The sequence below is a fragment of the Podarcis muralis genome, chromosome 10, assembly GCF_964188315.1.
Source record: "Podarcis muralis chromosome 10, rPodMur119.hap1.1, whole genome shotgun sequence".
NCBI classification, from domain to species: Eukaryota; Metazoa; Chordata; class Lepidosauria; order Squamata; family Lacertidae; genus Podarcis; species Podarcis muralis.
In genome coordinates this window covers 70,931,705-71,074,372 of record NC_135664.1, presented here as the reverse complement: position 1 = coordinate 71,074,372, position 142,668 = coordinate 70,931,705, and the positions used below count along the sequence as shown (strand labels likewise).

Here is a 142,668-nt window from a genome sequence, read left to right as displayed (position 1 = left end):
TACGTTCGCATAAACTTTGTACTTCAATTTAGCTTGGGGGCTTTGACTTTCGGCCAGCGCGCTGCTTTTCCTTCGTACCGCTTCCAAGAGAGAAAAGCTGGGAGACAGATGTGCTCGGAAACCCCTGGGAAGCAGCTGGATCCCTCTATAAACACCAGCACGGTGGAGACTGGATCGTCCCCAACCTTAACATCTCTAATGTCTCCAGACATAGCAAGGATTACGTCACGAGGCTCTGAAGCCAGGTTCATGTGGAATCGACTGCTCAGCTGGCTGGATGGATTTTTTCTCCCAAACAACTTGAGCTCCATGCGCTGCTTTTAGGAAGCCAAAGCGTCTAGGATAAGCCAGATGGTCAGAGCAGTGGGCTTTAGGGCCAGCACTTCTAAGGCAAGCTTGCTTTTCCACAGTGAGCTGAAAATGGAGTTAAAACAGTGGTCCTGTTGTTGTTTAGTCGTGTCCGACTCTTCGTGACCCCCTGGACCAGAGCACGCCAGGCACTCCTGTCTTTCCCAACATCAGGGTCTTTTCCAGGGAGTCTTCTCTTCTCATGAGGTGGCCAAAGTATTGGAGCCTCAGCTTCAGGATCTGTCCTTCCAGTGAGCACTCAGGGCTGATTTCCTTCAGAATGGAGAGGTTTGATCTTCTTGCAGTCCATGGGACTCTCAAGAGTGGTCCTACGCAGTGCTATTTTGCTAGAAAATAGCAAACTTGCCATGGTAAAAGAAATAATTTAAAAAAGGTAAAGGGCCTCTGGACGATAAAGTCCAGTTAAAGGCAACTATGGGGTTGCGATGCTTATCTCACTTTCAGGCTTAGGGAGTCGCCGTTTGTCCACAGACAGCTTTCCTGGTCGTGTGGCTAGCAGGACTAAACCGCTTCTGGCACATGGAGGACCATGACAGAAACCAGAGTGCATGGAAATGCCGTTTACCTTCCCGCCGGAGTGGTACCTATTTATCTACTTGCACTGGCATGCTTTCGAACTGCTAGGTTGGCAGGAGCTGGGACAGAGCAACGAGAGCTCACCCTGTCGCAGGGATTCGAACCGCCGACCTTCCGATCAGCAAGCCCAAGAGGCTCGGGGGTTTAGACCACTGCACCATCCCAAAACTCGCCAGTGGTTTTGACCTATAAAGCCTTAAATGGCTCAGGACCGCAATACCTCAAGGATCACCTCTTTCCATATGAGCCTAGGTGGACCCTGAGGTCATCATCTGAGGCCCTTCTTTGTGTGCCTCCTCCTCAAGAGTTCTGGAGGGTGGCCACACGAAAACAGGGCCTTTTCTGCAGTGGCTCCCTGTATGTGGGACACGCTCCCCAGGGAAGTTCGCCTGGCGCCTTCATTATACACCTTTAGGCACCAGGCAAAAACGATCCTTTTAAACCAGGCCTTTGGTTGATCTGTTTGACATCCATTACCCTTTTAAAATGTGGCTCTTTTCAGGGGTGGTATGGGCTATGCTGGTCTATGACCGAGATGAAGTTTTGTATTATTGTATTGTACTGGAGAGGGAGTTATTGGGTTGTTGTATTAATGCTGATTATATATGTTGTGATGTCTCTGCTTTTTAAGATCTTGCCAACAAAGGTCCGTATAGTTAAAGCTATGGTTTTCCCAGTAGTGATGTATGGAAGTGAGAGCTGGACCATAAAGAAGGCTGATCGCCAAAGAATTGATGCTTTTGAATTCTGGTGCTGTAGGAGACTCTTGAGAGTCCCATGGACTGCAAGAAGATCCAACCTCTCCATTCTGAAGGAAATCAGCCCTGAGTGCTCACTGGAGGGACAGATCCTGAAGCTGAGGCTCCAAGACTTTGGCCACCTCCTGAGAAGAGAAGACTCCCTGGAAAAGACCCTGATGTTGGGAAAGATGGAGGGCACAAGGAGAAGGGGACGACAGAGGATGAGATGGTGGGACAGTGTTCTCGAAGAGACCAGCATGAGTCTGACCAAACTGCGGGAGGCAGTAGAAGACAGGAGTGCCTGGCGTGCTCTGGTCCAGGGGGTCACGAAGAGTCGGACACGACTAAACGACTAAACAACAACAACATACATGTTGTGATCTTTTCACTGAACCGCCCTGAGACCTCCGGGTGTAGGGCGGTATATAAACTCAAGTAATAATAATATTAATAATAATAATGCACTTTAACTGCAGAAACTGAAATTTCAGGTTCGAGCTGGAATTCCCCCTGCAAAACCCTGGCCGTCTGGAGGTGACCTAAGACCACACTTGGCCCTGAAGGAGGATCATTCCCTCTTTCCGGCCAAACTGTTATGTAAGGCACTCTACCAGGACATAAAACCCAAACCGCCCTCGAAAGTTTGGGATTCCCAGCGCTAAATCTGCCACCTTTTTATAGCAGGTCTGGGTTTGCGTGCCTTTGTGTTAACAAGACAATCCAGCTCCACTCTAAATATTTAGAAGTCGAGCTTGCTGAAGCCAGGGTTCCGTCGCCCGATCTGAACTCGGGATTCTACCTCTTTCCCTGTCACCACCCGGCCAAGGAAGGATTATCAGTGGACATCTTGTTTTGCTCCTGACAGAACGCAAGAGCCGAGGGAAAGGACCATATAGATGTCATCGCTTTCAAATTCCCCAACTCCAGCCAAGATTTCCCTTTTGAAACAACCTGTTCCTTGTGAGAAGCTGAACCACATCTCTCTTTCTGTCACCACGATAGATTGCCGGTGGCGGCGGCTGCAAATGCTCACAAGAGGGTTGCGAAAGGCCATAATAGGGGCTGTTTCGTTCTTAAATCGTGTGTACTGTTTTTTAAAAAAATAGCCAGGATTTCTAGGGATTTGTAAAGCATGGTTGGTTGTCAATTATAGCAGAAGGTTGCGTGAGGTTGGACTCAGCGGAAAGTATCATGGGCTGGTTGTCTTTGCCGGAAGAAATATCAACAACCTCAGATATGCAGATGACACAACCTTGATGGCAGAAAGTGAGGAGGAATTAAATAACCTTTTAATGAGGGTGAAAGTTGTTGTTGTTTAGTCGTTTAGTCGGGTCCGACTCTTCGTGACCCCATGGACCAGAGCACGCCAGGCACTGGGTGAAAGAGGAGAGCGCAAAATATGGTCTGAAGTGCAACATCAAAAAAACAAAGATCATGGCCACTGGTCCCATCATCTCCTGGCAAACAGAAGGGGAAGAAATGGAGGCAGTGAGAGATTTTACTTTCTTGGGCTCCATGATCACTGCAGATGGTGACAGCAGCCAGGAAATTAAAAGATGCCTGCTTCTTGGGGAAAAAGCAATGACAAACCTAGACAGCATCTTAAAAAGCAGTGGCATCACCTTGCCAACAAAGGTCCCTCTAGTTCAAGCTATGGTTTTCCCACTAGTGATGTATGGAATTGAGAGCTGGACCATAAAGAAGGCTGATCGCTGAAGAATTGATGCTTTTGAATTCTGCTGCTGGAGGAGACTCTTGAGAGTCCCATGGACTGCAAGAAGATCAAACCTATCCATTCTGAAGGAAATCAGCCCTGAGTGCTCACTGGAGGGACAGATCCTGAAGCTGAGGCTCCAAGACTTTGGCCACCTCCTGAGAAGAGAAGACTCCCTGGAAAAGACCCTGATGTTGGGAAAGATGGAGGGCACAAGGAGAAGGGGACGACAGAGGACGAGATGGTGGGACAGTGTTCTCGAAGCTGCTAACATGAGTTTGACCAAACTGCGGGAGGCAGTGGAAGACAGGAGTGCCTGGCATGCTCTGGTCCATTGGGTCACGAAGAGTCGGACACGATAAACGATTCAGCAACAACAACAACAACAACAATCATGTGCTGGTTGGACGCAGAATAATGGTGGCAGGAACCAACTGGGGAAACCTCAGAAAGTAAGGCTCAGAGACCGGGGAGTGGTGGTGGGACAACAATGGGTGGTCCGATGGAGAAGAGGGAGATGACTGGGAAGAGGTGTCGGAAGCTTAGGAGGTTACAGGGCTTAATGAGCCGGGAGATTCTGTGGCAGAGAGCAGTTCAGACTCAGCAGTAGAAGCAGAAGGGGGTCAAGAGGCAGCAATGAGGCAGGCTGGTGAAGAAGACAGGGTGTTTCAATAATAATAATAATAATAATAATAATAATAATAATAATAATAATAATAATTTATTATTTGTACCCCACCCATCTGGCCGGCTCTCCCCAGCCACTCTGGGCGGCTTCCAACAAAGATTAAAAATACATTAAAATGTCACACATTAAAAACCTCCCTGGGCTGCCTTCTGATGTCTTCTAAATGTCAGGTAGTTGTATATTTCTTTGACATCTGACGGGAGGGCATTCCACAGGGCGGGTGCCACTACCGAGAAGGCCCTCTGTCTGGTTGCCTGCAACCTTACTTCTCGCAGTGAGGGAACCGCCAGAAGGCCCTCGGAGCTGGACCTCAGTGTCTGGGCTGAACGATGGGGTTGGAGACGCTCCTTTGGATATACTGGGCCGTATATTAATGTATTTTTAATCTTTGTTGGAAGCCGCCCAGAGTGGCTGGAGAAACCCAGTCAGATGGGCGGGTACAAATCATAAATGATGATGATGATGATGATGATGTATAGTAAAAGGGGTTCAAAGCTGTGTGTGTGTGTGAGAGAGAGAGAGAGAGAGAGACAGAGACAGACAGACAGACAGACAGACAGACAGACAGACAGACAGACAATTTGCAAACAGCCTTGATTCCTGGTCCAGGAAAAAGCTTTCATTGGCATCTGTCTATCTCGAGAGAGAGTGCACCTCCAGGGCCTGAAGTCAAACCACTGGAAAATCACAGCTCCTGCTGTGGCTGCAGAATCATAACCGCTGCCTCCCTCGTTGTTTTTGCTGCCCTAGCAGCACCCAAATGACACACCCACCCCACCCGCCGGCAGTGTGTCTGGAGGTCCTGGGCTGCCCAGATGATGAGACCCCCATCTCTTCCCGGCCTCATGGGCAAAAAGAAAGCAGATGTTTGGCGCCAGCTTGGCTGCAGCAGTTGGCGGAAGAAAAAATACAAGGCGCTATCCAACCGTCTTGGGGACTCTGCTCCAGATTTGTGTAGGGTTTACTCCTGAGCCATTAAGGTGGGAAACAAATAAATTCAGCGACAACATGGTGCGAGTTTGCTTTTTAACGCACAGCAGAAGTCCGACGCAGCTGTGCTACAGCCAGGGGGTGCAAAGCGAGGCCGGTGAGAGGTTTGTGGGCTGCAAATAAATCAAAGGGCCACATAAGCAGGCCTCGAGGGCCACATTTGACCTCTGGGCCCAAGGTTCCTGAAATATACTCAGAGTCGAGAGTCGATTTCATGCTCTTTATTCAGCTCATAGTGGTGAGGAGGAATGAAAGTTTCCCCAAAGTATCTGCTTTATATACATTATTTACACAATGGGCTGCACATGATTGGCTAATTCCGGGATTCTCCTGTAGGCCAATCAGGTTGTGGATTCACTTCCATCTGGAGCTGGATTGGGTGGCTCCTGTGGACCAATCAGACTGCTGCATTGTTCTAGGACCAATCAGACTGCTGCATTTTGGATCCTATTGTTCTAGGACCAATCAGACTGCTGCATTCTGAATCCTATTGTTCTAGGACCAATCAGACTGCTGCATTCTGAATCCTATTGTTCTAGGACCAATCAGACTGCTGCATTCTGGATCCTATTGTTCTAGGACCAATCAGACCGCTGCATTTTGGATCCTATTGTTCTAGGACCAATAAGACCGCTGCATTCTGGATTCTATTGTTCTAGGACCAATCAGACTGCTGCATTCTGAATCCTATTGCTCTAGGACCAACCAGACTGCTGCATTTTGGATCCTATTGTTCTAGGACCAATCAGACTGCTGCATTCTGGACCCTGTTGTTCTAGGACCAATCAGACCGCTGCATTCTGGATCCTATTGTTCTAGGACCAATCAGACTGCTGCATTCTGAATCCTATTGCTCTAGGACCAATCAGACTGCTGCATTTTGGATCCTATTGTTCTAGGACCAATCAGACTGCTGCATTCTGGACCCTATTGTTCTAGGACCAATCAGACTGCTGCATTCTGGATCCTATTGCTCTAGGACCAATCAGACTGCTGCATTTTGGATCCTATTGCTCTAGGACCAACCAGACTGCTGCATTCTGGATCCTATTCAGCTCAGTACATAACAGTTCCCCACCACGAGTTGTGTAAATGCAACAAATGAATGTGAAGCCAGGCCCACAAGGCTGCAGCTCTGGCACCAGGAGAGAGCTGCTTCCCCGACTCTTCCTGAGCGGAAAAATAAACCCCATGTTTCCTTCTTGAAGAGGTGAGCGTGCACTAAAAACCAGGGAGGCCCCTCCTGAACAAAACACTCCTAGGTTGCGGTTTTATCTTGGCAACCCCACCAAGGCAACTCCTTGTTCCGCATGAGATTAGCTCCCTGGCTCGACGCCAGGGGGAGAGACAAGGCGAGGCTGGTGATTCATGCCTGACGCACCCAGAGGAACCTGGAGAGGTGCAGCAGAGAGGGGGTCCGAGCCCAAGGAAGGTGGGAAAGGCGCCGTGCTGGTTGTTTTCTAGACAACCTCGCGAGGAAGGATGGGCAAGTCGATCCCTTACGGTTTTTCCTCCCTTTCTCATTTCCCCGCTCTTGTAACTCCCCCCCCCCCACTGGTTTGCAAACTATTTTTTTACTTTTTAAAAGTCCTCATTGGACAATTCAACAGCATTTCACAGGAAAAGAGATTATGGCTAAAGAGTGGAACTGTCTCCCTCGGGAGATTATGGACTTCCCTTCCTTGGAGGTTTTAAAGCAGAGCTTGGATGGTCACCTGTCAGGGATGCTGAGATTCCTGCATTGCAGAGGGTTGGACTAGATGACCCTTGGAGTCCCTTCCAACTCTATATTATTTTAGGACATATTTTCTTCCAGTATTCTTGTATGCAATCTTGCCTAACGTACACCTTTTTGCAAAGCGATTCCCCCTAACTTAATACATTTTAATACAGTGGTGCCCCGCAAGACGAATGCCTCGCAAGACGGAAAACCCGCTAGACGAAAGGGTTTTCCGTTTCTGAGTTGCTTCGCAAGACGATTTTCCCTATGGGCTTGCTTCGCAAGACGAAACGTCTTGCTAGTCTTGCGATTTCCCCCCTGCTTCCCCCCCCCCTTTTCTAAGCCGCTAAGCCGCTAATAGCCTTTTTGAGAGCCAGTGTGGTGTAGTGGTTAAGAGCGGTAGTCTCGTAATCTGGGGAACCGGGTTCGCGTCTCCGCTCCTCCACATGCAGCTGCTGGGTGACCTTGGGCCAGTCGCACTTTTCTGAAGTTTCTCAGCCCCACTCACCTCACAGAGTGTTTGTTGTGGGGGAGGAAGGGAAAGGAGAATGTGAGCCGCTTTGAGACTCCTAAAGGGGAGTGAAAGGCGGGATATCAAATCCAAACTCTTCTTCTTCTTCTTCTTAGCCGCTAATCCTTTAATAGCCGCTAAGCCGCTAAACCGCTAATAGCGCTAATCCGCTAAGCCGCTAATAGGGTTGCTTCGCAAGACGAAAAAACCGCTAGACGAAGAGAATCGCGGAACGGATTCTTTTCGTCTTGCAAGGCACCACTGTACACTGTTTTCACCAATACAATCATACCTTGGGTTACAGATGCTTCAGGTTGTGTTTTTTCATGTTGCGGACCGCCAAAACCCGGAAGTACCAGAACGGGTTACTTCCGGGTTGCGGCGGTCACGCATGAGCAAAAGCAGTAAATCGCGTTTTGCGCATGCGCAGAAGCGCTGAATCGCAACCCGTGCGTGCGCAGATGTGCAGACGCAGGTTTTGAACGCTGCGGGTTGCAAACGTGCACCCCGCATGAATCACGTTTGCAGCCCGCGCGTCTACTGTACATGCATTTTGAGGCATACTTTATCCCAGAGGTCAGCAACATATTTCAGCAGGGAGCCAGGTCCACTGTCCCTCAGACCTTGTGGGGGGCCAGACCAGACTTTATTTGGAAGAGGAAAAAATGAACAAATTCCTATGCCCCACAAATAACCCAGAGATGCATTTTAAATAAAAGCACACATTCTACTCATGTAAAAACCCCGGGGAAAAAGGAAAAGCAATTGAGCACGCAAGTCGGGACAAAGGTTTGAGGTTTGGGTAACTCGGTGGCAGCTGGACGCGAGAATTGGGACGGATTGGGTGGGAGAGCAGCTTGGAGCCGCTCTTGCTAAGCCGATACTTGTCTGCCTCCTGCTGGCCGAAATATTAGCTGCCTCCTAGTTTCAAACTCAAGGAACAAAGGTGAGCAACTCTCCTTACCTAACAGATTCAGGAAAGGCACACGATTCTTCATTCGGTGAGGGCTGGGCGGGGGAATGGCCTGTGGAACTCCTTGCCACAGAGTGCCACGACGATGGAAGGGAGCGGAAAGGTGTTTGTGGGCTTCCCCCAGGAATCTGGTTGGCCACTGTGAGAAGGGGATGCTAGTCTAGAAGGGCTACTGGCCTTATCCAACAGACACACAAACACAGACACACAGACACACATATATATATTCTTTATTGGAAAATAATTAATAAATAAATAAATAAATAAATAAATAAATAAATAAATAAATAAATAAATAACCAAATAAATAAATAAATAAATACCCAGTATAAAATTATGAGTGCACAAGGTAAAACAAGACATGAAAAGGATCACAATAGTTAAGATAAAAAGGTAAAGGGACCCCTGACCGTTGAGTCCAGTCGCGGACGACTCTGGGGTTGTGGCGCTCATCTCGCTTTATTGGCCGAGGGAGCCGGCGTACAGCTTCCGGGTCATGTGGCCAGCATGACTAAGCCACTTCTGGTGAACCAGAGCAGCGCATGGAAACGCTGTTTACCTTCCCGCTGGAAGGTATCTACTTGCACTATGTCGTGCTTTCTAACTGCTAGGTTGGCAGGAGCAGGGACTGAGCAACAGGATCTCACCCCATTGCGGGGATTCGAACCGCCGACCTTCTGATCGGCAAGTCCTAGGCTCTGTGGTTTAACCCACAGTGCCACCCACATCCCTAATAGTTAAGATACACCTGTGTAAAAAAGGACAACAGAAAGAAAAACTTATAAACTGATAAGGTTGTTACAGTGGTACCTCGGGTTAAGAACTTAATTCCGGAGATCCGTTCTTAACCTGAAACTGTTCTTAACCTGAAGCGCCACTTTAGCTAATGGGGCCTCCTGCTACCACCGTGCGATTTCTGTTCTCATCCCGAAGCAAAGTTCTTAACCCGAGATACTACTTCTGGGTTAGTGGAGTCTGTAACCTGAAGCTTCTGTAACCTGAAGCATCTGTAACCCGAGGTACCACTGTATTGTACGTATCCTTAACCTAACCTTAACTTAACCGAATGCAGTGTTTATAAAAATTATTTCCAAATATTGCAAAATTTGTCCACGGCAAGTCTACGTTTGTACACAACAGGCTTCCTTACAGTATAATAGTAATAATAATAATAATAATAATAATAATAATAATAATAATAATAATAATAATAATTTGTGACTTATACCCTGCCCATCTGGCCGGGTTTCCCCAGCCACTCTGGGTGGCTCCCAACAAAATATTAAAAACACGATAAAACATCCAACATTAAAAACTTCCCTAAACAGGGCTGCCTTCAGGTGTCTTCTAAAAGTCAGGTACAGTCATACCTCGGGTTACAGACGCTTCAGGTTGCGTTTTTTTGGGGGGTTATGGACACACCAAAACCCAGAAGTACCGGAACGTGCATGCGCAGAAGCACTAAATTGTGCTTTGCGCATGCGCAGAAGCACCGAATCACAATCTGCACATGCGCAGACGCGGCGCTGTGGGTTGCGAACGCTGCGGGTTACAAACATGCCTCCTGCATGGATCACGTTTGCAACCGAGCGTCCACTGTCGTTTATTTCCTTGACATCTGGTGGGAGGGAGTTCCACAGGGCCTTATGATCTGGAGGTTTCTCACTTTCCTCCATATTCCTCAGATTTCTTTTTTAAAAACAACAACAACAACAACAACAACAACACACACCTCACTTGTCTCTGCTTACAAGATGCCTCCTTACAAGACTGCCAGCGCAACCTCTGTGGCCTCTCTGCTCCATGAAATACACATGTGGCAAAACCTGTTTGACGGAGAGCGTTCAGCCCGAGGCTAGGAAACTGCTGAGATGGCTCCACCAGCTGGAGACTTTCTGTATTATTGCTTGATGCAGACAGATAAGGCGGAGGCACTGGCTGCACATCTGTATTCTGGAGAAAGAAGCTAAGGGAAAGTCTTGGTTTTAAGCGCTAAAAGCTCGCGCCTTTCCCCCTTCTTCCCAAGGAAACAAAAATCATTTTGGAAAAAGCATAGTTTGCAACCCAGGGTGCTCCCAGGTGGCCTGTCATTCAAACTTTGTCCTGATTCAATTACAGGGAGATTAGGGTACATTGGCACTCTATACCTCCAAAGCGCATTCGAAAGACGTTGCTTCTCTCAAAGAATTCTGGGTACAAGCAACTCCCCATTTATGTGGGGGTTACGTCCGGAGGCACCGCACATTTACGAGAAATCACACATCTTTAAAACACCACTGGAGAAGCCGGCAAACACCCTCTAAAACGCTTGAAAAGCCCTTTTAAAAACCAGCGGTATTTGCCAGGAGCCCAACTCCACCACAATCACTCCCTCCAAATTTCCTTGCTCAAACACCACAAGCCTCAATGTTCAGTGCAAGGCACTGTTTTCGTGATTTTTCGCCCTTTCTGTGATGTTTTAGGATGGTTTTTGACATTTTTAATGTCCCGGATTCGGCACAACGCACGTGCGCACACAGTTGCACATCAATTGGACACACGAGAATTGATTGTTGCCCGTACCGCTCACCAGGGTTGCCATATTTTTGGCAAAGTTGTTGACAAAAAGTTGTTTGGCAAAGTTGTTTTTCAGTTTTGCCCAGAGTTGTTGAGCTTTCTTTCTTTCTTTCTTTCTTTCTTTCTTTCTTTCTTTCTTTCTTTCTTTCTTTCTTTCTTTTTTTTGAGCTCTTTTTAAGGAAATCCACCAAAATCTGCACTTCTAACACGGGTCGCCGTAAGTCCACACACTGAAGTGATTTCCACCTGGACACTTTATGACAACCGAATCCTGGAAACATCCGGAAAACTCTGGACAAACAACGCCCAGAAACCCTGAACTAACAACATGATCAAAACCCTTTATGGGTAATGAAAATGCTTCAAAGATACCCTCAAAGTGTCCTGATTTTCCAAGGACAAAGTTCAGAATTATGAAATCCATCCCAGCTTCTGATTTGATCCCAGAATGTCCCCATTTCCCCTGCCAGTAACCTTGGAATTAAGGGGTTTTCTGAGGACGGTGGGAAGCTTGTGTCCCGTGTCCCTTTGGTATCGTGTTGGTGGAAATGCTTTGCGGCAGGTTTTGTTGGGGATAGCTCAGACTGAAATTCCCAGGTGTCAAAAAATGTTATATATGAATTTGCATTTAGGCAAATTTTGGGTGCCCTGCCCAGTAGAGATGTATGGAAAGCTGGACCATAAAGAAGGCTGATTGCCGAAGAATGGATGCTTTTGAATTCTGGTGCTGGAGGAGACTCTTGAGAGTCCCATGGACTGCAAGAAGATCAAACCTCTCCATTCTGAAGGAAATCAGCCCTGAGTGCTCACTGGAAGGACAGATCCTGAAGCTGAGGCTCCAAGACTTTGGCCACCTCATGAGAAGAGAAGACTCCCTGGAAAAGACCCTGATGTTGGGAAAGATGGAGGGCACAAGGAGAAGGGGATGACAGAGGACGAGATGGTGGGACAGTGTTCTCGAAGAGACCAGCATGAGTTTGACCAAACTGTGGAAGGCAGTGGAAGACAGGAGTGCCTGGCGTGCTCTGGTCCATGGGGTCAACAAGAGTCGGACACGGCTAAACGACTAAACAACAACAACAACATTTAGGCAAATCTAGTGAATTCACTATGTTTCTAAAGCACTATGGCAGTGCTGGTATAGTGTCAAGCACATTATTTTTATGCAAACTCAGGGAACATTTTAGGTCTTTCAGAGACCATTTGTGGGCTCATGTACCCCTCTATTCTGCCTTGGTTAGACCACACCTGGTGTCCTGTGTTCAGTTCTAGATGCCACAATTTAAGAAGGATGTTGACAAGCTGGAACAGGTTCAGAGGAGGGCGACAAAGATGATAAAGGGTTTGGAAACCAAGCCTGATGAGGAGTGGTTGAAGGAGCTGGGCATGATTAGCCTGGAAAAGATGAGACTGAGAGGAGAGATGAAAGCCATCTTCAAATATCTCAAGGGCTGTCACATGGAGGATGGAGCAAGCTTGTTTTCTCCTCCTCCGAAAGGTAGGAACCGAAACCATGGTTTCAAGTTACAAGAAATGGGAACATTCTTTCATATGTGGTGGACCTGTAAAAGGGTAAAAGAGTATTGGGAAATAATCCATAATGAATTGAAAAAAAATGTTTAAAAGTACTTGTTTAAAAAAACAAAGTCCTTTTTGTTGGAGATAATTCAGACGGAAATTCCCAGGTGTTAAAAAAGGTTATTTATGTATGCCACTATTGCGGCCCGTGTTTTGTTAGCCCCAAAATGGAAAATGAATGAGATCTCAACCAAAGAAGAATGGCAACTTAAGCTGACAGAATATGCCCAGCTTGCAGACTTGACATGTAGAATAAGAGAACATGAACATGCTTTTAGAGAAGATTGGAAAACGTTTATTGAATATATGGGGGGAAATTGTGCACACCTGAAAAAGTTGGCAGCATTGAGATAAATTCAACAATGTAAATAAGTTTTGACGAATGCAATAATGGAATACAGTGGGCGCTCGGGTTGCGAACATGATCCATGCGGAATGCACGTTCGCAACCTGCAGTGTTTGCAACCCGCGTCTGCGCACACGCAGGTTGCGACTCGGCGCTTCTGCACATGTGCAAGCTTCTGCGCATGTGTGACCACCGAAACTCGGAAGTAACCCGTGCCGGTACTTCCGGGTTTTGGCGGTCCGTAACCTGAAAAAACACAACCTGAAGCGGCTGTAACCCAAGGTATGACTTTAGTTTTTGTAAAATATGCAGGGATATGTGATATGCAAAATGAACCGTGGAAAGAGAAGGGAAGTCACTGATATTTTAAGGATGTTTGTTAAAATGAGTATTTTAAATTGCAAAACATAAAATTCAATAAAAATTATATATATAAAAAGAAAAATGGCAGGGTGTGTGTGTGTGTGCGCGCGCGTGTGCAGTTGTATCTCTCGACGCAAGGTCCCTTTCCTTTGAACCCGAGATCTTGCACTTCTAAGCTTTCACCCGAGCCAGTATGCAAGCTTTAAACGCAAGCTGTTTGAGGGTGATTGCTGAGAGAGAGTGCTGCAGCCTGTTCATAGCTCCTGAATTTCCTTAAATGCTAACACATGACATGGGGCCCCGTACAGGAGACTTAAAAGCTCTCCGCCCCTGCATGAAGATAAAAAATATATATGTTTGGCACGCAAACAGCTCCTTTACTGTAAGGCCTAGCAAAGGGGCCTGGTTACGGCAAGGGGGAAATGTCGAGCCGCACCTCTCTTGGGCTTGGCTCTCTTGCCTGACAGCGTCCAAGCTAAACAAAGAGTTCAGTTCACAGATGAAACTGGTTAAGGGGAAATTGGGGAGGGGGGCTGCAGCCTGCCTGCAGGAAGAGGCCAATCTATGGGGCGAGGTGAACAACGTGGAAACAATTAAGCAAGTTCCCCAAAACAGGCAGGTCTGTGGGAAACCGGCAAGCGTACCCCACAAATGTGTCGCCCCCCAAAAAAAAGGACGTCCTGTTTTTTATCGCAAGAGAACGGCCGCCATTTTGGTTGCCAGCATCTCGCGGCACTATTTCCCCTCGGGAAAAGTGCTCTTCTGTGGCAGAGGTCTTGGTTTGGGGCACTGTGCCTGGAAAATGTGTCGGGGGGTTGTTGGGGGGGGAAGGAAGGAAACCACGGAGATCACGGCAAACCCAAACGGCCGGTGTGCTCTCATGAGAAAGAACAGGAAGACGGTGTCCGGGAAAATGGCATTCCAAATTTTGACCGCAGGGTCAAACTCTTTTAAATTCATCCAAGTTGGTGGCCATCATAGGCTCCTGCAGAACACAGTTCCATAGATGAACAGCGCTGCACAAAGAATTCCTTTCTTCCATCTGCCCTGAATTTTGGATCCCTTCCAGTCAGGATTCAGGCCTCATCATGGGACTGAAACTGCCTTGGTCACGGTGGGTGATGATCTCCGGCGGGCTAGGGACAAAGGTGAGAGCTGTTTCCTAGTTCTGCTGGATCTCTCAGCAGCTTTTGACACCATCGACCATAACATCCTTCTGGACCGTCTAGAGGGGCTGGGAGCTGGAGGCACTGTCATACAGTGGTTCCGCTCCTTCCTCCTGGGCCGTGTTCAGAAAGTGGTGGTGGGGGATGAGTGTTCAGACCCCTGGGCTCTCACTTGTGGGGTGCCTCAGGGCTCCATCCTCTCCCCCATGCTTTTCAACATCTACATGCAGCCGCTGGGAGAGATCATCAGGGGGTTTGGGCTGGGTGTCCACCAATATGCAGATGATACCCAGCTCTACCTCTCTTTTAAATCGGAACCAGTGAAGGCGGTGAAGGTCCTGTGTGAGTGTTTGGAGGCGGTTGGAGGATGGATGGCGGCTAATGGATTGAGGTTGAATCCTGACAAGACAGAAGTACTGTTTTGGGGGGACAGGAGGCGGGCAGGTGTGGAGGACGCCCTGGTCCTGAATGGGGTAACTGTGCCCCTGAAGGACCAGGTGCGCAGCCTGGGAGTCATTCTGGACTCACAGCTGTCCATGGAGGCGCAGGTCAATTCTGTGTCCAGGGCAGCTGTCTACCAGCTCCATCTGGTACGCAGAATGAGACCCTACCTGACCGCAGACCGTTTCGCCAGAGTGGTGCATGCTCTAGTTATCTCCCGCTTGGACTACTGCAATGCCTACTAACTCTGATATGAGAGGAGGTGCATGCATAGATAGAAAGGGACGTGGGGGGCCCTGTGGGTTAAACCACTGAGCCTAGGACTTGTCGATCAGAAGGTCGGTGGTTCGAATCCTTGTGGCGGGGTGAGTTCCAGTTGCTCGGTCCCTGCTCCTGCCAACCTAGCAGTTCGAAAGCACATCAAAGTGCAAGTAGATAAATAGGTACCGCTCCGGCGGGAAGGTATACGACATTTCCATGCGCTGCTCTGGTTCGCCACATGACCCGGAAGCCCGTCTGCGGACAAACGCCGGCTCTCTCGGCCAGTAAAGCGAGATGAGCACCGCAACCCCAGAGTCGGTCACGACTGGACCCAATGGTCAGGGATCCCTTTACCTTTACCTTTTATGCATAGATAGCCAGTGTTGTTCAACTTCCCTATGAAGAGGGATTGACTGTTCACCCGGAGAATCGTAACTCCGGGCCAGGGCCAGCCCAAGACATTTTGCCACCCGAAGCACACCCCAAAACGGCATATCCCTTCCCCGTCAGGGAAGAAAGGGTGAGGGAAGACCTACGTCGCAGACAAGGGGAAAAGAATGATCAACATCATTATCTGCTGCCCTGTGGATTTTGCTGCCTGAGGCAGTCGCCTCAACTTGCCTCACAGGTGGGCTGGCCCTGCTCTGGATGAGGAATCAACGTCTCCTAATAACTCTCAGCACCCTGAACAAAGTACAGCTCCTAGGATCCCTTGGGGGTGGGCAGCCATGAGCATTAAACTGGTCTTAAAAAGGTAAAGGGACCCCTGACCATTAGGTCCAGTCGTGGTCGACTCTGGGGTTGCGGCGCTCATCTCGCTTTACTGGCCAAGGGAGCCGGTGTACAGCTTCCGGGTCATGTGGCCAGCATGACTAAGCTGCTTCTGGCAAACCAGAGCAGCGCACGGAAACGCCGTTTACTTTCCCACTGGAGCGGTATTATTTATCTACTTGCACTTTGAGTTGCTTTCGAACTGCTAGGTTGGCAGGAGCAGGGACCGAGCAACGGGAGCTCACCCCGTCGCGGGGATTCGAACCGCCGACCTTCTGATCGGCAAGTCCTAGGCTCTGTGGTTTAACCCACAGCGCCTCCCACGTCCCTACTGGTCTTAACAGTGCTTTAAATCCAAAGTACGGAATTGTTCCAGGTCTCAGCCGTGAATAAAATGAAACAATTATTCGTAACTTGGAAACTATTAACACAACTTAAAATCCAGACAAGCTTTTAATTTGCCGTTTTAGGGTGTTGTTGTTTTTTAAACAGCGGGTTCCGATATTTTACCTGGTTTTTAAGTTACCGCAGCTGACTATTTGTTCCGTATGCTTTTGTGATATACTGGTTTTAAACAATCTAAGCCGCCCAGCGGTGCTGGGAGGGTGGAGTCCACGTTTTCTAAATTACTAAAGCAATAAATAAAGGGCAGGCTGTGAACCTGTGTGCGCGAGTGTGTCTTCCTCTCTCGAGTTCCTGAAATTCAGAGGTGGTGCGGAACATTAATGAGAAAACCAGATCCCCAGACCAACAGGCGATTAAGGCTCAGCTTGCATCTCCTCTAAACATTGCTGAAAAGTCTCTCTCCCCTCCCCCCCCCGTGTGTGTGTGTGTGTGTGTGTGTGTGTGTGTGTGTGTGTCAACTTCCTGTCTGGAAAATCCCTGCAGCTGTTTCAGCTCAGCTTTCACTGTGATTTCGTGTTACCACAAGCAATTTTTTTTTTGCATTGCTCCAACAGGAGTGATGCCCAATCGAGCAGCCTGTCTCTGAGCATCAACTTCCTCCTTCTTTGCCCAGCTTTGTGAACAACAACAACAACAACAACAACAACAACAACAACAACAAAATAATAATAATAATAATAATAATAATAATAATAATAATAATAATAATAAATTTTATTTATACCCCGCCCTCCCCGGCCAGAGTTGGGCTCAGGGCGGCTAACACCAATAAAATTACAGTAAAAACATAATAGGAAAAAACTAATTTAAAATGCAGGTTAAAATGCAATTTAAAATGCAGCCTCATTTTAAAAATAGCCCATAGATGATCTTCTTCTTCTTCTTCTTCTTCTTCTTCTTCTTCTTCTTCTTCTTCTTCTTCTTTTCATCATCATCATCATCATCATCATCATCATCAAACTGCAATGTTCATTCACTGCAGCGTATCTTCGACACCCCAACTTTGACGAGCAATGAGCACACTGGGGCTGCCTTGAACTGAGCCAGACCTCTGGGTCCAACGAGCTTAGTACTGTCAACACAGGCTGGCAGCAGCCAGTGGCGTCAAGTCCATGGACTAGGGGCCTGGCAGTTCCTTCCCCAAAGCCCAGGAAGCTTCTGCCCGGCTATACGGCCTAGGACCCTCGTACCTACAGGACCGCCTCTCCTGGTATGTCCCATGGAGGACCTTGCGGTCTTCAAACAAAAACATCTTGGAGGTCCCAGGCCACAGAGAGGTTAGGCTGGCCTCAACCACAGCCAGGGCCTTTTCAGTACTGGCCCCGATCTGGTGGAACGCTCTCCCACAAGAGACCAGGGCCTTGCGGGACTTGACATCTTTCCACAGGGCCTGCAAGACAGAGCCGTTCCACCAGGCCTTTGGCCAAGGCATAGCCTGACTCCCTCCTTTGGTCATCCTCACAGAACTCTGGCCCAATGGTTGCCACGAATTTGATTCTGAATTGATTTTAGAATGAATTGATTTTAGAATGCTGTGTTACTTTTATTGTTGTTAGCCGCTCTGAGCCCGGCTTCGGCTGGGGAGGGAGGAATATAATTAACATTTTATTTTTATTTTTTTATTATTATTATGGGAGGCACAATGTTCTGACAGGGTCCAAGGGCCCTCCCGCCACCTGCCCAAAGCCCACCCAGCTTTGGGGAGGCAGCAGCAGGGCTCCAACATCTTGTCAGAGACCCCAAAGCCTGAGAAGATTCTGCCTGGCGTAGGGAGGGAGGGGCAATGCTTCTGCGTGTGTGGCAATGCCACCCCAGCCCCATATCGCCCTGGCAAGCTGCTGCCTCTGGCCCTAACTGTTCCCCTACAAAAAAAAAGGCACTGCTCGCCACTGGCAGTAGCCAGTGAGATGCCGTGATTTGAACCCAAGACCTTCTTCATGCAAAGTAGATGTACGGACACCAATCAAAAATCCTGCTTTGAATGTATTTTGGAAGTGTAAGGAGAAGGAAGGCACTTTCTACCACATGTGGTGGAGGTGCGAAATAACAAAAGCATTCTGGGAAATGATTTATAACGAGTTGAAAAAAATGTTTAAAATAACGTTTGTGGAAAAACCAGAAGCTTTTTTACTAGGGATTTTTGGTGCAGAGATACCAAAGGAGCAGAAAGGACTATACAGTGGTACCTCGGGTTAAGTACTTAATTCGTTCTGGAGGTCCGTACTTAACCTGAAACTGTTCTTAACCTGAAGCACCACTTTAGCTAATGGGGCCTCCCACTGCCGCTGCGCCGTTGGAGCACGATTTCTGTTCTCATCCTGAAGCAAAGTTCTTAACCTGAAGCACTATTTCTGGGTTAGCGGAGTCTGTAACCTGAAGCGTATGTAACTTGAGGTACCACTGTATATGTACACGACGACAGCAGCACGGATACTACGGGCCCAGAGATGGAAAGAAGATAAATTTCCGACCAGAGAGGAATGGCTGATGAAGATGATGGACTACGCCAAAATGGGGAAAATGACTGGGAAAATCAGAAACCAGGCTAGAGAGAAACTTTCATAAGGGATGGGAGAAATTTACAAATTATCTAAGAGAACACTGTAAACAACTAAAAGCTTTGGCAGGATTTGAGTAACACTTGTAATGTACTATAAGCTAAAAATGGATTACAGTGGGCGCTCGGGTTGCGGACTTGATTCCTTGCAGGATGCACGTTCACAACCCGCAGTGTCCACAACCCGCGACGACGCGTCTGCGCATGCGCAGGTTGCGATTCGGCGCTTCTGCGCATGCGCAAAGTGCTATTTAGTGCTTCTGCGCATGCGCGACCGCTGAAACGCAGAAGTAACCCGTTCCGGTACTTCCGGGTTTTGGCAGTCCGCAACCCGAAAACACGCAACCTGAAGTGTCTGTAACCCAAGGTATGACTGCATTTTAAGAAAAATGGAGAAAATATATGATGCAGTTGAAAAAGACTGAAAATGGAAACTATGGAAGGGTGAAAGTCTAAGGATTCAGGGAACATTTAGGTGTTGATGATTATGTCTAACGTTTGAATTTAAATGTGTAGTGTAAAACTGAATAAAAAATATTATTTTTTAAAAAGAAATAAATCCGTATCTGTATGGCATTTTCCTGCTTGAACCTTCCCCTCTGGTTATTTTTTTTGTTTTTGGAGAAGGACTGCTTCCCTGTCTCCCTCTTTGCAGGATGCCTGGGGTACGTGGACTGGGGGAGATCAGCCTGGGTTACACCGTCCAACACATCCGGACTGCAGATAACGCAGCAGCAAAAACACCTCTCTCGCCCTTCCCCATTAAATGTGATCTGCGGAACCAAACGCTTCGCCCCTCTCCATTTTTTTGAGATTTCCGCTGCGGCACACAGCACCCAGCCACCGTGTTGTCTTTGGACCACAATGGCGACTTTGGAACGAAGCCGCAAACCGTGATCTAGTTTCCCTTCCTCCTTGCAGGCCAAAGTCAACAAATTGTTCAGGCAGGAACCGGCAAAATGCAGAATCAGGATTGTTAGCGCTGTAGGGTCTGTAAGGAGAGACGGGTCAGCCCCAAAACTGTATCTGGTGATGTCTGGATTGCAGAAGTCTTGAGTCAACTGAGATAGCTCAGCTGGTAGAACACAAGACTTGTACTCTCAGGGTTGGGGGTTTGAGCCCCAGGCTGGGCAAAAGATTCCTGCGTTGCCGGGGGTTAAGCTATGGTTTTCCTAGTAGTGATGTATGGAAGTGAGAGCTGGACCATAAAGAAGGCTGATCGCCGAAGAATGGATGCTTTTGAATTCTGGTGCTGGAGGAGACTCTTGAGAGTCCCATGGACTGCAAGAAGATCAAACCTCTCCATTCTGAAGGAAATCAGCCCTGAGTGCTCACTGGAAGGATACTTTGGCCACCTCATGAGAAGAGAAGACTCCCTGGGAAAGACCCTGATGTTGAGAAAGATGGAGGGCACAAGGAGAAGGGGACGACAGAGGACGAGATGGTTGGACAGTGTTCTCGAAGAGACCAGCATGAGTTTGACCAAACTGCGGGAGGCAGTGGAAGACAGGAGGGCCTGGCATGCTCTGGTCCAGGGGGTCATGAAGAGTCGGACACGACTAAACGACTAAACAACAACAACAACAACAGACTATAAATGACCCTTGTGGTTTTTTCTACCTCCATGATTATGCCGTGAGGTGCGTTTGCCTTTTTCTTTCAATTATAATAATAATAATAAAATTTTATTTATATCCTGCCCTCCCCAGCCGAAGCCGGGCTCAGAGTGGCTAACAACAGTAAAAATAACACCATTTACATAAAATCTCAATTAATTGAAATACATTCTGAAATCAAGTCATTCTAAAATCAGTTCAGAATCAAATTAATGGCAACCATTGGGCTGGAGTTCTGTGTGGATTACCGAAGGAGGGGGTCAGACTGCTCCTTGGCCAAAGGCCTGATGGAACAGCTCTGTCTTGCAGGCCCTGTGGAAAGATGTCAAGTCCCGCAGGGCCCTGGTCTTTTGTGACAGAGCGTTCCACCAGATCGGGGCCACGGCCGAAAAAGCCCTGGCTCTAGTTGAGGCCAGCCTAACTTCTCTGTGGCCCGGGACCTCCAAGATGTTTTTGTTTGAAGACCGCAAGGTCCTCCATGGGACATACCAGGAGAGGCGGTCCCGTAGGTACGAGGGTCCTAGGCCGTATAGGGCTTTAAAGGTCAAAACCAGCACCTTAAACCTGACCCTGTACTCCACCGGGAGCCAGTGCAGCGGGTATAGCACCGGGTGAATGTGATCCTGTGGCGAGGACCCTGTAAGGAGTCTCGCCGCGGCATTCTGCACCCGCTGGAGTTTCTGGGTCAGTCTCACAGGCAGCCCCACGTAGAGTGCGTTACAATAACCTTCTCTCCAGCTCAGGGGTTCTTGGCATAGCTGTCAACTTTTCCCTTTTCTTGCGAGGAATCCTATTCGTAATAAGGGAACTTCCCTTTAAAAAAGGGAAACGTTGACAGCTATGGTTCTCGGTCCTCCTCCATCCAGTTTTGGCTTCAGGCTCACATTGTTCCTAGGCCTTCTCTCCAGGAAAGGCAAATCCCACTTCTGACACCAATGTTGCATAACTCGGACCCCATCCCCGCTCTCTGCTGAGCGGTTGCAAGATTCCAGGGGGGTTCCAGGCACTCACTCCAGTTTTGTGCTCCTTTGGGAGAACTGAAGACGGAGCAGAGACTGTGGTAGCTTTAAGAAATGATTTATTCTCCTTCAGTCTGCATGGAGGGAGCTCAGATCTTACAGCATGGTCATTCCAAGAAGCGTTGTTCCCCACACAGCAGAGTAGCCCTGGAGTCCAAGGCATCTCTCCCGATCATAGCTGTCAACGTTCCCCCTTTTTTTAAGGGAAATTCCCTTATTCCCAATAGGATTTCTCGCAAGAAAAGGGAAAAGTTGACAGCTATGCCCCCGATCACAATAGCTGGGATGGGACAGATAATCCCAGCACCTCCCGCAGGTAAGAAGGGTGTGTGTAGATACTAAGCATAAGTTATAAAGGCAAAATATACCGTATTTTCCCGTCTATAAGACGCACACCCCCATGTATAATGCGCCCCCTATTTTGGGGGACTCAGATTTAAGAAAATGGGGGAAGATGTATCCGTGTATAAGACACCCCCTAATTTTTAACATTATTTTTAAGGGGCGAAAACCTGTCTTATACACGGAAAAATACGGTATATCCATTGCCACACCCACTTTTACCTCTAGTCCCACTTGCCTGCGATTGGCGTGTGGCCCTCAGAAGATGGCCCAGCAACAAACCCGGCCCTCAGGCTGAGTGACGGTTCCCCACTCTTGGCTCAATGTATAGATTCAGGTCAGACCAAATAAAACGTCCACACGAAGAGAGACATTGCGCAGAGCCAACATAAACCCAAGACGCCGACTGCATTATTAGAAGAACTGAGGTTTATTTGTGCCTTGTTAAGACGGAGGCCATTCCACAGAATCCACTGAAGAGGTAGTTACCAAAGGATATACTCCTTGTCTCCTACGACTGGGTTGTCTCTGAAGGATGCCCATCTTCAGGGGAAAAGTCTCAGACCAGCAGCCATCACACAACAATAATACAGGGCCTTTTCCGTGGTGGCTCCCCATTTGTGAAATGCTCTCCCCAGGGAGGTCTCGCCTGGCTCCATCATTACACATCTCCTTTTTAAACCTGGGCTTTTGGGGCTGAATTGGAAAAGTTTCAAGGATCTGTGGCTGGGCGGGATCTGTCAGACCTATATTTTATCTACACAGTTGTGTTTCTAGTTTTTTACCTGGTTGTTCTACTTGGCTCTAATGTTTTGTCATTTTTGCAAACTATTATTCATTAAATTTATCAGTAGCTCCCCCCCCCCCACCAAGGTAACTCAAAGCAACTTGCAATAGGTAAACGTGTGAATGCATACATTAAAGCCAGAATGAAAGAAAACAAAAGTTAGTGTGCAGATCAAGGGAAATCATGTTGTTGTTGTTTAGTCGTTTAGTCGTGTCCGACTCTTCGTGACCCCCTGGACCAGAGCACGCCAGGCACTCCTGTCTTCCACTGCCTCCCGCAGTTTGGTCAGACTCATGCTGGTAGCTTCGAGAACACTGTCCAACCATCTTGTACCAAATCATAGTACCAAATAAATCTGCCTTGATCAAATCCTGCCTGGAATACTGTGTCCAGTTCTGGCCACGTTAGTTTAAGAAGGATATCGACAAGCTGGAAGGTGTGCAGAGGGGAAGGTGACCAAGATGATCAAGGGTCTGGAAACTGAGCCTGATGAAGAACGGTCGAGGGAGTTGGGCATGTTTGGTCTGGAAAAGAGGAGACTGGGAAGAGATACAATGGCCATCTTCAGATATAAGAAGGGACGTTGCATAGAAGATGGAATGAGCTTGTTTTCAGCTTGGACTACTGCAATGCGCTCTACGTGGGGCTACCTTTGAAGGTGACCTGGAAACTGCAACTAATCCAGAATGCGGCAGCGAGACTGGTGACTGGGAGCGGCCGCCGAGACCACATAACACCAGTCCTGAAAGACCTACATTGGCTCCCAGTACGTTTCTGAGCACAATTCAAAGTGTTGGTGCTGACCTTTAAAGCCCTAAACGGCCTCGACCCAGTAGACCTGAAGGAGCATCTCCACCTCCATCGTTCTGCCTGGACACTGACGTCCAGCGCCAAGGGCCTTCTGGCGGATCCCTCCCTGCGAGAAGCCAAGTTACAGGGAACCAGGCAGAGGGCCTTCTCGGTAGTGGCACCCACCCTGTGGAACGCCCTCCCACCAGATGTCAAGGAAATAAACAACTATCTGACTTTTAGAAGATATCTGAAGGCAGCTCTGTTTAGGGAGGCTTTTGATGTTTCATGTTTTATTGTGTTTTTAATATTCTGTTGTGAGCCACCCAGAGTGGCTGGGGAAACCCAGCTAGATGGGTTGGGTATAAATAATAATTATTATTATTCAGCTGCTCCAGAGGGGAGGACGCGAACAAGTGCATGGTGCTGACCTTTAAAGCCGTAAACGGCCTCGGTCCAGTATACCTGAAGGAGCGTCTCCACCTCCATCGTTCTGCCCGGACACCGAGGTCCAGCGCCGAGGGCCTTCTGGCGGTTCCCTCCCTGCGAGAAGCCAAGTTACAGGGAACCAGGCAGAGGGCCTTCTCAGTAGTGGCGTCCGCCCTGTGGAACGCCCTCCCATCAGATGTCAAGGAAATAAACAACTACTTGACATTTAGAAGACATCTGAAGGCAGCCCTGTTCAGGGAAGTTTTTAATGTGTGATATTTTAATGTATTTTTAATCTTTGTTGGAAGCCGCCCAGAGTGGCTGGGGAAACCCAGCCAGATGGGCAGGGTACAAATAATAAATTATTATTATTATTATTATTATTATTATTATTATTATTATTGGAAATGATGGTGCCAGGAGAGCCTTCCCTCCGCAGCATCCTTGACGCTGGGATTTGAGAGTCCATCAACGTCTCAAGGGTCCCAACGATCCGCGTTTCTGACCCACGAAAATGAACTCTGCTTCAAAGTTTGCACCCATCGTGAAGCAAGGACGACAGCCTCTCCGCTCGCACCCGCAATTGGAGCCTTGTGATTGGAGCCCCTGCAAATTTGCTGCAGGGATGACTGGCAGTTGTGCAAAATATCTTGCATGCTCAGAAAAGAAAAAGCAACTCGACACAAACCATTGTTAGGGGAACAGCCGGACAACGCGTCAGACTTTAAACTACGGAAGTCTCATAAATAGTATTTACACCCGTTAAAGCCGCTTTCTTTCGGTTTTTTGTCTGAGATTAGCAGGGCCGCCAGAGCTTCCTAGTGCGAGATTCACTCAGCGCTGTCCTCCAGTGGCTCCTCTGTCCCGTTCATCACTGGTAGGAGAGGAATCTGATTAATCTGGCGGGGATGTGGAGCTGGGCGATCTTCTCCAAGGCTGGCTGACCGACGGCGCGTCTCAGGCTGAGTCGGCAGAGCTGGGACAAACTCAGAGGCGTTTCTGGAGTGGGAATGAGGGAAGAAATCGCAATCGTCACTTCAGAGCTCTGCAAACCCATTGGGACAAATAAGATCGGTCAATTCTGAGTTCTCTCTGCTTCTCATTCTTCCACTCTTAAATTCCATTCTCCACATTTCTGCAGCAATCTGCGCTTTTTTTAAAGTAGAAATAAACCTGACGCAAATCATTCCGCATTTTAGTGCAAATTTCTCGCAAGAAACACATTTTCGACTGCAGCTTTGACTAATGCATAGATTCCTGCAAGCAATTCCTCCTTTTTTGTACTTTTTATGCACCCCCCCCCCACTGAACGCATGCATATTTTGTAAAAGTTGTTTGGCTGGAGAACTGCAACACAAAATTCAGATATACAGTGGACGCATCGAGTTGCGAACCGTGATTCGTGCAGGAGGCATGTTCGCAACCCACAGCGTCCGCAGCTCGCAGCGCCGGGTCTGTGCACATGCAGGTTGTGATTCGGCGTTTCTGAGCATGCACAAAGAGCGATTTAGCGCTTCTGCGCATGCGCAACCACCAAAAACCAGAAGTAACCCGTTCTGGTACTTCTGGGTAACCTGAAAAAATGCAACCTGAAGCGGCTGTAACCTGAGGTATGACTATATTAAAGGACCCCTGACTGTTAGGTCCAGTCGCGGACGACTCATCTTGCGGCGCTCATCTTGCTTACTGGCCGAGGGAGTTGGCATACAGTTTCCGGGTCATGTGGCCAACATGACTAAGCCGCTTCTGGCGAACCAGAGCAGCACACGGAAACGCCGTTTACCTTCCCGCTGGAGTGGTACCTATTTATCTACTTGTACTTTGATGTGCTTTTCAACTGCTAGGTTGGCAGGAGCAGGGACCGAGCAACGGGAGCTCACCCCGTCGCGGGGATTCGAACCGCCGACCTTCTGATCAGCAAGTCCTAGACTCTGTGGTTTAACCCACAGCGCCACCCGCGTTCCTTATGACTGTATTAGCAGTGCGTCTTCAAGAAACAGCCACATGGGGCACACAACCTAGGAAGGCATCGTCAATGCAAGATGACAAAGGTGCCGCAACCCGCCAGCAGGGGGCAGCGACGAGACCCCACTCACTTTCGAAATGCTCAAAGCACTTGGCGGCCGGGCTGCTCCTCCAGGCGTAGTCGGAAGGCTTCTTCCCCCGGTTGTCCCTGGCGTAAACGTTCCCCCCGAACTCCACCAGCATCTCCACCAGATCGGCGTTCTTCACCTTGGCGGCGTGGTGGAGGGCCGTCTCGTGCAGCTTGGCCGCGTTGACGTTGGCCCCTGGCGACGACAAAGCGGTCAGGTTGGAGGAAGAGTTGCTCACTGCCTCCGCGCGGAACTCAAACCTTTGCCTAAACCAGCGGTTCTCAACCTGCGGGTCCCCAGATGTTGTTGGACTACAACTCCCATCATCCCTGAGCTCTGGCCTTGCTAGCCAGGGATGATGGGAGTTGTAGTCCAACAACATCCAGGGACCCACGGGTTGAGAACCGCTGGCCTAAAGCATGGGTAGGCAAACTAAGGCCCGGGGGCCAGATCCGGCCCAATCGCCTTCTCAATCCGGCCCGCAGACGGTCCAGGAACCAGCATCTTTTTACATGAGCAGAATGTGTCCTTTTATTTAAAATGCACCTCTGGGTTATTGGTGGGGCCTGCCTGGTGTTTTTACACAAGTAGAATGTGTGCTTTTGTTTAAAACGCACCTCTGGGTTATTTGTGGGGCATGTCTGTGGCCACAGCATGAACCACAAAAATCATACATCCACTGTTTTGTCCAGAATATTTTTTTTCTTGTTTTCCTCCTCTAAAAACTAGGTGCGTCTTAAGGAGCGAAAAATACGGCAGCCTGATTCTCGTCAGAAACAGGAGACGTGTGGCTTGAAACAGACAAGGAGATCACTCCGGTCAGTGACAAAATCAAGACTATTTGCTGAGGAACTGGTGGCGGCAGTTCAAGCAGCAGCAATATCGCAGCTCTCCAATTTGACGACAGAAATGTGGCGATACAGGGGGGTGCACAGAAATGGGGGGGGGGGTTTGGTCTAGGGTGGGGAACTCCCACCATCACTGACCTCGGCTGACCCCCAACAGCACCCCGAAGCAAATAATCATCCACAGCAGGGTTTCCCAAACATGTTTCTCCAGCTGCTTTGGGACTACAACTCCCATCATCCCTAAGCTAGTAGGGCCAGTGGTCAGGGATGATGGGAGTTGTAGTCCAAAAACAGCTGGAGACCCAAGTTTGGGAAACTCTGGTCTACAGTGCAAAAAAAGGGGCACAGGCTTTGGATTGTAAAACAGGCCAAAAAGAATGGCGAAGTGAATTACAAGAAATACCAACAGTGGAGGAATGGCAAATGAAGATGATGGATTTTCTGGAGCTGGCCGACCTAACCGGTAGAACCCGCGAACAGGAGGAGGACTACCAAGAAGAATGGAAGAAATTTAAGGACTATTTAGCAAAATATTCTAGGATAACATAAATAGAGTCATTTGTGAGTACCATATTGGCATAGGGGTTAAATGTTTTAAATTTAATAATACCATGGATACGAGTGAATAGTGTAAGAAAGAAAGATGTTAAATTGATTTGAAATTAGTAATGGAAAACTGCTACAATGAGTTATATGGAAACCCAGCTATAGGGATTTGAGGAAGTCATTTAACAATGGTAATAAAAATATTATAATGGTTAGGATAAATGTTTGCATGTTTGTTTTTTATATAGTAATGTTTTTTTTCTTTTTTGTTGTTTATGTTTGTAAGAAATTTGGAAAACCAATAACTTTTTTTTAAAAAAAATGGCGAAGTGAAAGCGTTAAAATCAAGATGTGGAAAATATGCAAACAACGAGAAGAGTTAGGACTGAGATGTGGAGATATGCTTCAGAGGCCTCGACTGTGGAGAGCTCCGAAAAATTAATAATTATAATTTGGATTATAATTTGGTCTTTTTTAATTTTAGTTTTTTTTAATTTTAATTGGATTGTTATGATTGGATAGATTAATTGGATGTTCCTATTGGAAAATTAATAAAAATGATTTTTTTAAAAACAAACACGTCTGCCCCACACACACCTGCGTTGAGCAGTATCTTCACGCAGTCCAGATGCTCTCTGGCGCACGCCACGTGCAAAGGGGTCCCAAAGTGACAATCGTGAGCTTCCAGGTTGGCACCGACATCAATAAGGAGACGCACGCACTCAGCGCTGCCTTTAAAGAAAGAACAGACAGAGGGCAACTCAATGGAGAACTTCCAGGTTGTCAGGAACAAGGTGGGGAATCACAGAATCATAGATGTCTAGTCCACACATACCGCTGCAATGTAAGAATCTTTATGCCTGAGGTGAGACTCGAACCCACAGCCCTGAGAATAAGAGTAAAGGACAGCCCTACGGACTGAGCGATCTCTTGTTTCCTGAAATGCCAGTCACAGCTGTAACTTCACTCATTGGCTAAGAACACCGAAAGGGGGGGGGGGAGCAGGCTAGTACCGTATTTTTCGCTCTATAACACGCACCTGACCATAACACGCACATCATTTTTAGAGGAGGAAAACAAGGGAAAAAACATTCTGAATGAAACAGTGGATGTATCATTTTTGTGCTTCATGCTGTGGCCACAGACATGTGATCTGATGGTGAATTTGGGGTGACCCAATGCAAAGATCCTGAGGATCCATGTGGATCCATGCTTTTTAACCATGTTTTTGCACCATTGCAGCCCCAGGCAACAGTGGGTGCGTGATTTTTTGGGTGCAGGCTGTAGCCATGGACATGCTATGTGATCTGATGGTGAATTTGGGGTGACCCAATGCAAAGATCCTGAGGATCCATGTGGATCCATGCTTTTTAACCATGTTTTTGCACCATTGCAGCCCCAGGCAACAGTGGGTGCGTGCTTTTTTTGGGTGCAGGCTGTAGCCATGGACATGCTATGTGATCTGATGGTGAATTTGGGGTGACCCAATGCAAAGATCCTGAGAATCCCTGTGGATCCATGCTTTTTAACCACGTTTTTGCACCATTGCAGCCCCAGGCAACAGTGGGTGCGTGATTTTTTTGGTGCAGGCTGTAGCCATGGACATGCTATGTGATCTGATGGTGAATTTGGGGTGACCCAATGCAAAGATCCTGAGGATCCATGTGGATCCATGCTTTTTAACCACGTTTTTGCACCATTGCAGCCCCAGGCAACAGTGGGTGCGTGATTTTTTGGGTGCAGGCTGTAGCCATGGACATGCTATGTGATCTGATGGTGAATTTGGGGTGACCCAATGCAAAGATCCTGAGGATCCATGTGGATCCATGCTTTTTAACCATGTTTTTGCACCATTGCAGCCCCAGGCAACAGTGGGTGCGTGCTTTTTTTGGGTGCAGGCTGTAGCCATGGACATGCTATGTGATCTGATGGTGAATTTGGGGTGACCCAATGCAAAGATCCTGAGAATCCCTGTGGATCCATGCTTTTTAACCACGTTTTTGCACCATTGCAGCCCCAGGCAACAGTGGGTGCGTGATTTTTTTGGTGCAGGCTGTAGCCATGGACATGCTATGTGATCTGATGGTGAATTTGGGGTGACCCAATGCAAAGATCCTGAGGATCCATGCTTTGTAACCACGTTTTTGCACCATTGCAGCCCCAGGCAACAGTGGGTGCTTGCTTTTTTTGGGTGCAGGCTGTAGCCATGGACATGCTATGTGATCTGATGGTGAATTTGGGGTGACCCAATGCAAAGTTCCTGAGAATCCCTGTGGATCCATGCTTTGTAACCACGTTTTTGCACCATTGCAGCCTCAGGCAACAGTGGGTGCTTGCTTTTTTTGGGTGCAGGCTGTAGCCATGGACATGCTATGTGATCTGATGGTGAATTTGGGGTGAACCCAATGCAAAGATCCTGAGGATCCATGTTGATCTATGCTTTGTAACCACATTTTAAGTGGGGAGCGAAGGAAAAACAAAGAAGGGACATGAGAGGGGTGTGCAGAGAAGCAGCTGGCTAAGAATGCTGGAGAGGGATTTGGGGTGGGAGGAAAGAAAGGCAAAAGTTCCCCCCCAAGCCAGCCATCTCTCTCTCCCTCCCTCCCTCCCCCCTCTCTCTCCCTCCCCCCCTCTCTCCCTCTCCCTCCCCCCCTCTCCCTCTCCCTCCCCCACTCTCTCTCCCTCTCCCCCAGCAGCACCGGAGCACAGAGAGGAATTAGAAAGAACGGCACTCTGCTTGCCTGGAGGGGAGGGGCTTTCCCTGCTCTTTGTTCCGTTTCAGCAATCACAGCAAGGAAACAGAGGAGGGTGGGCAGTAAGACCCTGAGGCAGAATGCAGGAAAGCAGCCACTTCCTCTTTTCAGGTTTCCCTTCTCGTGACTCGCGGTTTGACTTTTGCTTGATTTTTTGGCTCCAGGGACCACACATTCGCTCTATAACACGCACAGACATTTCCCCTTCCTTTTTAGGAGAAAAAATCTGCGTGTTATAGAGCGAAAAATACGGTATTTCGCAAAACTATTGGCCAGGACAGTGCTGGCATGTTTTGCCTTATTTATTTATTTATTTGTTTGTTTCTGTTATCATTCATTCATTCATTTTGTATACTGTCCTTAACTCGTAGGTCTCAGGGCGGTTTACAACATGGAAAAAACACCAAGATAAAAAAAACAACAACTCAAAATACATAACGAAAACAAGAACAAACCAAACCAGTAACCCTCCTCTCCCACCTCATCCCACATGTTAGATATTTCCATTAAAAATTATTATTATTATTATTATTATTATTATTATTATTATTATTATTATTATTTCAATTTATATACAGTGGTACCTCGGGTTAAGTACTTAATTCATTCTAGAGGTCCGTTCTTAACCTGAAACTGTTCTCAACCTGAGGTACCACTTTAGCTAACGGGGCCTCCTGTTGCCACCACACCGCTGCCGCTCAATTTCTGTTCTCATCCTGAAGCAAAGTTCTTAACCCGAGGTACTATTTCTGAGTTAGCAGAGCCTGTAACCTGAAGCGTCTGTAACCTGAAGTGTGGGTAACCCGAGGTACCACTGTACCACCTTTTCTCCCATAGACTGCTTAATTCCAGAAAACTTCAAAGTGGTTTACCAAAGAGAATGTGGGGCTTAACAAGGACTAGAAACTTGCTTTTTAAAAAACAAAATCAAAGCTGGGAATCTGGGCTGGCCAATGTTGGCGTGGCTAGAATCCAGGCAAAACCCGTTGAAATAGGCCGTGTAGCAACCGTGTTCAAAGTAACCCTCGGAGCAATTGCAGACCCGCTCAGGCAGTTGTGTGTGAATGTTCAGGGTGGCAGGAGAGGAAATATTGTTTATTCATATCCTTCCTAACTTGTACTCACAAGTTTCTTTATTTAGCAGAGTTTACATCCCCCTTTTTACATGCACAGCAGAGAGCTGGTTGCAGGCTCGTGTGAGCCTCTCACTATGACACAATTCAGTCTGTCTCAAATTGAATTGTACGTTCCTGGTCAGTTCCCTTTAATTCCTCTTAAAAGGATGAAGACACGACAATCTTATTCAAAGTCAATAAAAGAAGTTTACTTACATCAGTTCACAGTTGGATCCCTGAAGGCAGACGTAGTTGCAAATATGTACCTGTGGATCTACCCCATATGGGGGAATAATCCCAGTGTTTCTGCCAGCTGAGAGCTAGCAGAGTAGTCCTAGCTGAAAGCTGGTCAAACGAAGAAGGAAGTGAAAAAGAGGGAGGTGTGCTACGTGACTCGTCCTTTTGTTACCTGGACAGGTGAGGTCACACCCACCTTTAGTCACATGCAAAAGGGAGGGTGCTCCAGCCAGGAGGAACAGGAAGTTTCGACTGGCTAGACCAAGCATCCCCTTGCATGTCTACTCTAGGAAAACAAGGAATGTTGTACTTGACTGCCTCTCATGGATCACGCCCTACAAGTTGAACTCTGCCCAAGCTGTTGTTGGCTTACGATATGATCATCTTTATTGTCATTGTCCCATACAGAACAACAAAATTGACAAAATCTACATCAGACCTTCAAAAACCAACAAGCCTGCTATCCCAGCTATCCCAGCCTGGTTAACCCCCTAAAAACTCTGATATCTCATAATTAAATACAATATACTCCCACAGAGACTGCTTTAAAGGTAAAGGGACCTGACCGTTAGGTCCAGTCGTGGCCGACTCTGGGGTTGCGGTGCTCATCTCGCTTTATTGGCTGAGGGAGCCGGCGTACAGCTTCCAGGTCATGTGGCCAGCATGACTAAGCCGCTTCTGGAGAACCAGAGCAGCGCATGGAAACGCTGTTTGCCTTCCCGCCGGAGTGGTACCTATTTATCTACTTGCACTTTGATGTACTTTCGAACTGCTAGGTTGGCAGGAGCAGGGACCAAGCAACAGGAGCTCACCCCGTTGTGGGGATTCGAACCACTGACCTTCTGATCAGCAAGCCCTGGGCTCTGTGGTTTAACCCACAGCGCCACCCGCATCCTTACACCGTGTTTAAAACCAAAATCGCATTTGGATAAAAGCTGTTTCTCAGGCGGCTAGTCCCAGTCTTTATAACCCTGGACCTTCCTCCAGAAGGCAGAAGCTGAAAGAGATCATTTCCGGGGTGCGCACTATCCTGCGCTATCTCTGCAGCTTTCTTATGGCACCTGGAAGTGTAGATTTGGTCCAAGGTGGGAAGAGTGCACCCAATTATTCTCTCCGCAGTCTTCACAACCCTGGACAGCATTGGTTTCCCCTCTGACCGTGCAGCTCCCAAACCAGACACACTGACCATAATACACTCCATCCAGACCTGCTTACCATTCATGCAGGCCTCGTGGAGCGGGGAGGCCGTGTAGAGCGGAGGGTTGACTTTGGCCCCGTGCGAGAGCAAGACTTTCACGCAGTCGATGCTCCCAGAGGCACAGGCATCGCACAGAGGGGTGCTGCCATCTATGTTCCGGGCGTCTACCTGCAAAAGTCACAGAATGGTTGATTTGGAAGGGGAACCCCAGCGGTCATCTAGCCCAACCCCCTGCGACGCAGGAATCTTTTTGGCCCAACGTGAGGTTCGAACCCACAACCAGGGGGGATAAAAATCAATGTTTTTTTTTTTAAAAGGATATTCAGGCCAATACAGTATTATTATTAATTAATTTATTTTTATTATTATTATTATTATTTTTTATTATTATTATTATTATTATTATTATTATTATTATTATTATTATTATTTTAAAATTTGATATTGCCCTACATCCGTAGATCCCAGGGTGGTTCACAACATAAAATTACAATATGAAAAGCTAATAATAAAAATAAGAGCAAATATGACCCAACGACCCCCCCATTTTTGCCTGATGCCCAAAGGTGTACAGTGGTACCTTGGTTCTCAAACACCTTGGTTCTCAAACGCCAAAAACCTGGAAGAAAGTGTTCCAGTTTTTGAACGTTTTTCAGAAGCCAAACATCTGATGCGGCTGTCGGCTATTGTTTCCTGGGCGCCTGCACCAATCAGAAGCTGCGCCTTGGTTTTCAAACATTTCAGAAGTCAAACGGACTTCCGGAATGGATTAAGTTTGGTGCCTTTGTTTTTGCTATTTATCTTGCGTTTTTGTTTTTGAGGCTTTTTTGGTTGTTTTTGTGACTGTGTGGGACCTGGTTCAGCTACTGATTGATTGATTGATTGATTGATCGAGTGACTGCAGAAATGGATAAAAGCAGTGGCGTAGCGTGGGGGTGCAGGGGGGGCCGGCCGCACAGGGCGCAACATCTGGGGTTAGGGCAAATCCATGGGTTAGGGGGCGCAAATCCACGGGTTAGGGGGCGCAAATTACTTGCCTTGCCCCGGGTGCTGACAAACCACGCTACGCCACTGGATAAAAGCCCCCCATCCAAACAATGGCCATCATCAGTGCAGTTAGAAAAAATAATAATGTTATTTTTTATCATCTACAATACTGTCTTCTTTATTTTATAGTACAGTGGTACCTCGGGTTACAGACGCTTCAGGTTACAGACTCCGCTAACCCAGAAATAGTACCTTGGGTTAAGAACTTTGCTTCAGGATGAGAACAGAAATTGCGTGGCAGCAGCAGAAGGCCCCATTAGCTAAAATGGTGCTTCAGGTTAAGAACAGTTTCATGTTAAGAACGGACCTCTGGAACAAATTAAGTTCTTAACCCGAGGTACCACTGTACAGCACATTGATTATTGCTTTCATTTTATGGATCAATGGCCTCGTTAGATAGTAAAATTAATTTTTAATTGCTGTTTTAGGGGTTGTTTTTTAAAAATCTGGAACGGATTAATCTGCTTTGCATGACTTTCTATGGGAAAGCGCGCCTTGGTTTTGGAACGCTTTGGTTTTGGAACGGACTCCCGGAACGGATTAAGTTTGAGAACCAAGGGACCACTGGATAATGAAGGCACCCACTGCACAAAGTGGGGTTCCCTGAGCTACAAACCTGGGCTCCCGCAGCTAGGAGCATTTGCACGCACTGCGTCTGTCCGCGCAAGCTGGCTTCGTGCAACGGCGTGATGGAATCGTACGTGACCAGGTTGACGCAGGCGCCGTTGGCAATGAGCTCCTGCAGCTGGAGGATCTCCCCTCTCCTGGCTGCCTCGTGAACTGGCGTCCTGTCCACCCAAAACCCTGCAAAGGCAAGGTTGTTGAAAGAAAGAATAAAATTTACAGCCTGTAATGCTTTGAAAGAGAATATGATGAAAATTATGTATAGATGGTATATTACAGGCAGTGAAGGTCCTGTGTGAGTGTCTGGAGGCGGTTGGAGCATGGATGGCGGCTAACAGATTGAGGTTGAATCCTGACAAGACAGGAGGCGGGTGGGTGTGGAGGACTCCCTGGTCCTGAATGGGGTAACTGTGCCCCTGAAGGACCAAGTGCGTAGCCTGGGAGTCATTTTGGACTCAGAGCTGTCCATGGAGGCACAGGTCAATTCTGTGTCCAGGGCAGCTGTTTACCAGCTCCATCTGGTACGCAGGATGAGACCCTACCTGCCTGCAGACTGTCTCGCCGGACTGGTCCATGCTCTGGTTATTTCCTGCTTGGACTACTGCAATGCGCTCTACGTGGGGCTCCCTTTGAAGGTGACCCGGAAACTACAACTAATCCAGAATGCGGCAGCTAAACTGGTGACTGGGAGCGGCCGCCAAGACCATATAACACCAGTCCTGAGAGATCTGCATTGGCTCCCAGTACATTTCCAAGCACAATTCAAAGTGCTGGTGCTGACCTTGAAAGCCCTAAACAGCCTCGGTTCTGTATACCTGAAGGAGCGTCTCCACCCCCATCGTTCAGCCTGGACTGAGGTCCAGCGCCGAGTGCCTTCTGGCGGTTCCCTCCCTGCGAGAAGCGAGGTTACAGGGAACCAGACAGAGGGCCTTCTCGGTGGTGGCGCCTGCCCTGTGGAACGCCCTCCCAGCAGATGTCAAGGCAATAAACAACTATTTTACTTTTAAAAGACAACTGAAGGCGGCCCTGTTTAGGGAAGTTTTTAATGTATGACGCTGTATTGTTTTTAATATTCGATTGGAAGCCGCCCAGGGTGGCTGGGGAAACCCAGCCAGATGGGTGGGGTATAAATAATAAATTATTATAATATTATTATTATTTCCTGGGAACAGGGTGTTGAAACAGCGAGGGAGCAGGGAGTGTGGCAAGAAAAGGCAGAAGCTCAAGGCTGCACGGATTCTAGGAAAACTATTTTGGTCCTTTGAAATCACGAGAGGGTCACATTCAAGGCATCATCCGGCAGTCCATACCTTGCAAACGTCCCGGTTTTCCAGGGACGGTCCCAGAATGACAGGAGCCATCCCAGTTTCTGATTTGATCCCACAATCTCCTGCCTTTCCTTTTTTCCTCCCCTCCACCTCTTGGAGAACAATTAAAAGTGGAGTTTTGGGTGCAAAAACAGAGTCCTGTTTCTGCTGAAAATAAAATCCCTGCTCCTAATGAAGGAAATGGCAAAACTGACAGACTAAGAAGGCCTTCCTGTAATTTTGAAGGAAAATCATAGAACCATAGAATCATAGAGTTGGAATAGAACACAAGGGCCATCGAGTCCAACCCCCTGCCAAGCAGGAAACACCATCAGAGCACTCCTGACATATGGTTGCCAAGCCTCTGCTTAAAGACCTCCAAAGAAGGAGACTCCACCACACTCCTTGGCAGCAAATTCCACTGTCAAACAGCTCTTACTGTCAGGAAGTTCTTCCTAATGTTTAGGTGGAATCTTCTTTCTTGTAGTTTGGATCCATTGCTCCGTGTCCGCTTCTCTGGAGCAGGAGAAAACAGCCTTTCTCCCTCCTCTATGTGACATCCTTTTATATATTTGAACATGGCTATCATATCACCCCTTAACCTCCTCTTCTCCAGGCTAAACATGCCCAGCTCCCTTAGCCGTTCCTCATAAGGCATCGTTTCCAGGCCTTTGACCATTTTGGTTGCCCTCCTCTGGACACGTTCCAGTTTGTCAGTGTCCTTCTTGAACTGTGGTGCCCAGAACTGGACACAGTACTCCAGGTGAGGTCTGACCAGAGCAGAATACAGTGGCACTATTACTTCCCTTGATCTAGATGCTATACTCCTATTGAGGCAGCCCAGAATTGCATTGGCTTTTTTAGAAAATGTCACCAATCCACCTAAAAAAACCAAATTGCAATGCTTCCGCAGCCAGCCATTTCTTAGGAAACACAGGGAATATTTATTCCTTTATTGTAAACGGAGCCTTACGCTGTCTACTCAGAAGTAATCCCCACAGTATTCAATGGAGCTTACTCCCAGGGATCTGGGTAAAGGCTGGACAGCCTTACACTGCAATAGGAAGCTTTTTTACCCAGAATTATGTCCCACTGAGTTTAATAGGATTTACTCTCTGCTGTGTTCCTGATAATTCTCAGTTTCCACCATCATTATTATATTCTGCCTTTTTCTCTGTAGTTTACAGCTACAATTTTCTTCCCTTCCATTTATCTGTTGAAGGTATTGTACACCATCCCTTCCCTTGCACATTTTAAAAATATATATGTTGGACGTCGCACAGAGTGACTGGGGCAACTCAGTGAGATGGGCAGGGTATAAATAATAAATCATTATTATTATTATTATTATTATTATTATTATTATTATTATTATTGAATAGGGTGTTCCCTATTTTCGTTGGAGAAATGTTGGAGGGTATGTAAATGATGATTTAGGATATTTCTTAATTTCTCATATATGGAAGTTGATACATGGCTTGAAAATGCGTTAAAATAATGACCATTTAACACCTGTGCATATTGCCTGTAGGCTTAAAAGGTGATTCCTTCCTGTGTCAGTGAACCCAAATACCCAAATAAACAGGTTTACACTGGAGCTATTGGGTGAGTTATATATAACGTGCTATTGCAAAACTAATGTTTAACACGCAAAAAAGCAAAAAATCAGTAAATGATTAACAATGGATTCGTCTAGATTTTGCCTAGAAGTGAAGTGTGATTTAGGGATGCAACATACGAAACTTTGACCCTAACAGCACCCATTGGACTCACCCCATGAGGATTCTTGCTCTGTCCTTAACTCCAGGAAGGGCAAAGGGTATAAGAAAGTTAGCCAGGGAAATTCAATGTTTCCCAGGTTTGGTCGCCTATCTGGCATGGGAGAAACCCAGGCCTCGATCCCACCCAAGTTAAGCACTTGAGCAACCTGACCTATGCACGTTTACTCAGAAGTAAGGACGCGGATGGCGCTGTGGGTTAAACCACAGAGCCTAGGGCTTGCCAATCAGAAAGTCGGCGGTTTGAATTCCCGCGACGGGGTGAGCTCCCGTTGCTCGGTCCCTGCTCCTGCCAACCTGGCAGTTCGAAAGCACACCAGTGCAAGTAGATAAGTAGGTACTGCTCTGGCGGGAAGGTAAACAGTGTTTCCGTGCACTGCTCTGGTTCGCCAAAAGCGGCTTAGTCATGCTGGCCACAACATGACCTGGAAGCTGTACGCCGGCTCCCTCGGCCAGTAAAGCAAGATGAGCGTCTCAACCCCAGAGTTGGTTACGACTGGACCTAATGGTCAAGGGTCCCTTTACCTTTAAGGTAGTCTCTGTGGGAGTATATTGTATTTAATTATGGGGTATCAGAGTTTTTAAGGGCTAACCAGGCTGGGATAGCTGGGATAGCAGGCTTGTTGGTTTTTGAAAGTCTGATGTAGATTTTTTTCAATTTCGTTGTTCTGTATGGGACAATGACAATAAAGATGATCGTATCATAAGCCAACAACAGCTTGGGCAGAGTTCAACTTGTGGGGTGTGATCCATGAGAGGCAGTCAAGTACAACATTCCTTGTAACGCTAGAGAAAACATGCGAGGGAATGTTTGGTCCAGCCGGTTGAAACTTCCTGTTCCTCCTGGGCTGGAGCATCCTTCCTTTTAAAGGTAAAGGTAAAGGTACCCCTGCCCGTATGGGCCAGTCTTGCCAGACTCTAGGGTTGTGCGCCCATCTCACTCAAGAGGCCGGGGGCCAGCGCTGTCCGGAGACACTTCCGGGTCACGTGGCCAGCGTGACAAAGCTGCATCTGGCGAGCCAGAGCCGCACACGGAAACGCCGTTTACCTTCCCGCTAGTAAGCGGTCCCTATTTATCTACTTGCACCCGGGGGTGCTTTCGAACTGCTAGGTTGGCAGGCGCTGGGACCGAGCAGCGGGAGCGCACCCCGCCGCGGGGATTCAAACCGCCGACCTTTCGATTGGCAAGCCCTAGGCGCTGAGGCTTTTACCCACAGCGCCACCTGCGTCCCATCCTTCCTTTTGCATGTGACTAAATGTGGGCATGACCTCACCTGTCCAGGTAACGAAAGGACGAGTCACGCAGCACCCCTTTCTCTTTCTTCTTCATTAAGCTCTGCTGTGTTCAATAGGCTTAATTTACTCAAGTGCTTATGATACTATTTTATTCTCTCGTGCATTTTATATCTAGCTTCCTTTAGTAACGTTTTCTTTCAAGGCAATTTTCAGGGGGGGGGTCTTTGCTGCGTTAAATGCCCCTTCTGCAGCCTGACTCCCTTTGAAAAACGTTTTGAAATTTTTAACCTGTGACTCCCCTGTCAATTACGTTGTTTTGAAGGCAGACTTTATATCTGACTTTCTACTGCAATGTTTTATTCTGGGTCGTTTTACTTTTTTTAGTTTTCGTGCGAGGCGAACCACTTTGACGGTTTCCCTTGAAAATATAAATACAGGAAGGAAATGAATAATTAGAAGCCCCAACGATTTCTGCAGAGCTGGACAGCTCTTCCCAACAAGAGCTGACAGTATTGACCAAAGGGCAGCATATGTCTATTAAATAGGAAAATAAATTGCACACACACAAAAATATATATACAAATATATGTACATACACACACAGACATATTTCTATTCCTTCCTGTCCCCCATCACTGGTTTCCGGAGCTTAAAAATCAAGGACTGTTTGATTTCTCGAATACCCATCACCTAGATCTACGCTTGTGTAACGTTACTTTAAGCAACTAAAACTTTCCATTGTAGCTTCTTAGAACCTGAGTCCAGAACTTAATAACAGTTGTTTGGCATAGATTTCTCTGCTTGTGGCAAACCTTACATCTCATAAGCTTGTTTCAATGGTCAGCTGGGAAAATATTTAACTCATTAGATGATCTAAGCTGGTGAGAAATGAAATCTCAGCTAATTCACCGGTTCATTGACAACTGGGCTGCAAACATACGCCTCCCTTCGGAGATGTCTTTAAGCCAGGCTCCTTGGAGTGCAGCAAAACCAGTCACAGAAATTTGACTGCTGGTTAGCTCCTGTATTGCTTTGCATTTGTGGACTTAAGACTAGATTTTGTGTGTGAGAGATACTGAATTTCTTCTGCGTTTCCCGAATCGTTGCTTTTTGTCATCTTTTAAATTTACTGGCGTGTTCCAAATTTCTGGTATGCCCCACGGAGGACGTTAAGGGCCACAAATGACAGCACTTTGGAGGTCCCGAGCCTCAAGGTGGTTAGATTGGTCTCAACTAGGGCCAGGGCCTTTTCAGTAGTGGCCCCGACTTGGTGGAACGCTCTGTCCCAAGAGACCAGGGCCCTGCGGGACTTGACATCTTTCTGCAGGGCCTGCAAGACAGAGCTGTTCCGTCTGGCCTTTGGTTTGGACTCAGTCTGACCCTTATGTTGCCCTCCCCTTATGATCTTGATCTTTGGGCTACTTTTAAAATGAGGCTGCATTTTAAATTAAATTGCATTTTAACCTGTATTTTAAATTGCCCCCCCCCCATTATGTTTTTACTGTAATTTTACTGGTGTTAGCCGCCCTGAGCCTGACTCTGGGGTATAAATAAAATTATTTATTATTATTATTATTTCACATATTGAACGTGGGTGGCGCTGTGGGTTAAACCACAGAGCCTAGGGCTTGCTGATCAGAAGGTCGGCGGTTCGAATCCCCACGATGGGGTGAGCTCCCATTGCTCGGTCCCTGCTCCTGCCCACCTAGCAGTTCAAAAGCACGTCAAAAAGTGCAATTAGATAAATAGGTACCACTCCGGCGGGAAGGTAAACGGCGTTTCCGTGCGCTGTTCTGGTTCGCCAGAAGCGGCTTAGTCATGCTGGCCACATGACCCGGAAGCTGTACGCCGGCTCCCTCAGCCAATAAAGCGAGATGAGCGCCGCAACCCCAGAGTCGGCCGCGACTGGACCTAATGGTCAGGGGTCCCTTGACCTTTTTATTGGCCACTTGTGACCAAGTGAAGACGCCTAGGTACCAGGATGGTGCCTGAATTCTCCACTATCTAGAGGTGCAACGCCTGGGGCTCCGTGGACCTTGCCTGTTTTCACACACTAGCAACACATCCTGTCGAATTCTACCCGTTACATTTTACCTGCACAGTCCGAATGAATTTCAGGAACCCAGCCCAACACCCGAACCACGACACCACCCTGACTTCCTAGAGTAACTTCTGCTATGGGGCAGCTTTATAAATTAAGTAGGCCAAAAATATGGGGAAGCAAAAGGTCACTTAGAGAAGGATCTGAAATATTCCGCTCAAAGCTTGTTTTATTCCGGATGGTTTTATTTGATGATTTGCCATGTTGCAAACTGCTCTGAGATTCCCCCCCCCCCCCCAATATAAAGAAATGAAATGAATTAATAGTAATAAAAATAGCAAGCTCATTTTTTTAAAAAAAAATAGCACCTAGACCAGGGGTCAGCAAACTTTTTTCAGCAGGGGCCGGTCCACTGTCCCTCAGACCTTGTGGGGGGCCGGACTATATTTTTTTGGGGGGAAAGAATGAACTCCTATGCCCCACAAATAACGCAGAGGTGAATTTTAAATTCATCGGCGACGAACGGACCTAATGGTCAGGGGTCCCTTGACCTTTACCTTATTTCACATATTATGTCTTTCTAAGGCTCTGAATTGAGATGTTTGCTGTTAAGCCGCGTTAAGGCAGATGATTTGAGTAAACTCAAGCCGTCGATCAAATCACCCAAGTTGCGCATCCAGACATTTCAGGCTTGGTGCGGCTACGCAGCCATAGCTGTCAAGCGTCCCTTATTTGGCGGGAAACTCCCTTATCCCAGCGCCGTGTCCCTTATTGATGGATGTCCCTTAAATTTCCCGGGTTTCAAAGGAAGCAGCTCCTCTCCCTCCCTCCCTGCCGGCCAGGGAGGAGGGAGGCTCCAACTGGCTTGCTTGGCTGCCCGGTCCGCCCCCCTCCGGCCTCCTCTCACCAGCCTCGGCCCCCGGGAGCCCCTCCCTGCCGGGACTGGCGGGAGCCTCGGGCCCTTCCGCCGCCATCCTCCTCGCGGCCGCCGAACTGAGCGTCTCTGCCTGGGGCCTCCCCTCTGCCCGTCACCGCTGTTCCCGCTAGGCCATACTGCGGCTGTGCTGCCGAAGGACCCAGATGAGATGGGCAGCCTGGCATGGTCTATGAATTGATGAGGAGCCTTGAGAGGAGAGCGAGGGCAAGCATAGAGAAAGCAGTTCAGAGAGAGGAGGAGGCGGAGGCGTGGGCAGGTGTTCCAAGGGCTACAAGGGATGGACCGCAAGCGCTTCTCCCATAGATTTGGAGTGGTAGACTAGCATAGATGGTCTGATCTGTGGGTTTACTTCGGGCGCTATTCCCCCCCTTCCTCCCGCCCCGCCTGATGGAATTGAGAGCTGCAGATGGAGCACGAGAGAAAAGATACAGAACTGCAGCAGCGTCTTCGTAGCTTGGACTTCGTTTTGCGCGAAAAGTGGTTGCTGCTGGTAGTTATTTAATTGCAGGGTTTCATCGGCTGGTGTCTTGAGCAGCAACCTCTGGAAACGAAGGGCTAAAAACCGGCGCTGCTCTCCAAAATTATCTGGTCCCTTTTAACTGGTTGACTAAAATCCCTTATTTTGGCTGCTGGTCCCTTATTTTCAAGGCTGCTGTTCCCTTATTTACAAATCTGTAAGTTGACAGCTATGTGCCCAGCTCGCAAAGGACCAGCAACATGAGAAGGCGAAGTCCCAGTGGTACCCAGCTGCTTCTGATGGAGAGGGGATGGGGGGGATCAGCTTCCCCCCTCCCCATCCAGGCTCCCCAAAAACATGCCCCCCTCCCTCCCAACATTTCCAGCCCCCCACCCCTTCCTCCTTCAGTCCCTCACCCCCCTCCCCAACTCCCACTCACCAATCTCGCCCAGCACCGAGCTGCTAGCCATGGTCCTCTCCATAGTTGCTGAGCCCGAACTACAACTCCCAGCAGCACCCAGAAAGGAGGAGGAGGAGGGAGGCGGGAGAAGGAGGAGCTCCCAGGCACTCCTGGGTCCCTCTTTTCTGTTGTTTATGATGGTGCTCCAGCGACATGGGGGTGGGGATCCAACGTCAGCCGGGAGAGGTGTCGCAAAGGATGCTGGGAGTTGTAGTTCCGCGCGCGGCTCCCGGGACGCCGGTCCTTATGTAATACTGCAGGGGGGGAAATGGGATTTTGCAAGCGCGCGCCGGCGGCTCTGAGCAGGCTGTGGCTTCCTCTGGTCGAATAATCCGATTTCCCCCCTTTTTTGTTTGTTTCTTAGACGCATTTTTTTTATTTCTTCCCCAAATGCGTTGCTCTGCCTTCCAACGTGCAGGTTTTGCTGCATGGATACGTGGCAGGAACGATATATTCCGTTAATAATGCTCGGTGCAATGAATTCAGAATATCTTTTTTTAAAAGATGTTTATTAAGAATTTTAAAATTGCAAAAAACATAAAAAACAAACACAATCAAAAATTAACAAACATACATTGCAATACATCTAAAATAAAGAAAAAACATAAACAACAAAACAGCAAAAAAGAAAAAAAGAAAAAAACATTAGAACACATCCAATATTTCATCTTTACCTTTCATTTACTTGTTTCATCGACCTCCTCACACCTCCCTTTTTGTCTTCTAGTTCAATTTACTATTTCAGCAAATTCTTTCCATCTTTCTCAATTTTTTTCTGTAATATCTCATAACGGTCTAACCTTTAATTTTTTCCTTTTGGCCCATTATCAATCAGCTTTTACTTAATTCTTTATGACATTTCTGCTAAAACCATATAACTTCATTCCAACATCCTTCTAACATTCATTGATTTTACAATGTTTTTGAAAATATACTCTAAATTTTTCCCAATCTTCTTCCACCGACTCTTCTCCCTGGTCTTGGATTCTGCCAGTCATTTCCGCCAGTTCCATATAGTCCATCACCTTCATCTGCCATTCTTCCCTGGTGGGTAGATCTTGTGTCTTCCAGTACTTTGCAATGAGTATTCTTGCTGCTGTTGTGGCATACATAAAGAAAGTCCTATCCTCCTTTGGCACCAATTGGCCGACCATGCCCAGGAGAAAGGCCTCTGGTTTCTTCAGGAAGGTATATTTAAATACCTTTTTCATTTCATTATAGATCATCTCCCAGAATGCCTTAATCTTTGGGCATGTCCACCAAAGGTGAAAGAATGTACCTTCAGTTTCATTACATTTCCAACATTTGTTATCGGGCAAATGATACATTTTTGCAAGCGTGAAGGATTGAGCGTTGACAGAATATCGCGATCTGGCTTTGGCTGCTGACATCCTAGGGTCCACAATTCAAGAAGGAAGATTCTGCTCTGAACCATAAGTGTCAACGTTCAATCCTTCCCAGGGAAATCTGGGAATTGTAGCTCTCTGAAGGTAGTAGGGGGTCTCTTAACTCTCAGCCCCCTTAACAAACTACAGCTCCCATAATTCCTTGGAAGAGTCCACAAGTGTTGTCATAGTGCTTTAAATGGATGTTGCAACTATGACCTAAATTGAAACAAATATGATCAGAACTGAACCCAGTGGTACCTTGGTTCTCAAACTTAATCCAATCCGGAAGTCCGTTCCAAAACCAAGGCATGCTTCGCCATAGAAAGTCATGCAAAACGGATTAATCCGTTCCAGACTTTTAAAAACAACCCCGAAAATAGCAATTTAACATGAATTTTACTATCTAACGAGGCCATTGATCCATAAAATGAAAGCAATAAACAATGTACTGTACTATAAAACAAATAAGACAGTATTGTAGATGATAAAAATAAAAATTATTATTATTTTCTTACCTGCACTGATGATAGCCATTGGATGGTTGTTTTTTTTAATCCATTTCTGCAGTCGCACAATCAATCAATCAATCAATCAATCAATCAGTAGTTGAACTGGGTTCCACACAGTCACACAAACAAATGAACCGAAAAAGCCTCAAAAACAAAAGCGCAAAATAAATAGCAGAAACAAAAGCGCCAAACTTAATCTGTTCCGGAAGTCCGTTTGACTTCTGAAATGTTCAGAAATGCTTCTGATTGGTGCAGGCGCCCCAAAAACAATAGCCGACAGTCGCATCGGACGTTCAGCTTCCGAAAAACGTTTGAAAACCGGAACACTTTCTTCCGGGTTATTGGCGTTTGGGAACTAAGGCGTTTGAGAACCAAGATACCACTGCATGAGGAAAGTGGATTAGTAGCTGAATAATGTTCAAATGTAGACATTTTTTGGGGGGGGCTGTTGATCATAAAGACACCTGTTGCAAATAAACCACCTATTTCCACACAGGCTGCTGTTTATTGGTGCAGTTCTTTCAGGCTGCATGTGAGCCAGTTAACCAAACCAGGTGCAGCCCCTAAATGCCATTAAGGAAGTGCTAACGAGGTCTGTAAAAAAATAATAATGATTCCTTAGCATCACTTGGAGACCCAAGGGAAACTGAGTCTAACCCTGCAATGTCCTCCAGCCTGTGGTTCCAGTTCCAAGGTGTGTATGTGGGGAGAGCGTGTCAAGAGTGCAGTTTATTATGACAACCCTGTAAATATCCAATCTAGGGTTATTATCCCTCTATCCCATGGGGCAGGGAAGGAATAGTGGTAGCCAGAGTAACCTGAGGACTGGGGCACCCCATAAATGTGATTCAGTTTTAACAATCCCCTTTTGTTGATTTTGGGGGTCGGTGTGGATTACAACAACCCTGTACGGTGGGCCAGTATAATTATTCTTACTATGGCAAAGATGTGGGGCGGTAGGTCCCCAAAAAATATACAATTGCAAATTCGGGAGGCAAGGCTGCATGTCTTCTCTGCTGCGTTTGTTGTCACCCTTGCTCATGAGTAGGCAAACTAAGGCTTGGGGGCCGCATCTGGCCCAATCACCTTCTAAATCCGGCCCCCGGATGGTCCGTGAATCAGCGTGTTTTTACATGAGTAGAATGTGTCCTTTTATTGAAAATGCACCTCTGGGTTATTTGTGGGGCCTTCCTGGTGTTTTTACATGAGTAGAATGTGTGCTTTTATTAAAAATGCATCTCTGGGTATAAAAATTCGTTCATTCCCCCCCCCCCCCAATATAATCCAGCCCCCCACAAGGTCTGAGGGACAGTGGACCGGCCCCCTGATGAAAAGGTTTGCTGACCTCTGTTTAAACTTTCCACTGTTGCTTTAAGACGACACCTTACCTAATTTTTCAGCGCTCCTCTAAAATGTGGGGTTCTTATTGGGCATTTGTGACTTTTTAGGATGCTGCAAATCACCTGGGATATTATTTTTTGAAATATATGAATGACGGGCTATATATGTCATATTCCATTTATATGTGCGTCTGTGTATATAACTGCCGTTTATATATTCTAAAGATTTTATTATAGTTTCAGCTGCTTGCTTACATACACCTTGACCACTTTAGGACACTCTCGGCATCGCTTCAGGGAAAAGGCAAAAAACATGAACAGGAGGCAGATCTACGTCGCCGGATATGGTCCTTGCAGCCCAGCCTTCTTTGCCAACCTGGTGCCCACCAGATGTTTCGCCCTGCAACTCCCATCAAATCATCGTTTGATGGAGGGCACCAGGTTTGGCAAAGCCTGAGGACACTGGGTTTCTTTTTAAGTCTCCCAATTTCTCTCGATTTTTATTATTCTGGCGTGCGCTTATTCCCCCCCCCCCAATTTTTTTATTAAGTTTTCCACAATTATAACAAACATAAAGAAAAATAAAGAAAAACCCACAAAAGAAAACACAATACGGTATTAAACAAGAAAAACAAAAAGATGTAATCTTAAAAACCCGATTTCTTTTACATTGTTAATTGACTTCCCCAGATCCCTCCCTTCTGAAATTCATTCTATCTGCACGCAACAGCTCTCCAAAAACATTCTTAGTTAATTCCAGCAATTAACTATCTGATTCTCATTTCTTACTATTCTCAAGCTAATTTACTTACAATCAAATCCTAATTTATTCCTAGGCCTACTTGGTACTTTCAGGTGATTTCTAATTATTTATATTAGAATATTTATTCAAGTAATCCTGAAATTTCGTCCAATATTCTGGTGTGCGCTTAAAAGCCAACCGCTGCCAATTCTGGTTGCAAAGCGACCTTTCTCCTCCTTGCAAATCGGGGCTCTCCAAGGCGCTAGTCCCCAGTTTCCCCGAACGATGCTTTGCTTTGCTTGCTTGCTTGCATTTTTTTTATTTCTCCTTGCAATCGGGGCTCTGCAAGGCGCTAATAATAATAATAATAATAATAATAATTTATTATTTATACCCCACCCATCTGGCTGAGTTTCCCCAGCCACTCTGGGCGGCTTCCAATGAAATGTTAAAAACAATACAGCATTAAATATTAAAAACTTCCCTAAACAGGGCTGCCTTCAGATGTCTTTTAAAAATAGGATAGCTGCTTATTTCCTTGACATCTGAAGGGAGGGAGTTCCACAGGGCGGGCGCCACTAACGAGAAGGCCCTCTGCCTGGTTCCTTGTAACTTGGCTTCTTGCAGGGAGGGAACTGCCAGAAGGTTCTCAGAGCTGGACCTCAGTGTCCGGGCAGAACAATGGGGGTGGAGACGCTCCTTCAGGTATACTGGACCGAGGCAGTTTATGGCTTGCAAGGTCAACACCAACACTTTGAATTGTGCTTGGAAACGCACTGGGAGCCAATGCAGATCTCTCAGGACCGGTGTTATGTGGTCCCAGCGGCCACTCCCAGTCACCAGTCCAGCTGCCGCATTCTGGATTAGTTGTAGTTTCCAGGTCACCTTCAAAGGTAGCCCCACATAGAGAGCATTGCAGTAGTCCAAGCGGGAGATAACCAGAGCATGCACCACTCTGGTGAGACAGTCTGCGGGCAGATAGGGTCTTATCCTGCGTACCAGGCGGAGCTGGTAAACAGCTGCCCTGGACACAGAACTGACCTGCACCTCCATGGACAGCTGTGAGTCCAAAGTGACTCCCAGGCTGCGCACCTGGTCCTTCAGGGGCACAGTTAACCCATTCAGGACCAGGGAGTCCTCCACACCTGCCCGCCCCCTGTCCCCCCAAAACAGTACTTCTGTCTTGTCAGGATTCAACCTCAATCTGTTAGCCGCCATCCATCCTCCAACCGCCTCCAGACACTTCACCGCCTTCACTGGTTCTGATTTAAAAGAGAGGTAGAGCTAGTCCCCACTTTTCCCGAGCGGTCTTTGCTTTGCTTGCATTTTTTATTTTTTGCAAAGATTTGACGCGCGTGGCGCGGCGTGGGGACGAAAAGCAAAGCTAGTCCCGTTTTCCCGAGCGATGCTTGCTTTGCTTTGCTTGCTTGCTTGCACTTTTCCTTTTCATTTCTCCTTGCAATCGGGGCTCTGCAAGGCGCTGGTCCCCACTTTTCCCGAGCGGCGCTTCCTTGCATTGCTTTTCTTATTTTTATTTTTAGCAAAGATTTGACGCGCGTGGGGAGGAAAAGCAAAGCTCGTCCCCCGTTTTCCCGAGCGATGCTTGCTTTGCACTTTTCCTTTTCATTTCTCCTTGCAATCGGGGCTCTGCAAGGCGCTAGTCCCCACTTTTCCCGAGCGGCGCTTCCTTGCATTGCTTTTCTTGCATTTTTCCATTTTTATCTTTTGCAAAGATTTGACGCGCGCGTGGCGGATATGCAAAGCAAGCAGGAAGTACAAAGCCTGCTGGAGGCATCCGACTCTTTCCGGGTCAGTTTTCACTTTCTTTCTGTCGCCCTCCCTCGCCACCTTCCTCCCCTCCCCTCCCTCCCCTCGCTTGCAAAACGAGGAATATTTTTTCACTTCCTGGGGTCGGCGGATGAGCTGCTCCAGCCTCCCACCTCCTCCGAAGGAGCCTGGAGTCGGACATGTTTCTCTTTTTCTTCCACGAAAGCGCTTTTTCCTCCTTTTTCCAAGGGGGGCTTTGCAGATCGGGCTCCCCCCGCGCGTCTTAAGACAATAGGAGGAGGCGGCGGCGGCGGCGGCGAGGCCATCTTTACGCGCGATCGTGCGCTTTTGCAACTGGCCTCTCCAAACGCCCGGACGGGAAAAGAGCGCAGCTGCTATTCCATATATTATTATTATTATTATTATTATTGCAAGTTACTTTCTGGCTGTCATTTTCCTCCCTGCAAAGTGCGCGGCCTGCAGTTGGGGATCGAGACTTGCATCTCCCGTCTTGCAATTTTCGCATCCCGAATAAATCGTCGGGGATCCTTTTTGGGAAAGCAGATCGCGCTGGAGGACACCCCCGTCTACCTCCCTTTTAAATAATGATGATGATGATGATGATGATGTAAAGCGACGCCCGCGAGGGGAAAGGGGGTCGTTGACGCGGGTTTGCTCCGTTCTCACGTGAAGGAATGCACGGAAGGCCCGGCGCTTGAGCAGAAAGGAAAGAAGGGTGAAAGTGGTCGCGGAGGTGTAAAGGAGCAAGAATCCGAAAAGGGGGGAAAGGAAGGAGAGGGGCCGGATCCTGCTCGCTCGTTGACCATGGGAGATCCTCGGAGCAACAGCCAAAGGATTTTGACACCTGTTGCGGGTGAGTGAGGATGCGCAAGCGGGACGACGCGTGTCGGGCGATGCGGGGATGTCTTTACCTCTCTCTCTTAGTGGTTTGCTCCGAAACAATCCCCCTTCACGGTTCCCTCGCGAGTCAGTTGCGCGCGATCCTGTGCTGGCACGCGATCCTACCTCCAGCAATGCGCCTTCGCGTGGGTTGCGGGAACCCTTTTAAAAGGCGCAAAGAAATGAAAGATGAGCCAGCCGGGGAATCGCTCCTGCGCAAACCTCTTTCCCCCTCCCGCGGTGGGAGGTGGAAGGGAAGCGTGGATCGGAAGGCAGGATCGGAACCCACAATTGGGGAAGAGCTCCTGCGCGCAGAAATGGCAAAAAGCTCCCAGCGATCGGCGCTTTCACCCGCGGAATGAAAGCGAAAAGCGAGGCTCGCACGCCGGCGTGGAAAGCGCTCCGGCGCAATATCCGGCGTTGGAACGGATGGGAACTGCGCAGGAGCTCTTCTGCCTCTTGTGGGGATCTTCCAGTGTGCGATCGCGGTGGGGTTTTTATCGTTTCCATTCCTTGCAAGCGCCGTTTAGACAAAAAGGTCCGGAGCTGGCAATGTGGGGCCTTCTAAAGGATCCGGATCACTGAATCCGGATTTCCCTGGTTGCGCCACACGTTTTTGTTGACCGGCGGGAAGCTTTCAACAACCTGATTTCCTCCTTGTGAAGTAAGCCCTACTGAGCCATGTGCTTTACTCCCAGGTAAAGCCTGGAAGAGAGAGGGGCGGCGGCTGCCTTAGGGCAGTTTTGCAAAATCTGAGATTTTTCTCCAAATGCCCCTACCCGCTTAAACCGCGATCCCGTAAATATTTACTCTGACGTAAGGCCCTCACTCTATCCAATGGGTCTTCTTACCTAGGAAGTGCGCTTAGGACTGCGGTGACTGATATTGTCACCTGAGTGTGTGAGGACACGCTTCTTGTTACAGAACAAGCCATTCCAGTCTCACCCCTGGGTTGCATTGCTTTGGGTCTTTACGTACGAGTAAACCCAGTGCAATTTGCTGGGCCTCGCTTCCTTCTCCCGCCTGCATTTTATCAATTCACGTATTGCATTTATATCCCACCTTTTTCTCCCAGGAGCCCAAAACGGCGCAATTTCTCTCCCCCCGCTTTAATCCCACAACAACTCTGCGAAGTAGGCCGAGGGGCAGTGGCTGGGCCAAAGTTGCCCGGTGAGTGGGGATTCGAACCCAGGTCTCTCGGGTTCTATTCTGACACTCCAGGCGTTCCGCTGTGCTGGCTCAGCAGGAGATAGGACTTTGAGCGTCTGTGAATTTTTAAATCTGAACTTGGCCTTGGGAGGGTGTGCTTGGAAATTAAGTGTTTACTCCCAGGGTTGTGTGTGCAGGATCGGAGCCCTAATCCTCGGGGGTTGTGATCCTGCGCGCGTTGGGAGGGCCGTGCAAAGTGATCCAATGCATTTGGACTGCGGAAGGGAGTTTGTTGGTATTCTCAGGGAACATGAGGCTCATCGAATTCAATCCTCTGCAATGCAGAAATCTCATCCAAAGCGTCTATGGCAGACGGCTACTCAAAGAGCAAAAATTGCCATTAGAAAGTCTTAAGTGAAGTACATTGCTTGTTTTTTAGATGCATGAGTTAGTGAGTTTTTCGGTGTTTCCCTTCGCCGCTCCTTCAACCTCTCCCCCCCTCCACTTATCTGTAAGAGAACAAGCTGTTCTTTGCAGACTTCAAAACGACAGCTTTTAGTTTGTTTTCTTAAGGAAAGGAGAAACGGAAGTACAAATGGCCTTTGTGAAAAGTGTTAAGCGCAGGACAAAAATCTAGTAAAAATCAAGGGCGATCTGAACTGTAATTTTGTAAATCAGTGTTTGCTGCCATGATGATTAAACAGACACTTTTGGGTGCCAAGATTGGCGGCGGGAGGAACTCTTGCTTGTTCCATCGAACTCAGAAGCTTGGGGTCGGACGGTGGAACAAGACAGAGTCTTCTCAGTGGTAGCTCCTGAGTTGTGGAACTCCTTTCCAATAGAGGTCTGCTTGGCACTTCATCAGCCAGCTTTCTGCAAGTGCTGAAGGCTCACTTCTTGTTTCAAACTACTTTTAATATTGTGTTTTCACTTTCAGTATTGTGTTTTAGTAGCCCAGTATTAGAAACTCGGATATGGAAGCTAAATGGCATTTTAAACCTAGCCTAAGGTCGCCAAAGCCGAATGTCTAGGTTATGGGTAGGCAAACTAAGCCCCGGGGGCTGGATCCGGCCCAGTCGCCTTCTCAATCCAGCCCGTGGACGGTCCGGGAATCAGCTTGTTTTTACATGAGTAGAATGTGTCCTTTTATTTAAAATGCATCTCTGGGTTATTTGTGGGGCATAGGAATTTGTTCATTTCCCCCCCAAAAATATAGTCTGGCCCCCCACAAGGTCTGAGGGACAGTCGACCAGCCCCCTGCTGAAAAAGTTTGCTGACCCCTGGTCTAGGTGCTATTTTTTGAAAAAACTGAGCTTGCTATTTTTATTACTGTTAATTTATTTCACTTCATTTCTTTATATTTTAAAGGGGGGGGGGAATAACCAATCAGAAGCTACGCCTTGGTTTTGAACCAAGATAGTTTTTTACTATCTCGTTAGATAGTAAAATTCATGTTACATTGCTGTTTTAGGGGTTGTTTTTAAAAGTCTGGAACGGAGTAATCCATTTTGCATCACTTTCTATGGGAAAGCGTGCCTTGGTTTTGGAACGCTTTGGTTTTGGAACGGATTTCCGGAATGGATTAAGTTTGAGAACCACGGTACCACTGTACATTGTTTCTGTGCTTGAGAAATACAATAAAACTCAGAAAAGACATTCTTACAGTGGAATGTTATGCATGTTGTCTACTAGCAAGTAAGTCCTGTTGAGTTCAATGGGGCTTGTTGTTGTTTAGTCCAGTGTTTCCCAACCTTGGGCCTCCAGCTGTTTTTGAACTACAATTCCCATCATCCCTGACCACTGGTCTTGCTAGCTAGGGATGATGGGAGTTGTAGTCCAAAAACAGCTGGAGGCCCAAGGTTGGGAAACACTGGTTTAGTCATTTAGTCGTGTCCGACTCTTCGTGACCCCATGGACCAGAGCACGCCAGGCACTCCTGTCTTCCACTGCCTCTCGCAGTTTGGTCAAACTCATGCTGGTAGCTTTGAGAACACTGTCCAACCATCTTTGTCCTCTGTCGTTCCCTTCTCCTTGTGCCCTCCATCTTTCCCAACATCAGGGGCTTTTCCAGGGAGTCTTCTCTTCTCATGAGGTGGCCAAAGTCTTGGAGCCTCAGCTTCAGGATCTGTCCTTCCAGTGAGCACTCAGGGCTGATTTCCTTCAGAATGGAGAGGTCTGACCTTCTTGCAGTCCACGGGACTCTCAAGAATCTCCTCCAGCACCAGAATTCAAAAGCATCCATTCTTCGGCGATCAGCCTTCTTGATGGTCCAGCTCTCACTTCCATACATCAGTACTGGGAAAACCAGAGCTTGAACTGATGTCTCTACTTTTTATGATGCTGTCTAGGTTTGCCATCGCCTTTCTCCCAAGGAGCAGGCGTCTTTTAATTTCGTGACTGCTGACACCATCTGCAGTGATCATGGAGCCCAAGAAAGTGAAATCTCTCACTGCCTCCATTTCTTCCCCTTCTATTTGCCAGGAGGTGATGGGCCCAGTGGCCATGATCTTCGTTTTTTTGATGTTGAGCTTCAGACCATATTTTGCGCTCTCCTCTTTCACCCTCATTAAAAGGTTCTTTAATTCCTCCTCACTTTCTAACATCAATGTTGTGTCATCTGCATATCTGAGGTTGTTGATATTTCTTCCGGCAATCTTAATTCCAATGGGGCTTACTCCTAGGTAAGCATTGGGCTTACTCCAATGCATGGGATCACAGCCTTCTGAGTCACTGCTGGTGACTGCTAAACTTCTGGCTGTGGAAACAGCAGGTCTCTCTCTGTTCTTTATTTTCTCTCTCCCCCCCCACCCTGGTCTATTTTAGTGTTTTATAGCTGTTTTAAAGATTACATTCCATTTTTACATTTTTGTTACCGTATACATTGCTCTGGGCATTATGCATGGGGTTGGAATTCTGGCTCAGAACATTTTAGGAGGGGAAAAAAGAAGTGAACAAACCTCGAAACTTGTTAGCCTTATTTTTCTCTTTTAACCGATAACCAAGCTGATTATTTGTGCTGAGTCGTTAGAAATTCAAAATGGGGTTTGTGTTTCAAGCCCATTAAAAGGCTCTTTGCGTTATTAGCAATGTTGCAAATACAGTGGTACCTCTGGTTACATACGCTTCAGGTTAAAGACTCCGCTAACCCAGAAATAGTGCTTCAGGTTAAGAACTTTGCTTCAGGATGAGAACAGAAATCGTGCTCCGGCGGCGCGGCAGGAGCAGGAGGCCCCATTATCTAAAGTGGTGCTTCAGGTTAAGAACAGTTTCAGGTTAAGTACGGACCTCCGGAACGAATTAAGTACTTAACCTGAGGTACCACTGTAAATTGTATACTTTGTTACATTCAGGTGGTGTGTGCAACAATAATTGAATTCCGTGCAAAGGAAAACTCAAATGTTCTTTTACATAGCTTCAAAGTATTACTTGCACAGAAAAATTGTGGGAGGGGGGAGAAGGTCAATTTACTAAAATACAATAGAAAATGGTTGATCCAGTTTCCTCGGGTAGGTGTGTTAGAGACAGGAAAAGTGCTACAAAGAAGTCGCAAGGAAGTTTCTAAAACCTCCCAGAACATTCGAGATGATACGTGCTGATTTTTGCGTCAACCGCGAGCAGTTTGGAGTCCTTTGGACGTCGTGCAAAACCATGGTTTATTGTGACAATAATGATCCTCGCCTCCTCCAGAACTTACATTCTCTTTCCTCCTCTGGCACGCTCAGGAGGAGATTGGAAGCTTTCACTTCCGATTCCTGTTAGCCACGGTTTAGCGTTACATCTGCTTAGTCTTAGCTATGATTTGTGATTTGTTTTGCACAGAAAAATAATTTAAAAAGAGGTTTCCAAGCCGGCCTCATTTATCTCCATTTCTGGAAAAACTACCAGCTGTTAGATTTCTGTATCAGGCTGCTGAAAAGTTCCAGGAATGCTTGCTTTCTCCCCTTTCTGTGTAGCATTTAATAATAATAATAATAATAATAATAATAATTACCATAATGTATACCCCGCCCTCCCCAGCCAAGGCCGGGCTCAGGGTGGCTAACAAGCAATAATAAAAACAAGTTGAATGAATACAACTTAACTTAGGGAGATTGCAGAGCAAGTTTGCTTCAACCTTGAGTCTGCACAGGGCGACGTTCCTGGTATTTGCAGCATCCGAGTGTGAGGTCCTTGAGCCATGCCCCGTGTGATGCTTAGCCCAGCACAAAAACTTGACCTGCCAGTTTAACAGGGTAGCGTCTGCTCCTGGGAAAACGGGTGCTTTTCTGTGACGTCCACCCCTCCTGCATTCTTTTCCTCTTCCCTCCCATCCCGTTTAATTCTTTTAGAAAACAGCCCATTAAAACAGCACGTTATTTAACTGCAGTTACCGTATTTTTCGCTCTATAGGACGCACCTTTTTCCCTCCTAAAAAGCAAGGGAAAATGTGTGTGCGCCCTATGGAGCGAATGCAGTGGGGAGGCAGGCGGGGAAAGCCCCCAAGAGCTGCACACAAGCTGCGTGTGGCTCCTGCGGGCTTTTCCCCAGGAGGGAGAAGGGACTGACTGGCCGCGAATTCCCCCACCTCCCACAAAAGCAGGGAGAAGGTCTGCTCCCAGAGCTGGGGGGGGGGGAATCATATTTTCCCCCTTGATTTCCCCCTCTGAAAACTAGGTGCGCCCTATGGTCAGGTGCGCCCTATGGTAACTAATGGCACTCCGGTCTCAAATTGCACCTGAAAATTATTTTCTGTCTAATTGCATTGATAAAAAATAGCAGGAGGAAATTTTACTGGGGAACAGAAGAGGTGAGTGCAGAAACAGGTGAGACGAAGGAATATGTCAAAAAGGTACAGTCAAAATTTGGCTCCCAGACGCCTCCATTTTGGAACGTTTCGGCTTCCGGACACCAAAAACCCAGAAGTAACTGCTCCGGTTTTTGAACGATTTTCGGAAGCCAAACACCTTCCGGGGTTTTCTTTTTCTTTTTCCTTCATTGACTTTGCAATCCTCGGTTGTCGAACATTTCAGAAGTCTTCCGGAATGGATTACGTCCGACAACCGAGGTTTGACTGTACAGTGGTACCTTGGTTCTCGAACTTAATCCAATTGACTCCCGAAAGCGTTTGAAAACCAAGGCGCAGCTTCCAATTGGCTGCAGGATCTTCCTGCGCTCAAGCGGAAGTTGCGTCGGACGTTCGGCTTCCGAAAAACGTTCGCAAACCGGAACACTTACTTCCGGGTTTGCAATGTTCGTGAGCCGATTTGTTCGACAACTAAGCCGTTCGAGAACCAGGGTACCACTGTATATTGAAAATCATATCAAAAATATAAAGTTTACAAAAGTTATTCTTGGAAGGGGTTGTTTAACAAGGATCCGATCAGTTTATTCAAAGTTACTTCTAAAGAGGAAGTGTTGGTGATTTTTTCATTATCAACGCATCTGAATGGAGTGGGCACTGCAAATTTCATACAGTGACGCATTGCTGAAACCACAGGAGAGGAGAAGACCCTTATGCTTGAATCCTGGCCACTGTGAGAACAGGATGTGGACTAGATGGGCCATTGACCCGATCCAGAGGATCCTTTTGTGTTCTTAGGAGTGATGAAATTTGATCCCAGAATTGCCATGGTCTTGTTTGGTCAATGGAACATTCATTATCACCATCACACATTCTCTGCAGTTTTTTCACTTCCCCGTCACTGATATTCATAGAATCATAGAATCATAGAGTTGGAAGAGACCACAAGGGTCATCGAGACCAACCCCCTGCCAAACAGGAAACTAAAGTGGTGCTTCAGGTTAAGAACAGTTTCAGGTTTTGGCTCCCATATTAAATGGCCGGTCTTGATTATAAAAAAGAGGAGTGGCGAATCGTGGAGCTCCCATGGGAATATGCCGGCATGAGTACTCTCACCCATCTCTTCCACATTTCAAACACTGTCAGTGTAAATCTGCTTTCATCATCATCATCATCATCATCATAATTTATTTATACCCCACCCATCTGGCTGGGCTTCCCCAGCCACTCTGGGTGGCTTCCAACAAAATATTAAAATACAGTACAGTGGTACCTCAGGTTAAGAACTTAATTCGTTCTGGAGGTCTGTTCTTAACCTGAAACTGTTCTTAACCTGAAGCACCACTTTAGCTAATGGGGCCTGCCACTGCGCCGCTGCTGCACGATTTCTGTTCTCATCCTGAAGCAAAGTTCTTAACCTGAAGCACTATTTCTGGGTTAGCGGAGTCTGTAACCTGAAGCGTCTGTAACCTGAGGTACCACTGTAATGCATCAGACATTAAAAGCTTCCCAAAACAGGGCTGCCTTCAGATGTCTTCTAAAAGTCTGGTGGTAGTTGTTCTCTTTGACATCTGGTGGGAGGGCGTTCCACAGGGAGGGCGCCACCACCAAGAAGGCCTTCTGCCTGGTTCCCTGTAACTTGGCTTCTTGCAGCGAGGTAACCGCCAGAAGGCCCTCTGCGCTGGACCTAAGTGTCCGGGCAGAACGATGGGGATGGAGACACTCCTTCAGGGATTCTGGGCCGTGGCCATTTAGGGTTTTCAAGGTCAGCACCAACAATTTGAATTGTGCTCGTAAACGTCCTGGGAGCCAATGTGGGTATTTCAGGACCGGTGTTATGTGGTCCCGGCATCCGCTCCCAGTCACCAGTCTAGCTCCACATTCTGGGTTAATTAAGACTTTGTGGCCCGTTTGGTTTCAGGTGCCCTTCAGAGGATGGAAACAGGGCAGCGAACGAAGTTCTTCTGTTTGTTGTTTCTTTCCTAATGGGCGGAGCGCAGCCTGTAAGCAACAGTACTAATTGGCATCCGGCGATGGAAATTAATTTGTGGATTCATTATAAGCGCAATGTGTTTGTGGGTGTAATAACATAGCTTGTGAAGTTGTGGTCCTGGGAGATGTAAAATGGAATGGAGGTGCCCCTTGGGTTTTTGGTTGGTGTTTTTTAACATTGAGACATCAATAAGGCTCTCTTGGTTACTTCTTTTACATCCTGCTTTTAAATTCCACTGAAATGTGTGGACTGCAACTAGCTCCCTGCCTGAAGGACCTCTGGCTTAAGTTGCTGTTGTTGAAACCCGAAATCCACAATATCTTCTGTGCTCCAGCTACAACTTTGAAGACATTGGCGCAATGCGAGTCTCCAACATGACACACCCCATAATCCCCTGCCCCTTAATTCTTTATTTATTTATTTTTATTTTTTGCACTTAATTTATTCATTATTAATGTTGCAATACACATATGAACTCTTTACGTATTGATACATATACATTATATTTGTAAATTCACATTTTCACGCTTCGTTACGTACCAACATTTATCCATTTCTTATTCCTTGCCCTGTGTCTTCCCTCCACCTGTGTGTGACTTCCTTGTTATTATTTCGTAACTTTATTATTGAGATTGTAATTTTGTGTCTTAATAATTAAACATTCAATCTTATATATCTGCTTAGCTTAGCTTAACTTTGTGAAATCAGTCTATACGTATCAATAAATTCTGGTTGGAGCATCTTTTGGGCAACGCATCCTGTAGAGTTTTACCAGTTATATTTCACCTTATGGTGCTGGAGGAGACTCTTGAGAGTCCCATGGACTGCAAGAAGATCCAACCTCTCCATTCTGAAGGAAATCGGCCCTGAGTGCTCACTGGAAGGACAGATCGTGAAGCTGAGGCTCCAAGACTTTGGCCACCTCATGAGAAGAGAAGACTCCCTGGAAAAGATCCTGATGTTGGGAAAGATGGAGGGCACAAGGAGAAGGGGATGACGGAGGACAAGGTGGTTGGACAGTGTTCTCGAAGCTACCAGCATGAGTTTGACCAAACTGCGGGAGGCAGTGGAAGACAGGGGGGCCTGGCGTGCTCTGGTCCAGGGGGTCACAAAGAGTCGGACACGACTAAACAACAACAACAACTTCATTTACATATAATACACTCGGAGCATTCTGACTTAGCTCTTTCCTCTTTCTCATCAAACAAAGGACAATCGTCCTACATTCCAGAACACAGTAACACAAACATCCTGTCTCCATCACTTCCCACACTGTGGAATGAAAACATACACCGTCATGTGATAGACGACAATCCCATCACTGCAAACACGGAGCAAGAATCCTAACATGGTCTGCCCTGACTGCTGGTGGCTCTCGAAAGTTTCCAGCAGAAGTCTTCCTTCCACCCTACTGGGAGATGTCAGCAATTGAAGCTGGGAACCTTCTGCAAGGTAGACACAATCTTATCAGTTAATGTAGACCAGGTACCCCCAACCTGCGGCCCTCCAGATGTATTGGCCTACAACTCCCATGATCCCTAGCTAGCAGGACCAGTGGTCAGGGATGATGGGAATTGTAGTCCAAAACATCTGGAGGGCCGAAGGTTGGGGATCCGTGACGTAGACAATATTGATTGATGGACCCTGTTTCTCTGACATTGTCTGAAACAGGTTCTGGCACGAGGCTCTTTGTGTTTTTCCCCGCAGCAGCAAAAGACCTTGCCAGTTCCTTACTGTTGTGTGTCGTCTACTTAACTGCTGCTAGGAAGGTTTCTTGAAACTGATTTTCTGCGAAATCAGATAACTCTGTGGCAAGCATGGGCTCCCTAACCGAAGTTCCTTGTTATCTGAAGCCGTCGGATAATATCAAGAGATACCAGCGGATGCTAATCTACTATATTATTGCTGTTACAGTCGTACCTTGGACGTCGAACGGAATCCATTCTGGAAGCCCGTTCGACTTCCAAAATGTTCGGAAACCAAATCGTGGCTTCTGATTGGCTGCAGGAAGTTCCTCCAGCCAATCAGAAGCTGTGGAAGCTCCACCGGACGTTCAGGTTCCAAAAGAATGTTTGCAGACCGCAACAATCACTTCCGGGTTTGCATCGTTCGGTAGCCAAAATGTCATGAGTTCCAGGGTGTTCGACAACCAAGGTACGACTGTATTATTATTTATTAGATTTATACCCATAGATCTTCAGTAAAAATACCATAAGGGCCTAGCCCCCAATAATATACATATTTCTTTAAAGGTAAAGGGGACCCCTGACCATTAGGTCCAGTCGTGGCCGACTCTGGGGTTGCAGCGCTCTTCTTGCTTTACTGGCCATACAGCTTCCGGGTCATGTGGCCAGCATGACTAAGCCGCTTCTGGCGAACCAGAGCAGCGCATGGAAACGCCGTTTACCTTCCCACCGGAGTGGTACCTATTTATCTACTTGCACTTGATGTGCTTTCGAACTGCTAGGTTGGCAGGAGCAGGGACCGAGCAACGGGAGCTCACCCCGTTGCGGGGATTCGAACCGCCGACCTTCTGATCGGCAAGCCCTAGGCTCTGTGGTTTAACCCACAGCACCACCCGCGTCCCAACATACTTCTTTACTTACTATTAAATTTCATTGAATTATTGTAGAGTTGGAAGGGACCCCGTGGGTCATCTATTCCAGCCCCTTGCAACATAATAATCTCAGCTAAAGCTTCCATGACAGATGGCCATCCAACCTCTGCTGAAAAACCTCCAAGCAAGGAGAGTCTGTTCCACTGTCAAACAGCCCTTACCGTCAGAAAGTTCTTCCTGATGTTGAGTCGGAATCTCCTTTCTTGTATCCTGAAGCCATGGGTTCGAATCCTCCCCACTGGAGCAGGAGAAAACGAGCTTGCTCCATTGAGGTATCTGAAGATGGTTATTTCCCTCTTCTCCAGGCTAAACATACCCAGCGCTCTCAACCATTTTTCATCTAAGGAGGTAAAGGTAGCCTGCCCATGTCATTCCTCACGACGACCCTGTGAGGTTGGTCAGGCTGGGAGGCAGTGTCGAACACAAGGCCACTCAGTGAGCTTAACGGCCGAGTGGGGATTTGAACCCTGATCTCCCTGGTCCTAGTCTTCCACTCTAACCACAACACCTCATTGACTCACAACGGAGGCATTGAAGATAAGTGTGGTTTTGCACATGTCTTTTTAGAGCTTAACCCAGAGGTTCATGAAAGTCTGGCTCTCCGGCAGCTTGGTATGTTTGCAGAATTATACCGGCAGAGAAAAATGGGCAGCACCTAAAACATTAGATGCTTTTTAGCTGCATATCTATCAATCAATCAATCTTTATTACGGTCCAGAGACCCAACAAAGCAATGCACAATTCAGACAGCCTACCTCCAGGTTAAACAAGCATACGATATACGATATCTTTATTGTTATTGCCCCATACAGAACAATGAAATTGAAGATCTGCATAAAACATTCAAAAACCCCTAAAAACTCTGAAACCCCATTTTAAAATACAATATACTATAGAGACTCCTTATGCTGCGTTTACAACCAGAATTGCATTTGCATCGAAACTGTTTCTCAGGTGGCTAGTCCTGGTCTTTATAACTCTATACCTTCCTCCAGAAGCTGAAAGAGATCATTTCCGGGGTGCGCACTATCCTGTGCTATCTCTGCCGCTTTCTTATGGCACCTGGAAGCATAGATTTGATCCAAGGTGGGAAGAGGGCACCCAATTATTCTCTCCGCAGTCTTCACAACCCTGGACAGCATTGGTTTTCCCCTGACTGCGCAGCTCCCAAACCACACACACACAGAGACCATAAGTTAATACACTCTCAACAGTACAATGGTAAAATGCCATCAACAGGTTCTTTGAAGATTGTTTTTCCGGAGGGTTCTCAGAAAATATAACCTCTGCTGTGCTGTCTTCATCAGGTCTTTGCTGTTTTCTCCCCAGGTTAGGTCATCTCTCAACTCCATTCCCAGAAATCAAAACACCAAGACCTGTTCCACGCACTTCCACTCAATAATAAGTGGGTGAATATTCAATTTACATTTCCTAAAGTCCACAATAATCTCTTTCCCCCCCTTTAAATTAAGGAGTAAATTGTTTTTCCTGCACCACTCCCCCAACTGCTCAACTTCCTTCCTATAGGACGCCTCCCCCTCTCCAGCCGTGATTAAACCAACCATCGTTGTATCATCTGCAAGCTTAATGATCTCATTACTGGGGTATTTTGTTCAGACTTAAAGATACGGATCATTTGTTCTTGCAACCACTGATAAAACCTTCACCGCTGCTAATGTTCTGGCGTTTGTCCGGTCTTCCAATAGGAACCTGACATAGTGAGCCTCTGATTTTCCCGGGAAAGGTACCAGCAAGGGTAATATCAGTTCAGCCCTGGCTTGCTCGTATTTCGCACAGTGCAGCAAAATATGTTTTATAGAATAGATGTCTTGAGCACACGAGCAAAGTCTGTCCTGCTAGGGAACTCCTCTCAACCTGCCATCCAACACTGCAGAAGGAAACACGTTTAGTCTGGCTTTGGTGAATAACCTTCGATAATTTGGTACAGTCAGGTTTTTAATGTAAGGTGTTAACTTAAAGACATGCCCATATTGTACTCCTACTGCCAGCAGACTACAGACTGCGTGTGATCGAGATCGCAAGTCACTGTGTGCATTATCCCATAATCTTTGCTTTAATGTCTTTAGGGCACCTTCCTAACCCAGGTAATAAAGTTTTTTTTGGGAGGGGGGTGACAGACCAATAGAGGTGGCTTTTCTAGCCATGGTTTTCTGCCATTTGCTGACAAATTCCTCATTGGTCAGGTGTTGGTACAAACCCTTCCCTAGATCAAACACTGAAATCCTGAGTCAATGTTTTAGGGCAGAACACCATGCTTTAGTTGAAATTGGGCATTCACCAGCTTCTAACAGAAGTATGGAGTTGGGGACCATAGCTGTCAACTTAGATTTGAAAATAAGGGACCAGCAGCCTTGAAAATAAGGGATCAGCAGCCAAAATAAGGGGTTTTCCAAGCACAGGTATGTTCAACTTCTGAGCCCCTCCAAGCCAAAGGCAGAAAGCCCAGCCAGCACCCAAACGAAGCCTTAAGCGGTGGTTCCCACAGCGCAGCAACCCGGCAAAGGGGATGCAGCAAGGGAAACCACCGTCCCCTCTCCGCTGGGAAGTGCTGAGCAAAGGCGAGTCCCCAGGCAACGCGGCCGATTTGATTGGCACAAGGCATGCAAGCTCCACCCCCCAGTCGTTCTTAGACTCTTTGTTGGGTGAGCAACGCAGCCAAGCAACCCAGTTGGAGCCTCCCTCCTCCCTGGCCGGCAGGGAGGGAGGGAGAGGAGCTGCTTCCTTTGAAACCCGGGAAATTTAAGGGACATCATCAATAAGGGACAGCAGCGGGACACGGCGCTGGGATAAGGGACTTTCCTGCCAAATAAGGGACGGTTGACAGCTATGTTGGGGACACAGTTGGGTACCTGCAGCAGAGATCGTAGAAATTTTGCCTGAAAGCCATCTAGCTTAGGCAGGTCCCCATTACGCCAGACATTTGCAGCGTACAGGAGTTGGGAAATGGATATATATATATATATATATATATATATTTGCAAAGTAAGGAGCTACTAGTAAACTTTGAATTTAAGGTTAAAAATCCCGAAATGGTTGCTTTAAAAAGCAAGTTGTTCTGCCTACAATTAATATGCTTCTGTCTCTGGTACGGAGCTTGCGTGGTTGCTGGAACAGAATAGTTTCACTTTTATTTCTGCTTAAATCAGTTTCACTTTTCACTGAAATCAACGGCTGCCGAAGCACCGAACACATTTCTCTCCCATTTGTCAACACTGAATGTTTATTTGGTTGTGGTTTTTCTTTTGTGTAAAACCTGAACACAGTGTGCCGCTTTCAATCCCTCTGACAACGCTTGTGGCACGTAGCTGTCAACTTTTCCCTTTTCTTGCGAGGAATCCTATTCGGAATAAGGGAATTTCCCTTTAAAAAAGAGAAAGAACAGCTATGTTGTGGCATTTAACACTGGTTTTTCTCTCCTTCCTTTCAAATCTGCAAAGGGCAGATTTATAATCCCAGATATGATAATCCCAAAGCATATAAAGTGATCATCATTTTGGAATTAAAATTAATTTAACATGGAATCACTTTTAGCTCAAGTTTTTTGCCTCCTTGATAATGCACTTGTGGTTTTTAAGAGTCAGGGGCGAGGAGGAAGGTTGCTAAGTTTGCTGATGATACTAAAATATAAACCCCAAATTAATAATGTGTGCAGACAGTGTTGGCAACTGGCCTGCTATCAGGGCACTCAGTATTTTAATGCTAGCTCTTAATGTGTGTTATTGTGTTTTTAAACTATTGCTTTTAACTAATGTGTTGGTATTTTTAAATGATGTTTATAAAATACTGCCAGCCGCCTTGAATCCCAACTTTGGGAGAAAGGTGGGATAGAAAAACACTGAATGAATGAATAAATCAATTTCTGTACTTTTCATGTGGAACATACTAAAGGTTTGTTTAAGGATTGCGCAAATTCAGGAAGGATTGTCCTATATGCATTAAAATGGCCAAAAAAATCCGATGTCAAAAGCAAGTTGACCTAATTCGCCACACCTTCAAAACGTATATTTTTGTAAAATCAGCAGTTTACAAAACATGTATTGCAAAGTAAAATTACATATTACTGAAATGCACATCAGATTTAGATGTCTGGGCAGGCTTGCCTGAGCGTAAAACATGCCAAAAGCAGTATAGTGAAGTTGAATACCCTTAATATCAAGTGGCAGGGAGTTCCAAAGTTCAAGCACTACCACACTGAAGGAGCGATTCCTTGCAAGTGTGGAACAGACATTGTGTGGTGCTTTCACTTCCTGCTTTTTGTTACTCTTTCGCTCTCCCGAGAAATCCTGCGGCAGAGTCCTTCCTGGACAATAGCGCCTTTGACTTGAACTTTTCTTTTTTTGAAATGCTTCCCCACTTCCTGCTTGCAGAAAATTAGTATATCGGAGAACTGGGTCTGTGAAGATATTAACTCCCAGTGTGCAAACAAGGGCCTTCTGTTTTTTCCAAACTGAAGTCTAAATTTATAACGCCCCGGAAGCACGGCTGTGTGATAAGTTAATATACCGGTGAACAAAAGGTGGAGATTTAACAGTTTCCCAGGGGGTAGCTCAGCTGAACATACTTTGCAGATAATTTGCAGGCACGTGTTTCCAACTTTGTGCTCTCCCGATAAGAAATAAATGATGATAAACCCTCCCACAAACCAGCAAGCTATTTCGGATTCACCGGTACCCTCCCACTTAGAGCTCAGCTAATTACGCAGAGCCTGCTAACGACCCAGGAGGAACCTCCCACGGCTAGATAATCAGAGAGGGAAGGTAAACGAAGAACTGGAAAGCTCTTCTTTCTTCCCCCACCAGTGGGGAAAAAAAGAGGGGGAAGAGTTTTTGTTTTTATTTCCTGGTGGCGTTTATGTGGTTAAAGGTAAAGGGACCCCTGACCATTAGGTCCAGTCGTGACCGACTCTGGGGTTGCGGCGCTCATCTCACTTTATTGGCCGAGGGAGCCGGCGTACCGCTTCTGGGTCATGTGGCCAGCATGACTAAGCCGCTTCTGGCGAACCAGAGCAGCGTACAGAAACGCTGTTTACCTTCCCGCCGGAGTGGTACCTATTTATCTACTTGCACTGGCGTGCTTTCGAACTGCTAGGTTGGCAGGAGCAGGGACCGAGCAACGGGAGCTCACCCCGTTGTGGGGATTCGAACCGCCGACCTTCTGATCGGCAAGCCCTAGGCTCTGTGGTTTAACCCACAGCGCCACCCACGTCCCTGTTTATGTGGTTGGTTCCCCCTAAATAGCTTTCCTCCGTATTAAAAAGGAAAGGTGCATTTTTAATTTAAAGAAGACAATCTTTTTGCTTGCTTGCACTCCCTCCCTCCCACCCAGAGATTGGTGGGATGAGGGCATTTGGGGACCCCCCTTCTGTTGGGGTGGGCGATGGAGGGGAGAAGATTTAGCTGGCTGCCTTATGCTGAAATGGGAGGTTGGGTACTGTGTGCGAATGATGGGAAGGGCGTTTTTCTGTAAAACAGTGCAAGCAAATGTGTGTCTACTCACAAGCAGACCTTACTGAATTCAATGGGGCTTACTCTTAGGATAGTATAAGTTTTTGTTTTTTGAACAATGGACAATTCAACTCTTTATTGATATGTTTGCGAGTAACTGAGAGAATAAACACACATTCTCCTATACATTTCTGTCTCCATGTGGCCCCAAACAAGTTTAACCTTTTGGGTTGGAAAATAAGAACTTAAATCTGAGTCATACATTCTGGCTGTCCTTCAGGCCCTTTTGATAAATGAGATAATACTCACACTTGACAATATTAGGAATTTAGTTTCTAACCGTGCAGTCTTATCTCCTCAACCCCTGAGATACCATACAAGTAAATTTGTGCAATTATATAAATGGATGCAAAATACATTCAGGTATCTTGACAGGGAAAGATTCCTATATAATATGAAGTTGAGATAAATTATGGCCAAGAAGTACAAATCATGAAGTACAAACCAATTCATATTACAATGATTACTCAAAAATAATGTCTTCAGAATCTGATTTAACTTGAGTTTGGGGGTAATAGTAAAATAAACTGGGTAAAAGTTAGAATTATAGGGGCGAGTAGAAGTTTAATTGAACTCAGTGCTTGCACAGATTCCACTTAGACTCCCGAGTGGGGAAGCAGATGTAGCATGGCTAGTAAAGCACTTAAACTTCTCATAAATTAGTTGAAAATATATTAAATAGTACAGTGGTACCTTGGGTGACATACGCTTCAGGTTACAGACACTTCAGGTTACGGACTCTGCTAACCCAGAAATAGTGCTTCAGTTTAAGAACTTTGCTTCAAGATGAGAACAGAAATTGTGCTCCGGCGGCACGGCAGCAGCAGGAGTCCCCATTAGCTAAAGTGGTGCTTCAGGTTAAGAACAGTTTCAGGTTAAGAACGGACCTCCGGAACGAATTAAGTACTTAACCCAAGGTATCCTATATACTATAGGGAAGCTTATTTAATTTTACTAAATCTAACACTTCTGCCACCGCCTGGAAGCCTGGCAAGGCCCTTTGCCACCGCAGATAGATATTGTGATACAGTGGTACCTCAGGTTAAGTACTTAATTCGTTCCGGAGGCCCGTACTTAACCTGAAACTGTTCTTAACTTGAAGCCCTGAAGCACCACTTTAGCTAATGGGGCCTTCTGCTGCCGCTGTGCTGCCGGAGCACAATTTCTGTTCTCATCCTGAAGCAAAGTTCTTAACCCGAGGTACTATTTCTGGGTTAGCGGAGTCTGTAACCTGAAGCGTATGTAACCTGAAGCGTATGTAACCTGAGGTACCACTGTATATCGAGAGATATTGTGATGTTGCAAGCCAGATATTGCACAACCCTATCCAGAAGGGACTGTACTGTGTCATTTTCCTGAACATGCAGCTGTTTTTCCAAGGGGGAAGAACAGGCTTTCTCGTGAAATTATTCCCTCATTCGTCATTGCCACCAGCAGCCGTGGTCCTTGGTGTTGCCTCTCCCTGTGACTCACAACTTTTTTATAGGGTTCTTCCTGTGCGTTGCTTTGTTAATAATGCTTTTAAGAGCCAGGGTGCGCTCCTACCAGTGGCCGCACCTCAGGACATGGGGCTCTCTGGTCCTTTAGCAACCCCACACTTTGACCCTCCAGATGCTCACAGCCCCCAATGGCAGCCCCATCTGCCCCAGTTTTGTTGTGCTGGCATCGCCTCACTACGGCTGCCTTAAGTCTGTTGGGCAGGATTCGACCAAGTGCTGCTACTAGCACAAGGGCTTCTGGATGGGCAGAGGAACTCCCCACCACAAGATACCCCCCACAAAGCTGTTATGGGGTGCTCCCAAACCTCTGGAAGAGTTTGGGGAAGGGCAGAAGGGTGTGTAAGGAAAGGGAGAGGAGTTTTGTTGCACAAGTAGTACGATAGTGTCGGAGACAACCTGTAGCAACTCAGGAACTTGGCCCCAGGATGTAAATATATATATATAATCCCGTTGTCCTTAGGTGTCTCCCCCAGATTCCTAATTGCCAAAGGGCCTTGGTCTTTTCGTGGTCTTAAAATTGCCAGGGAAAACCATTATTATATTTATTACCATATTTATTTTCATCCCGCCTTTTCACTAGGCCAGGACTCAAGGCGGTTTTTGCAAAAAAACCCAAACCATTGCACATAAAATAAAGGTAAAGGTAAAAGGTGCAGCGAGTGCAGAATGTTGCGGCGAGGCTCCTACGGGGTCCTTGCCACGGGATCACATTCATCCAGTACTTTACCAACTGCACTGGCTCCCAGTGGAGTACAGGGTCAGGTTTAAGGTGCTGGTTTTGACCGTTAAAGCCCTATGCAGCCTAGGACCCACGTACCTACAGGACCGCCTCTCCTGGTCTGCCCCGCGGAGGACCTTAAGGTCCCCAAATGACAACATTTTCAAGGTCACAAGGTGGTTAGATTGGTCTCAACTAGGGCTAGGGCCTTTTCAGTACTGGCCCCGACTTGGTGGAACGCTCTGTCCCAAGAGACCAGGACCCTGTGGGACTTGACATCTTTCCGCAGGGCCTGCAAGACAGAGCTGTTCCGCCTGGCCTTTGGTTTGGACTCAGTCTGACCCTTACGTTTCCCTCCCCTTATGGATTTGATTTATGGGCTCCTTTTAAAATGAGGCTGCATTTTAAATTGCATTTTAATCTGTATTTTAAATTGGTTCCTCTCCCCCCCCCCCATTATGTTTTAACTGTAATTTTTACTGTTGTTAGCCGCCCTGAGCCGGGCTCTGGCCAGGGAGGGCAGGGTATAAATAAATTTTTTTATTATTATATTATTAAAGGTACCCCTGACTGTTAGGTCCAGTCGTGACTGACTCTGGGGTTTTGCGCCCATCTCGCTTTATTGGCCGAGGGAGCTGGCATACAGCTTCCGGGTTGTGGCCAGCAGGACTAAGCCGCTTCTGGCGAACCAGAGCAGCGCACGGAAACGGCGTTTACCTTCCCGCCGGAGTGGTACCTATTTATCTACTTGCACTTGATGTGCTTTCGAACTGCTAGGTGGGCAGGAGCAGGGACTGAGCAATGGGAGCTCACCCCATCACGGGGATTCGAACTACTGACCTTCTGATCGGCAAGCCCTAGGCTCTGTGGTTTAACCCACAGCGCCACCCGCAGACAAAATATAGAAGGCTAATAACATGCAACATATAAGAGTTTAAAAGCAATAAAGCTGTAATAGAATTAAAGCCATGGAAAATCAAATCCATTAGGATTGCCGAATAGCTCAGTTGGTAAAGCTTGAGGCTTGTGATCTCAGGGCTGTGTGTTCGAACCCCACGTTGGGCGAAATATTCCTGCATTGCAGGGGGTTGGACTAGATGACCCCTGTGGTCCCTTCCAGTTCTGTGATACCCTCTGTGAAGATACAGATAGTAAAAACTGCACAGTGCTATTTTAAAAGCCTCATGGTGACCCGTCTCTAAATGGGCTAGGTGGGGAGTTCAGGATCCAGCTGGTTAGCTGGATCTAGGATCCTGTCCACACCCCACACACCCCATTCCTGACTCAAGGTAACATGTTAAATTCTTGGACGGAATATATTTTTAGATCTAAAAGGATCCTGCGATTCTCTAGGCTCACAGACTGCGCTATTAGGCACACAGTCCTCCGTTCTGAGGACCTGAAGTTTGTAGTCCTCAATGCTGGTGAAAATTAGGCTTCAAAATGCATAGGCTGTAGCAATCGCAGAAGTCAAAGAAGGGCTAAATAAGCAGCCCGCTAGTGATCTGTATTCCTCCTTTTCTTTCCTCGTGTGTTGCCAAACCAGAATCGGTTGTGCAAAATGGCAGACTAAGTTACTGGGCGTGCAGGGGGAGGAAATCATGCCTCAGTTCGCAGCCTTTATGCAGGCTGTAGAATTTCCTGGTAATGCCTAATTGAGAAGCTTGCTTCCTCTTTTCAAAGCTCTGCGTACACGCGGCCGGTCTTAAGATCTGTCACCGCATGGGCGAAAAAACCGTGTGGATCTGATTCATGACCCTCTTTCTTAATGCAGGGCGAACTTTTCTCCAAACAAAACAGCGGCTTTGCCAAGGCAGAACTTGAGGAGACCTGCGTTTTACTCCTGCTCTGATCCGAAACAGAGGTAAAACTGAACGTTTGCTGAACTCCCGGCAATCTCTTTCCCCATTCCACGTGGCTCCTCTCTAGAGGAAGCCTTTCGACGTCCGTCGCCCTTTTAGTTTCAGTTTGTGTTTGGTGCTGGGACTTTGATCGCTGCTGCAGCGCAGAAAGGGAGGATTCATCCGGATTGAGAACAGCCCTTTGCTTAGCTCTCTGGCAGTGCTGGATTTATGTATAAGCTAAATCGCTATAGCTTAGGGCCCAGAGTGGGGCCCCACCCCCAATTTCACTGTTAATATACTACTTCTTAATTGTATTTCAGTTCAACAATTACTTTGATAAAATATTGGTCTTGTCCAATAACAGAGCCTGCAAGTTTTCTAAATACAGTGGTACCTCGGGTTACATACACTTCAAGTTATAGACTCCGCTAACCCAGAAATAATACCTTGGGTCAAGAACTTTGCTTCAGGATGAGAACAGAAATTGCGCGGTGGTGGCAGCAGTGGGAGGCCCCATTAGCTAAAGTGGTGCTTCAGGTTAAGAACAGTTTCAAATTAAGAACGGACCTCCAGAATGAATTAAGTTCTTAACCAGAGGTACCACTGTACATATTTTGTTACGTGCAAATGGCTTTAGATACCTATTAGGTCCATAAATTACCGTACAGCATAAAAGGTAAAGGGACCCCTGACCTTTAGGTCTAGTCGTGGCCGACTCTGGGGTTGTGGCGCTCATCTCGCTTTATTGGCCGAGGGAGCCGGCGTACAGCTTCCGGGTCATGTGGCCAGCATGACTAAGCCGCTTCTGGCGAACCAGAGCAGCACATGGAAACACCGTTTACCTTCCCACTGGAGCGGTACCTATTTATCTACTTGCACTTTGATGGGCTTTCAAACTGCTAGGTTGGCAGGAGCAGGGACCAAGCAACAGGAGCTCACCCCATTGCAGGGATTCGAACCGCCAACCTTCTGATTGCCAAGTCCTAGGCTCTGTGGTTTAACCCACAGCGCCACCCGCGTCCCACCATATAGCATATTCAACACAAAAAACAGTGACAGAGGTCAGCACCAACACTTTGAATTGTGCTCAGAAACGTACTGGGAGCCAATGTGGGTCTTTCAGGGCCGGTGTTATGTGGTCTCGACGTTCGCTCCCAGTCACCAGTCTAGCTGCCGCATTCTGGATTAGTTGTAGTTTCCGGGTCACCTTCAAAGGTAGCCCCACGTAGAGCGCATTGCAGTAGTCCAAGCAGGAGATAACTAGAGCATGCACCACTCTGGTGAGACAGTCTGTGGGCAGGGAGGGTCTCATCCTGTGCACCAGATGGAGCTGGTAGACAGCTGCCCTGGACAGAGAATTGACCTGCGCCTCCATGGACAGCTGCGAGTCCAAAATGACTCCCAGGCTGCACACCTGGTTTTTCAGGGGCACAGTTACCCCATTCAGGACCAGGGAGTCCTCCACACCCGCCTGCCTCCTGTCCCCCCGAAACAGTACTTCTGTCTTGTCAGGATTCAACCTCAATCTGTTAGCCGCCATCCATCCTCCAAACGCCTCCAGACACTCGCACAGGACCTTCACCGCCTTCACTGGTTCTGATTTAAAGGAGAGGTAGAGCTGGGTATCATCTGCGTATTGATGGACACCCAGCCCAAACCCCCTGATGATCTCTCCCAGCGGCTGCATGTAGATGTTGAAAAGCATGGGGGAGAGGACAGAACCCCACAAGTGAGGGCCCAGGGGTCCGAACACTCACCCCCCCCCACTTTCTGAAAAAAAATCTGGTGCAGCATGAGCAAATGTTTACACTGGGCGCTTGGGTTGCAAACGTGATCCGTGTGGGATGCAGGTTTGCAACCCGCAGCGGAGCATCTGTGCATGTGCAGGTCGCAGTTCGTAGCTTCTGCACATGTGCAGAGCGCAATTTAGCGCTTCTGCACATGCACGGCTGCCGAAACCCGGAAGTAACCCGTTCCGGAAAAAACGCAACCTGAAGCGTCTGTAACCCGAGGTATGACTATTCTGAAAGTGTGGCCCAGAGGCAAAAGCTTGAGGACCCCTGGAATTCTGGGACATGGTCTACGAGGAGATGAAAAAAATATCAAAGTTTACATTTAATAAAAACCCAGGAGCATTCCTATTAGGGATTCTTTTTGTTGTTTTTTTAAAAAAAAATATTAACATAATTGTTACAAAATATAAGCAAAACACTGCAAATACACACACACATATACACTTCAAATAAACACATATACATGAAAAAAGGAACAAAAGAGAAAAATGCTGCAACAGAATTCCTGTTTTGATTTATTCTTTTTTTTTTCCGTGATAGACTGTCTAATTCTACATATTCTTTCAGCTTTTGGATGCAATCTTGTATAGAGGGGATTTTGTTACTCTTCCATTTTGCCGCGATCAGAACTCTTGCTGTTGCCATCGCGTATAAAAAGATACCCTTCCTCTTTTGCAGAATATCCAAATCTGTTATTCCCAGGAGGTAGGCCTCTGTTTTTTTATTGAAAGAGATCTCTTTCAATAAAAAACCAGATCTGGTCAGAATAAATCAAAACAGGAATTTGTTTCCAAATGGGAGGTTTTCAAAGAATATTTGAAAAATAAATACAGTAGTTTAAATTCTGTCGCAGCATTCGAGGAACTTCAGTAATAGTTGCAAGGTAGATATAAGAAATTAGATTTATTAAGAAAAAAATTAATTATGATAAAAGTGTGTATTGACAATAAGTAATATGAAATCAAAATATGGAATAGACGGGAGGTTGGGTCTTTAGTGTTAAGACTAATATATGTTCTATTGTTTGTTAAGAAAATTATGTGTCTCTGGTTATTCCTGTGTGTAATTTGGTATTTGTGTGGGGTTTTTTTCTTGCTGTATCAATAAAAAAAGAAAGAAAGAGATCTGCATTTTTTTGCAGTTCTGCATGGATACTCTCCCAGAATAGCTGTATTATCCTACATATCCACCACATATGGTAGAAAGTTCCTGAGTTATCTCCGCATCTCCAACAATTACTTGACACATTTTTATACAAAAAAATGAGGCCTTTAATCATAATAATTTTATTATTTCTTTCCTGAAGAGGGGAGGAGCCTGGCTGTCTTTAGGCTCCTCCTTCCCAGGAAACGCCTCTGCGGCTGACTGGCTTATTCGTGGATCAATCAGCCTGTCAATCAATCGGACCTGTGGGTTGCTTTCTGCCGCCTGAGGCGACGCAAAACGCCTCACAGCCAGAGGGGGCTCCAAGTCTCTTTGCAGGCCCTCCTCACCCTCAGCCTGTCTATTACGGGCAGGGTTACTCGTGAGCAAGTCTCCCCCCATTGGGGTTGTGAGGAATTGCCGCCCCTCAGATCCGAGGGGCCAAAGGTTCTTGCAGGTGGGCTCCCCCTGGCGCCCAACCGACAAGATTCTTTATTATTATTATTAATTTTTATTGAATGATTTTATGTTACAAAAAACAATACAGCCATGCTACCACTACATATAATTAAGAAAGAAAGAAAAAATTACATACATTGATGTTTAGTTTGTTATTTGATGTTTACCGTCTTATTTCCTCCCAAACATTGCATACAACACACATATGTGCAGACACACCCACACCCGCGGACACAAAATGACAATAATGAAAGTAAATATTTTTCCCCCTTTTCTCTTTCAAAATCTTTTCTTCATCTTTGACTTCCTGTCAAGTCCCTTTGCATATATTTTATCTTCCTGTCAAGTCCCTTTGCATCTATTTTATCTTACATTTGAATGTACACAAAGCAATAAGCCTTTCTATATAATTTTTCTACTACATTCTGACAACATAATAGATCCTTAATTCTTGTCCACCTCCTTTGAGTTCCTTTATCACTCGAACCCTAGCACGGAGTCAAAACTATTATTATATTTTTGAACATATCTTCCATAACCATCCCATTTTTCCGCAAATTTTTGCTTGGAGTTTCCTCCGAGTTAACTAGTCAGTTCAGCCGTCTCCACCAATTCCTGTAATTTGATTTGCCAATCTGTTATTTTTGGAGCCTCCTCACCCTCCGCCTGTCCATTACGGGCAGGGCTACTCGTGAGCAAGTCTCCCCCCATTGGGGTTGCGAAGAGGGGGAGAGGAATTGCCGCCCCACAGATCCGAGGGGCCGAAGGTTTTTGCAGGTGGGCCCTTCGCGCCCAACCGACAATATTCTTTTTTTTAAATATATTTTTATTAGGTTTTTTTAAACATACCATTTCCAACAGTAATTAAACATACTTTTACATCTTATTCAAATTTTTGACTTCCATCCATCCTGTCTGGAAATTTTCCAATCTAATCTCTCCGTATGCATTTTTTATCTTCCCTATTACATTTCAGACTCATAACCAATATCTCTATCTTCACAGAACTCTAGCCATCAATTTGATTTGAATTAATTTTATAATGGAATTATTTTAGAATGCTGCATTATTTTATTGTTATTAGCCGCCCTGAGCCCGGCTTTGGCTGGGGAGGGCGGGATATAAATATTTTTTTAAAAAATATTATTATTATTATTATTATTATTATTATTATTATTATTATTATTTTCTACTTTGTAACACTTCGTATATTTCTCCTTGCAAAACGTCTTGTAGTCCTACTAGCGTCATTTGTTGATGACAGTTGCTCTTCAAATAATTCATAGACTTCTTCCAATCTTCTGCAAATCTCTGGTCCCGCAGGTTTCGAATCCTTCCTGGCATTTTGTCCAATTCTGCATAGTCCATTAATTTCGTCCGCCATTCTTCTTTCGTCGGAATTTCTTCTTGTTTCCATTTGTGGGCTAACAATACTCTTGCCGCAGTTGTTGCATATAAGAACAATTTGACATCTTGCCTATTCATGTCCTGACCTATAATACCAAGTAAAAATGTTTCTGGTTTTTAAAAAAATGTCTATTTCGACATCTTTTTCATCTCATTATAGATCATTTCCCAGAAGGTCTACCGTAGATACAACATAAATGGTTCCCAATCCTTTTTGAAGTCTCTATTGTCTATTGTCTTAGTCTCTTAATCTTTCAGTTAGTCTTGCCATTTCAGCATAATCCATTAGTTTTCTTTCATTAGCTGGTATCTTGCCACTTTTCCATTTTTGAGCCAACCGACAAGATTCTAGAAGGTTCTCTTGCCCAGGGATGGGCGGCAACCATCTTGGCTTCCCTCTTCAGGGCCAGGAAGATGCGTTGGGCATCATGGCGTCCGGCTTCTCCGGGCCTCCGCCGCCCGTTTCGCTGAATTTCGGGGGAAGCAGCCAGGCGCTGCCGGAAATGCGCGGTTTCCGCTGACGCCGGAAAGGCGAAGTAAAAGCTCCGCCGCGGCCTAAATGGTCTCCGCAACTCTCCTTCCCCACGTTCTTTGAGGTTCATTCGGCCTTTACTAGGAGCAGGGTGGATAAAAAGAAATCAATGATTTAATTAAAAAAATAATAATTGGATTTTTAAAAAATTTAAATCAGGTTTTTAAAATGAAACGCTTTCGGAGGAAAAATCTTTCTAGATACTTTTTTATTTATACTTTTTTATTTAAGTTACAATTTGATTCTTTCCCCCTCTTCCTTTTTTCTTTTTCCTTTCTCCTGTGATGAGGCTGCATTTTAATATTTTAATGTTTCAATATTTTAATGTTGTGTTTTAATCTTGTTTTTAAGTTGTATTCATTCAACTTGTTTTTATTATTGCTTGTTAGCCGCCCTGAGCCGCCTTGGCTGGGGAGGGCAGGCTATAATTAAAAATTATTATTATTATTAGTCCAAAGGCTACTCTCCTTCCCCACGTTCTTTGGGGTTTATTCAGCCTTTACTAGGAGCAGGGTGGATAAAAAAAATCAATGATTTAATTTAAAAAATAATAATTGGATTTTTTAAATTTAAATCAGATTTTTAAAATAAAACGCTTTCGGAGGAAAAACCTTTCTAAAGATACTTTTCTATTTAAGTTACTCTGTAGTCCAAAGGCTATCCATCAGGAAATAAGGATTTGTTTTAATTTTTTCATGTGTGCTGAAACTCGGTCTAAGTTGTTGGGAGTTTTTGTTTTTGGAGGAAATGATTGTTTTTCTCCTTCTAATCAAGTACAGCAGAAAAGCTGTCCAGCTATAAACATTTAACTTATTGAACCTCGCAATAATTTCATAATAATCTGTCTATGTATTCCTAATAGTATTACCAAATCAGTAATTTTTGATATAACTGTCAAAACTACTCTGAAAATTTATTATTCCAAAAATGAAACCTTCCTCTGGTTGTATATATTAAGATTGTACCAGCAAGAATGAGTCTTTATGTAAAAAAATGATTTAAATCAAGTCTTACTGACCAGTGATTTAACTCAAGTCTTACTGATTTAAATCGATTTAAATCGATTTGATTTATGTCATATCCACCCTGACTAGGAGCCAAGACTTTAGGGTGGGAGGCTCTGCCCTGTGGAACTCCCTGCCACTAGAAGTTTGGCAGGAATCATTCCTGCCTCCTTTTAGACGTTTTCAGGCAGGCCTTTGCAATACGGTTTTCTCCTTGCCAACCACCATTTATTGGACTTCTTACAATTTATGTTGCGTACACCACTCCCACTATGTTTTTTTTACAGAAATGTGGTTTATAAATATGTAAAATGAGGCTAAGCTGTTGTGTTTTTGGATGTGTTTTAAAATTAAGGTGTACTAGAAGAGATAAACAAAAGTAAGGAAGTAAATTACTCCCCTCGGCAGGAGGTGGCAAATGACTCTGGCACAGGCCTGGAAAAAAGCCGGAAACACCAAAAATAGAGGACTGGTTCAATGAAATCAGAGGCATTGTACAAATGGCTAACCTTACAAACACAGTAAAACTTGGATAGAAAAGTTCAGCCTCTCTATTTCTGATGGGAATGAGAGAACGCAGAATGAAGTAAAATCTGGAAGAAATGCAAAGGGAACGATTTTGGGGAAGTTATTTTATAGCTACGTTGTTTGTTCTTAATTTCGTAAATTTACAAATTTCTACTTTTATCTATTTATAGATCCATTGGGGGTGGGGAAAGACTTACTTTCACATATGAAATTGTTTTGCGGTGCTTGGGACACACACACCTTGCAGGATCCTGCCCGAATTTGGGGATGGATCTTGGTGAGGTCTAATGTTTTGTGGGCTGGAAAGTCTCCAATTTGAAAATTGCCATTATTATTATTATTTAGTATTATTATTAGCCCCACCCATCTTGTTTCCCCAGTCACTCTGGGAGGCTTCCAACAAAATATCAAAAATACCATATTTTTCGCTCTATAAGACGCACCAGACCACAAGAGGCACCTAGTTTTTGGAGGAGGAAAACAAGGGAAAAAATATTCTGAATCTCAGAAGCCAGAACAGCAAGAGGGATCGCTGCACAGTGAAAGAAGCAATCCCTCTTGCTGTTCTGGCTTCTGGGATAGCTGCGCAGCCTGCATTCGCTCCATAAGACACACACACATTTCCCCTTACTTTTTAGGAGGGGAAAAGTGAGTCTTATAGAGCAAAAAACACGGTACCTTGGACTTGTGAGGAGGCCATATGCAAGTCCTTGTATCTTCCCAACTGCAAGGCCAGGATCCTAACTCTGGCCTACTTTGCTGGGTTGCTGTTCAGGTTACTGAGATAAACACCTATAACACATATTGGACACAAGGAAAGGCCGCCATCCTATATGATTCACTTTATCTTATTTTTCCCAGCATTACTCGTATGAATTTTCTGGTTGTGAAGCTGCTGAAGATCCTTGGCAGACCTGCCCCTATGTAACTGTTAAATCCTCAGCACTGTGAACTGCAGAGAATGTCGCCATCAAACCACAAGAGCTCGTAAGCACCTTTGAATTAATATACGAAAACAAGTCATTTGTTCTTTAATTCCCCCAGTGGTTTTAAAACAGCTTTTACTTTCCATTCTTTCCCTTTTTCCTGTCTGCAGAGCTGAACGTAAGACAAAAGGTAAGAGCACTTCGTGTCGGTTTGGTAAACAAATTCATTTTTGATGGATTTTTCTCTTTTCGTATTGCAATTTTAATATCTCTCCCCCTCCCCACTTGGTTTTGGAAACGTTTAGCACTGTATTGTTCCTGGAAAGGTCAGCTCTTCATTCAGCAACAGCGACTGTGTGACATTGTTCTTCGTTCACCGTTTAGCAGCTCCATCCCAGCAGAGTTGTAAGTGCGATGATTCATTTCTCTTTGCTCTGATGTCTGTAGAGGAATAGCAGGGAAAAGCAGGTGCATTCTTTAAAAAAAAGATGTAATATTTATATACCACTTCCCTGGCTGTAAAGTTTAGTAGAAAGCAGTTAATAAATAATTACAGAATGTATTTTTTTAAAAAAACACTGGATGGCTTTTCCAGTTTCAAAACCAAAACATAGTAGCATCTGTGCTCGATAAAAATTACTCAAATATACTTTTTTACATGGTGGGTGTTCTAACTTCTCTCTTTTGTGTGTGTGAGTCGGAAGGCTTCTGATTTTTGGAAGCAGATCATACTCTATAAAGGAAGCGGTAGGTTGCACACTGAGGCTTTTTCAATTGCTTTTGTTGTCTAATGTGATTCACAGAATCACAAAATAGTAGAGTTGGAAGGGACCCCATGGGTCATCTAGTCCAACCCCCTGCAATGCAGGGATCCCAGCTAGAGCATCCCTGACAGATGGCCATCCAACCTCTGCTTAGAAACCTTCAAGGAAGGAGAATCCACCACCTCCTGAGGTCATCTGATCCACAGTCAAACAGCTTTTACTGTCCTACAGTTAGTTAGTTTGTTTATTCATTCATTCATTCATTCATTCATTCATTCATTCATTCCCCGCCCATCTGGCTGGGCTTCCCCAGCCACTCTGAGCGGCTTCCAACAGAGTATTAAAATACAATAGTCTATCAGACATTAAAAGCTTCCCTAAACAGGGCTGCCTTCAGATGTCTTCTAAAAGTCTGGCAGGTGTTTTTCTTTTTGACATCTGGTGGGAGGGCGTTCCACAGGGTGGGTGCCACCACCGAGAAGGCCCTCTGCCTGGTTCCCTGTAACTTGGCTTCTCACAGGGAGGGAACCGCCAGAAGGCCCTCGGAGCTGGACCTCAGTGTCCAGGCAGAACGATGGAGGTGGAGACACTCCTTCAGGTATACTGGACCGAGGCCGTTTAACATTTATGTACCATCCTACCGTAGCTTTCTGCTTCCCCAGGTGAAAAGTGTCCAGTAGTTTGATCAATTTTTTTTGACAAAGTGATAATCATAAATAAATAAGAATTAAAATGTGCACCCCACCACCGAGACCATTCCATTGTAACTATCCAACCTCCTGAAAGTTCAGCACCTCTTGCGATGGTTTGACCCCTTTCCGTTTTAACAATACAAATTCTACAAACACCCTCCCTATCTCCTAAGCATCATTTCTCTTGCATATTCCCCATCTTACCTTAATGGCACATGTTAGTTTATCATTAATAGCTATATCCCACACCTTTTTATTCCATTCTACCATTTTATATTCTGCTTGCCCCTTCCACTTCCTAGCTATAATAATTTGTGCAGCTGTCAATAAATTTGTGAGCAAGTCCTTCCTAGCCTGTGAACCTTCCAACCCATCGTCAATTGATAATAATGCTGCTTCTGGACTTTTGGTCGGTGTTAACCCAGTGATTTCTATTACAGTGGTACCTCGCAAGACGAATGCCTCGCAAGACAAAAAACTCGCTAGACGAAAGGGTTTTTTGTTTTTTGAGCTGCTTCGCAAGACGATTTTCCCTATGGGCTTGCTTCGCAAGACGGAAACGTCTTGCAAGTTTGTTTCCTTTTTCTTAACACCGTTAATACAGTTGCGACTTGACTTCGAGGAGCAACTCATAGAACACGGTGTAGTAGCCTTTTTTGAGGTTTTTAAAGACTTTGGTGATTTTTGAAGCTTTTCCAAAACTTTCCCAACACCGTGCTTCGCAAGACGAAAAAAATCGCAAGACGACAAAACTCGTGGAATGAATTCATTTCGTCTTGCGAGGCACCACTGTATCTCCTTAAACACCTTGTGCCAAAAAAATTGTACATATTTACACCCCCACCACATGTGAACATAATTCCCTGTTTCCTGGCATCTCCTTCAACATAACACTGAATATTCCCTGTTTATTTGATTTAATCTGACTGGTGTGAAATACCATCACCAAACTAATTTAGAATAATCTTCAGTAGTAGTAGTAGTAATTATTATTATTATTATTATTATTATTATTATTATTATTATTATATTATTATTATTATTATTATTATTATTTATTTATACCCCGCCCATCTGGCTGGGTTTCCCCAGCCACTCTGGGAGGCTTCCAACAAAGTATTAAAATACAGTGGTCTGTTAAACATTAAAAGCTTCCCTAAATGTTCTTATAGACAACATTTTCAACGTACGATTCTCCCATATTCCTCCCCAGCTTTGACCATCTATCTGCCCTGTTGTCTTCTTTTCCCACACCTCTTTTAATCTGATCAATCTTCATAGAATCATAGAACTGTAGAGTTGGAAGGAATCATCTCCAAACTTCTGCAGTGCAGCAGTCATCCCAAACAGCTGCCCTCTAGCTCTAGCTGGTCAGCAATCTTCCACCCTCCACATTTATGCAGTCCCAGGCAGCTAGCAACATCAGCTGGTTTATCATGGTCTTGGTGGGCCACCGCACATTTTGGGTTTTTGCTCCATGGCTCTCCAAAACATGGGAAACTCCAAAACACCTGGTTAGGACGGAACGGTAAAAATGCGCCCGTAGATTATAAGGAAGTAAAGCAGGAGTTGGGAAAACAGGACATTCTCAGCAACTTGAAATCCTTACTAGTAATCACATTTAACAGCAGCAACAATAGTATGGAGGCATAAATGGAAAAATCCACAAGGGAGTGGTTCCTGGCATGTCTAGAGACAGCAGGAAACAGACAGATTTAATTATTTAGTTTGGGGGAGAAATGGAAACCTTCAGAACGATAGGTTTGTAGAGAGATGGGCTTGCATTATCGATTTCTAGAATGCAAATTGCAGAAAGGTCAGGCTTGGAGAACATTTTCCAAATAACGGTTTATGTTGTTTTCCTGGCTACTTCAGTAAAATAAAAGGAACCGTGAAGCAGCACAGTAGCATGCCATAAAGCCCAGTTTCACAAACAGTCAATGCAGCTTGATACAAACTCCCATGGTAACCCGGAAATAATTTATCAGAAATGAGTGCCAAGCACCAGCCTACTGCTAGTGGACACGATCTGGTAGCACGTATAGGAAGGACCTTAGTTTAGTGGTAGGGCACCTGCTTGCATACTACAGGTCCAGCATTCAATTTCTCGCAGTTATCTCCAAGGCAGGGCGGGGAGAGATCCCTGGCTGAAATCCTGGACAGCTGCTGCCAGTCATTGTAGTAGATGACATTGAACTAGTTCAGGATCGGATTATTATCAGTATGGAAGCCCTGACATTTGCGGTGCTAATTCTAGCTCTCGCTTTCAGTCCCAGTTTTAGTCCCAGAAATAGGCAGTATTTCTCAGTCGCAAAGGAAGAATGGCTTCTTAAAATGACAGAATATAAGGAGCTGGCAAAGTTAACAGCAAAAATTAGAGTTCAAAATGATGAAACATTCTTTAAGGATCGGAAACCTTTTGTAGAATATCTGAAGAACTATTATAATTGCATGGAAACATGAGCAGGATTCGAAACATGAGCAAGAGTAGAAAGACATTAAGGCTAATAATTTAGGGTGTATATTACGGTATAACAATTTAGGATGTACATATGGGATGTTAAACGTTAAAATATTCTACATTAAAGGGTAAACACAGAACATCATGGAGGGGGGATGGGAAGACAGTGGATAAATTAAACATATTGTTGATAGCATAGTATGTAGACTTTTGAAAACTAAAGAAACAAATTTTTAAAAGAGACTGACAGGTTGTTGACCTGTCGCCAGTTATGTTTTCTGGTAAGGCAAGTACTGTATTTACGCGAACCTAACGCACCGCTGAATCTAATTCACGCCCTAATTTTTGCGACGTTATCTTGCCACAAATGGTGCACATTACATTCGAATAAATGCAGTAATTCTTCTCTTACTACGCAGGGGTCTGAGTAACAGAGGGCTTCATCTGTGTTGCAGTGTCTTAGGATTGTCACCGGACAGGAAAGTTTCCGGGCATTCCTTGAATCTATAACCCCCTTTTTTCTTTTGCTTAGGCCAGCCAGACTAGAGATCAGGTATGTTGTGGGCATATCTGAGCTGAGAAAAAAGTTGCCCGAAGCTGTATTTGGGGAAAACAATTACACAAATCATGAAGGTACCGTTTTAAAATTATGTAAGCTGTGCAAAGAATTATTTCCTTTCTTTATTAAAAGTGGTTAGTAGTTTCCTTTCAGGGGTCATGTTTGCTGTCTGTGTGAGATGGTTATTGCTTTCAAACTTCTTCTGGCACTTTCCTAATTTTTCCATAACTGATTCCCCCCATCCCTCATTTTCTGAATTACGGTAAAATTGGAGACATGCTTTATATAGCCAAGGAAAGCTTACTTGGGGTAATAAGGATCTTGAACTGTTTTTAAAATGATCTGTGATGGTGAAATTGGATTGGGATTTTTCAGTTTTTAAAAATAAGTTTTAAGTTAAGCTATCGTGAGCCCAGCTTTCTCCCTATAGAAATGAAAGGGGAAGCGAAACTACCAAACAGCTAATCTAGCAACCGTATTTTGAGCAACCTCTCAAAATATGGTTGTGGAAGTAACTTAGAATTTTGCCAGAATCAGATTGCATTTTGTTACGGTTACACTACTTGGAAGAAGAGTATTGACACAGATTTTTGTTCCTGGCTGCCTACCCCACCCCCAAACACATTCCTGTGTTTACAGAAAGGCAAGTCCATACACACTACTGCAAGGGGGGGTTGCAATCTGTTGAACTTCAAGGAGTACATTTTACTGCAGGGGGTTAATTCTGCTCCAAGTTGGCTTTATCTTAAAGTTAGCACTCTGTTGTGCAAACATGCAGCATTGATTTCTTATTTATAAGGTAATTTTGCATTAGGCTATCAGGGTTCATTTAGTGTTGCCAAAAAAAGAGAGACCTCCTCTCATTATCTGGGACTGGACAGCTCTTGAAATGGATGTTTGTTTATGTTACCTTCCATACCCCCAAAAGTCTGAGCCACTTACAAATGTCCTAAAATGCACATAGCTTGCCCAACATTTGAAAACAATGCAGCAGGAAATAAGAACGTTTTTTTAATCTAAAACTGCTCATTGAGTAAAATTTTATGAAAAGGGCAGATCCTTCCCTACCCAGCTAAAAGGTGAATGCCATAACTACAGTATGAACAGAGTTAGCAACCAAAAGGCTTTGGCAACCAGGAATGTCTTATCTTGGCAGCTGAAAGCTGACAGTGATGAGGCCAAGCAGATTTCCCTGGTGAAAACATTGGACAAATGGGGGAGTAGAGGACTGTCCGCTGTAAAGAAGGACACATGCCCATTATTTACCATGAGTCCAGTATTTCACCTAGGATTTGTACTTACTTTGGGTGGTGGTGGTTCTGTTTTGCTTTCTCTTTTGTTATAAGCCTTGCCTTCCTCTACCACATTTAAGTTTCACCCTTTTGTAATATTTTAGAACAATTTTAAAAAGTTAGGATATGCATTTAGGGTTAACATATTTTAAAGAGATGCTCAATGTGAATTATCAGGGTTTCCCAGGATTTTGGCTGAGTGGCCCAGTCTTCTCCCCCTTCTGCATTACTGTTCATTTGGGTTTTTTATTTTGTCGTTGTTGTGGCTTTATTTTAATTGTGACATTTGTAGAACCCACCCTGGGATTCTCAGGCAAAGGGTTAGCAATAAGTTCAAATAAATGAATACATAAATTCTGGGACAGTTACTGCATTCAGAAGTTAGGTACTGAATAATTTTTAAAACAATCAAGAGTTTTTGCAAAAATACTGAAATAAAAATGTGCTTGTTTTCTCTGCAGTCTGCCATCAAGGCATTTTGTTCCGATTATACGAAGTGGAAATGTTAAATCAAAATGAACAAAAAGTGAATCAGTTAACAGAGAGCTTAAAGGAAAAAGATCTGGTAAGTACATCATGCTTTGGAGACCAGTTTTCTGTCCTGACTTTTGTGGAGTGATGTCTGCCAGTCCTTACCTACTGATCATTCCTAGGAAAGTAAGAATTTGCATCCCTTCATTTTGACAACCTTTGTGGCCTAGGACTTCACGGAGCCCATTAACATTCTGGTGTAACAGCAGAGACAGTTTGCATAGGGAGCACCACAGAGAAGGGGTTAACAAATCAGAAAACTGGGGATCTATAAATAGAAAAAGGGCAGTTTCCAATATTCTGTTGTGGTACGACTCTAGGAATTTGCCGATTTATCTATTTGTAGAAGTATTTTTGTACTGCCAGATCATAAAAGATCAGGGCAGTGAACAAAGGGAATAGTCTTCTGGATCATTTTCTGTTCCTCGAAAACTTGCATGGTGTCTCCTCTATTCTCTGCCTCAGGCCCCCACCCCACTTTGCCACTCCCAGTTTGCATCTTCAGGTTTCATTTTCCCTTATCTGCCTTCTTCCTGGACTGAGCTTCCAAGCCATTTTCAAACTGTAGTTTCTGAAGCTGGCTTGTTAAACATGTTGTTCTAAGCCACTCTCCCTGGTCTGGATGACACAACAGGCTATGTCAGTGGAAGTGAAACTGCACACTGGTAGCGTCCTTCTTCCAGCCATGCGCAGCCAATGGGAGGAGGGGAGAGCATGTGAACCCCAAAGATCCTTCCAGCTCCTGCAGGTCATGCTAAACTATGATTTAGGGCAGGAGTCCCCAGCATGTCAAACATGGATGCAGTGGGCCCTTGAGGTCTTTCCTGGGTACCCACAAAGCCTCTGAACTCCCCAGCACCACAACACACACACACCTATACACGGTGCCCCCCTGGGCATGAGATGGCAAGGGTGGCAATCTTTCTCACTCTAGGGAGGAAGTTGAATGTGTAGTGCTCTTTCCCACTTCCTCTTTCAGCTCTGGGCTTTTTAAGGCTCAGATTAATTCTCCCGGCTCAGACTTTTGCCCAGGTCCCCTGAAAAAAGCGACGTGCGTTTGTGTATCTTTCTGCCTCAGGACGACTCTCTTTTCACCGGAGCACAGCTCAAAGTGAAAGTAAAATGAAAGTAAAGGTCTGCTGTCAAAGCGCAGCTATCAGTACTGAAAGTGAAACAAGGCTGCACCAGGAGAGCCCGAGGTTTCTACCTCCTTTTAAAATAGTTAGCAAACAAGAGCAGCAGTCGTACGAAGATCTGGCTGTAGGTGTGCCTCTATTCAGGGCCCAGCTGCCCTTGCAACACAGCTGGTCTTGTGGAGCTGAAGACCTTGAGCTAGCCAGGCCCTGATTGAAATGTCAGCTCCCACATAAGCTCAGGACAGCAGGGCTGTTGTGGCAATTACAAGAAGTTCCTAGAATTGGCAGGGACTCCAAGGCTCATCTTGTCCAGCCCCCTGCCATCAATGTGTGTTAAAATTTTTGAACACTGAGCAGCATTTTAAGGATGCTAGATTAATAAGAACAAGTAGTCTTGGGCTGCTGTTGCTTTTACTGTATTCCATCCTACTTTTGTAATTGTAATTTGTTTTAAACTGTTTTTAACGTTGATTTTGAAATTGTTGTAACCCAACATTTCTAATGGAATAAGAGCACACCCACCAGCATTAAGAAAAAGTGCTGTTGTGGGACAGTGTTGGCTCAGGGAGACCTTGGTTTGAATGTAAAAGAGCTCTGTGGGATCTGACTGAAGATCCCATCTATTCCAACATCTGGTTTTCTGCAGCAGCCAACCAGCTTGGAATTCCCACTTCGCTGTTAAACTCACTGTTCTCTGCTGCTCTTCTCCAGCCACACACCATACTTTAATCAGCTGCTGCAAGAATTAAAAACCAACCAACAAACCACCCTTTGGAGATAACAAAAATAAATGCGCAAATTTGAACTGTATGAAATGGACATTTAAAACAATTGAGAGCATGTATATTGCTTTGATGGATCAAACCAAGGCTCGTGCAAGCCAATATTCTGTTTTCACCTAAAAAGGGGTGTTAAACTGATCCTAGCTTGAGAAGGGGAAGGATCTTGGCTCAGTTGCTGAGCACATGTTTTGCATGCAGACAGGGTCAGGTTCAATCCTTGGGTAGAGCTGTGAATGTCTGCAGTCTGAAACCTTGGGCAGGTACTGCCAGTTGGTGTAGACATTGCTGGACTAGATGTACTAAAGGGTTTGACTCCCTAAAGGGTGCCTTCCTGTGTTCCTATGGTGACCTTTTCCCTATGCTTTGTAGGCACTTGTCAAATATTTAAATGACCGGGCGATTCTCATCCTACTTTCCTCATCTGCCATAGTAAAGGAAAAAGGTAAGAATAAAAGATCTGAAGTTTGCTGTGGTTTTAAAAAATATATCTATATGTGATCTTAATGGAAGAGTCAGATTTGTAGCTCTTACCAGTCTCCCCCTCTCTCTCTCCTCTCTGCAGATTCTGGCCCGGGCGAATCTACGTGTCTTCAGGCCTTGTTTTTAATCTCTTCCCCGAGGCCTAAGTGTTTAACAGGTACTATCCCTTTGCTTGGCCTTGACAGGCTGAATTCAGGCAGCACAATGGAACCTCGGTTGTCGAACGTAATCCGTTCCCGTTTGATTTCCGAAACGTTCCACAACCGAGGTGCAAATGCCAGTTGGCATTTTAAAAATGCAGAAAAGTGCCTCGGAAGCCGTTCGACTTCCGAGGTGCGTTTGAAAACGGAAGCATTCACTTCCGGGTTGTCGGCGTTTGGGTTACTTCCAAAGCATTCAACAACCAAGGTTCCACTGTATTTGATAGGCTCCACCCCATGTCACATACAGCCTTGCATCTCCAGGGACGTCCAAAGATGCAAACTCTGATTTCCGCTTCCTTCCAAGCCAGAATTGAAAAAGAGAGAGTTTGGAATGGGTTTCTGATTCTGGCCTAGGGAGGAAGGGAATGCAAGCCGTAATTTGCCAGTTTGGAGGCCCTAGCAAACCATGGTTAGCGCCTAATAGGAGGCAGAAGGAAGCCATGGGTGGGATGGGAAGTGGCAGCCCACAGCTTGTCTCCCAAACCATGGTTTGGAGGACCATCCAAATTGGGCAGTAGAATCTTCTTTCTCCGCCTTTGCAATGTTTTCAATTGCACTAAAACTTTTTCTGCTGCTCCAGAGAAGCGGACACGGAGCAATGGATCCAAACTACAAGAAAGAAGATTCCACCTAAACATTAGGAAGAACTTCCTGACAGTAAGAGCTGTTCGACAGTGGAATTTGCTGCCAAGGAGTGTGGTGGAGTCTCCTTCTTTGGAGGTCTTTAAGCAGAGGCTTGACAACCATATGTCAGGAGTGCTCTGATGGTGTTTCCTTCTTGGCAGGGGGTTGGACTCGATGGCCCTTGTGGTCTATTCCAACTCTATGATTCTATAACTGGATGATCAGCAAAGCCATTGGATGTCTGCTTGGCCGTGTGGCCAGGGATAGGGAACCCCAGACCTGGAGGCCAAATGTGGCCCTCCATACCTCTTCGATTGGCCCTCATGAGTCTTTTATCCCTAGCCATACACCCTCTTGAGAGACAGGCCTGTTTGGCTTGGCTGGAATGCCTCCTTGAACTCTGATATAATGCTTATTGCTTGCCTAGGCTAGAGAGGGGTGTGCAAGTGTCTGTGTGGGGGGGGGGATACAAAGATAAATTTCACATTTATTCTCATTGCTTTTGTCCCTGCCCCTCTGTCCCCCAGGCATGTGGCTCTCAGAAGGTTGCAAAGGTCACGCGCATGCTTGTTTTTCTTGTGATGGGTGCACGTTGCATTAATAGTGTGTTTCTTCTTGGCAGCAAAAGATTTGAAATGCGAACACGGGGCAAACAAGAGATATTCACAAGTCGCTCTGGTTCTGCCAGGGCTCCACCATGCATTGGTGGAAGCGGCCAAGCATCCCGTCGACAGCGGAGACCCACTCAGCACTTTGGTGAAGCTGCACCTCCAGGAGTTTGCAAAGCTTGATAAGAAGAATTTGCGGCCGTCCACCTGCAGCCTCGATAGCCCGCCCCTCTCCTCTTTCGATGTGTTCTCGAAGAAGCCTGAGCTTGAATCTCTTTCCGAAAAGTGTCCCCAAAGCTCTCTCTTCCGCCTGCAGTTTTACCTGTCTCATCCCCAAAACTATGCGCTGGAAATGTCAACGGCTACCGCTTTCCTACATGGCAGAACTCGGTCTTCCAGAGGCAGCGGCGGCAGCAGCAACTTGCAGGAGGCCGACACTTCTTCAGGTTTGAATTTGGACTCTTTGGCACGCCACGAGCCCATTGGCACGGTTGAAACGGCCAGGACTCAGCGTCCGGGGCAGCCGGCCCCACATAGCAAAGAGGCTGATGTGGAACCCAGTGAGATGGGAGAGCGGACTTTGGAGCAGCACAAGAGGAAATCCAGTAGGCTCCTTGTGGCAAATGCAAGGAAGAAATTGTCTCCTCCGAAGGAGGTTTCCAGCAAGGAGGACAAAGGAAAGCAGAAAAAAGCCAGAAAGGAAAATTCGAATCTCTCCTTGCCAGCTTCCAAAAATTCAGAATCGCCTGGCGGCTCTAACGAACCTACCCTTAAATTAAAAATTCTTCAGAACCCGCTAAGGAGGAAGAGAGGTGAGTGCACGGACTTAACCCTAATACAGATTTTCTTTCAGGTGAGCACTTTTAAATGCCAGTACGGTGCTTGGGGTGGCGGTGCAATTCAAAGCAATGTGCCTGCCCACAGAGCTACTCTGCTAGAGCCATTCAGCACCAGGAGGCACGTTATCCATGCTGCAAAAACATGCTGCCTCGCTTCCTGGAATGTTCTGTCTCCACTGACAGAGAGGTTTGAAAGAGATTCTTAGCCTCCCATAGCAGAGTTAGTGCAATGGTTGATTGCCTCAATCAAGCACATCAAACTCGGTTAGATTTGCTCTCATCCACCTTTAAACAAAATGCTGAGGCTAGAATAAATCCCAGACTCTTGGCTTTTCAAATTGGAAATCTAAGATAAGCAATTGTATTAATTTTACTTTTTTTATTACTTATTTCATATGCAGTCTTTCCGTTACCTGCAGGCTGTAAAAATCTGTTTTACCATGTGGCGGCTAGCTTCTTCCAAAGGGGGGGGGGGAGATATAGAGAGGTTGAGGGAGAAGCAAAGGCTGTTGGGAGCACTGGCGGAGGAAGAGGTGTGCGGGGGGAGCGCACCACCCCCAGCAGCGCAATCCCGGTGGGGTGCCATTGCGGCTGCCCCCCCCGCCGCCGCCTGTGCTGGGAGCCACGCCCCTACGGGCTGCACACCATGCCCCGAAGGCGCACTCCCCGCCCCTACGGATGGCACACCACGCCCCCCAGGACATGCGCCAGCTGCACCTTCGCCTGATTTCTGCCCCCCCCCCCCCGGTGCCGGAGCATGAAGCTCCATCACTGGGTGGGAGCCTGCTGAGTCCCACCTATGGTAACTTGAGCCTCGGGGGTCAGTAACTGTATAATACAGCAAATACCAGTTGCTGGAAATCAGGAGTTTGGAGAGCCTAGTGCTGTGGGTTGCATCAGCTCTTGGGCAACTCTCCAGAGGTTTCATAGCAGCAGTGGGTGTGGCCACTCCACACACACCCTTGATGTACACAGGCACAGAGTTCCCTCCTCCCCATTCAGCTTACTGGTGCAGATCAGCGCTGAGTCCTGTTTATGTATTTATTGTTTCCTGCTGCTGCAACAATTAGTTGGGTGTTGTTGTTTTTTGCCGGGGTGCAGAAAGAATTGCTTGGAGGGCTCTTTCAGGCCTCCAGACTAGGGGTGCACTGCCACTGCTCCAAACACTCTTGAGACCCAGGGCACTGGAAGGATGGCCGGTTTTTCCATGAGATCCTCCATTTGCATCATGAATGCATTTATGCATTTATTTCAAAGATTTATGTAACACTTAACACGGTCGTCTCTTAAGTGGTGTACAGTAATGGTCGAAAGATAAAGCAAAGGTAAATCAGTTAAAATTAATCCCCCACCCACCCCACCCAAATCAGAAAACATACTTAAAATTCCTGCTGGAGTACAGTGGTACCTCGCAAGACGAACGCCTCGCAAGACGGAAAACCCGCTAGACGAAAGGGTTTTCCGTTTTGGAGGCGCTTCGCAAAACGAATTTCCCTATGGGCTTGCTTCGCAAGACGACAGCCCATAGGGAAATCTCCGGGACAGCGGGGAGGCGCAGCGCGTCTTCCCCGCTGTCCTTGGACCTCCTCCGAAGCCTGGCAGCGGGGCGGGGACACCTCCTCCCGCCGCCGCCGGGCTTCGGAACGATGCCCCGATGCCGAGCGGGGGGGGGAACGCCTCCTCCGCCGCCAGCCATCGGGACGATGCCCCGATCCGGGCGGCGGGGGGCGGGAACGCCTCCCCCCGCCGCCCGCCATCGGGACGATGCCCCGATCCTGGGCGGCGGGGCAGGAACGCCTCCCCCCGCCGCCCGCCATCGGGACGATGCCCCGATCCCGGGCGGCGGGGGGAAACGCCTCCCCCCGCCGCCCGCCATCGGGACGATGCCCCGATGCCGGGCGGAGGGGCGGGAACGCCTCCCCCCGCCGCCCGCCATCGGGACGATGCCCCGATCCCGGGCGGCGGGGCGGGAAGCCTGGGCGCGCTGATCTCAGCGCGCGCAGGCTTCGGCATGCTGGCACCTGTCCGCAAGCAGCGGCAGCGCTGCCGCTGCTTGCGGAAAGGTCCGCGAAGCCTGGGCCGGCCAGCTTTTGAAGGCAGGCGGGGGGAGCAAAGACTTTCGCCCCCGCCAGCCTTCAGAAGAGGTCCAGGACCTCTTCTGAAGGCTGGCGGGGGCGAAAGTCTTTGTCCCCCCCTGCCTGCCTTCCCAGGGGCTTTTAAATCGCCCCGGACAGCGGATAAGTCCTCTGCTGTCCCGGGCGATTTTAAAATGCCGCCCGTCAGCATTTTAAGATCGCCCCGGACAGCGGAGACGTCCTCCGCTGTCCCGGGGTTTTTTAAAATGCTGGGGGTGGGAAGAAAAGCCCTTGTCCCCCCCCCCCCAGCCTTCAGAAGAGGTTGGGGGACAGACTGTCCCCGGACCTGGTCTGAAGGCGGTTTCCCTAGGAACGCATTAATTGATTTTCAATGCATTCCTATGGGAAACCGTGCATCGCAAGACGAAAAACTCGCAAGAAGAAAAAACTTGCGGAACGAATTAATTTCGTCTTGCGAGGCACCACTGTACATTCATACCTCGGGATAAATGTGCTTCAAGTTAAGTATTTCCGGGTTGCGCTCTGCAGTGACCCGGAAGTAACAGAGTGCGTTACTTCCGGGTTTTGCCCCGCGCACATGCGCAGACGGTCAAAATGATGTCACGCGCATGCGCGGAAGTGGCGAAACGCAACACGCAGGTGCGGGTTGCGTATGCTTCAGGATGTGCACGGGGCTCTGGAATGAATCCCATTCGCATCTCGAGGTACCACTGTATTTAAAAACGTCTTCAGTAGGTGCTGGACTTTCAAGAGGGTGGGGGCCTTTCTGATCTCAGCTGGGAGGGACTTCCGTGGGATAAAGCCAATGATGTTTAACCCCCCACCCCGGCTCCTGGTGGGTGCAAGCTATGTGTCAGAGCCACATGGGGCCTGGGAGGCCCTTCTATGGGTGCCCCTGACACTGGAGGTTAGATGAGTGGCTGAGCCTCATTAATGCACCTCCCTCCCATGGCAGATCTGCCTGGCACCTTCCAGGGCATGTTGGGGTCTGAACTGGGCATCGCCCACATGCAAAGCAGCTAGGGCTCTTCATTGATCTGAGCATGGGGCAAGTAATGTTTGAATTGGGCCAGCATTTGTGTGGATCCTAAGGGCTCTCTGCAAGGATTTTATCGCTTCCTTACGCCTTATTCCTTCTCGACGCTAGAGACCTTTCTTTTCTCGTAGGCGCTGAGGTTTTGTCTGCGGAATTTGTTCAGCAAACGCCGTGCGAGTCGGCTGTGAAGGCCGCCCCCTCTTCTGAGAGCCTTGGAGTGGAAGAGAAGAAGTCCCGGGTCTCGAAACAAAAAAAAGACTCCACCGCTGAAAACGTTTCGAGCGAGAAGATGAGCACGAGGAACCAAAGTAAGAGGACGGTGCTTGAAACGCAGAATTGGAATTAGGATTAAGATGATGCTTTGGCTTGGCTTCCCCTTGAAAGGATGAGCAGCTGGAGGCTGGTGTTTTCCTTCCCGTCCCAAGGATGTTTCTTTCCCTTTGCGTCACCCTCCCCATGGCATGGGCAAAGGGCTTTCTAATGCCTTTGCGGCTCTTTCCAAAGTCGTCCCCCCACCCCCATCCTGGTGGCATCTTATGCTCCTGCGCTTGCGTGGACCGAGGCACAGGAGCGGTCCTGCCACACGGGTGAAAGAGGAAGCTAAAGAGCCTTTGCCTTTTAGTTGAGCGTAGCCCAAGATGGCTGACGCTTTTAGTCCTTCCTGGGTTGACAGTTGTGGACCCTAGTTCAAATCAGTGAACAAAGGGACCCGGGTCAGGCAGCGACCAAGACGCTGAGTCAGATGTTGTAAAGTCAGTGGCTAGGGAGCCACGCAGGGCTGATGACTCTGAGCCTGATACTGATCACCGGAGGGCCACTAAACCCCAAGCTGGTGGGCACGAGTCCCGTGGACCACATCCCAGAGCGCCAGGTCCCATAGAGACAGGACCCCCATGGGTGCCTCTCTCTGAACCTGTGGAACTGAGTGCCTCCCACCGTACCAACAGTTGGCCCTTTAAAGTCTTTAGTTCCTAGAAAGGGAGGTGGATTTCTTGAAACACATGGTTCATAGTGCTTCCTGCGGGTTCATTAGCAGGAAAGTGAAGGTGCTCAGGAAACTATGGCAACCTGAGTTTGATGGGATTTCTCTATAATCACCATACTGGCCTGAATATAAGCCGCACTCCCCCCCCCCCCCCAAATTTCAACCATGAAAAGTTAAAAGTGTGGCTTATATTTACGACCTTAAGCTAGGAGTGCGGCGAAGCGGCGTCCGCCCTGTGCATACTCCCCCGTCCTCTCCCACCAAGGCTGGGAAGGGAGGGAGAGCGAGGAAGGGGAAAGGCTGCCAGTATGCAGCGAGGAGCAGTGAGGAAGGGAGTGGCTTATATTAGGGTATTTTTTCCTCCCCCCCCCTCCAATTTTAAAGGTGCAGCTTATATTTGGGTGTGGCTTATATTCCAGCCAATATGGTAGCTACAGTCATGGGGAAAAGAAAGTACACCCTCTTTGATTTCTGTGGTTTTACATATGGCTTAATAACAATAATCTGTTTCTTAGGAGTTCTGAGGTTATATTTACCTGATTTAAAGACGTGCTAAGAAACAGATCATTGTTATGATGTCCTCATATGTAAGACCACAGAACTTGAGGGTGTACTTTCTTTTTCCCATAACTGTATAGCTTTATCTGTAACTAATTGAATGTATCTGTAGCTAACTATAACAACAGCTAGAGAGAGCCTTTTAAAATCCTACCTGTATGCAGCATACAAGGCTCTCTTCTCCCTCCCCGGCCACTTTGTCCTTACAATGACCCTGCGAGGAAGGTTAGGTTGAGACATAGCGGCTGTCTCAAAGTGGTCACTTGGCAACCTTCATGACTGAACAGGGACTGGGAATGTTAGCACGAAACCACAAGTGCTGCACCATATTGGCTCTCAGAAAACCGCTAGCCTTTCATGGTGCTTTTTTGTAAGGGTGGAACTGTCTTAGCAGCCCGCTCTGAAGCTTACTTCTTTTCTTACGCAGTGAAGAGGAAAAGTTCCCACCAGCGGGAGGACGAAATCCCTCCGGCTAGCGATGAGAACGATCCTTCGAGAGAGAGAAGCCTGGACCAGGATGCTTGCCCATCTCCCAAAGTGCTCAACTGCGACTCCCACGCCTTGAACCTGTTGGCCGACCTGGCGCTGAGCTCCAACTCCCCGCTGCTCAGCAACAGCAGTGGCGCCTCCTTGCCCCCCAGCCCCTCCCGGGAGCGCCGCCGCTTGCACAAAGGGAAACATTCGGACAAGTCTTCGGATCACGAATATCACAGAGTGACGAAGAAGCTGAAAACGGCTTCCTTCTCTGGCAAGACGGGCCCAGAGTCTGATTTGTCTCCTGAGCAAAGTGGAGAGGGCAGAGAGTCTCCTTCCAGCTCTCATGAAAACAACCCCGCGGGTTCCAGCAAAAGGAGGGCTGCGAAACCCAGTTTGGCGACACCTCCAAGGGAGACGGGTTATCTTTCGGATTCGAGCATTCACTCCTTGATTTCTTCTGAGCACTCGTACGCCTCTCCGGTGTCTGAATCTTGCAAGAAGGGGGCCCCGGGCACCAAGAACGGTGTCAAGAATGCCAGGCTGGGGCCTTTAGTTGGGAAAGTCATGCCTTTCCGGCACCAGCAGAGGATCTGCCACCCTCACAAGCAGTTGAGGGGCTACATACCATTCACACGCTCTGCCGTCATGGCCGCAAGATTGAAGGAAGACTTCTCCAAGTCCCATAAAGTGACCTTTTGCGACAAAACTGTCAAAGTGACTTTCCAGTGGGAGGCAGACTACCCTCCCAACTTAGATAGCAAATACACTAATAATATCTTAGAGAGAACAGTAATTCGAGCTGTACACGGGTAAGTAATTCCCAGCTTTGGAAAGATACTCATTGTATGAAATGCATTCAAGCCACAAGTAAGATAAATAAAATCATAACTTAAAAGGTAAAGTAAAGGACCCATGACAGTTAAACCCAGTCGCAGATGACTCTGGGGTTGCGGCGCTCATCTCGCTTTTCAGGCCGAGGGAGCCGGCGTTTGTCTGCAGATAGTTTTTCCGGGTCATGTGGCCAACCAGAGCAGCACATGGAAACGCCATTTACCTTCCCGCCGGAGTGGTACCTATTTATCTACTTGTACTTCGTGCTTTCGAACTGCTAGGTTGGCAGGTACAGGGACCAAACAACGGGAGCTCACCCCATCGCGGGGATTCAAACTGCCGACCTTCTGATCGGCAAGCCCAAGAGGCTCAGTGGTTTAGACCACAGCGCCACCCGCGTCCCTTCATAACTAGGTAGAATTAAAAGCCTGGCAATAGTGGTGAGAATGCAGATAGGAGCTGGGTGATCTCTCCAGGATCATGAAGATGGGGTTAAATACTCAGTTTGGCTGCGTACCCATTCCCTTCTTGGAACAGACACGAACAGCCAACACAGGATATAACCCCTGCTAGAGGGGACGCGGGTGGCGCTGTGGGTAAAAGCCTCAGCGCCTAGGGCTTGCCGATCGAAAGGTCGCGGTTCGAATCCCCGCAGCGGGGTGCGCTCCCGTTGCTCGGTCCCAGCGCCTGCCAACCTAGCAGTTCGAAAGCACCCCCGGGTGCAAGTAGATAAATAGGGACCGCTTACTGGTGGGAAGGTAAACGGCGTTTCCGTGTGCGGCTCTGGCTCGCCAGAGCAGCGATGTCACGCTGGCCACGTGACCCGGAAGTGTCTCCGGACAGCGCTGGCCCCCGGCCTCTTGAGTGAGATGGGCGCACAACCCCAGAGTCTGTCAAGACTGGCCCATATGGGCAGGGGTACCTTTACCTTTACCTTTAATCAGCTGATAAGCAGGGGGTCCTGTTCTGATTCAGGAAGGGATTTGGGTCAAAAGCCCTGGCAAAGTGGAGGGGGAAATTGTTCTGGCAGTGCCTTGCAAGGTGATTTGAAGTCTCCCCACTTAGGGACTTAAAAGCACCTTGCTCCCGAAGTCAGGTGGTTGATGGGAGGATAGCCTTGCCCACATGTCAAATTTTGCCCACAAGCTTGATCCTGATAAGGAGCTGGCCTGTAGAGCCAAAATGGGTTGCCACCTGTACACTGCATCGATAGGGCCAAGATCATGGGCTGCTTTCAGGATCTTCCCTAGCAGGACATTGAGAGCAACAGGAATAGATGGAGAGTGCCTGTCAGGAGACATTGCCCCAGAGAGCACCTTGTTCCAGGCAGCCTCTCCAGTAGGAGAAGATGACAGTCTCTGGGATCATAGAATCATAGAACTGTGGAGTGGGATCCCAAGGGTCATCTAGTCCAACCCCCTGCCATATAGGGAAACTCAGCTGAAGCATCCATGACAGATGACCATCTGACCTCTGCTGAAAAACTTCCAAGGAAGGAGAGTCTACCACCTCCCGAGGTCGTCTGATCCACAGGCAAACAGCTTTTACTGCCCAATAATAATAATAATAATAATAATAATAATAATAATAATAATAAAAGAAAAAAATATTAACATTTCTGTACCATCCTACAGTAGCATTATGCATCCCCAGGTGAAAAGTGTCCAGTAGTTTGATCATTTTTTTTGGACAAAGTAATAATCATAAATAAATAAGAATTAAAATGTGCATCCCAAAACCGAGACCATTCCATTGTAACTATCCAACCTCCCAGAATTTCAGCACCTCTTGCGATGATTTGAACGCAATGTTTTAACAGTACAAATTCTACAAACAGCCCTTTAGATATTTGAAGATGGCTCTCATATCTCCTCTCAGTCCCTCTTTTCCAGGCTTAGCATACCCAGCTCCTTCAACCGTTCCTCATAAGGCTTGGCTTCTAGACCCTTGATCATCTTAGTTGCCCTCCTCTGCACACATTGCAACCTGTCAGCATCCTCCTTCAATTGTTTATGCAGGACCCAAGCCGTGTAAAGACAAAAATGATGTGATTTCACCCAGTCAGGTAGAGAGCCTTAAAATAGAACTTCTCAAGAATAAGTCTGCATTTCCTTTTTCTGTAGGCCCTGGGACACCCGCTTGTTGGATGATTCGGATGAAATGATGCGCATCCTGCATATGTGGGTGGCGCTGTTTTATAACAAGCCGTTCAGATCCCCTACAATAAGGAACGTGGTCGAATACCGCAACCCTTCCAAATTTGTCTCACTGAGAAGCATCGTGGATGCCTTTGAAGTCATCGACGACGATTGCGAGGGGTCGTACAGCTTGGAGAAATGCCCCGCGGACTCTCTCTCCGATGATAACCGGACGCCCAGAGAAGCAGACGAGAGGGCGGTTTCTTCCTCGGAGAAGCCCCTCTCCTGTAATGAACTGTCCTCTACGAATTGCATCGATGAGGCTCCCATCGTTATCCCTGATGACCCCAGTGATCTGCCTGAGGAGGAAGAGTCCCATGTTGCTGCCAGCAAACCTAAAGAGAAGGTTAATCCTTCTGACAAAGTAAGATAGACTTTGGTAGATCGGCTCAGGCCAGGTGTCAGTGTTGGGCAGGAGGCGGATGCTGAGTGCCAGGAGCCTGGCTGGTACACTTGGCACCATTTAGCAGGGAGGGGCTCAGAGCTACAGCTGGGCATAGCTACATCTATAAAACCATATGGGTAATTTAACTTCAAAGCCTGGAACCTCTTGCAGTTTTTGAGAACTGCCTTATAGTGACTCGGACCACTGGTCCATTTGACTCAGTAGTATGCTGAGTTAACTACACTGACTGGCAATGATTCTCAAGCCTCTATGCCCTGTCTGCAGATGCCAGGGATTCAACCTGGGTTCTGCTTGCCTAGTGAGTGTTCTGCTACTGAGTTACAGCCCGGATTACCCAATTTTCACTCATGAATGAGACTTGAGGTTGAGTCAAGAGCCTAGAAGTTCCTCACCCATGATTGATTGGATTGATTTGATTTGATTCGATCATAAGATCTCAGGGCGGTTCACAGAATAAAATGCACAGAGGTTCCTAATAGACATTTTTATTGATAGCCACCTGTCAACATGTCCTCCATGAAACCTTGGAAACTATCTACAGTGGTACTTTGGTTCTCAAACTTAATCCATTCCAGAAGTCTGTTCGACTCCCAAAGCCGTTCGAAAACCAATGCTCGGCTTCCGATTGGCTGCAGGAGCTTCCTGCAGTCAAACAGTAGCTGCATTGGACGTTCGGCTTCTGAAAAACATTCACAAACTGGAACGCTTACTTCCGGGTTTGCGGCGTTTGGGAGCCGAATTGTTCGACAGCTAAGCCGTTCGATAACCAAGGTACCACTATATGGAAATTAAAGGGAATTCGGCTTCAAATGTAAGAGAAGCCCTGCCAATTCCCCTTTAATTCCCATAGACAGTTCCCATCAATTTTTTCTCTTGTTGCTGTTAGTAGTATGACAGTAGCCTCTACGGCAAATTGTGCTGTAAAGCCCGTAGAGCATGATGTCCTTCCCTAGTGAACTTGGAACAGCCAGCGGAGATAGAAAGCCAACATAATACTTATTTATTAAATAACTGGGATTAAAGAACCATCTTGGTTCAGGGAGGAGGTCTGAAGAAAAACCTGGGAAATGGAAAAACCTCACTTTTCGGGGCCCTGTTTAGCTGTTGGACAGCATTATAGAGCTGGCTGCCATAACCTGCGACAAACACAGTGATTCGAACTCTGCCCTTTGTGCTAACCAGATTGAATGGTGAAAACAAGGGAAGATTGATGACTAGGCCACGAGGCATGGCTAGCAGAGACTGTGCTTTGATTTGTGACAAGTTGTGGCAGCTTATTCTTGAAGCAGCACAGTGGGGTAAACCTTGAAGGAGCTCGAAAGGTAGGAGGGCCGAGGCTCTCTCAACTCCAGGAAGCGTGTGTTGGTAAACGTTTGCACCATGCTGTGATTTTTGTTTTTTACTGCTCTAGGATAGTTTGCAGATTTTAAAAAGCTATGGAGATTTATTTTTTACTTTTTGCCTTTCTGTCTCTCTGAACTTTTGAAACTTGGAATTTTTATTTCAGGTGGCTGTGGAGAAACCTGATGAAGAACTCCCACTGGATCCTGCCCTCTCCGCAGAGAGCCAGAGCAGAAACTTGACAGATGAGCATACCGAAGGGCGTTCGAGGCCTCAGGAGCGTGGAACTGATGCGGAGGCGACTGCGAGTGTCGCCTTAGCTGAGGTTTCCCAAAGCGATGCTGCTTCCAAAGATGCGGAAGTCCTGGAGAATTCAGCCAGCAAACAGCCTAGTGCAAACACGATGGCCGGTGGCGTTTCTGCAGAGAAGATTTCTGAATTAAAGGCTTCCTCTCCTTCTGCAGAGGAGAAGGAGGACAGCCCACGGAGCGGGGGCGCCGTGTTGCTGCGTCCTGCTGAAATAGGCTGGTTAGAAGCAGACAGTGATTGTGGGGAAGTCAACAAACCGTGTAGAGAGGGGAGGGGGTCACAGGATCTCCCCGTAGATGAGGAAGATATAGAAGGAGAGAGCACGGGGTGGGAATCAATTGAACTTGCTCTTTCGGACAGCAACGATACTGACTCAGAGCCCCGAGATATGGACTTGGACCAAGAGAACAAAGAAGAGGAAGGCTGTGCAATAGAAGACAGGGAAGCTGCCAGGGCCTCTACATCCCCAGTCACTTTTCCACCATCACCAGCCACAGTTTCCGAGCATCAGGCAGAATCACCTGGTACCCAAGAAGACTTTGTACTATCAACCCCTAATTCTGCATCTCTAGGCCCAGCAGATGCGGTTAAGGGTTTCTGCCTTTCAGAGGAAGATAGAGAGGACAATCTGTTTGATTCCCTTCCATTACGGACTAGCCCTGTAAATCAAATAACCCACGATGAAGTAGCCCAGTCTCCAGGGACAGAAGATGCCGTTGAATTAGCCAAACATCCCATGTCTCCAAACCAAATGGATGTGGCTGAAAGCACCCGTAGGTCCCAGGAAGATAACAAAACCAACCTAGAAGATTCAGCTTCTGCACAAGCTGCTGGATTAAAGGATATGGCAACTCGAGGAGAATCTGTAGAGAGCCGAGATTCTGTTGTACTGGCAAACAGCCCCAAATTTCCAAACCCAGTCGGTTCGGACGATACTTCCTTTGCTTCCACAGAAGAGAAAGGAATGAATCTGGCTGATTCAGTTTCACCGGAGGAGAGTCCTGTCCATCAAACAAGTCCTGATGATGTAACAGAATTGCCAACTGCCCAGGAAGACTCTGTGAAGTCAACCAAACATCACATATCCCTAAATCAAATGGATTTGATTGAAGACATTTCCCAGGAAGAGGGTAACCTGACTGACCCAAGTCCGCTGCAAACGTGTGGACCGTGCCAAGTGCAGAGCAGCCCATCAGTTCAAGGGGAATCCACAGGGAAACAAGAAAATTCTGCTTTATCAGCTCCAAATCTTGCACCTGAAAAAGAAATAGACTTGGTCGCGGCTTCCTGTGTTTCGCCGGAAGAGGATGGAATCCACATGGCTGATGTGCTTAAGTTGCAGGTTAGTCCTGTCTATCAAGTAATATCTGATGAAGAGGAAGACTTGCCGGGGAACCAAGAGCACTCAGCTGAAAATAGCACACTCACAAAGCAAACGCGTTCAGCTGAGGATTCCTGCATCCCGCAGGAAAAGGAAGCCCTCCACCTGGTAGGTGTGGCTCCATTGCAAGTGAATGAACTGCGGTGCAACATAGCAACTCAAGAGGAAGGGAAGGCCAGGCAGACAACAGAACAACTTGGCAATTCTCAGGGCCAGAGTTGGCATTTGGATAGTAAAGAATTGGACACCAGTACTGACAATCAAAAGTGTGGCGTTAACAGTGAGGACATTGAAGTCTCTCCTGTGCCCCGAGAATCGGCATCCGATGATGATAAGCTAAGCCAAGCTGTAGTTACTGTGCCTGAAGACATCAGGTCCTTTCTCTATGAGTTGATAGACACTGTGAGTGGCATGACGGCCGTGAGCAAAGAAACCGCCTTTGCGAAAGAGAATCCAGCCTTAAACTGGATTAGTTCCGTCACCCTTGAGTGTGTGACCCCTCCGGAGAGTGATGAAGAGAGTTATGCCACTGACAAGCTTGCCCATTATGACCCCAAATGGGCGATGACAGGTGACTCTTTAGCGCAGCCTAGTAACAAGAGAGACTCTCACATGGCTGTACAAAGATACGGGTGGTATCATTCAGCACTGCAGGGAAGCATAAATTCCGGTCAGGTGGATGTGGCTGAAAGGAAGTCTCATCAAGAGACAGGAGCTGCTACGGACACCCTTGAAAGTTCATGCTGTCCAGAGTGGGAAGACACGGGCACAAGAAGTCCAGAACGCCAGTTCCCCTTGATCCAAGCAGCTGCGTTGTGTGGGGTTGACCCAGGACAAGTTAGTTCGGAAGCATCCATGTTTGAGGACCAGCTCAGGAAGGCAGGCAGAGAAATGCTGCCTTTTGTGCCGTCAGTGCGTCCTACGGAATGTTTATCCGAAGAATCTGGGTCATCTGCACATAAAGACACACATGATCTGTATGAAAACCCGGTGGAGAATCTGGAGGACCCTGAAGGTGCTCCGGCCGGTGAAAGACCCGTGCCATTTGTCGGAGCTACGGGCGTGAATATAAATTGGGAAAATAAATGTGTTTCTGCGGACGGTGTCCCAGAACCCTGCGGAGATGTGCATCACAGAGGTCAGCCTGAGATACTGTCTACAAGATCTGCTGCCTCGCCAGATGCCATGGAAATGAGTTGCGCCAGTGATTTGAGCTGTGAGAACGAGCTTCACAAGGGTGACGGCTGGATGTTTCTGGAAAACAAGGTGGCGGTGCCTGATGTTGAGGCTGAGACTATCCAGTATGACTGGCCGTCCTCATTCCGGGAAGGCGATAGGTCTGTGCTGCCTTCTCCCGAAGAGTCGGGACCTCTAAAGGACTATTTAAACTTTACTATAACCAAGAAGCACCAAGAAAAAAACAGAAGCTTTCAGTCTTCCAAGAGGCGTAGCCCTTTTTTCGGAGAGCAGGAATGGAAAAACTTCTCCGATAGGGCTTGGAGGGTTCTGAACGACCCCATTCAGAGCACTTTAGATATGGAGTGTCTGCGTTTCCACGATAAGCTAAAACATACCCTTAAGAAACCACAACCTCCTACCTCTGGCGAAGGTACTCCGGAGCGCTTGCTTCAGGTAACGGCAGAGACGTTGCCATCGAGAAAGGTCCCTGAAGCTCCTGAGCTCAGCGTGCCACCCAGGAGCCGAAGCCCGCTTCTGATAACTATTTTGAATCGGGGCCCGAGGCACAGTGCCCCACACAGCACCCCCAGAAGCAGACACAGCGACCCTTTTGAACCTCCTCCCCCGTTTGCTTCTGCCCAGGAATCAGTGAGCAATGCTGCTAGAACGAAAGGTCAAGGACAAGGGCCGGCCGCTCCTTTCCACCTCAACAAGTTAACGTACAATAATAAGCTAAAGGATTCCCGAGGAGACATATCGGTCATCATGGACGAGTTTGCCGAATTGAGCAGGTTGATGACGCAGGGCGACAGGCAGGCGAGTTTCGCGGCCAGAGAGCCAAATCCTACCTCAGAAGATGCTCTGGAGAAAAGGGGTCCCTCCTTGCCTCAGAGGACGACGTCCTACGAGCACCTCTTCACCGAACTGTGCAGCACACTACATTTCAAGCTGAAGACGGTTGCCCAGGAAGCTTGCAAAAAGCCTTATGCATTCTACCTGGTGGAAACGGGCGACAGTCCTTTCTTTGGGAGACTAAAGGTAAGATGTTTCACATTTTATTTTATTTTTCAAAAAAAAAATTATTGGTTTTCCACAAATTTTTAAACACACCAACAAACAAACAAACATAAATCCTAACCTTATTAAGACTAATCTAATTAACATTGTTAAGCGACTTCCTCGTGTCCCCTTGGTTGAATTTCAGTGTATATCATTGTAAAGGTTTTCCAAAACCTATATTCTCATAAAGTTAACTTAATCACTTAACATCTTTCTTACTTTCCGGATCTAAATTTCAACATATTAATTTATCACATTACATATTAAAATCCTAAGCCTATCTGGTAATTTGCAAGCTTTTCCAGTCAATTTAACTTAACAAAGATGTTTCACATTTTAAATATTGCACCAGGTTTTAGGCGGTGGAGAAATCGGCAACGGGTGACAACTGCCCAGTGTGGATGGAACGCTCTCAGCTACTCTATAGTTTGCAAATCGGGAACAGGGCCCTTGTCTTGCACGTCCCTTCTCTCAGCCTGGGTTTCCAGCTCCCTTCCTTTAACATAGGGAGCTCCCTTGCACCAGGTCAGACAATTGGTTCATTTAGTCCACTGTTGTTGACTTGCAGTGGCTTTTCAGGGGTTCAGGACTACCCACAGACCCTGGGGATTGAACCCTGGGGCTTCTGTATGTAAAGCAAATACCCTGACCCTGGCCTTTCCAGCATTGTTGGTGTGGAATGATGCTAACCTGGGTTCCCCTCTGAACCAGGGCATGCAAACTAGCTGTTCAGGAGGGGAACCTTGGTTAGTGTTTGCGCATGCTGAACAGTAATACATGATTACACTGGGTGGCAGGGTGTGTGTGTGTGTGTGTGTGTGTGTGTGTGTGTGGCAGGAGTGAAAGAGGGAGCATCACAGATTCCAGAGGCAGGCCCAGGTTTCCACACCACAATGTCCAGGGTCCCAGCACTGGAGTTTAATGTTGAAAATGACAGCACCAGTGAGGGTGCCCCGGTATCCCCTACTGAGGACCAGCCTCTAAAGGGCACCATGTTGACAAAGGCTGCTCTGCTTCATGGTGCATCTCCTCTTTGCTGATGGAGGTTTGGTCTAGGTGGCTTTTGAGGTCCCTTCTGGCTCTGATTCTCTGGGTGTTCAGTCATTCTGGGGCTCTAGCATTAAAAAAAACAAAACCCCAAACCTACTCTCAGCTGTCCATGTCCCCCTCCTCTCTTTGCTTTCGTTTAAAAAAGGAACATCATATTTAATGTGCGGGACTTGATTGTATGGAAAGTGCTTTTGGGTGGGATTCAGCTGCAGTTAACAGCCTTGGGGCGAATCTCCCATTTCAAGTGAGGAGAACAGGACAACAGAAGTGTGATATTAGCAGAATAGTGTTGGACTCTGACCTGGGAGACCAGGATTCAAATCCCTGCTTCAGCCATGAAGCTCGCTGGGTGACCTTGAGCTGCTCCCTGTCTCTCAGCCTATCCTACCTCACAGGGTTGTTGTGAGAATAAATGGGGGAGGGGAGAGAAAACCATGCAGACCACCTTGAGCTCCTTGGAGGAAAAGCTGACATATAAATGGAACAAACAAATAGCAATGAACACGATGGATTTTGTTTGTACTGGATTAGAGGACTCGTCTCTGTCCCTTACCTGCAGAATTATCCTGAATTTCTGTTGCTGCTTGAAGACGCAGAAAAACTCTGGTTTTGTTTTCATTTTTGCTTTTAACTGTGAAAGCAGCCATTCTGGTTTTGGTGATGGGTTTTTTTAAACGTTCTGTTTCAGAACTTGCTGAAAAAAGGGAGCCATGTGGAAATGAAGCCTCTGCATTTTTGTAAGACAAGCCACTCCGAGGGAGACAGACTGATGGTCATCATTAGGAATGAGGACATATACCGACACATATATAAAGTAGGTTCAAAAGTGCCTTTCCTGTGTGGCACAGGAAAAACAGCTTCCGGATATTAAAACCTGGTTCTCTTCCCTCCCACTGCCAAATGCTTCTAACGTTCCCCCTCCCTGGTGCTTCAGTGCTTTACAAAACATGGGAAGCTGCCTTTGTATAGGCAGACTTTCGTTTCATCGAGCACAGTTTGTCTACACTGACTGGCAGCACCTTTCCAGGGTTTTGCACAGAGGACCCTCTGGGCTGTATCTGGAGAGGCCAGGAATTGGACCTGGGTTCAGTTCTGCATGCAGAGCAGACCCTCCGCCACCAGTATGACGTTCGGTTCACGATACTGGTTCCCAGCCGTCGCCAGCACTGGGCGTAGCATTTGGCTTCCTGCTAATCTTGAACTGCAGCCTTCACTGAGGCAAGTTTCCAGTCCCTGTGAGGTTGTGAAAGAGAAGCTTGTTTACAATGCAGTAAGCATTCTGCAACTTTGCTCGATCATACAGGTGGCAGGATTCCCCTCTGCGTCACCCTAAATTTGGAAGGCTAAACAAGTTTTAGCAAGGAATACACAGGCCTGATTGCTATCTGTTGTGGGTAGGAGTTCCTGTTTCTGTGTGTGCCTTCCTCCCAAAGTCTGAGGGGTCAGATCCAGGGGCGGAGAGCAGGCGTGGGCGTGGCTGGCGCATGTCCTGGGGGTGTGGCGTGGCGTGCCGCCTGCGGGGGTGGGGGGCAGCCGTGATAGCACCCACTGGGATCGCGCTGCCAGGGGCGGTGTGCTCCCCCCGCACCCCTCGTCCTCTGCCAGTGGTCAGATCTCCTGCTTGTGCACCCGGTGCCACCCTCTGCCCACCCGAGGGAAACGTAACCGATGGACCAGTGCTGAACCTGAAAAAAACATTTGTCTCCTGGGCAGATCCCGTCCTTGCTGAGGCTAAAGCGCTTTCCCAGCGTGACCTTTGTGGGAGTGGACAACCCTGAGGACATCTTTGACAACACGCATCAGGAGCTGTTCCACAGCGGGGGCTTCGTGGTGTCTGACGACAAAGTGCTTGAGGCGATGACAATGGGTGAGATGTTGCGCCCAGTGTGCCAGTTCCGGAAAAGCACAGCTTTCTGGAGGTGGTGTGTCTTCGGAAGTGGTGCACAGGGATTGTTTCCTGTGATTGAATGTTGTGGCAGTATAAATAGAAGCAAACCTCCCTGCGAGCATGTCAGGGAGAATATGTCTCCTCGTGTTAAATATTTGTCTTCCGCTCGTATCTCCCTTAGATGTGGCCTGGTGCATCTCCCATTAGTATGGTGCTTTGCAGTGCTATGTATGAAGTCCTAAACAGTTTGGTACCCAAATACCTGAAAGAGCATCTCACCCGATACCAGCCACCTTGGGCCCTACAATCAGGATGGAGACCCAGATGCTGGCCGTGCTGCTGTGCATTGCCCTATCGGGGTTGACCCACGACAGGGCCTTCTCAGTGGTAGTTCCCTGCTTGTGGAACACCTTCCCTGCCGAGGTGTCTCGCTCATTATTAACATTTTGGAGGGACCTTAAAACGTTCACCCAGATATTTAATGGCTGAAATACTGTTCCTTGGCACCCTAGAAATTATTAACCTTTGAGGATACGTGACTTATTTCCTCCCCCCCCCCCATTTATTAATTTCTTCAGGGGGGGTTTTCCTTCAAGGGATGGGATGGCTTTGCTGTTTTGTGGGCTCCTTTGAGAGGAAGGGTGGGGTAAAAAACCAATCAATAATACGGAGGATGATTCAGTGAACGGCGACAGTGGCAATATTGATGGCTAAGGACCGGCAGCCTTAATAACCGGGGCTCCCCAGCTGTTACCATGTGGCAGCGGAGACGGAACTCTAGGCAGCCAAACTTCGTAGTTTTCACTGTCCTGTTGTGCTGATGCTCTTCCGGCAGGGGAGCTTAAAGACGCTGTCAAAACCTTGGAGAAGCTCAACTGCAGCCACGGGAGATGGAGCTGGCTCCTTCACTACAAAGAGACCAAGAGACTCCGAGAGGACGCCAGGTGAGGACGACTCTGGCACTGACTAAATCCCTTCTCCCTGCTAAATCCCTGCAGAGTCCTCGTTCCCCCACCTGCCAGGATGCCTTTGCTAGCCCCCCCCCCCCCCGTCCATGCAAGCATGTATTTATTTCCTTACTCCCTATATTTACAGACTGCCCAGTTTCAAGCTCTCAGGTAACAACAAAGACCGTTTAAAACTGCAGTTTACTGAAATGATCAAATAAATTGATTGAGGCCTCGGATGCAGACAGTGGGGTTATCCTTCCTCCCCTATGCACACAGCCAGGCCCTGATCCGAGCCGGTGCTTCCACGTGCCTCCCCTCCTCCCGAGTAGCTTCTGTGGACAGTTCAGCAGCTGAAGTTCCTGCCTGGCCCTGTCTCCTCTTCTGCTGTGGCTCCCTGCATGTGAGGTCCAGCCAGGAACCCAGGCAGTGGCCGTGGGGGCCTCTAGTCTGAGGTCAGGGGTGTCTGGCTCTCCTGCACTGGAGATCCACTTGAGGATCCTGCTTTCTTTGTTGCTCCTTAGGAGGAGGTCTGAACCTGGACAGAACTGGTGTCTGGTTTGAGGACATTACCTAACCACGTTTCCCCTGAACGCTGCTTCCAATCACATGCCTGCAGTGGGCTTCTTGGCCTGGGAAAGAGATCCACTGGGTCCCAAAAGCCTGCAAGCCCAACTCTCTCTGCAGTGTAACACTCCCTTGCATGTGCCCTGCTTTGCCCTGCTGCTGGCTAAATTAAAAGTACTCAGTTCCTCTGAATTTCAGCACATAGAACTCCCATAGGATATGCCTGCATTCTTGTTCATTTATATAATGCCGTTAGCTCAAGAAGCAACTCTCTGGGCAGCATCCTCAAGAAGCATCTCTCTGGGCAGCATTGAGAGCCAGTGTGGTGTAGTGGTTAAGAGCGGCAGTCTCGTAATCTGGGGAACCGGGTTCGCGTCTCCGCTCCTCCACATGCAGCTGCTGGGTGACCTTGGGCCAGTCACACTTCTTTGAAGTCTCTCAGCCCCACTCACCTCACAGAGTGTTTGTTGTGGGGGAGGAAGGGAAAGGAGAATGTTAGCCGCTTTGAGACTCCTTAGGGTAGTGATAAAGCAGGATATCAAATCCAAACTCCTCCTCTTCTTCTTCTTCATCCTGCACTGCAGGGGCTTGGACTGGATGACCCTTGGTGTCCCTTCTCCATCTACAATTCTCCGATTCCTATTCTGTGAATAAGAGGTGTGCTTTTTGGGCACAGTCCCAAACTCAAAGCTGCTTGGGACCAAACTCTCTTGACGTTTTGTTCTCCCTGCAGGAAGGACCCTGCAGCTCACGCCAAGGAGATGCTCCTGAAATCCTGCCAGGGTTCCAACATCACTGAAGTTCTCCACTACCACCAGTGCGATTCCAAGTCTTCCCCGAGATCTGAGCATCTGAATTGCTTGCTGAACTTGCAGGTTCAGCACATCAGCAGGAGATTTGCCGTGTTCCTCACAGGTAGGGAGATCTTGCCATATCCTGGCTGTGGGGGCACTTCTCTTGTGGATATCTTCTCCTCTCCCCTCACCCCGCAAAAAAACCCCCCACATTTTCAGGGCAGTGTGAAAAAGGATGTGGAGACAAGCAGCCTTTGTGGGTCCTGGCCCTGCTGAGAAGGGCTTTCCACTGCCTTGAGCTTTTCCAGAATTTCCAGAGGTTTAGAGTATTCCTTGAATGGCAGAGCAGCCAATGAGACCATAATGGGATCGTTAGGAAAGGGGTTGAAAACAAAAGTGCCGATATCATAACGGGATTGTGCAAATCTATGGTGCTGCCACACATGGGATGCCGTTTTCAGTTCTGCTTAGCATGCCTCCAAAAGGATATTGTAGAGCTGGAAAAGGTTCAGAAAACGGCAGTCAAAATGGTTTGGAGCCATGCTGGGAGCTTTTTAAAAATGAGAGCAAACTAAACATTTGGGAATTTTTCTTGTCTTTTTTAAGGGAAAAATGCAGACGTAGCGAACTTTAAAAGAGGATTAGACAAATTCACGGAGTTGTTGGCTGCTAGCGATGAGGGGTATATTTTACCCACTGTCAGATGCAGTGTGGTTCTGAATTCCAGTTGCGAGTATTCCCAAGGGGAGTGCTCTTGCACTCAGGTCCTCCTTGCAGGCTCTCCCAGAGGCATGCAATTGTCCCCTGTGAGAACATGATGTTGGGTTAGACGGGACTTTGTCCTGAAGCAACGGACAGGCTCTGCTTACATTCGTGCGTGTTCTCCAGGTGTTGTACACTAAAACTCCCATCACCTCCTCCGACCATGGGCTGATGGGAGTTGTAGTCCAAAAGCAGCTGGAGAGCACTAGGTTTGCTTTCCTGATACAGGTCTGGTCTTAAGAGCAAAGGCACACATGGGCATTTTGGGTTCCTGCTTCCCAGCTCTGACGCACCCCTTCTCTGTTACTGCCGATCGACCTGAGAAATTGCTTTAAGAGGAGTTTCACGAGGCCAAAACTGATCAAGCATTTCCCCCAACCAACTCCATCCCCACATACCCAGAGTTGGCCCGGCTCCCTGGAATTTAGCTTGTTGGGAAGCCATCTCAGGGCGTTGTATATTTTGCAGAGGTAAGCAACAGTAACATCTCCTTTTTTCATTCGCTCCTTGTAGAGAAACCCAGCGCCAGCCGAGAGGCCATGGAGAATAAGGGGATCCTGGTGCTGGATGTAAATACTTTCGTTGCGACGGCTGAAAATTTGGCAGCACCGTTTAGAAGTGGCTGTTGGTAAGCGGGAAGCCACGGGGGTGGTTCTTTGTACCGGGGAGCAGCGCAAATGGAGAAAACTGGAAGGCTTGCTAGCACCAGCCTTAGAAGGCGGGCGGATTTCATGAGTGGCAGGCGCTGTGAGCGCTCCCTATTCTGCCCCTCTCCCTGCCTTTTTTTTTTTTTTTAGACCGGGGGGTTGGAACTGCTTTCAACCAAAGGTCCACAGTCCCTTCTAGCCACAGAACAGGGGTGGGCAGGGCCAAATGCAAAAGTGGGAGGAGCAAGAGGGATGATCACTTTAAGGACACTTCGCAGCCAGACCAAAATGCTTTGGGATGTGAGCAGTGTGGCCTGGGGATAAAAAGCCTGTACTGGGGATGAGTCATAGGATCACAGAGCTGGAAGGAGTTCCGAGGGCCAGATGAAGAAGTTTGAAGGGGCCGCATTTGACCCCTGGGTCTGAGCACAGGGTTTTTTAGAGCAATATTGCTTACATGAGTTGGTACAATGTCCCAGAGTGATGAATCAGGAAGGCCCCGGTTCGAACCCCACCTCTGCCTTGGACTCCAGAGGGGGGTCTGAAAGCACCCTCCTCCCCATAGTTGCAATTTGAGGCTGATAAAATACTGAGGTCCCTTGCATTGGAAGGATTATTGGGGAGGGGGCAACCTTATAAGTCAGCAGATACCGTTGCGCTAACAGCGTCCTTATTGAACATGAAGAAGAGGAAGAGTTTGGATTTGATATCCTGCTTTATCACTACCCAAAGGAGTCTCAAAGCGGCTCACATTCTCCTTTCCCTTCCTCCCCCACAACAAACACTCTGTGAGGTGAGTGGGGCTGAGAGACCTCTGAGAAGTGTGACTGGCCCAAGGTCACCCAGCAGCTGCATGTGGAGGAGTGGAGACGCGAACCCGGTTCCCCAGATTACGAGTCTACCGCTCTTAACCACTTCACCACACTGGCTCTGGGAACTGGAATCTCAGCGTCTGGTTGCTCACCCCACCTCAAAAAAGTGCATGCATGTGAAATGCTTTGAGCACTAAAGCACCATAAAAATACTAAAAATATCGTCCTTGTTTCTGATGCCGCACTGCGAACAGAACGGTTGAAGGGCTCCACCTGGTGGTCTGTGAAAGACCTGCACCCACAGCCCAGTTTTTTCTGCCTCTGTTCTGTCTCCAGCCCAGGTCCATCTTCATTACTTTTCCTGTTCTGTGGGGCCTCCTCTAAAGAGCTCAGTGTGGCATACATGATTAGTCCCTGCTGTTTTATTCTTGCAGCAGCTATGGGAGAGGAGGGGGCTGGCCAAATGTCAGCCAGTGATCTCCTGGATTGACGGATATTTGAACCTGGATCTGACATCCACTTCATCAACTTGTGGAGGTTTTGATGACAAGAACACCTGCAGTATATGCAGATGAATTACCGTATTTTTCGCTCTATAGGGCACACCCGACCATAGGACGCACCTTGTTTTAGAGGGGGAGAACAAGAAAAAAAACCTCCCCCTCTCTGCTCAATGCCCCTTCAGTGTAGCGGCAGGAGAAACGGAGCCCCTTCTATTTCTCCTCCCGCTTGGCTGAAGGGGCGCTGCGCAGCTCTCCCTCTCTGCTGAAGCCAGGAGAGTCTTGCTCTCCTGGCTTCAGCAAAAGGAACCCGAAGCCTTCGGAGCGCAGCGCGAGTTCCTGCTGCGCTCCGAAGGCTTCAGATTCCTTTCGCTGAAGCCAGGAGAGTCTATCCCTGAAGCCTGGAGAGTGAGGGGTTGGTGCGCACTGACCCCTCTCGTTCTCCAGGCTTCAGCGAAAGCAACACGTAGCCTCCGGAGCGTGGAGGGAGCGCTCCCTCTGCGCTTTGGAAGCTTCGCATTGCTATTGCTGAAGCCAAGGAGCCTGCATTTGCTCCATAGGACGAACACACATTTCCCCTTAATTTTTGGAGGGGAAAAGTGCATCCTATAGAGCGAAAAATACAGTAGGTTTCAACCAAGGTTTCCCAAACTTGGGTCTTCAGCTGTTTTTGGACTATAGTTCCCTTCATCCCTGCTAGTTAGGGATGATGGAAACTGTAGTCCAAAAACAGCTGGAAACTCAGGTTTTGGAAACCCTGATTTAAAATAAGGCAGTGAGCTGGTTGTGATGGAAGCTGTTGTCTAGAGGGCCAGTTTCCCCATCCCTGGTGGAGATGTTGAGTTGAAAGGGGAAATGTTTGTGCAACAGGAGACACCTCAAGGATACCAGCAAGCAAGACTTTGACCATTGAGATGCTGCTGGAGACAAAAATACCGTTTGACCTCAGACCAAAATTGTACTGCATTATTCTCCCCCTAATTCAAGAGGATGTTGAATTACGGCAGACCGTGCCTTTTGTGTAATAACATCTCCTCCCTGCTCCACATCAGTTTGATGTTTGCCATTTTGAAATAGACAGCAGCATCAAGAGTGGTCCTTACTGTGATGTGTGTCCCTGTATTTTAGGTAACCGAGACAGATGCCTTCCTGACCCTCCATGGCCCTGGTGCAGAACACTGAACAAACCTGTTCAGTCCCAGGAGAGAAATTATTATTTTTTTCTGCTTCCTGACTTGCACAATAAAAATTGTGCCTCATACATAGGATGTTTTCTTTCCTTGTTCTTCCCCACTCCATCCTTGAATAGAACGGTGGCTGTTTTATTTAAGGGCTGCTGTTTTATTTAAGGGTTGTAGAGAAAAGTCGTTTTTATTTAACCACAATGTGGAAAAACCTTGTAAGAAAATTATTTGTGTTATTATTGATAGGAATTGTCTTGCATAGGAAGAAGCGTTATAATGACTGGGTTGTGCAGCTAATTATAATTATCATTGTGGGGTGGGGCAGGGGAGGGGTGGGGGAACCTGTGTTACTTGAAGGTTTAGGAATCAGTCTGTTGGAGACAGTTTTCCCAGACATACGGTACCTAACAGGCTCCATCCACCTGGAGCTTCACTGCTAGGCTTTTGGACACTGGCTCAGATTCATTTAAGCAGTGCAATGGCAAAGCGGAATTGAGTCGCAGGTGGATCGTGATTAAATCACAAGCAACTTGGGGTCTGGTTTGCCCTTTTTAAAAATCACATTAAAACAAGTTACTGTGCAATGAACGTTACCTTTCAAGGTTTTTTTTATTCATCTTTTGCTGATGGGTATTAACCAGTAACAAGCAGAACTCCACCCCCCACCCTCCTTGTAGATAGCAGAGTTTGAATTCTTGAATTAAAAACCTCCTTTCCTCTCTGAACTATTTATGGTGTTGCAATAAAGGGCCTCCCCGGATTACAGCACCGACGAGAGGCGGAAATGTATCTCTTTGCAGATTTTTTTTTGTAACTAACATTTATAAATAAAGCTGGATAAAAAGTTGTTGGCCTGACTCAATGCAACGTCAAATGACTGGGAGGGTGACAACCGCCGCAGACTCCAAAAGTGCGGTTCATTGTTAAGTGTAAAGTGGGTTTTGCACTGGGGCAAAGAGCTGCAAACTTGCCAAAGCAGAGTGTGGTTGGCAGCAGGTAGACAGACAGCAATTTTGAGCCAGAGGTTGTTGATGAATGAAGGGGTCAAGCCAGTATATGGCAGCTGTGAAAAAGGCGAGTCCCAAGGGATAAAAAATGCTGGAGTCACAATGTCCTCTGGGGCAGCTACGGTTGGAATTTATATTTGACTACCATAAAATCTGATAATGGCATAGAATCTGATAAAGGGCAGTCTTTTCTGCTATCAACATTGACCAGGGGCATTCTACTTGATTTATCAGCATTGCATTGCAGCAAGGCTGAGATTCTCACTTCAAATCTGTCCTTAAGACCCGGTTCTTCCAGAAGATTGATCGTCAGCTGGCCTCAAGGGCTAATCATTCCCCCAGATTCACCACTGTAAGCTTTCTGCAGAGCAGGGATGGGGAAGCCAGTCTCACTCATGCTGGGACTCCAGTTCCCATCAGCCCCAGGCAGCACAGCCAGTGGTCAAGGACGATGGGTGCTGTAGTCTAGCGACAATAGTCCTCTCAGAATTTATCAGGGTTGTGTTGTGTCTACCTAGGGCAAATCCTTAGACTTTGAATCAGTAATATTGATGGGCACTGGGAAATGTTCATAAGCCTATGACCTAGACTTACCAGGATCTCCTCCATTCACCCTCCCACCAAGACACCCGCCCCCCGTGTCTGCATACCAGGCAAACTTCTGCAAGCATCATTGTATCCACAGTCTCTTCTCCAAATTCCAAGAGGGGCTAAAATTACTGAAGCACTAGGTGACAGGTAAAGAGACCCCTGACCATTAGGTCCAGTCGTGACCGACTCTGGGGTTGCGGCGCTCATCTCGCTTTATTGGCTGAGGGAGCCGGCGTACAGCTTCTGGGTCATGTGGCCAGCATGACTAAGCCGCTTCTGGCGAACCAGAGCAGCGCGCGGAAACATCGTTTACCTTCCCGCCGGAGCAGTACCTATTTATCTACTTGCACTTTGACGTGCTTTCGAACTGCTAGGTGGGCAGGAGCAGGGATGGAGCAACAGGAGCTCACCCTGTCGCAGGGATTCGAACTGCCGACCTTCTGATCGGCAAGTCCTAGGTTTAGACCACAGCGCCACACGCGTGACATACATGCCACCGCAAACTGGTTTAGTGGTTACTGCTTCTTGACGGGGCAAGGAGAGCATGAACGCGCTCTTTAAAATTCTCAACTGCATTGAGCACCATTTGGTGGAAAGGGAGAAATGCAAACAATGAAAACTAAGCTCCGACCTTAGGCTAGTGTTTGTGAGAGCGCACACTGGCAGAATAGATGGACCTTGCAAAACGTTCAAGTGGAAAGTAAGGCCGACAGAAGCCCCCCAAATATCAGAAAGAATGTTGCCAGCTCTCGGTGCAGAGTATCTCCCTGGCAGTCTTAAAAACTAGGAAGTTTGTGTTAGGATATACAGTGGTACCTTGCAAGACGAATGCCTCGCAAGACAAAAAACTCGCTAGACGAAAGGGTTTTTTGTTTTTTGAGCTGCTTCGCAAGACGATTTTCCCTATGGGCTTGCTTCGCAAGACGGAAACGTCTTGCAAGTTTGTTTCCTTTTTCTTAACACCGTTAATACAGTTGCGACTTGACTTCGAGGAGCAACTCATAGAACGTGGTGTGGCAGCCTTTTTTGAGGTTTTTAAAGACTTTGGTGATTTTTTTAAGCTTTTCCAAAACTTTCCCGACACCGTGCTTCGCAAGACGAAAAAAATCGCAAGACGACAAAACTCGCGGAACGAATTAATTTCGTCTTGCGAGGCACCACTGTAGTTCCGTTCCACCATAAAAGGGTACAGGCATGACTGTTGTGTGTCACATGTCTGTTTACTTCCAGCGCTTGCTGGGAAGTTCCGTTTGTATATTGCTTTTGCTTTTAGCCGTTTTACTGGAGACGAAGGGAAGCAGACATGTTTTTTCCTTTGTTCCTGCTGTTGAATAAAAAGCTGTCTCCCCGGCGGTATCCCAACAGTTTGCAGGATCCACAACTGAGCTCCCAACTATGTATATGCCTAGTAGACCATTTTGTTTTTCAGTGCTTCATGTGGACACCAAGAACAAAGGTGATGCAGCTTTGGTTCTTAACAGGTTTGCCTATTCTGAGTCTATCTGGAAATGATCTGCTAAGGGCCAAGACGCAGCGGGACACCCCCCCCCCCCTTTGGGAGAGCTCAAAGCCCACTTCCTGCCTCAACCCTAGACCACTTCCCCCAACCCATTTGAGAGCAAACTAGGAGCCTTGCCCTCAAGTCGTTACCAGGGCCCTGTGCATGCCATCTACAGAACCCCGTGGGGCAAAGGGGGAGGGCGACTGGGAGGCGAAATCAGACCACAGCACGGAACTCGTTTCCAGAAGTTGGCTTTACTTGGCAGTACAGAAGTCATCTAGAGCCTTCCCCACCAGACAGAAGCAGCCCCACAGGCTCCATCAAATCAATACTGCAGCGCAGTTTGGTCCACTTGAGAAGCCAGACGTGGTACAGAAGAGGAGAGGGAGAGGGGGGAAGAAAAATACTTGCACAAACACAGACACAACCTTGCCTGCTTTGGAGTTTCATTCTTGCACCAAGTTTTGTTTTTATTAGTTTTATCGCCTTGAAAACACAAAAAGCCTTGCGGCACAGTTGTGTCCCGACAGATGTAAACGTTTTGAGAAGCTTTTAAGGAGGGGCGGAGGTGGGAAGAGAGGGGCTGGAGGGGAGGAAGAGGACGACACCGGGTGAAAATCCTGCCACGCGGCTGCAGTTGCTGTGGGCTTTGGCCATAATGCAGCTTTGCGATGAAGTTTAAGACTGGATGGGATGAGTCTCCTGGGCAGAGAAGGGAGCATGGCAGAAAGACGAGGAAATGGTCAGCAGGGCACCTCTTGCTTTCACTGGAGCACAGATCAAAAGGGAAAGGGTGGGGGGGGGGTGGAGAAGGCAGGGTGGGAGAGGACTACAAAGGGGTCAGGAGAAAGTGAGGCGGGTGTTAGGGGTTTGGGCTTGTGCACCCCACAATCTAGGTCAGCAAGGGAACTTGTAGCATCTGCTCATCCTTTAGTCAAGTTAGCAACAGTTAAAAAGTCAAGGGCGTCAGTATCTGCCAATTTTGACACAGCAACCTCGTTTAAAGAATAATTAACACATGATTATATCCAAAGAGGGGAGGAGCGTTTTCACCAGTGCAGGACTCTTTTTTTTTTTTTCTTTTCAATCTCAGGAGATATGATTACAAAAAGCAGGCTTTTACAATATTGAACTTCGTACGGTGCTCGCTTAAGTCCCTCTGTGTATACATTAACACACACCCCCAACACCAGCCAATTTAGATCTCTAAGTTAAGACTTAAAAAAGCACCGTTACTGCTGGTCCTCCTCTCCGTAGATATCGTTCTTCTTCCGTTTCATCTCTTCGAAGTCGAACTCTGATCCCATCATCCTCTTGTAAATGTCTTTGATGTCATCACACGTCGTCTCAAAGTGGGTGGTGGCGTCGTAGGTGCGAGAAATAAAGATCTAGAAGAAACCACAAGCAAGGGGTTTTACTGCCAAAGCTTTCCCCTTCCAATCCCACCCACCAGGGCGTGTGGTCTTTTGCTTCCCAATTCATACAAACCTGGCTCTCTCTGCCCAGGTCAGTTGGTGCAAACAGGTCGCAGACGCTAACAAACCTAAGGGAGATGAGAAAAGAAAAATCACTTTTAATGGTGATTCTGAAAAAAACTTAAGCATGTTTCTAAAGGGCTGTCCCAGAGAGGTTGGAGCAAACTTATTCTCTCCTCCTCTGGAAACTAGGACCTGAACCAATGGCTGCAAGTTACAAGAAAGGAGATTAAACAACAGAAAGAACTTTGATGGTAAGAGCTGTTTGACAGTGAAATGGAATCCCTCACACATACAGAACTCTTCCACAAGTGGCCTCAAAACAAGCAGTTCCTAGAATAAAAGGTAAGGGGACCCCTGACCATTAGGTCCAGTCGTGGCCGACTCAGGTTGCGGTGCTCATGTCGATTTACTGGCCGAGGGAGCCGGCGTTTGTCTGCAGACAGCTTCTGGGTCATGTACCGCCGGAGCGGTACCTATTTATCTACTTGCACATGGACGTGCTTTCAAACTGCTAGGTTGGTTGGAGCAGGGACCGAGCAACGGGAGCTCACCCCGCCGCGGGGATTCGAACCGCCGACCTTCTGATCGGCAAGCCCTAAGCTCTGTGGTTTAACCCGCAGCGCCACCCGCGTCCCACAGTTTCTAGAATACGTATGCTCAAATAACCCATAATGCATGGCAGGTGTGGGGGTGGCTTTCCTCTACCAAAGGACCCCTCTTCCGGAGCTCAACAGGCCCTGTGCCTCCAAGCGAAGATGGCGAGTTTGGAGCAGGGGAACTTACTTCTGCTCAATAGGCTCCAGGAGCTCCAAGGCAGGCTTGATCTCCTTCTCCGGGTCGTTCGTCTCCACGGTAGTGCTCACAATGGCGATGTACTTCCCTTGCGCTGCCACGTTGTGCGCGGACGAGATCATGCAGACATAGATGTCTAAGAGAGACAAAAGGGGCAGGAGTCGGGGGGCTTGAGCTGCTTCGCCATCCCTGTCACAACACGCGGCTGAATTAAGACTTGCAGCAGAAACACAACAGGATGCTGCAGCCCAGGCTCTGTAGAGTGTGCCCAGCCCACCAGAACAGGAAGTCATCCCAGAAGTATCTGTTAGGAGAGCTCTGTAAGTTAGCAAGAGCACTGATGCAGCAGGAAGGATCCAGACTCAAGCATGTAAAGAGCTCTGCTTGGACCCTCAAATCTAGACCGAGGTGTTAAGTATTAGGGATTTTATCCAGTAATAAGTCACGTCTAGAGATCTATTAAAACTCTTCCATTCCAGCTGGTCATTACAAGAATTCCCTAAGAAACAGTTCCAGAGTTTGCTTTTCCTCCTCCCTCCCAATCTCTCTCTTTTTTTGGTCACAAACAGGAAGTCTAAACTGTCTTCTTGCTGACATTTGCAAGCAGCCCTGGAAGCCTTTTTTCAACCGAAGGGTGTGTCAAAAATGCTTCACGTAAACACAAAATATAGATAACATGAGCATTCTCTGAAATAATACAGTAAAGAAAAAAGAACTTGGAAAAAAAGGCTGCCCAGCGCAGAGAAACATGTTAACAAGAAACCGAACCATTGCTCCTACTCCAGCAATTTCTACAAAATCCAATTATCCCAATAACAGCTTCAAAAGGATAACGATACAAAGCTTTGCTCCTCTACAGAATTACCGTATTTTTCGCTCTATGAGACGCACCTGACCGTAAGACGCACCTAGTTTTTAGAGGGGGGATGCAAGGAAAAAAAAAATTATTTAAAGGGAGCGCAGAGCAGAGCCTGTATGCATCCCAGGCTCTGCTCAACGCTCCCTTTCATGAGCCGCGTCACTGACGGGCTGCCCTTCTCCCTCCTCGGGGAAAAGCCCCCAAGAGCCGCACACATGCTCCGCGCAGCTCTTTAAAGGGAGGACAGCTCTTGGGGGCTTTTCCGGGAGGTGGGGGAAGGGACTGAGGGGCTAAGCCTGAAGCTAGAACAGCAAGAGGGATCGCTGCGCAATGAAAGCAGCAATCCCTCTTGCTGTTCTGGCTTCTGGGATAGCTGCGCAGCCTGCATTTGCTCCATAAGACGCACACACATTTCCCCTTACTTTTTAGGAGGGGAAAAGTGCGTCTTACAGAGCAAAAAATATGGTAGGTATGTCTGGGCTACCTTGGTCAATGAAAATGGCTGCGGTCTTCCAGGAAATGTCTAATCCCAGAAGGAATCTGCTGGTTTATGCCACCTGTCAATCTCACCTCAGACTTAGTAGTAGTCTACTAAATAAGAAGAAAACCATCAACACACCACTCATTTTTTAGCAGTTCCTACTGGGGTTTGTCTTGGGTCACTCGTTCATGACACAACACATCAACAAGAGAGGCTGCAGGAGCCGTATGCCTCAAGCGAACCAACCTCGTCTTCCAAGCTTACCCGATTTCCTGTTAACCTGGTTCTGGGGAATGATGATCTGGCACGAGTTGGCATCGTTGGTGTTCTTGATTGGGTGGCTCAAGATACAGATGACCCGGATGACTTTGCCAGCCTTTTTCACTCTCTCCGGGACATAGCTGGGGTCGCAGATGAGCTGCTTGCAGCGGGCAATCTGCAGGGGAGGAGGCACCAGTTTAGGGGGCCTTTCAATGTCAAGGTTCCTCAACAAGAATACTGCAAGAGTGGCTCAGCCAGCGCCTGTCTGATACAGCTGCCACACCCCATTTCAACCAGGCAGAGGGCCTTCTCAGTAGTTGCACCCTCCCTGTGGAACGCCCTCCCATCAGAGGCCAAGGAAACAAACAACTATCTGACTTTTTGAAGACATCTGAAGGAAAGTTTTACACTGTTTTTAGTCCTCTGCTGGGAGCCACCCAGAGTGGCTGGGGAAACCCAGCCAGATGGGCAGGGTATAAATGATATAACAACAACAAACTACTACTACTACTACTACTACTACTATTACTACTATTATTATTATTAAAAGTCATCTTCCACTCCCCTGAAGGGGTCAAAGTTTGCTCCAATTCTGCTCTGCTGGGAAGGGCAGTGAAGGGTCAGCGACACAACCAGCCTCCTCCTGGGCCCTGCTGCTTCTAAATCTGCATGCAGGAAAGCTACTTTCTAGTAAGCAGAGTGGAAAAGGATGAAGAAATGCTTCAGCAAGGACAAGGAGTGTCTTGGATAGTATTTCTCCCCATCCTTTGCCCACACCGAGACTCTAACCAGGGGTAGGCAACCTAAGACCCGTGGGCCAGATGCGGCCCAATCGCCTTCTCAATCCGGCCCACGAGCGGTTGGGGAATCAGCGCGTTTTTACATGAGTAGAATGTGTCCTTTTATTTAAAATGCATCTCTGGGTTATTTGTGGGGCATAGGAATTCATTTCCCCCCCTTCGAAATATAGTCCGGCCCCCCACAAGGTCTGAGGGATGGTGGACTGACTCCCTGCTGAAAAAGGTTGCTGACCCCTGCAACACCCACCTGCCACAGCAGTTGATAGGCACTGACATCCCATAGTCAACCCTCCCTCACCACCCAACTGAACATGTCCTAGGCCCTTTTCAATGCATGCTTGTGCTTTCTATCAATAGTTATGCCCTCAGCAGTTTCAACCCAGAGCAGCCTTCTTCTCAGCTTTGGGTCCCTGGGTGTTCTTGAACTACAATTCCAGTCATCCCTGACCACAGGCCCTGCTGGCTAAGAAACAATGGAAGTTGGAGTCCAACCACATCTAGGGACCCAAGGTCAAGGAAGGCTGACCCAGAGACTCAGCTGGGAATGCTGCAACAAGATTACTCAGAGGGAAGCACTAGCAGGGCAATACGTCAACACCAGCATCTATAGATGCCAACAAGCACCTTCCCCAACTTGGTGTGGGGAGAAAGGAGAAGAGGAACCCAAAGGATGACCCCAAACTTCTATCAGTTATGCTTCGTGAAGTTCACAGATGAAGTTTCAGGGAAGCAGCCATGTTACATCTGTTGCACAGAGAGCCCAGGGTATCCTTCTGCAGAACAAAGAACCCTGTGGAAGCTTGAATTCCCATGGCATAAGTTTCTGTGGGGCACAGCCCACTTGTCCAAGCTGCTATAAAGAAGGGGCAGGCAGGGGCATCTAGAGAAGTGAGACCTGAATGACTCCATTTGTGTTAATTCTGCCACCAGTTTGGCCAAGGGTGATAACTGCATTCAAGCACAAACCCAACCGGGACCTGCAGATCTATCACCTTGGAGCTTTTCAGCCCTGTTTTCACATCCCAGCAGAGGAGCTAGTGAATGGCAAGTAAGTTCTGAGCAGAAGAGAAAAACAAAGCCGCATTGCCGTACCTCCCCTTCCGATTTCACTCCAACCACTTTGCCGTTTTCTATGACGATCTCTTCAATCGGTTTGTTCAGCATGTAGGTGCCTCCATAGATAGCGCTTAACCTGCCAAGGAAGTAACACAGCTCAGTGTGGTGCCGGCAATGCCAAAGTTGCAGGTTCGAACCCTGTATGGAACAGCTGCCTATTCCTGCATTGCAGGGGGTTGGATCAGAATTCAGCCTTTCTTAACCTGTGGGTCCCCAGATGTTGTTGAACTACAACTCCCATCACCCCTAGGTAGCAAGGCCAGAGCTCAGGGATGATGGGAGTTGTAGTCCAACAACATCTGGGGCCCACAGGTTGAGAACCACTGGATTAGATGATCCTCGGAGTCCCTTCCAAGCCTGCAATTCTAGGATCCTATGCCCAGCTGGTCAAGTGAGCTGATCACAAGTTCAGGCAGCTGAGACCCACAAGCCCTGCCAACAGCTGGGGGGGGGGGCTGGCTATGGAAGGAGCATGCAGCCCCCCCAGACACAAGGTCCCACAGCCCACATTAAAGCACAGGCAGTGTATCCAACACGGGGACGCGGGTGGCGCTGTGGGTAAAAGCCTCAGCACCTAGGGCTTGCCGATCGAAAGGTCGGCGGTTCGAATCCCCGCGGCGGGGTGCGCTCCTGTTGCTCGGTCCCAGCACCTGCCAACCTTTGAAAGCACCCCTGGGTGCAAGTAGATAAATAGGGACCGCTTACTGGCGGGAAGGTAAACGGCGTTTCCGTGTGCTGCGCTGGCTCGCCAGATGCAGCTTCGTCATGCTGGCCACGTGACCCAGAAGTGTCTCCGGACAGCGCTGGCCCCTGGCCTCTTAAGTGAGATGGGTGCACAACCACAAAGTCTGTCAAGACTGGCCCGTACGGGCAGGGGTACCTTTACCTTTACCTTTAGTGTATCCAAAGTATGGAAAATTGTACACAAAAGGCAATGGAGAAGCTCCTTCCTAGATTGCTTCATTGGAACTGGAAGGCTCTGACTCTGCGATAAGTTTGGAAGCCCCGTGTTTGCCAGGAAAAGGCATTTGAGCCAGAACAATGCCTTTACTCGCAGGCAGGGGCGTAGCTAGCTGCTCCAGCACCCAGAGTGGCGGGGGCCGGGTGAGCCGCGCAGGGGGGCACCACACAGGGGCAGTATGGTGATCTGAGCGCAGGCGAGTTGCCCACGGAGTCTGCCGGGCAGACACAAGCCCCACGCTGCCCCGAGCCACCACATCACTCCCAGGAGAGATGCGTGACTCAGGCATGCTGCAGGTCAGGCCCTGCGCTAAGTGCTGACCCCCGCGGTGTGCCAAGGATGACACCCTCCCCCTCCTACGCCCCTGCTTGCAGGCAACTCTGCTGGGAGGGTATTATACCATGCCGTGGTCTTTAGAAAAAAGGGCTTGGGTTGCACAAAGTGGCTGTACTGAGGACTAACAGCAACTCATTCCCTCTCAGTTTTCACCACGCAGGTGGCTGTGTGCTCCAGCCACACGACTCATTGAGAAGGCTGCCCCTCACCCCCAAGGCTCTTATGGGGCAGGCAATTAGCTTTGCACATGGGTCCCACACAGCCCAGCCTCTCGCTGAGGAGGCCCATGGTCAAGGCAGCAGCTGCCCATTGATTTCCCAAGGGAAAATCCTCCCCGTGGCAGACAATTCCTCTGCCGGCTGGATGTCGATTCCAAAGAAAAAGTAAGAGGGGAATGGAAGCAGAAAGGAAGGGAGCCCCCAAGCCTGCGAGTGCAGAGAATGGATAGGCAATTCAGTGGAGCCACTTGCCGAAAAGGGAAAAGGAAAGAAAGGTTCGCTCACCTTGCAAATCCTTGGGGCAGCTCTCCCAGGCCATAAAGGGGGTACAGGTAGGGGCTTTTGCCGTATCTAGCCAGAGACTCGCTGTACAGTTTAATCCTGTTGATTGTTTCTTGGCAGGGTTGGTCTAGGTAGCTGAGGGGAAGAGAGTTTATATAATGAGGATCAGCTTTTCAGACACCTGGCTTCATCGCTGCCTTTGTGCGTTTCTCTGCACTTCTATGTCTAAACATCTAAAGAGGTTTAGTGATGAGAGTTTTAATGTTTTTGGTCTACCGTTATTTTAACTTAAGTCTTATTGTTAAGTTTTCTTAATAACCACTCCGGTTTATGGTTTTCTGTAAACTGCTTGAGGATTTTCACAGTCAAATTTTATAAATTTTGTGACATAAAATGAATGAATCAGTTCCACTCTTCCTTTAGATGTTTCTCCAACTCAAGCTTCAGTTGTGTTGTGCTAGAACACAAAAGCCTCTCTTAAATCTTAGCACACAAGATGTTTCTCATGAGCACTTTTTAAAAATTACACATTTCTATATCACTAGATTGAGGGGGATGAAACTTTGTAAAGTGCAGATCAGAAGAATAGAGAATGGGGTCACGTGACAGTGCGAGCTGGTGTAAATAAAAATGTTTGAAGCTGGCACCCAAACACAGATAAGAAACCTGCCTCGTTAATTCCACAATATAAGCCCTACCATGCTAAATGGTCCCTTTCTTGTGACCAAACAGCTGTCGTGCTTCCCCAGATCTCAAAAACAGGCAGGAATGTATGGAGAAAGACAGTCCTTCAGGTAGGTTTTTTGACTTTACATTACTACTGCTACTAATTAAATTTGTATATTGTTCTTCATTAGAAGACTACAGGGCGGTTCACAACATAATACGTAACAAAGCAAAAATAAACCAATGACCGTGTGCCCCCAAAACACATTTAAAAGACCGTAGAATGTTAACCAGCCAAAGGCCTGAAGCAAGACCTTAAATTTGGTCCAGTAGCAAAGTACAGTGAGATTAATTGGAAGTCAGTTTTAAATCTCTTTTCTATAAATTTTATAATAGTTTTCAATACCAGGAGTATATATGATGATAATTATATTCTTATATCTTATAGTGTGGTGGTTTGTTTGATTTTTCTGTTATTTGTTTGTTTGTATGTTTGTTTACTTGTATGTATGTCTGTTTTTCATAAATGTATTTATTTTAAATTAATAAAGATATATTAAAAAAAAACAATTTGGTCCAGTAGCGTACAGACAGGCAGGACAGATTCTTCAGTAGTAATGTCCCATGTTGTCAACAACCAACTCCTATCAACAGCCAGACTGCAATATCTTACACCAGCTGTAGCATCTGGATGAGCCTTAGGGGCAGCCCCACATAAAGCACATTGCAACAGTCCTGTTGGGCCATTGTGGCTGTCTCAATCCTGTAGCAGTCACAGCTGCTGAACCGGCCAAAGCTGGCAAAAGGGGCTTCCAGTCACTTGAGCCACAAGCAATGAAACAAGAAGCACCCCTGCACTACTGCACACCTGTCTCTTCAGGAAGAGTGAAACCCCACCCAGAACAGGCATCTCTCTCTCTCTCTCTGCCACTTACTCATCAGTTCTGTACAGTGCAAGGGCGTGGCCTGTGAAATCTATGACATCCTGGCCCAGGTCAAACTTCTTGTACACATCACGCATCGTGTTCTTCTTGGGATCGACACCTTCGAAAGTGCGGGCATCGTTCTCATCAAAGTTGGCAACGTACACCAAGAATTTCCGGAAGCGCCTTTTTTCAAACAAGCCCATCAGACCTACAAAACAAGGAGACAGGTCAGAAAACAGACCCTGGTCCCAAAGTTGGGCTGCAAACTTTCTTCTGGATCCACAAGAAGGGGGGTTTCAGCACCAACCTGGGATAAGTTACTGGACTTGCATTTCAGCAGCAACACTGCTCCAGTTTAGGTAAGCATCGAAACTGAGGCACTGTCCGGCCGTACTCAAAAAAGGCAAGGCTTTTTTTTGAGTGCTGTAACCACGAAAAACTGAAGGTCCGACAATGGCTGGGAGAAGCGAAAGCTGCTTGGGACAAGTCAGCCAGCCATTAATGTTTCCCTCCCCTTATGGTTTTGACTTTTAAAATGAGGCTGCATTTTAAATTGAATTTTAACCTGTATTTTAAATTGGTTTTTTTGTTCTTTTTTATATATATTATGTTTTTACTGAAATTTTATTGGTGTTAGCCGCCCTGAGCCCGGCTCTGGCCAGGGAGGGCGGGGTATAAATAATAATAATTATTATTATTATAAACAGAAAGCAAGCCAAAATAGATTTTAATTCTCCTATGTCCTAACTCCTGCAAGGACTACTCACCAAATTCCAGCAAGTACCAAGTTTATTGCAAGCTCTTCCAGTGAAGAGAAAAAATGGTCGGAACAAGGCTGGGAACTGGGGCCTTCTCCAGTTTGGTTTCCCCAACCACCTCTCTCCTCAGAAGACACCCAGCTGAGTTTGGCACATTGTTTTCTCCCTTGCCCACCAGCAAACACGCAGAAACTTAAGAGCAGCTATCTGCAAAGATACTGTATCTGCACCCTTTTTTTGGCCATTACAGTCTGTTCTCACAAAAACTGCCAGGCCTGATCTGGGAATGTAAGTCAGCGTGTTTCAGACCAGGAGCATTGCTCTGCTATTGGCAAGCTCCAGAAGCAGCGATTCCTTCTACCAGGGCAAAAGTAAACCTCGTTTGAAGGCGGGCTGATTCACCTCACAAATCTGAGCACGTGGCCGTAAACCAAGTGAGACCATTAGCGTTCCTAGTTTATACCAATGGGGAAAAGTGAGCCAAGAGCTGAGGCAGAACTCCTTGATAGCTCTGCTACTAGAGAGCCTTCAAGTTACGAATTGCCAGGGACTGGACCTGGGGCCTTATGCAAACAGAAGCAAGTGATTTACCACCAATTCTTAGGTCCCAAACCTCAGAATTATTTGAAGGTGTGAACAGGCATGTAATACGAGTTATCCATGGTCACGATACTGAGACAAGTGCTATTAGACTGCAAAAAGCTTTTTGAATTTTATTATGGAACCATTACTATGCAAGATAGTGATTGTTCTAGCATAGATATCTCATTATAAGCCTCACTATAAGCCAAGTTTATCAATGGCATTAAGGAGTGCAGATTGGGCCCTCTGACTAATAATTGCTGGGAAAGTGAATGAGCACCAGACCTTTGAACTCATCCCTATTTTCTATGTTGTAAGAAGTGAAAAACATTATTCTTAAACATGGCACGCTAGGAATACTTCAGCTAGCCTGCATAGACATAAAGTTCTCATATATTCAGTTGGTATATTCTTATGGTACAGAAGCATATAAATATTTTTTATAAATAAATAAGAATCTGCCATACAGATCCATCCATTTATGGTGAAGCTGTACCAGTGAATTCAAACACTGCAAAGTCAGTTTAGTGCTTATAAGTTAAAACCAGACTCGGTCTTTTGTACTAATTTGTTCTACACTTTTGAACAAAGCTCCGGTGCATATCCCTCAAACATTTCTGAAGAGCACAAGAAGTTTGAGCGCAATAATTTTGGACTCCATATCTTAAAACTCTGGTGGGGAAAGCCAGAAGAGTGCTGTGAAAGGTCCATCTCCTTACTGGATGCCAGGGCTTCAGCCTCAGTCGAAGGGACTTTGTAAATCTTTCCTCCCTTGTAGACGAAGCTTCCTTCAATCACTTTGAAGTCCAGGTAACGAGTGACTTCTGTGTACAGCAACATCTTGACCAGCTGGCCTGAAACCAAAGCAAGTTTAATGAATACCAGTCAGCTGGAGGCGACACAGGTGAAGAAGATACAGTGAAGACCCTGGATGACCAGTCAAACCATGTATTGACTTGTTCAAGAAAATGGCGGCCTGAAAATACCCTTGAATATACGGTTGTTGGCACTGCTTACAAAACTACATGTGCTAAGAGTTGCACAGGATTCTGGAACTTCAGCTACATTACACTTGACAGTTATAGGACTAAGAGAACTGAAGGTCTCGGCATGCTCTTTTTTGTAAAAACAAAACCCAGCCCTGCAGATTAAGTGATTAAGCCCTGGACTTAGCTTAATTCAGAGATGGGGGACCAGTAGCCCCCCAAATCATCATTCCTGACCTTTAGCTTCCTGGCTCAGTCTGATGGGAGCTGGAAAGCCACGGCTGTTTCCTGCTCCTGCTGTAATCGAACAGTTACGGCCAGCTTGAAAAATCACTGGGGCCACAGGCCACCTAGCAACCAAGGTGGTTGCAGTGCACTCAGGACCAGGTTAGTCTCCACAGCAGCTAGGAGCCTAACTGGCCTGTAATGGGCAGTGGCAGGCTTAGGCTCATTACTGGAGGGGAAGGCTATCTATGCTTTCGGCCAGGACCAAACTTCTCTGAGGGTGGATGACACAGCGAGGCAGCCCAGACGAATAAGCAACTCTGTACCCCTTTGGAAAAGGCCATAAGGCGGCGGATCTGCTTATATGAGGGTATATATTGCCCATTCTAACATAGACGCTATGCAAACATGCAAGCTATGACAGTGGATCCCTAGGACAGCCAACTTGGAAGTATGGGCAATAGCTGGTCTTCAATATCACAATATATGACCAGCTAAACATCGTGATATATTGATATATCACAATGTCTGATATAAGGGTGGAACTATGTACAGGTGAACAGTAATGCTGAGCAATATACGGTTGTCAACATCATGTTATATCACCAGCTAAACATTGCAATGTATCAATATATCACGATGTCTGAAATAAGGACGGAGCTATGTAGACGCACTGGTTGGCTTCACGGTTTTTCCTGCGTCATTTTTGCTGGTGCTTTTGTGATTCGCTGCTGGGGAGGGGAGAGCTGAGCTGGCTGAGTTAACAGGGGCTGCAGAAATCAAGAGAAACAATGGCTGGCTTCATGGTTTTTCCCACTTTGTGATTTTTGTAAAGCACACACACATGCACACTGATTTGCGATATATTGCCAAGTCAAAAATCATGAAACCAGTATCACGATATGGACTTCAAACTGGTTTGGGACAATATACTGATATATCACCCAGCCGTACTTGGAAGTAGTGCCTATAAGTTAACTGGGTCCCAGTACTGTTTGAAAAGGGATAAACCTAAAGGGAGGCACTAATATCTAACTCTGGGGAGGGGAGCTGGAAGACTGGCATGCAGAGGGGAGCAACTACTCAGGTATTTGTGGTGTTAAAATAAAGAGAAGAAACCTGACGTTTTAGAGAAGGCCACCAAGGAAGATGCCAGCCACTCACCATTTGCCATAAGGAACTTGGGGATCAGGTCCACATTCCAGTCTCTTCCTCGGCCCATGGACTCCGGTGGAGTTCCCGGCAGGCTAAACCTTTTGTACAGCTTTGAAGACAAGAAGTTGTGCGGTTAGGACTGTGGTTATGCCTGCAGGAAGGTCTGTCAACTGAGAAAGCCAGGGCTGTTCAAACTGAGTGTTTAAGAACGTGCAGAGGGTCCCCAGGCAAAGACTTCTAGCTCAGCTGAGTCCACCCAATTGTCCTACATATCAGCTCTCCATCCCTAGTCCCAGATGCCATCCTGGGAATCTTGGGGGCACTTCTGGATGCATTGCTGCTGTAGGAGTATAGTGGTACCTCAGGTTACAGACGCTTCAGGTTACAGACTCCACTAACCCAGAAATATTACCTCGGGTTAAGAACTTTGCTTCAGGGTGAGAACAGAAATCGTGCCGGGGCGGCACAGCGGCAGCAGGAGGCCCCATTAGCTAAAGTGGTGCTTCAGGTTAAGAACAGACCTCCAGAACGAATTAAGTACTTAACCCGAGGTACCACTGTAAGTTCTTAACCCGAGGTACCACTGTACCTTTTACCAGCTTCATCTGCACACCAGCAACAATTGGATCGGGACAACTTGGTCCCTGCAGCCCATGCATAGGTAACCTCTATGTGAGTGGTCCCTACATAGCTTGGGTCCAGAAGTTCCAGCTGGTGCAGATTGCATCAGCTTGGCTGCTGATGGGGCAAGCAGCTGACAGGATGGGGCACCTCTGCGAAAATCTGCACTGGCTACCCAGGCGAGCTTCGAGGTTCTTGTATTAATATACAAAGCCCTGAACGACCTGGGTCAGGACACCTAAAGGATTGCTCCATCACCAAGACCACCCAGAGGACCACTGGGAAGTCATCCCCCGTGTTTCAGAAGCACAACAGGCTTCACACTGGCTCCCAGTACGTTTCCGAGCACAATTCAAAGTGTTGGTGCTGACCTTTAAAGCCCTAAACGACCTTGGTCCAGTATACCTGAAGGAGCGTCTCCACCCCCATCATTCTGCCCGGACACTGAGGTCCAACTCTGAGGGCCTTCTGGCGGTTCCCTTGCTGCGAGAAGCCAAGTTACAGGGAACCAGGCACAGGGCCTTCTCGGTAGTGGCCCTGTGGAAAGCCTCCCACCAGATGTCAAAGAGAAAAACAACCACCAAAATTTTAGAAGACATCTGAAGGCAGCCCTGTTTAGGGTAGCTTTTAATGTTTAATAGACTACTGTATTTTAATATTCTGTTGGAAGCCACCCAGAGTGGCTGGGGAAACCCAGCCAGATGGGCAGGGTATAAATACTAAATTATTATTATTCACCTAGAAGTCAGGTATTTAGTGCTACCAATCCCAAGCTGTGGGAGTCCCTTTCAGCAGAGCTTCAACAGATGTCCTCACTGCCTGAACACCTTTTCATGCTAATGGGCCAATTCAGTTATTGAAATATCCTTGGATGCGTCAGCTGGGTGGTTTATTGTCACAAATAAATCTAGGGAAGGACATGGCTTAGCCTTAGAGCCCTTCAATATGATGAAAATAAACATTCTGCAAATGAAAGCTGCTGCAAAGACAAGAAACCTATGCAAGTTTCATATTTATGCAAGTTAGTACCAGAATTTGGATTTGACGGGCTCCTTGCTGCTCTGCCTATACGGGAGTCCAGTGCTTGGCAGTACCAAGCCAGGAGCGGCTGGTATGTCAGCCCTCCGGTTTAGAAGCTTTGTCCACCCCACCCCTGAGCCTTTCACATTAGAGAAAAGCCTATCAGATGATCTGCAGACTAATGCAACCAGAAGCCATTTTATGCCAATTAAGCCAGATTTGCTCAGAGGAAAATCTGCCTATTTAGGATAACGAAGACAAAAACGAACTTTTTCAGCAGCCTTGCTGCAGAATTACATACACAGATTGAGAATAAATCCATTGTAGCTACTTGAGAATCTAGCATCAGCTGCAAATATAAGGGGCCCGATGTCCCAAGAGGGCTACACAAATCCTGTGTGTAAGCTAACTAAGTAATCAAGCTACCTACTACGTTGCGGTTCCGGAACACCTACTCAAATCCTGCCCCAGAGTGCTAGATGCAAAAACCAGACTGCTACTGAGTGAGCGGATCAGGGCTTTGCAAAGTGCCATGCACAGAGCACCACGAGGGCCCACCAATTAGTTGATTGTTGCTGCTTCCAAAGCACTGTGAGCTAGGGCTTTGCAGGTGCTGCCAATCAACTGATCAGTGGTGCCTGCAAACTCTCATTGGTCCCCCAGCTGTACCATCACCTGCCCTGTCCCTGATGTCATCAGATGTAGAACAGGTGGGCGTGGCCTGGCCAAAACAGCCTCACAGGGGAAGTGTGCAAGTTCTGGTGGGCCCAATTAGTTCTGCAGATTCCCTCCTCAAAAACCTACCTTCTTCCATGAAGCCTCTGAAACCACCCCTTCATGTTGAAGCATGACAAGGTTCGATACGTGAAGCTGAAATAACACATGCTTTCCTAATTTACGCCATCTCTCCCCCACAACTTTCTGTCGTCTCCTGCACTGATTTATAGGCTGCAAGCCCCCTAGGTCCTCTTGAACTCTGCAGAGCCCTGCACAATGATGGAAGTCTATTACTTGTGAAGGATGCTCTCTCTCTCACAAGGATGAAGCACCAGGCAAATAGGTCTGCAAGTGGATTAAATTTATATGAATCCCCCGACTCCCTAGCCAGGCCTCAGTTGCATCCTGTGTTTTAAATCGGGGGTGAATAGCCTGTGTTTCTCCCGACTCCCACTTGCCTCAGCTAGCAGGGTCTGGGATGAAGAACTGTAGTCCCAACAATGTCTGGAGGAACCCAGGCTCCCTACCCGTTTTAACTGGTAAGCTTGGTGGGGCAGGGACAGAGGAAAGCAGCACCATGCACATGAATGCTGCTTTAGTTTTGTCTAATTTCAGCAGAGAAATTCAGCAGCATCCGAGTATTCACAACATAAAGCTGTCTGGGGATACTCACATCTTCCAGGGGTGTAATAGATGCACTTTCACCTCCATAGTAAGCATTGCGATCCATGTGAAGAACCTTCTTCCCATTCACCGACATGATGCCAGACAGAATGCATTCCTGTGTGAGAGAGAAACAAGCGGCAACATTAAACCAAGGAAGCCCTCGGGTTTTGCTCTTTTGTTCACAATCTACCAGAGCTTCCGATGGAGGTGGTGGTGATGGGAGAATCACTACCCTGTGCTAAGTGAATCTAAGCAGGTGGCTGTTGGAAGAGGCAACTTGCAACAGAAAATGTGGACGTAGGAACAGAAGACTAGCACTGGAAGCAACTGGGGGAAATTGCCACCTGTTATTTATTAACTAATGTCTTGAAGCAAACCTGTATCAAGGTGGTATCCTGTCAGCAGGTACTCCTCTATAAACTAGCACACAAAGCAATCTGAAAGCCTGAAAGCTCTGCACTCCCGGATATGCAAACAAAAAACCGACCGGTGCATTAAAGCCACAATGCTGGGGAAATTTGCAGAAGAGTGCAGAATATGTTTACTTGGGCAGGTCCTTTTCAAAGCTGACTTCCGTGCTGCAAGTGAAAACTATTGCCAACCGGTTAAGGCGTGACAAGTATACCATCCGTCTGCTAAGCTGGGAGAACAGCTTTTGCTTTACAATCGACACCCGAGTGGTAGACTGCACTGTTTTGGACGAACATTTCCACCAGGAAAGGACAGCCAAGCCAGACCTGCTCAAATATTCCAATAGCTTGACACATCAGCCTGCCAACGCTGCACAGCTACCCAGCCCAAAGCAAGGGAGGATTCCAGAGGCGTGGCTCTGTGGGCAGGCGAGGAGAAATCGGCCACATGCCCAGTCACTTCCACTTCCTTTAGCAACCGACATCTTCAAGTTTAGCTCGGGCTTTTCCCTGCCTCCACACGGAACCTAAAGCAGGAAGCCCGGTGGTCATGCTTGGGGAGAAAAGCAGAGAACGCGCAAAGCCAGATTTGCAGCTGCAAGGCAGTCCCCACATGACTCCTCTGCCTTAGAATACTCCAACAGCACCCAGATAATGAGTTAAGACTGTGCTGTCAGGAGCCAAAAGAGAATGCAGAGAAATGGGAGGGCTATACGTCTCTATTGCCAGCCAAGTCTGCCTGGAACCACTCTTCCCTTTCTCTGGAGAAGGGACAGCCCCCCCCCCCCTGAATTTACACCCTTAATTATAGTGTATGTTCTGGGTGTTCGATGTAAGCTGCTTTGGGAGCCAACTTGATTGAAAAGCTGTGTACCTGAAGCCCAGTGTCTTCTAGTTTCTTTGAAAGTGTCTGCAACAGGAGTAGGACAGGTCATCTCAATTAATTCTAAGCCTTTGAACAGAGTCCTGCCCTGAAGCTACTACCTTTATTGCCACCCAAAGAATTTTAAGCCTTTGAGAAATGTGGATCCATTATCCCCTCTTCACCACCAACAGATTTTCAAGAGGGCACAGCAAGGGTTAAACATGGCAGAGTCAGTCAGTGCTGTTAGTTAGCATCAGGCAAGCAAGATTCTGCCTACACGTTCTTGGTTGGTTCAGTGCCCGGTCTCAAACTTGAAAATCTAGATTTACTCCAGGATAAGATGCCCCAAACGTAACTGCTGCAGTTTAACCTATTGCAGTGCCTCGATTTTTCCCACAAGAGTCCATTTCTCCTACTTGGTTCAGGGCAGCTATAATATGTGGAGATACTATTCCTGGTGGGGTACTAAGACAGGCATCCCCAACCTGCAGCCCTCCAGATGGTTTGGCCTACAACTCCCATGATCCCTAGCTAACAGGACCAGTGGTCAGGGAAGATGGGAACTGTAGTCCAAAACATCTGGAGGGCCGAAGGCTGGGGATGCCTGTGCTAAGAGGATGCCAGGAAGCAAAATGGCTTCAACAGCTCCATTACTAGACTAAGTACTTTGAGGTAGCTTTTGCTGAGCCAAAAGCAACTTGCAAATAGGTTAAAATGTTTTCAGTTAAAAAGTGGAGCTAGGCTTGTAATTAGGACTGATCCTAGGGCAGTCTATATTCTAACTTTACAGCACATGCTACAGGTTAGATAATTTAATGCTTGCTTGTATTCGTGAAGGTGTAAAGATATTCCAATACCTTCCACAATTACAAGCAAACACCCACAGAGCTTGGTCCTAAGAACAGAGTAATATTAGGATAGCAACAAAATTCACAGGAAGAAGCTGCTGGAGGAAAATTCAACAAACAATAAAATCATTGAGCAAGACATGATAGCAGCTCTCAGGCAGCTCTCTCTTGTGAAAGAAGTCAGAGTTCCTGTTCTATTTGTTTGCCAACAGCATCGTGGCATATGGGTCTTACAGGTAAAGATGGATGGATATACCAGTTTTAGATAGAGCTTCCTTTACACCAAGGGCATGAGATAAAACGGTTGTTGAGGTTAGCCGCACCAGCAGGAAGTTTCCAGGCAAGTGGGCTGCTTGTATGACAAAGGTCCGCGGAAGAAACAATGGGAGCACTGGAAAAGCCACCCAAAGCCACAGCACTGGATTAATGTTACTACTGTGAGAGGGATTAAGGCTGCAATCCTAATCCCATTTCCCTAGATGTAAGCCCCACTGAGTTCAACAACACTTGCCTCCCACTAGACGTTGTTAGGATTGCACTATAGATCAGTTGACTCCCAACTGGTGGTCCACGGACCCCATCCAGGGCGTCTGTGGCATCATTCACATAACAAACTACATAGAGGTATCAACATTTTCAAAAGGAGGGGGTCCATGGCTTGGCTTTTGAAAAGGAGGGGGTTCACAGTACTTAGCTACTTGGGATCCACTGCTGTAGATTATTAGCTAACCTATGGGCCTCCAGGTATTGTTGAACTACAACTCCCATCAGCCATGCTGATAGAAGTAAGGCACCCCACCCCCACCCCATTATACACAGTTGCATTGGGATCCCTTCCCACAAACAAGGAAAAGTAGTTGGTTTTCTGCTAATTCAGCTAAGGAGCAACAGTCAGGACAGGATCCTGCCATATGCCTCTATTCACTTATCTATAAATACTAGCAAAATAGGAAATCACTTCAACAACCTACTATACAACCAAGTGCAGAGGAGAACAAAAGCAAAATTTAAACTACTAACATTTATATTTTGAACAAGCTGTGGGATCGACAGCACGTACACTGCTAATCCCATTTAAAAATTATCTGCAAGCCCACATCACAGTTTAAGTTCTGACCGGATTTCTTCCTTTGTAGCCGACAGGGCCAGTTATATGAAGTTCTCAGATCTTTAGCAAATATTCCAAATGCCGCAAGTTCCCCACAAAGGAGAAGCACAACATAGTTGGGAAGGGGAAAACGTATAGATAGTCCGGTGAATACTACACACACGGTTGCATCATGTTGTAACTACAATTACACTGTGAATTTTTGACATATGCCAATGTCACAGGTAGGACTTTAGTGGAAATGTGGGCACCACAATACCAGCCATCATGGAGCTGCTTGACAACAACAAAAACTCCAAGACTATTTGCATGACATGGTCACATGGCACTATACTGCCAGGTGAAATAATGACCGCTTTTGGTGCAAAACTGTTGCAGCAGCAGTTGCAGTTTTTAGTAGGAGGCCCCACTCTACAACTCAGAAGGGTTCTATTTGGTCCACTGCTGAGTTGGCACCAAATACTCAGAATGCATTTTGCAATCTGTTGAATGAAACATGTGCACGTACAACCTTGTGTAGGTGTGCATAAGCACAAGGTTCCCCCATAGACCAGCCAGAAAGGCAGACATGTGGCTATATAAACATTTTGTCCATAATCAAGATCAGCACTGTAGCTATTTGTTGTAGCTCTGTACCTGTATTTTGTAGAGTGATTTATAAGTTTGCATCAGGGACTTTTAGTCAAGAGTTTCAGCTTTTTGATCACCAGAATGTGTGTGACAATGCTGAGATCTCCAAAGTTGAGAAGGCGGCTGGGGGCCTGTTTGACTGTTGTGGACCTGGAGTACCCCAGTCATGCAGGGCCAAAACGGCAACCTCACCAGGAACAGTGAGTAGAAAGGGAGGCACACATGGTCAAGCTTGAATGTTCTGCCTCCTTAGGCTACACAGTGGCCCATGCCAGCGGCAAAGAGACAGGAACCTGGCAAGCACAAGTCGTGTGGATCTCTGTACTTCACAAACAACTATTTATGTAAGCTGGCTCTCTTCTTCCTGTTGGAGACAGATGTGTTGGCTACAAAACTCATTCCCTGACCAACAATGTGTTTATAACGTTTATTATGTTTCACTGGGCTGCCGGTCTAGCTGCAGTGACGTCCTCCACTTCCAAGTAATGCCACCAAGCCAATGAACCTGCAAGTCAGTAATCTGTACTGCTGCATATCTTTTATGCAAGAATGCTACTGCTGAAGTCTCTCTCTACCCACCAAATGTAGCAAGTGTTGTTTGAAGGACACTGTGGTCAGATTCTTGCTACGGAAGTGGCAATAAGCTTCCTGAGGCAAACAAGAATTCCAGCCTAGATCTGCAGCCCATGATCAAACATCATGATTTCAGTCCTGAAGACCACAACAAAGCATGATACCTAGAGATGTAGCCCTTAAGTCACCTTTGTGAAGAGTTGCCTTAGGGAGGTTTAAATACTCACGATGGCCTCTCTTGCCAGTGTGGCTGAAATCCCACTCTTATTTTCTTCAGTTGTTTTCAAGGTAAAAAGGTAAAGGTACCCCTGCCTGTACGGGCCAGTCTTGACAGACTCTAGGGTTGTGCGCTCATCTCACTTAAAAGGCCAGCGCTGTCCGGAGACACTTTCCGGGTCACGTGGCCAGTGTGACAAAGCTGCATCTGGCGAGCCAGCGCAGCACACTGAAACGCCGTTTACCTTCCTGCCAGTAAGCGGTCCCTATTTATCTACTTGCACCCAGGGGTGCTTTCGAACTGCTAGGTTGGCAGGCGCTGGGACCGAACAACGGGAGCGCACCCCGCCGCGGGGATTTGAACCGCCGACCTTTCGATCGGCAAGCCCTAGGCGCTGAGGCTTTTGCCCACAGCGCCACCCACGTCCCTGTTTTCAAGGTAAGCATCTATAAAAACTAGTGAGATCTCTGAGCAGCACTGTGAATGAGTAACACTACATAGAGACATGCAGTTTTTAAAACTGGTAATCGTCACTCTAAGCAGCAGCACTACTCCTGGGGTGTAGCAAGAACATGAAGACACATCAAAAGTTTGAAGCTCAAATCAAATACAGAATTGGTGAGCGAATGAAGGTCAAATTGCCAAGGAGGAACCACGCACAGATTGCAGAACAGTATTGCACCATTCCCAAGGTTTGCAGTTGAGGCTTACAGCCCAGTTACACCCCCCATTTCCTCTTAAGGAAGCTGCACAGAGTTCAGGCTTGCTCCCAATTGTGGTGACAGTTTCACCCCTTTGAAATATTTCCTACTTCAGATATCTGAAATTTGACTGCTGCTGGACTTTAATCTAGAGTCAAGTTTCAGATCTGCAAGGAACTAACTGGGTAGGCCTGGCAAATTATCTACCCCCTCCCTCCCCATCCTGTTCAACCACTCTGAAGAACTAAAAGTCATATATAAATGTTTTAAAAGCAATAAAGAACAGGCTTGGGGCAAAAAAGATTTAAGAGCTTTTTGCACTTTCATAAAAGGCTTTAAAAGAAGTGCAAGGAATAGGGTTGTGTTACTGCACAATCTGATTCCTTGGCCCATTTGAAATACTGTATGCTGTAGCAGAACTAAGCTTTGATAATGCAAAAACTTATTAGTTAAGATTGACTGGTTCAGTTCTTTATAAAGATGCCCAGTTTACAGACAAAGCCAACAAAATACGGTTTTTCAAAGCCTGAAGAGTGTTGGCTGAAAGCTCCAATGTGTACCTGTTTTCAGTTCCAAGATAAGGAGTTTCAGAGTTGACTGACAGCCCAGATTTCAGAAATGCAAGCTTCATTATTTTAAGTGTATATATCCTGTTTAAACACAAGGCCTTTTTATTTATAATAAATGAAGTAAAGTGTCAGATACTTTACTTAGCTGCAATTTTTGGTCAAGGAAAGCCGTTTTATCTAAAGTGTTCATACCCAACAAAACCCTTAAGTCTTTCAAAGTCAAGCTCTGCTAGACAAGGGACAATGAGGTTACAGCAATTAAATCTTGTAAACATATAAGTGAATGCAAGGGTTCTACCTGCTAGAATTATGCTGAAACATTTTCGTTTGTCTCATTCAGCATTTCCTTAGAAAACAGAGGAAACCACAAGCAAGCTATGTCCCAAGAGGTCAAAATTCAGTCCAACATGCACCCAAGCATGAGAAAGGGCTTTCCTGCCACATACAGAGACAGAAGCTCAGAGTGCAGCTTGAACAGCAGCCTCTGAGCTTTCTCCATGTGTTGCTCACTTGTTTCTGGACGGCAGGCCTGTACTAATGCACATGGCAAAATGAATGCCACTGGGTAACTAACCTGAGCCCAAGCAGACTCCATTTATTACCCACGCCCTTCTTTCGGCAGTCTGCAATCGTGACACACAGCTGGTAACCACAGAGGCACTAAAACACTGGAAACACACACAGCTCTTAGCAGAATTACACCCAGGGGCCTTCAAAGTCAGGGAGGAATTCAAAGCATGTTTCACAGCCAAAACGCAAAAATCTCTTGTTCTATCCCTCCAAACGAGCAAAGCTTTGGAAAACAAAAGCAGGAAAAAGCTGGCTTCAACAATCACAGGAAGCATGCGTTCATTCAGAGCCATATTTATTTCTCCCCTGAACAGAACAATGCCTTCTCTCATTTTATGTCTTGCCATCCATCATTTGTTCAGAACTGATATCTACTACAAGAACTGAAATTGGTAAGCCATCAGTGGAAGAGGGGGAGAAAAGCCATTTTATTAGAAGAACACACACAGGGTTGTTGAAAGATCAGGTGACTGGTCTACACTGTGACTGCCACCATTTAGATACGATGCCCTATAACAGCAACTTTCAGGCAGCTCTCCTTGCAGGCAGCTCCCCTTTTCAGATCATAAAAGGCTACAAAAAGTCATCTTCTCAAAACACCTGCAAATTATGGTGAACAGTAGCAGGGTTGTTTTAAATGCCAGCTAAAATCCAGCTTCCCAGAACCCATGTTAACCCACCAGTGACAATTAGAAAATTGGTTTGCTACAAAACAATAGAGGCTAAAGCCTCCTATACCGCGTCAAATTCATATTCCAGCATCAAGCCACCTCAAACATGGAAGACATCATTATTGCCAAATTAAGGCAAACATGCTTTTTTGGGGAGGTGCTGACCATCGATTCCCTTTCACAGAAAGGGTGTCCAAGCGAGAAGATGGTGTCAATTTGAGACTGTAATCCCCAAAGGCAATGACAATTTAAAAGGGTAGCAGTAATCAGCAAGGCAAGAATCAATATTTGAGAAGCAGGATTTATTCCTCCCTCAAATTTAAACAAGCTCCTCCTCTTGTCATATTAGCTGATGTAAATAGTTCAGTTTGCAGCAAGAGCTCAGTTTATGACAAGCACCAAGTGAATAAGATGAAAGAAGGCCCTTCTTTCAAAGAGACTAGCCACAGGAAAGAGTGAAGCCGAGGGGCTGGGCTGGGGAGATCAAGGACACCACTGCAAGTGAAGTTTCAAGGGGATACTAGACAGTAGGAAAGGAGGACAGGGCCATAGCTCAATGGCAAAGCCTCTGATTAGCATGCAGAAGGTCCCAGATTCAATCCCAGGTATCCCCAGATGCCTCAAACCCTGGAGAGCCATTGACAATATTATGCTAGATGGACCGAGGACCTGACAGGGCAAAGAGGAAAGCACCATAAAAGCAAACCAGAGAAGTAAGAGGATGAAGGAGCTAACAATCAGGTAAGGGTCAGGAGATAGATGTGATCTGGGAAGAAGAGAGAAGCTACAAACATTCTGAATGGGAAGGAGTCAAGGCATGTAAGAAAAGGCTAGGCCTGGGGGAAACGTAACAGAGCCAGGCCTAAAGGAAAGAGTCAAACAAGAACTAGAGGAGATGTCATGTGACTCAGGCAGGAAGGTAAAGCAAGAGCCAATGGCTAAATTCTTGGACATGTGAGATCAGGGTTTGAAATACATGTTCAAATCTCTACATAGTCATGAATCAAACTAGGAAGTCTTGGGTCATTCAAAAAAATCTGTAACCCACTTTTATCCTACATAAGTAGCGCAAAGTGGCCTATCAGTTCCTCTCAGGGTGGCTGAGTAGGATTTAAGGCAGGCTTCCTCAACCTCGGCCCTCCAGATGTTTTTGGCCTACAACTCCCATGATCCCTAGCTAGCAGGACCTGTGGTCAGAGATGCAGGGAATTGTAGTCTCAAAACATCTGGAGGGCCGAGGTTGAGGAAGCCTGATTTAAGGTCATGTATGCTGCCCTGAGGGACGCGGGTGGCGCTGTGGGTAAAAGCCTCAGCGCCTAGGGCTTGCCGATCGAAAGGTCGGCGGTTCGAATCCCCGCGGTGGGGTGCGCTCCCGTTGTTCGGTCCCAGCGCCTGCCAACCTAGCAGTTCGAAAGCACTCTCGGGTGCAAGTAGATAAATAGGGACCGCTTACTAGCGGGAAGGTAAACGGTGTTTCCGTGTGCGGGTCTGGCTCGCCAGAGCAGCGATGTCACGCTGGCCACGTGACCCGGAAGTGTCTCCGGACAGCGCTGGCCCCCGGCCTCTTGAGTGAGATGGGCGCACAACCCTAGAGTCTGTCAAGACTGGCCCGTACGGGCAGGGGTACCTTTACCTTTACCTTTTTATGCTGCCCTGAAGGAAAAGCAGGTGCCTGTTATGAAAACGGAACAGAGATGTAAAGAAATGTTAAAAGAAAAGGACAAATTAACATGGTTAGAAGACGTGGTGAGTACTGTGAAACCACAGAGATGTGCGTCAAGTATGGAATTAAAACAGTGGTATCCGAGGGGATGACCTTGATCTTTCTGGAGCAGTAACAAAGAGGATTTGGTATGAAGAGAACAGAGGATGAGAACAGAGGCAAAGAGGGGGGTCATGAGAGAGAAGGAGTAAAAAGGAGGATGAAAAGAGAATAGCTGTGCCATGACTGGGAGAATTAAGCAGTAAGACAGGGGTAAGAAAGAAAAGCATGTGTAATAAAGGGAAATATGGGGGAAATAATTAACACGGCACTTAGCGGCAGTCAATAATAATAATAAAAAGCCCAAAGGCTAAAAGAAAATGGTGGGGGGATGAAACAAAGGAAAGGAAATAAGGGAAGAGACAAGGGCAAGAAATTAAGAATGCCACTTGGAGGGCAAGAGGGCGCCAAGTAAGAATGTGACAAAATATAATCAGTGCCCTGAAGAAAGGGTCATGGGATAGGTGAGTGGGAAGGGAGACATGTACAAGGTAAGTGGGAGGTGACAGGGGGCTGAATTGAGAGATTTCATTTCAGGGAAGCACTGTTACCAAAGATGCCTGGGAAAAGGGATGGGGACAGAACTGGCAAGAGCAATATGGGGTGGCGAATCAGAGGGGCAGCGGAGTGACACTTGCAGAACATGGCACTGCTGACAAATAAATGGGATGTCACTACTGCTTAGACTGGTAGAGGAAGAATGCCAAGTAGGAAGGTTAAGGGGTACAATGGCTAGGCACTCTTCGCTCAATAAAGATGCATGGCAGGTGTGCTCACATAGCGCATAGTTAACTTACGGAATTCACTGCCACAAAATGTGGTTAATGGTCATCAACTTAAACGGCATTAGACATGGAGGCCTATCAACAGCTACAGATCAGGAAGACAATGTGGAGCTTCCATGCTCAGAGGCTGCAGGTTTCTGCCGAAAGCAACACCAGGAAAGGATTTTTGCACTCAGATCCTGCTTGCAGGCTTCCCAAGATGCATCTGGTTGGCTATAGTGAGAAACAGGATGCTGCAATAGATGGGCCTTTAGTTGAAGAGCAATTCTTCATGGGTGGCTGCAGCCAAGGATAAAGGTAAAGGGACTCCTGACCATTAGGTCCAGTCGCGGACGACTCTGGGGTTGCGGCGCTCATCTCGCTTTATTGGCCGAGGGAGCCAGCGTACAGCTTCCGGGTCATGTGGTCAGCATGACTAAGCCGCTTCTGGCAAACCAGAGCAGAGCACGGAAACGCCGTTTACCTTCCCGCCGGAGCAGTACCTATTTATCTACTTGCACTTTGATGTACTTTCGAATTGCTAGGTGGGCAGGAGCAGGGACCGATCAGCAAGTCCTAGGCCCTTTGGTTTAACCCACAGAGCCAAAAACCAAGGGTGCCTGGTGCCCATGGGGGACTGGCAGAGCAAAAGGGAGAGAGGCCAACAGTAGGTGGAGCCAGAGATAATGAAGAGGCGGAGCCTAGTGATTCTGGTTTGGTCCCTTCGGTTCCCTGTTGAGTTCTACAAAGGCAACACTGAGACTGAGGAGGAAGCTAACAGTCAGTGAGTGGGCTGGATGCCAGTAAGACAACGAGCAGGAAGGGGCTGGCTGCGGGCAGAATGAGGTCTGTGGGGCAGGCAGCGGGCCAGCCCTCAAGGGGACAGGAGCAAAGGTAAGTGCCCCCAGAAGGGGAGAAGAGGGACATGCATGCAAAATGGGCAACTGGAGGATGGAAGCAGCACTGAGACGTGTGAGCTGAGTTACGATAGGACAAAAAAAAAATCAATACACCCAGAGAAAAGGAGGCCAGCGTGGAATTGTCAGGAGAGGAAAAAACGCATTAGGTTAAGGCAAAGGCAGCAGAGACCCCTAAGGAGAAACATGGGGGTGGGGGGAGAAAGAAGAAAAAGGAAGAGGGGCACAACAGTTAAGGTGAGGAGACTGAAGCTCTGAACAAAGATGGCACAGATTCAGCGAGAGGAGCAAATTAAGGCTTGGGTTTCCTTTTGAAAACAAGAAAAATAAGGAGCAAAGCCTGTAATGGAGGGAGATGCACTGAGACAGGGCAACTGCTGGGGGCGACCCCCCCCCAAATAAAGCACCCCCAAAGATGGACAAGCGGCTCTTTCTCCCCCCACAAACCCAAAAAATAGAAATGCCAAACGACCCAAAGAAGGCAGCCCTGTGCAGGGAAGCTTTTTTTAAGTGTAACGTTTTATTCTGGTTTGTTTTTTAATACGTGCTGTAAGCCGCCCAGAGTGACTGGGGCAACCCAGTCGGATGGGCGGGGTAGAAATAATAAAAGTATCGCGAGGAGAAAGAAGTTAAAAGGCGTGGAAGGAAATCGAGGGCCGGGGGGGGGGGGGGGGACCTTTGGATCCAGTGACATTTGGCGGGCAGTACCAAAAAATATAAAAACCCTCAAGAGTATTTCGTATGTAAAACCATTATATTTTTTAGTATTACTTTTCAGTATGTTTTTTTATGTGCTGTAAGCCAGCCAGAAATAATAAAAATTATTACGATACGATAATCTTTACTGTCATTGTCCCATACAGAACACCGAAATTGAAAAAAAATCTACACCAGACATTCAAAAGCCCTGCTATCCCAGCCTGGTTAGCCCCCTGGAAACTCTGACACCCCATAACTGAATACAATATACTCCCATAGAGACTACCTTACACTGCGTTTAAAACCAAAAATCGCATTTGGATGGAAACTGTTTCTCAGGCGGCTGGTCCTAGTCTCCTATTGTCATCATCATTATTATTATTATTATTATTATTATTATTATTATTATTATTATTATTTCCCTGATGGGTGGGGGGGAGAAGGAGACACGTCACAGGGCGTCTGTGTGGGGAATATATAAAATAAATGAGGGAGAAACCCGGCGAAAAACCTGAGGGGAGGAGTGGAGGCCTCGAGGGGCGAGGAAGGGAGGAAGGTGGGGAGGAAAAGGAGGAGGGCGGCCTGTCGAGGAGGCCTCCCCCCGGCCTCCCCCCCCGCTCACCGTCAGGCCGGTTCCCAGCACGATCACGTCGTACTCCTCGTTCATGGCTGCGGCGAAGAGGAGGAGGCGGCTGCGGCTGGAGGTGCTGAGGAGGCAGAAGGAGGGCGTCGTCGTCGTCGTCGTCGCGCCCGCGGAGGCGTCTGGCGAGGCGGCGGCCTCGGCTCCTCTCTCCCCGCGGAGGCGGCGGCGCTGCTGCAGCAGGAGCGGCGGCGGCGGCAGCGGCTGCTGAGGGGCCTGAGGGCGGCAGCAGTTTGCGGACGTCCAGGAGGAGGAGGAGCAGAAAATGGAGGCGCCGCCGCCGCCGCCGCCGGGAAGAGAGCGCGCCAGAGGGGCGGGGCCTGCGTCGTGGCGCGAGCCGGGTTGGCGGCGGCGCCGAGGGGAGGGCGGGGCCGGGGCGGGGCCTCCGCGGCCGCCCGAGGGGGAGGAGCCCCCCGGAGCCCCAATCTCCTCCATCGGAGAGGCGAGGGCGGGAAGGGAGGGGAGGGGGGGCCGCTGGCCAGAGAGGACGCCCGGATTGGTCCGCCGACGCGAGGGAGGCGTCAGTCATCCGGATAGGCCCGCCCCTCGAGCGTCCTCATTCGCTGTCGGGGGGGGAAGAGTGCGCCCCCTGCCGGGGGATCGGAAATGGTCGCGCAGGCGCAGAGGCGCGGGAGAGGCCGGTTGCCCTTCGCCGGGCTTCCGCAGCAGAAAAGCGTGGCGGATTTTTTTTTGTTTTGCAGTATTATTATTATCATTGTTGTTGTGATCCTTGGGTGAAGGAAGGTTGTTGTTGTTATTATTAGTATGTTGTTATTTTATATTCTCATTATTTT

The 142,668-nt window shown here is 47.2% G+C and overlaps 3 protein-coding genes across 7 annotated transcripts; 1 reads left to right on the top strand and 2 right to left on the bottom strand.

The window, feature by feature from the left end:
- Positions 1-22,109: 22,109 nt before the first annotated feature.
- ASB13 (ankyrin repeat and SOCS box containing 13) lies at positions 22,110-42,530 on the bottom strand. The gene is made up of 6 exons (XM_028747356.2): positions 42,364-42,530; positions 34,161-34,348; positions 32,515-32,665; positions 27,792-27,926; positions 25,804-25,995; positions 22,110-24,706 (listed from the first exon to the last, which is right to left on the bottom strand). Exons 1-6 carry the CDS (start codon positions 42,404-42,406, stop codon positions 24,579-24,581), a joined length of 837 nt encoding a protein of 278 aa, XP_028603189.1. The 5' UTR covers positions 42,407-42,530; the 3' UTR covers positions 22,110-24,578.
- A 5,671-nt stretch (positions 42,531-48,201) lies between these two features.
- Positions 48,202-111,772, top strand: TASOR2 (transcription activation suppressor family member 2). 5 transcript variants are annotated; one of them, XM_077935362.1, is made up of 21 exons: positions 48,203-49,004; positions 60,899-60,974; positions 69,086-69,175; positions 76,883-77,008; positions 77,118-77,137; positions 77,253-77,352; positions 81,397-81,515; positions 83,177-83,280; positions 85,534-85,606; positions 85,727-85,801; positions 87,094-87,891; positions 91,182-91,358; positions 93,021-93,879; positions 96,025-96,463; positions 98,013-101,753; positions 103,513-103,638; positions 104,538-104,691; positions 105,548-105,656; positions 106,960-107,141; positions 108,296-108,410; positions 110,870-111,772. In XM_077935362.1, exons 4-21 carry the CDS (start codon positions 76,983-76,985, stop codon positions 110,871-110,873), a joined length of 7,221 nt encoding a protein of 2,406 aa, XP_077791488.1. In that variant the 5' UTR covers positions 48,203-49,004; positions 60,899-60,974; positions 69,086-69,175; positions 76,883-76,982; the 3' UTR covers positions 110,874-111,772. The 5 variants fall into 5 exon arrangements, with proteins under 5 accessions (XP_077791489.1, XP_077791488.1, XP_028603625.2 ...); XM_077935363.1 differs by lacking the exon at positions 60,899-60,974 and having other exon boundaries at positions 48,202-49,004; positions 96,025-96,445; XM_028747792.2 differs by lacking the exon at positions 60,899-60,974 and having other exon boundaries at positions 81,397-81,497.
- Positions 111,773-114,259: 2,487 nt separating this feature from the next.
- On the bottom strand, positions 114,260-142,324 carry GDI2 (GDP dissociation inhibitor 2). Its single transcript, XM_028746120.2, has 11 exons — positions 141,857-142,324; positions 129,938-130,045; positions 126,916-127,015; positions 125,260-125,394; positions 123,210-123,408; positions 121,612-121,743; positions 119,788-119,887; positions 117,899-118,070; positions 116,286-116,430; positions 115,513-115,567; positions 114,260-115,412 (listed from the first exon to the last, which is right to left on the bottom strand). The coding sequence occupies exons 1-11, from the start codon at positions 142,307-142,309 to the stop codon at positions 115,257-115,259; spliced, it is 1,755 nt and encodes a 584-aa protein (XP_028601953.2). The 5' UTR covers positions 142,310-142,324; the 3' UTR covers positions 114,260-115,256.
- Positions 142,325-142,668: the final 344 nt, after the last annotated feature.

What these genes read in the sequence shown, in the direction of transcription:
- TASOR2 (XM_028747791.2), top strand. Translation starts at nt 76,983, where the DNA reads ATGTCGCCATCAAACCACAAGAGCTC. An exon ending in AGCTCCATCCCAGCAGAGTT is followed by an intron (nt 77,353 to 81,396) that starts GTAAGTGCGATG and finishes TCTTTTGCTTAG; the next exon opens with GCCAGCCAGACTAGAGATCA. An exon ending in GCTTGAGGCGATGACAATGG is followed by an intron (nt 104,692 to 105,547) that starts GTGAGATGTTGC and finishes CTCTTCCGGCAG; the next exon opens with GGGAGCTTAAAGACGCTGTC.
- ASB13 (XM_028747356.2), bottom strand. Translation starts at nt 42,406, where the DNA reads ATGGAGAGGACCATGGCTAGCAGCTCGGTGCTGGGCGAGATTG. An exon ending in GAAGATACTGCTCAACGCAG is followed by an intron (nt 25,996 to 27,791) that starts GTGTGTGTGGGG and finishes TGTCGTCGCCAG; the next exon opens with GGGCCAACGTCAACGCGGCC. An exon ending in GTGCTTTGAGCATTTCGAAA is followed by an intron (nt 24,707 to 25,803) that starts GTGAGTGGGGTC and finishes TTCCCACTCCAG; the next exon opens with AAACGCCTCTGAGTTTGTCC.
- GDI2 (XM_028746120.2), bottom strand. Translation starts at nt 142,309, where the DNA reads ATGGAGGAGATTGGGGCTCCGGGGGGCTCCTCCCCCTCGGGCGGCCGC. An exon ending in CCAGGTTAACAGGAAATCGG is followed by an intron (nt 116,431 to 117,898) that starts GTAAGCTTGGAA and finishes TGTCTCTCTTAG; the next exon opens with ACATCTATGTCTGCATGATC. An exon ending in CTGGAGCCTATTGAGCAGAA is followed by an intron (nt 115,568 to 116,285) that starts GTAAGTTCCCCT and finishes CATCTCCCTTAG; the next exon opens with GTTTGTTAGCGTCTGCGACC.